This window comes from Meriones unguiculatus, chromosome 2, assembly GCF_030254825.1.
Source record: "Meriones unguiculatus strain TT.TT164.6M chromosome 2, Bangor_MerUng_6.1, whole genome shotgun sequence".
Lineage (NCBI taxonomy): Eukaryota > Metazoa > Chordata > Mammalia > Rodentia > Muridae > Meriones > Meriones unguiculatus.
In genome coordinates this window covers 188,941,897-189,063,792 of record NC_083350.1, presented here as the reverse complement: position 1 = coordinate 189,063,792, position 121,896 = coordinate 188,941,897, and the positions used below count along the sequence as shown (strand labels likewise).

At 47.6% G+C, this 121,896-nt stretch overlaps 2 protein-coding genes across 2 annotated transcripts; one reads left to right on the top strand and one right to left on the bottom strand.

The window, feature by feature from the left end:
- The first annotated feature begins 1,314 nt into the window (after window positions 1–1,314).
- On the top strand, window positions 1,315–9,483 carry LOC132652493 (uncharacterized). The gene is made up of 2 exons (XM_060378517.1): window positions 1,315–1,988; window positions 8,050–9,483. Exons 1-2 carry the CDS (start codon window positions 1,934–1,936, stop codon window positions 8,628–8,630), a joined length of 636 nt encoding a protein of 211 aa, XP_060234500.1. The 5' UTR covers window positions 1,315–1,933; the 3' UTR covers window positions 8,631–9,483.
- On the bottom strand, window positions 3,531–73,574 carry Gatb (glutamyl-tRNA amidotransferase subunit B). The gene is made up of 13 exons (XM_021652500.2): window positions 73,373–73,574; window positions 71,806–71,956; window positions 45,978–46,091; window positions 43,633–43,828; window positions 43,107–43,229; window positions 34,752–34,865; window positions 32,689–32,773; window positions 30,426–30,470; window positions 28,345–28,534; window positions 17,207–17,340; window positions 11,070–11,148; window positions 5,175–5,309; window positions 3,531–3,915 (listed from the first exon to the last, which is right to left on the bottom strand). Exons 1-13 carry the CDS (start codon window positions 73,546–73,548, stop codon window positions 3,787–3,789), a joined length of 1,671 nt encoding a protein of 556 aa, XP_021508175.1. The 5' UTR covers window positions 73,549–73,574; the 3' UTR covers window positions 3,531–3,786.
- Window positions 73,575–121,896: the final 48,322 nt, after the last annotated feature.

The following is a 121,896-nucleotide window of genomic DNA, read 5'->3' as shown; positions in this document are numbered from 1 at the left end:
TAATTAGCCGCTGCGCTTGCAGAGAGGGCTGCCCTCTCTACGAATGCTTTACTGCAGACAGCGAAGCTACTGTTGCACGTCCACTTCAAGTTGCGGGCCCAGGACGGCCTCATGCAGTTTGTGGCTATTCAAGCCGTCTCTGCAGTTCACCTCTCCTGAGGCGGCAGTGCCTTTGGCGGCCACAACAGCGTTCAACCATTAGGGAGGTTTCCTTAGCCCTTTCCACTTCAGCTGCCGTCTGTGCAGCACAGGACGCTAATTCCCCATCACATGCGGCTTAGAGCACCCTGTCAAGAGCGTGCATTCCACCCTCAAGTCTGTCAGCGGAAGAGACATCTTAAGAGAATGGAGTTGGCTTTTTCTTCTTCTGGAATGACCGTCATAAGCCTAGTGCATCACGTAAAGCTCTTGGAGGACTCAGAACGGCTTCTGGGATCATTTTGCCTCAGCAAATGCCCTCTCCATCCAGGCACTGACTAGTCCATCACTTGGAGGACAGATTATGTCTATAGCTCGTTAGCTAGATAAACAGGGCTTTGGCAAGAGACTTTCTGGGAGGCTCTTTAGAGAACAGGCCCGTGGGAGGGAGGGGAGGGTATGGTGGCTAGGTGTCTGTGAACTCTCACCCTCAGAACTCTCACGCTGATGGTTTTAGCTAGGACTGGTCACAGCAAGCTGTGCTCTTGTCTGAACAACTCAGGTCGCTGTCCCCATACAAGCCCGACGACAGGACTTTGTCCCCGTGTGCTCAGTGTTGACTTCAGGGCGCCTTTGTGGGGTTCACATGAGCGGTGCCACTTTCCGGACCAGAAAAGGTGATGGAGGCGCTGAGGCGGGGTTGTAAGCTTCACGAGCCGAGGCTGCCCGAGTCTGTTGTGTGCCGCTTTCCTGCAACAGGTGTATGCAAGGGCCACCAGCAGCCAGGCCTCTTTCGTCCTTGAGACATGGTTTGGAAGGGATGCGGTGCTGATGGCCGGGCTTACGTGAGTGCCCAGCCGTGCCCTGGGAGCAAGTGGGAGAGGACTGGGTGTTCTGCCTCACCGCCCGCAGGTCAGCTCTGGTGAGAACTTCCCGGGACACCTGCCGAGAGCCTGCCAGAGCAGCACTGCGGCCGCATCCACATGCTCCCGCAATGGGCAAATTACACGCCTTCTCCGTGGAGTGCTTTACTCATTGCTCTAGAGTCTTTCAAATGGTAACAACTACATTCAAACAATTGAAAGCTACAACATAAATTGTGGGCTGTGCCTTAGGCTCTGCCACTGAAAGGACCTGCTTGAAGGGGCACAAACCTTTCATGGTATACTTCCAGATTACCAGTAATTATGCTGAGGTGGGAGGCAGGGACAGAACCGTGGTAGAATTCTGATAGTTTTCTTTTTCTTATCAGTTACATTTTACTAACTCTGTATCCCAGCTGTATCCCGCTCCCTCATTGCCTCTCTCCCTCCCTCATCTCCTCCCTCCCTCAACTCCTCCCTCCCTCATCTCCTCCCTCCCTCATCTCCTCTCTCCCTCATCTCCTCCCTCCCTCATCTCCTCTCTCCCTCATCTCCTCCCTCCCTCATCTCCTCCCTCCCTCATCTCCTCTCTCCCTCATCTCCTCCCTCCCTCATCTCCTCCCTGCCCCTTTCCAACTCCACCGATTGAGGGGGACCTCCTCCCCTTCCATCTGACCCTGTTTTATCAGGTATCTTCAGGACTGGCTGCAAAGTCGTCCTCTGTGGCCTAGCAGGGCTGCTCCTCTGATAGTTTTTCTATGTGTCCCTGGAGAGAGAGAGAGAGAGAGAAGGTCCACTCGGGTATGAACCTAGCAGGTGCAAACAGCTGGCTTTTCGGACAGAGATGACCCAGAATTTAACATCTTAGTTAGCAGCCCTTCCTACAAAGGCGGGATGCAGAAGGCCGCCCGTGTGTTTGTTCCGCAGGCTAAATGAACTTCACTCCCAGCACCATCAACCACCGCGGAGCCGCAGCGCAGGGTCTGGGTGAGTAGACAGCGCCTGGGGCTGTGGGCTCAGTAGTCTCTCGCACTTTCCGGCCAGCCACGCTGCAGGTGTGTGGGTTCTGCAGGCGAAGGCGGCGGCTTTAGCTGTGGGGTCGTGTGTTTTAGTGAGATGTCCCCTGAGTGTACACACGGAACTGGACGGTGCTCACGCGCACAAGAATGGAGAGTCTTCTTGCCTGCGGCCTGTGCACGGCAGAGCCGAACTTTGTGCAGTTTTAAAAGGCATTCTAGAAGCGCATCTTTCAAATGCGTCCACTCAGCCTGGTCAGAGCTGGCTCAGATTTCCCCTTGTGGCTGTGGCAGACTCTCAAGGCCTGCCTAGGGCTTAAGACCACGGACAGACCGCGGCAGCCGTCAGAGCTGGCTGGAAGAGCCTGGGAGGACGGCCCCCGACGGCTTCTCCGATCAAACAGTCCATGTGCATCTGGCAGACAAACAGGTCTAGACAGTGCTTCTCCCGACAGCAGCGCCCACGGAGCAGGCCAGGCTGGCAGCCAGCGTCAGAGCGCTCTCGGCAAGGCTCAGTGACCAAGCCAGAACTTCCGGTGAAAACGGAGGTTAGAAACTGCTCTTTATGAAAAGGTCCTGCCGGATTAGTGTGAGCAGCAGACCCCTGGGGTTCAGGCATGTAAGCAGCAGGTCTCCTTTGTGGAAATCACTGAACAGGCCATTTTCACGACACAGCGTGGGGCCTGGGACTTCCTGGATGAGGTGACACTACATGTCGCCTCTTCCTGCTTGTCTGGAACAGAGCACAGACCTGCTGTCCATGCTACCTCAGCTCTTGCTTGCCTTCACTGCTTAGCAGAGCCAGGGGCCGCTGTCTGGGGATGGAGGTGGGCTGTCCACGTCCTGCCATTCCTCAGCTGCCCCGCAAGGATGGCCCCGGCCATGCTCCAAGCAGCCTGCGGCCTCCCAGGGGTTTCCCTTTGCTGTCAGTTTCACAAATACTGCTAAGAACCATCTGCAGAAGGAATGCGCTGTCTGGGGCATAGAAGAAACAAGAGGGTCCCAGGACTCTGGGGAGGAGGAGACAGGGGCAACCGGCCTTCACCAGCATTGTCAGCTGTACCTCACGACAGCTAAAGCCAAGACTGGTTTATTAGTTCATAATCTTAGTCTTTCCAGGTAAAACAACTTAATGTTTCCGCTTTCTTTCCTTCCACCTTTTCCTTCCTTCCGTCCTTTTTTATCTTTACTTTTTGCCCAAGCACTGTGTGGGAGGGGTGTGAACTAGGCGGGAGTTAGTTTTTATGTGCTTTTTCAGTATATGTTTTATCCATTAAATCTACCCGAGAACTGCTGTGTCACTTGAACTCCCGGGAGCTGAGTAGGCAGTGGTGCCTACACTGAGCAGGTGGGTGCCAACACCCCTTCCCGCCCTCGCCCGCCCTCCGTGTTTCTGTGGCGTGGTTTATTGTTTTCGCCTCCAGGAGCGGGTACTCGAATTCCACCTCTCCTGGTCCGCTGGCCTGGAGGATGGGGGCGCGTGGCTGTGAGGAAGCATTCCTGGCACCTGAGGTGGGGTCATGCGCTTTATTCAGCTTAGAATCACCGTTTCTCTAGTCACTGCTGCACCATCAAGCAGCCGCTTCCTCACAGGCGGAGGTGCTGCTGCCCGTCTTCTGCGATGGCGTCTCAGGTCGCGGGCTCTCACACACACTGGGAGGCTTAGCTTGTGACCGAGACACAACTTGTGCAGCACATGAGGGCAGCCCCCAGGGGTCCCTCTTCTCAGGGCCACACTGTCCTCCCTCAGGCGGAGGGGCCCCAACACCTCACAATGACAGCTTCTTCTCCAGTATCTCCTTTATCAGGGTTGGGTCTGCTCGGCTGAGGCTCGCTTTGCGGACCAGCCCGATCAGCTTATTTATAGCTTTGGGGTTTCTTTCCTTCACGTCCATCACCTGTAAAGCAGAGTCAGGAGGTGAAGATAGAGACTCACACAAGAACCCTCAAGGTTCCCATTGACTGCAAACTACTGCAAACTAAATTGAGGCTCTTTCTTCAATTCATGTAAGATGTAAAATGCAGAGGGAAGAGAGGAAGGGATTAACGTTTAGAGGTCTCTAGGCTCCTGTCAAAGGGGATTCGGCTCCTCTGTCCTTATTGACGTGGACAAGGGAGTGGTTTGGATCTGCTGGCATGTGGGAACCAGGGCCCTCTCCTCTGGGGACACAGTGATGCAGCCCCAGAGAGCCATTTCTGTGATGAGCATCAGGTCTAATCAGGCCCAGCCTCTCAGATGCTCCAGTGCCGATCGAAAGGCTCCTCTGCTCTGTGCCAACGAGAGCTGCTCCTTAGAAAACAAAACTTTCAGATGGCAGCTCACTCAGCCAGAGTGTGGCAGGTAGATAAAGGCAGGAGGGGCCGAGCACCATCAAGCAACTGCTGTGTGTAGCCTCCCTCTGCAAGGGCCCTGATTGGCAACTCGTGTGCCCGAGTGCCGCAGGTCGACCTGAACCTTATCAGGCGCTGCAGATGGGCAAGAAGGCAGACTGCTGGGACGATGTGGCTCATTTTCATCAAGGGCTCTTTACTGAGCTGTCCGTGTCCCTGCACACTAAGGGGTGGCGGATGTTCTTCTGAAAGAGATACTAGTAATTTTTCCCCGAGAAATGTCTCTCTAGACAGTCTGATTAGACCCTGGGTGGGCTGGGAGGAAGGCAGGCCTGCCACTTGGCATGGCTCTTCTCTCCTGTGCTATGCTAAGAACACAGAAGGACTTGGTTTTCAGCCATGTTTCTGTCAAAGGATTTTCTCTGTAATTTACAGATCATTTTCCTCTCGAAGGCCATAAAACAGAAGCACTTCCAGGTCTCTTCCCTCCCTGCAGCAGGTCTTTCTGAGGCAGAGGAAGCCACAAAGAATGTAAGCGACACCTCTGGGAGAGAGTGATGGCTAACACTGGGGCTTGGAGACTTGCTCATGCCCCTTTAACCTAACTCCACAGAGAGCTTTCCTCACAGAACACGGGGCTGTGCTTGTCATCTGAGTGGTCTGTCTGGACAGTTAAACGCTGACACAGAGGTAGGACGGACAGGGCTGAGCCAGCCCTCCTGGGGAAGGGTCTGTGGCTGCTGCAGGAGCTCTGGACAGGGGTCCAGCTGGCCCTCATTGCTGTGCTGCTGCCCAGGAAGGCTGTTTGCCTACTGGAGATAGTTACCACTTGGGGGTGTTCGTCCATGGTGGCCTGGCAGAGCTCCTCCAGGGCCTCTCGATCCTGCATCAGCTCCAGCTGCTGCGCTGCCACGATCTGTGCTGCGCTCTTCCCCTCCCCCCTCCACAGCTCCTCAAACACCTGCAGGAAAGCAGGGAGAGAGGTGTGAGGACTGGGCACTCCTGCCCCCTCTGTGCCTCTGTGGTGACATAGCGCATAGGGAAGGGAGCAGCAGATCCAATTAGCACCAGCTGCATGGCCTGGCCCAGGAAGAAGCCACCATCTCCCCCACAGCCTTCCCAGAGGGCTGGGCACCTCCCTTCAGCAAGCCAAACCTCCTCCTCTCAGGCCAGCTGGCTGTGTCCCCCATTCGCTGGCTCAAGCCAGGCAGCCTGTTCTCACAGAGGGCGGGTGAATTGCTCTCTTCACTGAACTAAAGCAGGTGACATTCCCTGAAGGACAGGCTACACACACAGCAGAGGCAGCCACTGCTGCACAGTCCAGAGTACCCTGCTAGGAGGCAGGGCCTAGGGAGGCAGGAAAGTGACTCCATAGAAAAGATACAAGATGGGAAACAAGGAGAAACAAACCACAGCTCATGGCTCTGGCCTCCCTTCCTTGTGTCCTGTTGGGAGAGCTGAGCCATTCTGACCAGGGTCATTGTCTGTTTACTTTCCCACCCAAATAGTAAGTCTCCAAAGGAACCAAGCTGGGGAAAAGGCTTGGCTGCTGTGGTTGGTTTCCGCCCTGTCCTGCAGCCCCGTGACACAGGGATGCTCCTGTCTCTGGGGTGCCACCGTGCAGCCCCTTCCCCCAGTAGCCAAAGCAAGGAGGAGGAGATGGTGAAGTTAACCCCATCTTCCAGGTCCTAACTCTGACCTCCACACCCAGAAGTAAAGACAGTCCTCCAGCTCAGAAGGCCCTGGGGGTGGTTACCTGCAGGGCGTTGCCCAGGGCCTTGCAGGGCAGCTGTTTCCAGGAAGGAGGCAGAGCTGTTGGGCAGACATGGAGGGGCACCCTCTGGCTCCTCACAACCCATCCTGGGGTCACTGGGCCCAGGGGACCTGAACAGGCTGACAAAGACTGCTCAAGGGAAATGTCAGGGAAGGAGCCATGTCTCTACAGAGAAAGGAAGACCCTCTTGGTCAAAAGACCTGTTATGACAGACCATTTCTGTCGGAAGCCCCCAGAGGCAGGGCAGGGAGAGATGTGCAGAGCATGGAGCTCACAGAGGGATGCCATCATGTGACCCAGGCAGTGCAGGGCACAGTGTGACATTTCTACACTCTAGAAGCCTCTGGTGTTTTCTCTAGGCTCCCTCCAGAGCACACAGAGGCTGGGTGTTAAACGTGGCTTTTGTCCTTATGGACCATCTGGCTGGTCCCACTGGAGGCCGGAACAGAGATCAGGAGACAGGAACTTCCATGTCGCTGTCCACGCAGCAGGCATCACTTCCCCTGAGCTGTGCCTGGCCGGCAGCAGGCTCGGAGCCAGGACCAAATGCAGGCTAGCTGAGAAGCTGGCGGGGCTGGAGTCTGATGTGGCCCAGCTGGCCCTGTCCTTAGTGAGGAGAGCTGATGGCGCTGCCCCTGCCCCTTTAGTACGCAGACCTGGCTCCTGAGAGAGGGCCCAGGGCACCTGCACACACTCTGCAGGCTTCTACTTCTGAAAAGTAGGGCACGACACCTCTTCCTGCTGGCCCCAGTGCTGAAGGAGCGAGGCTGTGTGCCGCAGAAGCCCCACTGGACACCTGAGTGGAGGGTGCCGTGATGCGGGAAAGGACAGAGCTAACCGGTTATGATGTCGGCAAGAGGCAGCGGCCAGAGGGGGATTAATACTACACGCTGGCACAGAGGAGGGGTGACTCCGGGATGGGGGCACCCTCGGGGCAGGGTGGACCTGTGAGCACAACTTCCAGCAGCCAGCCATGCCGTCAACTCTCCTCCTCATCTCCTGGACGGCTAACCGTATCCGTAGTCTCTTCCAGTGTGTCAGAGGCCATGCCAAGAACCAACACATCAAAGGCTTCTTGTTCTGCCACACATGGTCTAAAGGCTAAGCTATGCTTTGCTGGAGTCCTCTGTTAATGCATTAAAGGCAATTACAACACACTTTTTCTTTTTATGTGCTGAAAATTATAAAAATAAGATGCAAAAAGACACTCAAGATAACTAATCGTTAGAGAACTCCATCTCTATCTGAGTGTGACCTAGCAGCTCACACTCAGCAGCGTGGTTGTGATCAGAACCGTGTGTGGTGGCCATGCACCAGGACGCAGGCAGGAGGGGCTCCGTAAGTTTGAGGACAGTTTGGTCTACATAGTGAGTTACTGACCACAGGCTCTACGGAGAGAGATCAAAGTAAAACATACTCAACCACTTAACCAAACCAGTGATTCCTAACTGCACTCTGTATTCCTGTATTTCTACAGATAAGTGGAAAGTGTGCACATACATAGCAGTAATAAAGAAAAGGAGGCCTTGAGTTTGAGAGAGAGTGAGGCATGGGCCTCATGGGAGGTCCTGAGGGGAGCAGAGAAAGTGGCAGAATGATATGTTTTATTTTATTTAAGTTTTAAAAATGAAAGTAAGCTGGGCAGTGGTGGTGCACGTCTGTAATCCCAGCACTCAGGAGGCAGAGGCAGGTGGATCTCTGTGAGTTCGAGGCCAGCCTGGTCTGCAAAGTGATTCCAGGACAGCTAAGGCTACACAGAGAAAAACTCTGTCTCAAAAAAACCAATGAATAAAATAAAAGTAAAAATATCACACTTTCGAGTCTAGGCAAGAACGTGGAGGAGCTGGAGCCTTCTCCAGGATATACAGAGTGCAAGTATGAAACGGTGTAGCCACTTGGGGTAACAGACAGTAACCTTACATTCCAGAGATGCCCTTCCTATCTATCTACCCAAGAACTTTGAAAGCATGCTCACTGAAGAGGCTACATGTGAATTTGAACGCTGCACCATCTGTAAAAAACAGGAATGACTGTCAGCTGGTGTGCATGATAAACAACTGCTGCGGTCCGAGAGATGGCTCGGTGTGCAAAGGGCCGGCTGTGCAAGCATCAGGACCTGAGTTCAGTCCCCCGCACCTACAGCACAGGCAGGGTAGCGTGCATCTGTGGACCTGCTGTGGGACCTCTGAGATTTCCCACAAGCCTGCCAGCAGCCTGCTCAGTAACCACAGAGAACAAGAGGGCCTGTGCCCCACAGGGCAGAAAGCCAGGACCAGGACCCGCTACTGCCCTCTGACGCCACACCCATCCAGGGAGTGCACATGCGTGCACATGTCAGCGTCCTTGGCCATCAGAAGACGACACAGACGAGGCAGAGGAGTCCTGCCAGTAGAGCGTCCATCAGGCTTCCTTGCTGGTGTGGCAAAAGCGGCTGGAACTGAGTGGCGTGGCTGCCTCGCTCTGTGCGCGGCGATTTCCAGCAGCACACGGACTCACACCAAGAGCTAACGGAAACGGGGTCTGAGCAAACCCGCCACCTCCTAAGGACAACAGCTTCCAAATGGAGCTGTAACCAGGGAGTGAGCTCCCCCAACACGGCGCTGTGGTCCCCACTGTACCTGCTTGAACTGCCACTGAATGATTTAAAAAAAAAAAAAAACAACTCAGAATACAGATGAAGAGCTAAACGAAAGTAGGAAGCTCCTGGACGACAGGAATGAGAAATTCATCAGAGATGAAGACCTGGGGCGGGGAAAAACAACCAGGCCACAGAAATGAAGAGTTCATTAAGTCAAATGAAAAATTTAGCCAGCAGTCTGCAACAGAGGAGAGTGAGGGAAAGAAAGAGTAACTGAGCTGGAAGACCAGTCCTTTGAAATATCAGTCCAACAGGAAAGGGAAGAGGGAAAAGCAGCAGCAGTCGAAATTGCAGGAGGCCACTAACAGCCTGAGGGAAGGCAGCAAGGGCTGAGAGCAAGCTGTGACGGAGCGAAGGCAGAGAAACCCTCTCATAAAAAACAAAACAACACAACAACAAAACAGATTAGTTGAATGAACTGAAAGAATCCAAGACCCAATAACATATCATTAAGGGATCATCAAAAAGAATCAACAATTATAAATCACTATGCACCCAATGCTGTGACCCAATTACAGAAAACAAAAATCAATCCTTGGGGGCGGGGCACAAGGAGCTGAAAATCCCAGGACCCCAAGGCTGCCATAGCAGGATGACAAATCAGACAATCTCAAAAAACAAAAACAGAAAACCAAACACGAGAAAGGAGACATTACCACCTATATCATGGAAATACAAATGATTAGAGATTATTTTGAAAGGTGGTACATTAACATATTGAAAAATACATGGTAGAAGTAAAAAAAAAAATCAACAAACTACATGTAATAAAAATTAATTAAATTATAGCTTTCACTTTTTTGAAGTCTTCATCTCTCTGAGTCTACGTGTGGCTGCCTCTGGCTCCACCTCCCTCCTTTTCTCATTCCCTGAACATAAACATGAGGAGAGTCCCAGAATGGTGCTCACCCAATAGCAATGAAAATAGGCAATGATCACTGTTTCTGTCTGTCTGCCGGCTTTGAGCAGCCTCTTAGCCAGCATGGCCACGAACTCACCGTGTAGTTCAGGCTGACTTGGAACTCTGGATCTCCCTGCCATAGTTTCCTGACTGCTGGCATTACAGGCCTGTATCACCATGAATGGCTACTTAAAGCCTTTATAATCAATAAACACAATATTCATTATTTCTGCTCAGAAAAAAAAATCAATGGTTTTCTTAGAAACAGAAAGCTAAGCACAGAGGATACAAGATAAAATCCTTGAGGTCCTGATCCGCAAGGGAGTTCCCCAGGGGCACACACTAACACCGCCGTCAGCATCTTCCGGCCCTTCCCCTTCTCCCCTCTAGAGCTCTCCTGATTGGTGTACAGTTATATTTTTGTGAGGCAGGGTGGGTAGGAAGGACAAGGGGAAGGAATTTCCGCCTTTCGTTTCAAATGCCACGATTCCTCTTACATGTACATACAGTTTTCCTGCCCTCAGCCATCTACTCTTCCCATAACTGCTGAGCACTGTCACGAATGTGTCTGATGCCGACACCTACGCAGGCCACAGCCCTGGCTATGTGCTGGGTCCCTGCAGCTGACAGCCTCACACAGGCCTCCCCAGTTCCTGTGTGCAGATGCACAGCAGAGAGCTTGCAGCATGCTCCGTGGTGTCTCATAACTACCCAAGAGCAGCCGCTTCCCCAAAGCCTCACTGCGTAACCTGCCACTTCTGTCGAATGTGTAAATATTAAATGCAAACGGCACCATTAAAACCACATTAGGTTCCCGGCTGAAGCGCTGACAGCTGTGCAGGCTCTGAAGCGGAGGCCATCAGCCGCCGGGTGTCCTTATCTCTCTGGGTGCTCATCTGGAGCGCTTTCTGAGTTCTAGGAACCGCCCGCCCACCTAGCCTGTTAGTTAGGGTGGCTAGGGAGGCGGCCACTTCACACAACACCCTTTTCCTGCGTCTCCACTCCTAGGTGCACATGCAGGGCTGACCCGGCCCGGCCTGAGGGTCAGCTCCCCAGGCAGGTCTGTGACAGGAACAGAGGCAGCCTTGGAGCTGGCTATGAGAGCAGAAGAGCAGGGGACGAGGGCCAGGACACTGGGGAGGCTACATGGTCAGCGAAGACACTCAAGGCAAAGCCAGACAATAGCTAGCTCTCCCAGTAAGCTGAAACCAGACGCAAGACCCTGTGCTGAGTCCTGTGCCGCCCATGCTGGCCTTTCCCCTCTGCCACATGAACTCTTCCAGCATCCAAACTCACGGGCACTTAACACTTCAGTCAAGAAGTTCACTTAGTGATGCCTCTGGGTTTCACAGAGAATCCTAGCTGGGCGTGTGCAGCAATGAGAGGCCTTCTGGGAGCATGCACATACCTGCTTAGCTGCTGCTGAAGAAACGGCTCTACTGTCCAGCAGGTCCAGGAGCTCGGCCAGCGCAGCGGGCGTGACAGGACTAGCAGACCCCGGAAAAAGAGGAAAGTCAATACCTTACATCATCAGGATGTCCACTGGCTACCAGAAACCAAGCGCTCACTCCTGCATGTTTAAATAATCAACCATACCCAAGGATGAAAATAACAGGCTAATGGATGCTGTTATTTTTGTTTTAGAATAGTAAGTTTTTATACTGGTGTGCTCTTTAAAATTCTTTATTTTACCACCCAACAAAAACAGCTGTTTGGCAGCAGTTAGAGCAATAAACAATTGTTCAGAGCAATTAGTTCAAAAAAGGAGGTGACTGCAAAATTCATGAACCACAAAGAGAAGGGAAAAATAAAATCCAGTAATTAAATATTTTTTACTGAAAGATCAGCCTAAAAATTACTTCAAACAAAACAGCTAACAAAAGCACTTTCCTGAGTGTTTTATGCAAACATAAACACCTTCTCATTGCAGGGAGTTTCCGTGAGGGCACAGTGTCTGCAGGCCATTCCCTGTCCTCACAGGCCTTCTGTGTGCAGTATCCTTGCAGATTCAGATGGATTTCTGGACACACATGGGCCTAGAAATTCACAGTCTCTCCACTTCTATTACGTGACTTTTTGGCCCAATACCATGATACAGAGAGTTCGGTGAAATAACACCACAGGTGTTGGGACTCAGATTCGGAGAAGGGAGGCTGTACTCAGGTTGCTGAGAAGACAGTCACAGGCCACATCTCCATAAACACAAGGTCTAGCTACCTCTAAACAGACACAGTAACTTGGATACGGAAGTGACTGCCTCAGGTCATCAGGGGCTAGTTAAAATAGGAACCATTTATAAATAGCACACATGCATGTCAGTGTAAAAAGCTCTGAAGCACTTGATTCAACTTGAAGCACCTTCCATGGTGTGCTTCCTGTCCGTCCCTGTTCAGGTCTGTAGAGACTTCTGAGTGACGAGCAGGGAGCTACAGCTCTTCCAGCGCCAGTATCCACCAATTCCAAACAAGAGCGTTCCAGCTCCAATTCAAGTGCCTTATGGGGTGCTCGTTCAGTCTAAGGAAGTCTGTCACCTGGAAACTATTTACCCCAAAGTATGGATACAAGGGAATTCCAGGTGGAAATTCGGTTTGGAGCTTGGCTAGAGTTACTGACTTTGTCCTTGGAAGCTCTAAGGACTATCCTGATGAAAGCCTGAAAGGGAGAGAGGCACCAGGCTGCAAAGCAAACAACAGCCTTTTCTAGCCTCCCATCTTTATTGGCAAGAAGTGAAAATCAGTTGCTTTCAAAATGTAGATTGCTTGGATGTTCTACAACTCGTGTTCCACAAATACAATCTTCATTTATCTCCCAGTGTGGACCATGCAGAAAGCCCACAGTAAGCATTGAGGTAGCACTAGGTTTCCAGGGCGTCCAGAGAGGCCGCCATTCAGAAGCCAACGACTGAACACCCCAGGCAGAGCGGCTCACAGACAGACAGACTTCCTCACAGCTTCACGTCTGGAAGCGGGAGGTCCCGGTGCCACGGAGCCTGTGTCTAGTGGGTCCCTGGCCCCTGCTTGATGTGTACTCATGAGCTGAAGGGTAAGCTGCTCTCCCAGGCCTCTTGTATGAAAGCACTAATCCTATTTCTTAAAGCTCCACATTCATAACTCAATCACTGACACCCAGGAGGATGTTTCCTAGGAACACAGTATGAGAATTTGGAGCACACACAAAAATTCATACCCAATACTATGAAAGAGGGTAGTAAGGGACAGAGAATGAACGTCAGGTCACCCAAGAACGCACTCTGCCTTACAGAAATCGTCATGTGACCTTAACTGGTTAATCTGGTTATAAATTTCTTTAGATTTCTCCAGGTGGGGTTTCTCAGTCACCTTTTCGCTCTCACAAAGCATGCTACACAATAGGCCAACATTTCCTGTGTCTCGGGGCTTCTCACAAACTTAGACACTGCCACGCCACACACACAGCTGCTCTTTGGTAGCGAGAGCGCGGTAGCTGGACGCACTATCCCATGGATACTGGCGCCTGCAGATTTGCCTGTTCATCGTACAAGGTGACAATCATCACCTGGACCTACACACACCCTTCCCTCTGCTTGCAATAATTTCTTAGTTACCTACCTAATATGATATGGGTGCTATGTAAACGGTTGTTACATTTGTTGTTTAGGAAATCCTGATAGAAGAATCTGTACGTGTCATTGCTGATCTAATGTTTCAGGTATTTTCAGTCTGCACTTGGTTGGACCCCCGTTATGGAGGCTGACTGCAAACTGCAGCCGTGCCAGGGCTCAACTTGTGAGTCCATGACAAAGATCAGTACCTGTCACACTGATCCTGAGAGACACCCCTCATCAGTTAAATAAACAAACCATCAGAATTCAGGCTCCGTGGTGGCAGCAGCACAGCCTACTAATTTGCTGCTGTCAGATAATCTTGGATTCTGGACAGCTAATGTGTCTCCGTGAAAGAAGAACCTGACATCTCAAGGTTAAGCTTCTTGTACCCGACTCTTCCCATCATCCTGAGGGCAGGGCATCCAGGAGAGGGTGGAATGGGGTCTTCCAGTTTCATTCCGTCCCTTACAGCTCCTTCAAGATCACAACTCCAGCTCAGCTTGAGTGCTGAGAGCAGACACTGAACGCTACGCTCCACCCATGAAATGGGGGTCCATCTCAAGCCTACACTTGCCCTAACCCCACATCCCTCTCTACTATAGAGGGCCTCGGAAGGCCTGGAAGAAGAAGCAGAGGCCTGGGCCTCCAGGTGGCCTTGCTGTCCACTGATCCTCTTGTTCTCTTGGTTTCTGGGCCCCATGTGGCCCTCACTCCTGATAAATATTCTCTGGGTCGCATTCTCAGGCACGCGCACCCTTAGCTGTCTCCTACGAACGCTACCTGAGGCGCAGGCTTTTCAGATGCTCCCCCTTTCCCGTCCATCTGATCTCTCCTGCACCTGGCCTGCACCCGTCGCCTGCTCCAGGTCTCCTGGGATGCTTAGCTCCGATGTGTTGCAGCTCGCACCTGCCCAGACTTCCCATACTGAGAAACATCCCGACTGGTGCTGCAGCCACTGGCCCCACCTGGGTTAGTACCTTCTGCAAGTAAATACGTGAACAAACAAATCAACAAATCTCCACTTGTTACTTACTGGCCCTCTGTGAAGGCTCCTCCCTTGGGTTACAGCCGAGCCCCTAGAGAGGGTCTTCTCTGAAAAGCCACACCCTTGCAGCTGCTGAGCACCCTGCTTTCCCTCTGGGTGCACCCACACTCCAAACACAGCCCTGAGAACAGCTTTTTCTGGGCCCTCTCCTCTTCTTGGCATTGCTCTTCTGCTTCTTGTCTGCTCATCCTGCCATTTCGGTGCTCTCTTCCTTTGCTCCCAGACTCCTCAGTCTGCCCTGGGGAAGTCCAGGGCTGACACTGCTTTTTCTGGCTCCTCTTCCTTCTATCTGCTTCACTCCTGTGCTTCCAGAGTGGTCAAAAGCCCTGTGATTCTGTTCCTCCCAGCTCGTTTCCATCCTCACACACATCACCAGGCCTCCCCCACCAAAATGCTTTCCCGTCTTCAAGGCTGAGGTACCGCTGGGTACCTCTGCGTGCTTCTGAATGGCTCCCACTCTCCCACAGTGTGAACTGTGGACATTCTGAAGGGCAAGGTCACACCTGGGAACACGCAAGGGACAGAACAAAGGATGTTGTGGGTGTTCAGGCCAGAGTGTCCACTGTCTGACAGAGCACGGGATATGCTGAGGGGACGCCTCCCACTGGCCTGGGCTTCCATGCGGACGTAAACAGGGTCCTGCCACCTTCCATAATGGATCTCTCACAGTCTCCGTATTTCAGCTGCTGCTCATTCCAGCTGTGTGCGTGTTTTTATGTTACAGTTTGAGTGGCAATGGCCTCCGCAGGTTCATATTTCAATGTCTGGTTCTCAGTTAGTGGAATTTTTAGGAATGGTTAGGAGATAGCCTTGTTGAAGGATGTGAGCCTCTGGGTGTGGGCTTTGAGGTTTCAAAAGTCCAAGCCAGGTCCTCTTACTCTGCCTTGTAGATCTGTAGATCAGACGTACACTCTCAGCTGCTGCTCAGCACCATGCCTGCCTGCTGCATGCTCCCCACTATGACCATGACCTCACCCTCTCAAGCTGTAGGCAAGCCTCAATTAAATGCCTTCTCTCATAAGTTGTGTTGGCCATGGAGTCTGCATAGCAATAAACAGTAACTAAGAACAGGTGCAGGTGTGCAGGTGTGGCCAGGGCTCCAACTCAGGTTTCTTCTTCCAAAGCTCTACACTTATTTTTAAGACAAGGTCTCACTGGGACACAGGGCTGCGGGGTCTGCTATTTCTCCCTCCTCATTGCTGGATGATAGGCGTGGCCACTGTACCCAGTTTCCTTTACATGGGAATCGAGGATCCAAACTCACATCCCAAGGTGTGTTCACGAGCTATCTCCCTGGTCCCTCACTCTCTCCTCTTCTGAGTTGAGTTCTGTGACACCTGGCTGTCCCGCTCCCTGGCATTCTGTCTGTCTCCTTCTCTGTCCTGCTTCTGAGAGGCACGGGGCTCACTCTCAGCCACCTCAGTCAGTCTCTGCAGGACGCTTCCCTGCACCACATGCTGCCATGTGCACAGTCTGCTCCGCAGCAACACGAGGCTCCTCAACGTTTCCATGGGAGTCCCAGGTCAGAACAGCAGTGGGTGCCTGACTAGCCTGTCTGTCCTCAGCTCGGGGCTCGGCTGGTCCAGTGCCTTCTTCCGCTCTCTGAGCCCCTTCACTGCTTCTTTCAGACAAGTGTGCCTGTGCTTGCCTGTGGGCTGTCCTGGACATTCCTGTCACCTGCGGGTCCACACGCCTTGATGGCTGCACACCCCGAGGCAGGAGTCTGCCCTACCAGCAGCACAAGTAAGAAGGCACTTCCCAGGCCGTCTGCCGCCGCTCTTCCTTCCGCGAGCGTCCACTAGGCCTCAAAGGACAGCCATCTGTGTCACCCTGGTGCTCAGGTGAGACGTTTAGAAGCTGAGCGCGCAGAGAAGGTTCCCTCTCATTTCAGCCACGCTGCTGTCACTGTTGCATAGGAGCCCATTGGGGCCCGCACCATCAGCAGTCCTGGGAGCAGCTCCCTGCTGGCCAACCCGACAGCTCGCCTCCTTTGCTGGGCACTGAATTGTGCCCACCTGACACACATACGGAGGCTGTCACCATCTGACATGATGGTGTTAGGAGGTAGGTTCTTCAGCGAGCATGTGGGCTGGATGAAGTGAGTCAATGACGGGATTGGGAACCTTGTGAAAAGAAACCAGAGAACTTTTTCTCTCTCTTTCCCAACACTCCACCACGCGATGATACAGCAAGCCGACGGCCATTGGAAGTCTAGAAGCTGCCACCCTGATGATGCTGTTTCTGTTTAAGGGACATATTAATCTATGGCATAATCCTGCGGCGGTATGAAATTGGAGTGTTCCTGTAAGCCATGGTGTGGCCTGAAAACTCTCCAGGTATCATCTCTCCAGCCTGTCACCACCTTTTCTGCCTCCTACCTCAACACCCCACAGGTGTGCTGGAGCCTTTGGATCCTCCAAGCTCCTAAGGCTGGCTGTTTGTCTGCTTAGGGAACTTCCAGATGTTTGTACCCCACACCCACTCACTTAGTAACCCCAAAGTTCTTCAGGTCTCGGCTCTTGACTCATTTCCCGAGGAAGGCCTAGGGTGATTTCCCTGGGCCCCTTTACAGTGCCATGTGTACCCCTCTAACAAAACCAGGCTGAGGAGACTGGCCGTTTCATGGGTTTGCACTGACCACAAGTGAGCCAATTCCTTGTCTTGCTCACCCTGAAGCCACTAAGCCCGAACACAGTGCCACAGACACAGCACACAGTCGGGGATCTGAGCACAGAGCGAAGTTTCAGATGGGCTGGAGAATATTTTTAGAATGTGGAGCTCAAAGGAGATGTTTGTTGTCTTGTTGAGGGGAGCCTGAGGGAGAATAGGCAGAGTTAAAAAGGACCCTGTCCTATTTCAAGTGCCTCAGAACAGAGTTCACGGCACAGAAAGAAAGGACTCGCCAGACCTCACTCACCTCTCGCTGACTGCCAGGTTCTGCTGCTTTAAATAGCACAGGAAGGTGTTCAGGACCCAGTTAGTCACCTTTTTTGGCTCTGCCCTAGTTTCCTTTATCACACTTTGGAAGAACTCCAGTAGGCCAACTTCACTCTGTTAAAAAAAAGGAATATATGTGTGTATATATAATATCTGTGTGTGTGCGTGCATATGTACATACATACATACAATCACACACACACATATGATACCTACATACATCTCCTCCTCAAACTGAAAGACCCACATGTGGAACGTGACCGGAAGCTGCTGCCTTCTGCCTCCACAAGACATCTACTCCTTCCTGACACGCTGAGCTGTCACCAGAGCAGCCTGTTCATCTGCAGCAAACATAAACATCCTTCCCCCGCCACTCTGGATCCACACAAAGGAACACCCCCCCCCCTCCTCAGCATGCCTAACTTCACAGACACGAGCACGGAGAAATTCACCATCCTGCACCCTTGCCCAGCACTCAGGCCCCTGCCAGCCAAGAGCCCTGGGTGGTGATGCGGACTTTGTGACTTGACTTTGATGCCCTTCCTCTCTTCTGTCCTGCCCCTCCTAGACGTCCTGGTGAGCACTGGCAAAGATGCTCCTGTGTTCATCTGGTGTCTGAGAGGTGGGCAGTGGTGTGGGAATGGTCTGAATCCAGCACAAAGATGAGTCTGTGACCTAGTGAGAAGAGCTCCATGGTGCACGGAGGCAGGCTCCAGCTTCCGGGCCTTCTGAGCCGCGCTGGTGTGGTGGCCTTGCCCCTGCTCACGCTCCATGAGCTATCCGGCTGGACTGGTCCTCAGCAGACTTGTTTCGTGGGCTTTCCTGTTAGCCCACCCTGGCCTGAAGCATGTGTTAGGACCATGCTCTTCCAGCTCACTCGCTGAGCACAGCCACATCGGGTCTAGCCACATCAGACTCTTGGTGGGAGCCAGCGGGTGGATCAGCTGGAGCCCGCTGTGAATCACCTGTGATTTACCGCCAAGCACTAGGGATTGCCTCGGTATGCGTGAGTAGCCAAGACACTCATCAGGCTGCATACTGTGGCTTCTCGGAGCGCCGGCGCCGGCCCCGGTGTACTGTAGTAGAGGTGTGACCCTCCAGATGCAGATGGCGTGTTTTAAAGGGTTAACATACCCTGCAGGTATGGACACGTGAGTAGGGCTATCCACGGAAGGCAGAGTGATGCAGTCCCTGGAGCTGGAGCTACAGGTGAGTGCTCCCGTGTGGGTTGTGGCGGTGCCTGCAGGTCTTCTGCGAGGGCAGGGTGCGCCCTGAACCCCGAGCCAGCTCTCTAGCCCCGAGCGGTATATTTTCCTTACCCACTAAACATTATCCCCAAAATAGTCTTATGTTCAAACTGCAGCTAAACCTTCAACTTTTTCCCTTTCTTAGAAGCCTTCATTAAGCAAAAGAACATTCTAGTAAAACAAGTTACTAAGAAGCGAGACATACTGACAAAGTACGGTTTAATACATATTTAATACATACGTGGGCACTCCACTGCTACAGTGGAAACTCTGTAACAAGAGGTGTCTCCACGGCCTTTGTAACAGCTAAATCCTCTGGTGACCAGCCTCCTGGATAGCCCCACCGCCAGGGCTTGCGTCTCCCTTTGAGCACCGCCTCCATTATTTTGCTCTTGCTAAAGGAGGGCAAAGGCCACTGCAACAGCATGAACTTGACTACAGATAAAGGCAATCTGGGGAATTTGATGAGCCAGTGTTGCTCAACTTCTGGAGTCCTCACCCTTCTCCACCGGCTCACAAGTCCCTGGGGAGGGGAGGGCTGTGCAGCGCACACCAGGCAGGCAGGCCCTTCCTGTTGGCACTCACACAGGCACTGGTGGATGAGCTGTCAGAAGCAGGCCTTACTGCTTTGCAGGGGAGGCGGTCCGGCGTCCACCCACAAACACTGCGCCCAGCTTGCAGGCTTGGCTGAGCAGCCGTGGTGAGCAGCTTATCCTCCACCCTTGGGTGGCTTCACTGTTGGATGGATAATGCTGTGAGTCACACGTCTGCTCGTCTTCTCAAGCCAGAACTGTGATGCAGCCTCTCTGAGCTGCAGCTGACTTCACTGGGTTTCAGCCCACAGTCCAAAGAGGGTGTGAACCTGCAATGGTAACAGTGAGCTACAGGGAGTGAGGCTGCAGGAGGCTCAGGCTGCTGCCACGGCCGCCCCTACCTAAGGACTCATCAATCAGACAGACGTGTACCGGGACTGCCTGCACTGCTCTTCAGCAGTCCACTTTCCAAGACACACAGACACACACACACACACACACACACACGGACTGCCTGCACTGCTCTGCAAAGCAGCAGTCTACTTTCCAAGAACATACACACACACACACACACACACACGGACTGCCTGCACTGCTCTGCAAAGCAGCAGTCTACTTTCCAAGAACATACACACACACACACACACACACACACACGGACTGCCTGCACTGCTCTGCAAAGCAGCAGTCTACTTTCCAAGAACATACACACACACCTGCCACTTTTCACAGTTTTCTTAGTTCCACGAGGTTGGCAAATGTTAATAAGCTTGGCACAGATCTCTGAAGTCTCTGATGAACATGGCAGCTCAGCCATCTGCTTTTGTCAGGAAAACAGTGGACCAGTAATTCTCCTACACAGAAATCCTATTGAGAGCAGTACAGCAAGGCCACTGCATCAGGCCTTTAAATGTCTTCCCCAGACAACAAGCTCTAATCTCTCCAAAACTCTGCCACACAGCACGCCGAGTCTCCTGGCTGCCGGCTGAAGCAGGACCACAGATCCTGTCCTGTGTACAGTGCCAGGCACTGTTCCACTGCAAAGCATCTTTGCTCCTTTAATCTCATTTCTCCAAGCATTCAGTTATACGAAGAGGCAGTGTCGGCGCAGCTGCTTCTGGCACTAGCAGGAACCATCATGGACTTGCCAGCCAGCAGATGCTGATTAGGTAAACCAAGGGTGACCTGCCCTCGCTGCTGGCTGTGTCTGCCCTTGCCCTGGACACGGCACCCACACTGTTTCCTGTAGTCTACCTGTAGAGACAGGACATGGTGGAAGGCCACACAGCTGAAACAGCATGAGGGCTGACTCAACTTCATGCCTTGTTCTAAGCCACATATCCTGAGGTCCTGGTTCTGGTCCGGAAAGGAAGCGGGCTGCACTTACAGGTAGAGTGAGACCTGATACAGACATGTGCCCAGTGGCACTTAGGAAAAACAGCCAGGAGACACTAGCTGAGCAACAAACAGAGGCTTACGTGACAGGGCGTGTCCTTGGTGTCTCTTGGGACCTTGGATTGGTAACTCTCAGCTGGCCTGGGCTCTCAAGAGTATTCGCTAAGTGTGTTGTCTGCGCTGCACGTGCTCATCATCAGATTCCAAGACCCCCCAGATCGTGCTAAGCCCTACAGTCTGTCCTCCATTCGCGTAGCCATGCTGCTCAGTTTATAAACTATACACGCTAAGTGACTAAGAGCAACAACACAGCCATAACGTGCTGTAATACAAGTTGTTTATGAATTGCTTTCCTTTGCGACGCCTGGACCACAGCTGACCGTAACTCGATCCTTGAGGCTAGGGTTAGGCGGCTCACAGCTACTGCGCCTGAGACAGGCGGCGGCAGTGGGCCCTGTGGGCAGCTGACATGGCCCCGCTGCTGACCCAGTGCAGGTGCCCTCAGGTCCCTGTTGCTTCTCTGTTAACTCGGTCCCAACAGACCTTCAAGTGTGCAATCGGGGCTTGTACAGAGGAGGGCACGAGGCACTAAGCTGAGGTCACCCAGCCGGGCGCAGCTGAGCTCCGTAGGCTGGCCCTCTATCTCGGGGACACTGCCTGTGAGGGAGGAGGCACATCGGCTGCCCTCTGGGGGACCGAGAGTGAACACCCACAGTGCAGGCACGATGTGAGCCTCAGCCGCGGAAAGACTTCCCAGCACTTCTGCCTGCCAGCTGCTCAAACGCTCCTGGCGTAGTAAAGGTGGCACACATGCCCCAGTCGATGTAGAAACCAGAAGTAAGTGGCAAGCCTGTCTGCCCTTGCCTAGGCATACCCAGGCCGCGTGGATGCACTTCCTTCCTGTCCCCAGGAAGGAAAACAGCTGCACACCCACGCTACCCTGGGCTCCAGAGCACAACCCCGTGTGCGTCTCGTCTGCAACACTGGAGAAGTGGCGGGCGCTCTTCCAGGAGGCCGCTCTTCCAGGAGGACACTGCGTGCTCCTCCATCAGTGTGTAGACTACACGTGCTCACTCACTGCACGCCAGTCCCCTGTGGCAGCTGAGTCAGGCAGTGGGCTCAGAGCTAATGGGGCAGCCCAGAGCTGCTGTGAAGAGCTGACTACACAGAAGGCCCTGCACCTCCCTACAGGAGCAGCCATGGCCTCTTTAGCTGGGTAAGGAGCACTTTGTGGACCCCTGGTGCCAGGGGTGTGAGAAGCACATCTGTGCAGATGTTCAAAGCGCCCATCACCTGTATAATCACAGAGACTCGGCTGTACCTTCATTATGCCAGTGGCTCTGATTATTCTTACAAAGCAAAAAACAAACAAACAAACAAAAAAAAAAACAGAACTCCGATGCAACAACTCTATAAATCATGACCATGAGAGTAAGACCAAACGCTAGTGTCCTCAGCAGAGATGAAGTAAAACTGGGCCACAATAGCAATGCTTTTAGGGACGAAAGTAGAAATTGCTTAGAAAAGTGGGGAACTGGAATGTCCAGCTGGTGTGGCTCAGGTCTCCAGTGTGAATGCGCTTGTCTCTGGGGTGAAAATCTCTGGGAAGGTGCCTGTGACTGGGGACGTTACTGTGGGGAGACAAGTGACCTCGTGGCGTGAGGCCGGCCCAGGAGAGAGGACTCTCAGCCAGGAAGACAGAAGCAATCCAGAGAACCATGAACCACCGCTCCAGCGGCAAGGATGTAAGGGGTCGCAGGCGCTCCGATGGGAGCTCCGCCATATCCCTGGGTGTGCTCTTCAGGCCTGTAAGGCACACACAACCGTAGTTCTGCCTTCTCTCCCAGTCCTCACGATCCCTGTCTGCTGATGCTCCCACAGGGTATGAGAGCTTCTAAAATCGGAGCAAAACTCTCAGCAATGTCACTTGTTCTGTGTGCCTAGAAAAACCCGCAAGTACACATATCCTAAGCTGAACCTAGGCAACAGCTCTGTGCAGAGTGCCTTTAAACTAACGTGAAAGTTACTTGGTTGTTGGAGATACGTTTGCTCTAGGGGAGAATTTGCAGGAAACCAGTGTTGGAACATACATTTCCCTTGAATAACCAAAATTTAAGTAACTAAGGTAATAAAAGCGGACAGCAGAGCAGCAGCAGAAGCTGTATATGCAAGAACAGGCCACAGCGTATGCTGTCAGGATGTCAGTTCTAGCCACAGCCGCACCGCATTCCACTAGGCCGACCTGAGAGCTGCCCGCTCAGCAGGGCCCCGTGCAGAAGCGTGGCGCCTGATGGCAGCACAGAGCAGAACACACATATCTCCACGTTTTGCTCGCTTGACTTCTGAAATAAAATCTTTTCTATGTCCCCAAAGCATATTATCCCACAAACAGGAAGTCAAGCACCAGAGTGGGATGGAGACCTGGGCCTCTGAGGGCCCTGCCTGGTCCCGCCTCACCCTGCACTTTCTCCTCAACAGACAAACGCCTGGGGTCAAGTGCCTGGAAGCTCCTTTGACACTTGCATCTGAGAGGAATGAAGCTGTGTTTCTGCAAAAAGGTTAGAAGATCTGTTTTTTTCTACTCTACTTTGCCAGAAGAAAATTTTGGTGATTTTTTTTCCAGAGCGTGGAGTAATTGTAAAGCATCCTTACGCTGGCAATCCCAAACACACTCTATAAAGTGACGACGACGCGTGGAGCTGAAATGTGGTGTAGTACAAGCATGACCAGATGAACGTTTCTTTAGCAGCCCTTCAAAGATGGTGACTTTGCACATGAGAGCCCAGACAGTCAAAGCCAGTCAGTGCAGCTTCAGTCATGATTTCAGACGTTGGCTCTAACGCAGCACTATGTGTGACACACAGAACTTGGCCGTGGGGGCTGCCATGGCAGCTCATCCAGGCTCTTTCTAACCTACAAGAGACACAGGCCTTCAAAACCTGTCCATTTAACAATCAGCTGATACTTTCTGTTCCTTTGTCCCTGGGAGACACCTTAACCTTTCCTATGATGTCAGAATCAAAGGATTCTTCTTTCGATGGAGAAGAACCAGCTGCAGAAAACAAGGCTTTCCAAATCAGGCGACAAGCCTTGAGGCTGAATACAAAGCCTGACTCACACAAATGGCAGCATAGGTTACTAGGTAGAGGGTAGGCAGGGGTAATGTCACGCTTTCTATAGCTTCATGAGGGCCAGGCTGGGTTTTTAATAAGCTTCTGCTTAGCATGGCTCCCACTGAGCCATGTTTGCCTGTTGCCTGATACTATGCTCCTTTCCCTGAACGGCTACTTGGAAGTCCACCGAACTCTTAAGATCCAAGGAAGCTTCTGCCACACACCCCATCTTTGGGGTGGGAATGATGCCCTCCTCTTCTAGCCGGGAAGTGGGGAGCTCTGATTGCCTGTGTCGGGTGTGAGAGCTTTAGCTGGGTGGGGCTGCTCAAAACGTGAAGAGAAAGAGGCCAGGTGAGGTGAGTGGACCGGGCCAGGACGTGGCAGGCCCAGCAGCTTTCACAGAGCCCTGACCGAGGGCTGCTGCACCTGCCACACCTCTGCTGCCACTCTGCAGAGATGCGCCATCTCTTGCCTAGTGGCCCATGCACAGCCAGCTCACAGCAGGGCCAGCCTGGATGAGGCAGTGGCCCTGCAAACCCTGCCCACTGCCCCACAGAGAGCACTTCCCAATGTCTCACCCCAAAGGCCCATGTGCCTCCAGCAGAAAGTTTATGAAACAAAATAAGCAAAGATGCAGAAGACAGCGCTTGTTACCTCTCTGACTTAATCTTTCCACTTGGACAATCAGCATGACTTGTGCTGTTCAGTTTTCATTGCAGTTGACTGATTTTCACAAAATTTAGTAAACATTTTATGTTTATTTATAGGACAGCCTAGCATCTTCAAAACCAACAAGAGTGGCTAAGATCTTTTGATGAACTTGTACTTTCTGAATGAGCTTAATAAAACAATCATGGGACTGTGTTAGTAAAAACGAAAACTCAGTTTTCCCCACTGAGAAAAAGGCAGTCAAAGCCAGGCATTCCCTGAAAGTGTCGTATTTCCACTGGGCACGGCAGCACCCTGGGCATGCAGGCAGCAGTGGTGCTCAGAACCGTAAAGCATGGTCCAGTGTGAGCATGAGAGTTCCTCAGGCAAAACTTGCATTTCCTCGCCTGTCCTGGAGTGGCCGCGCCTGCCGTGGGCTGCAGGAAGCAAGTATGCTGAATGCAGAACACGCTGTAGACAAGTGGCCTTTAGCTACGCGGCTCAGGCGAATGGCTATCATTTGTGCTCCCTGAGTGAGACACTAAGGTTAGGGAGCAATGTTCCTGTGAAAATCAGCCTGGGAAGATGAAAACAAGCAAGCAAACACCTAACTGTACCCACTCTAACAATTCTTCTAACATGCCCTGTCTGTTGCTCTGCTATCAGAATCTCTGCTTTTCCACAGCCCTAAGCCCACATCCCCACACACCTCAGCTTCTCCGTTTCCACGTTAATGTGCACAAAGAGATCAGAGAAGCCAGCACTGTGACTAAGGCAGGGGAACAAGGTCAGCTTAGTAACGTGAAGCCTTTGGTGGGGTGAGATCTGAATGGGTGTAAAGAAAGTCAGTATCCAAGTTTCCTTTGGGAAGGGAATCTCAGGGCAGTCTAGGAGCGAAACTCCAGACTCAGAAGAATGTGCTAATAAAACAAAGCTGCAAACAGAAGAGTCTGAGACCAAGTGACTGAGAGCTGGCACACTGACGCAGATCCTTGCGTCTTCTCCGCAAGGGCATGCAGAGCCCATGAAGTTGCTGGGCTGTTAAGGGTGGCCTATGTATCTTCTCTACCTGGTTTTCGGAAACTGACAGAAACACTACTTCTCTAAGGATTCTTAGGTGCAATGCTATGACCCCTTTCATGCAGTCATGAAGACCTACTATATGCTTGATAAGACAGTAGCTCTTAAGGGGTACTAGCAAGAGTTCTGGTTACCAAAGAAAATACCAACAAAGCACTGTTGACTGCACAGAAGCATGGCAAGATAAATGAGAAGTGAGTTAGGTCCTGGAGGATTTTTGTAGTGGGGATGGAGTGTATGTGTGGGGTCTGCACTCTCCTCAGGCACGGCGCTGCAGCAGGAGCCCCGGAGCACACCTCCACCCCTGCTTTTATTTAATCAACACCCCTGGGCACTCTTTCAACTGAAGGATGCTTCATTAGACCTGTGCGTCTGCCCTTCTCAGCAATCTGTTGTGCTTCTGAGGAAGGCAGAAAACATGAACATATCATTTTCAGGAATGTTATGAGTAACTCAGCTTCCAATGATTATGGTGTCATAAAGGGCTCAAGCTACCTAATTTCGGGAAACAATTTGTCTCAATCATTCTCTGTCTGTTCCAATCGTGTATTCTCATTCATCCTGGAAATCTCAAGGACAAGCCCTTTTCTTTTTCTTTTTCTTTTTTTTAAGTCACCTAATACATTATCGTTCATCTATAAATATATCTTAAAGGTACTGGGAAAAATAAATCTAAGAAAAAGTCAAAAGAAATCACTTTCTTCCTGAAGTGTTCAACATCTCTCTCTTCTGGATGCCCAGCCCACTCACTGCAGTCTCCCTGGGAGCCACCAGCCACATGTGGGGATAAACACAAACTCTGTGATGGGGTGACCAGTGCCCCTGGGTTTGCTACCTTAGAGAGCTATTCTTCCCTAGCAGGTCTCCTCGGTTGACACTGGCAGCACTTACTCCAGGCATGATGGTTTTGGCCCAGACAAGACTAGGACACAAACATACTTGCGAATGCTTCACAGAGCTTCACAGAGCTTCTGCTTCACAGAGCTTCTGTTCAGCAAAGTGAGGCAGACACACTCCAGGAGCCAAGGGTGGTGATCTCAAGAGTTACCTTTTGAGGAAGTGAAATAGCTGTGTTCTTAAGGTTGTAAGAGGCCCTTTCTCCTTTCCGATGGAGAAGGCTGACACACAATTCTCAATGTCATACTTAGTGGATTCATTTTGGAAGTCAGGCTGGAGCAGTGGTTCCCAACCTGTGAGTTGTGACCCTGGAGTGGTTGTATACCAGATATTTATATTAATGATTTATAACAGTGGCACAAATATAGTCATGAAGTAGCAATGAAATAATTTATGGTTAGGGTCACTACAACATGAGGAACTATAGTAAAGGCTTCAGCATTAGGAAAGTTGAGAACCAGTGGGCCAGAGAAAAACAAAAACAACCAACCAACCAAGAAAACATCAAGATGCTTGGGTGCAAACTACTACCTCAAAGGCTTGGCTTGAAGTCAGCTGTTCAAAGGCCAGACGGAAAGATGGCATTGATGTCTGTGATGGCACCGATGGCCCCTCCTTCCTTCCCTGTGCCACCCAGTCCTGAGTTCAAGTGGTAAAGGTGTTGGAAAGGCGGGCAAAGATTGGGACCTTCTGCTATGACAGAGAAGGAGCCTCAACTGAGAAAATGCTTTCCTAAGATCTGCTTGTAGACAAACCTGTAGGGCAACTTCTTAGTTAGTGACTGATGGGGGAGGGCCCAGCCATTTGTGGGTGGCACCATCCCTGGGCAGGTGGCTCTGGGTGCCATACGAAAGCTGCTGCTCAAGCCATGAAGAGCAAGCCAGTAAGCAGCACCCCACGTGGCCTCTGCATCAGCACCTACCTTCATGTTCCTGCCCTGCCTGAGTTCCTGTCCTGACTTCCTTCAAGATGAACAGTGATGTGGGAGTGTAAGCCTTTCCTGTACAAGTTGCTCTTGGTCATGGACTGCCATCAGAGACATATGATCTAACCAAGACTGGACTCTACAGAGCACACACGGGTTGTCGGGGCTCACATGTTGTGCACAGGTGCTGATCGGCTGAGTTCTGCACGTGTCGGCTGATGGCTCAGTGAGCGGACTGGCAGAAAGGCTACAGCTGCGCTGTCTTTTAGGACACTGCACAAGCTATGCCACTAACTTAACGCAATGACAGTTATCACAGGTGTATGCATAGACACAATGGCACCCTACCCGAGGCAGCGACAAGTCAGCCTAGAGGACGAGCAAAGCAGCAGACTGCTTATTCACCGCTGGCAGCAAGAGTTCTCAGACAGGGGCTGTTTGCTTCTGGCAGTAGCGGACTCACGGAGAACAGAAGAGCCACCCGGCCAGCAGCAGACTGCCGGTGCGCTACAAGCCACCATGCTGCAGCTACTGAGCAGTAAGTACACACATGCTCCAACACCCTATATATTCATTATTGATCACTTCAAAAGCAAGAATCCAGTTTCCACAGGTTTTGCTGCTCTGGAAGATGACAAGAATTTAAGGCCATCCTGGATCTCAAAAATACCCACAAGCACAACAAAACTTCTCACTTCCTCTTGATGACAAGGTGACAGCTGTGATAGAATGCTACCCTTGCTGGCACTGCATCACTTCAGTGTTGCCATGACAAAGAGCTCCACAAAGCCTCAAGAAGTTCTGAAAAGGATGGAAAATCCCTAAGCTACCTTGCAGGCATCAGATTCTCTAAGTGCCCAGAAGATGAATCCTCAGGCCTCCCAGGGTGAAGATGCTCAGGAAGTCTGCAACATTTTGTACAGGCTTTGGGAAACCTGACTTCCTGCCATGGCTCAGTCCTCTTAAGACATCTAGAAACCCTACACATCACTGTTGTTGTTTGGTTTTGTTTTTCCTGCAGACACGTGGAAACACATACACTCATAACATCTGAACTGGCTTCCGTGGCTCCGTGGCTCTCACGGGCAGCCAGGAAGTTCTGCTTCCTTGTCCGGTACGCTGAAGAGAAGGCGAGCATATGCTGTCAGGTGTAGCAAGGAAGGCGCAGGGCCTTACCCTCTCAGAGCTGTGTGCAGAAACGTGCCTGACAGGACACACAGGGCCCTGTGGACCAGCCAGTCTGCTGAGCTGGGTTCATTTTTGATTCTGTCAACACTTACCAGCAAGGCAAAGCTGTGCTCTGGCAGCATTCCGTACTGCCGGACCAGCCTTTCTCTGGTTGCACTGGGGAGTTCGGGGAGCCTGTCCCGAAGCTGGTCCACGTTGACCACCTGCTCAGGGTCTGCACCAGGAGGCAGAGATGCGCTGTCATGGAGCACCAAGGGAGGCAGGTTGGGCTCTGGCATAAACCTAGCAGAGAGAGCAGGTGAATGTGACCCTAGGCGTCTGGGCTGAGTACAGACACAGACGTACAATGACAGGATGCCGCTGGGCTACCTACAGAGCCCTGCCCCCGAGAAGGCTTCTGCATGACCCAGGAAAGACTACACAGCAAACCCACTCTTCAGCAGTGCAGAATGAAGAAGGAGAGAGAGTGACAAGGCACCAAGCCACACGGGTTTACACTAGTGAGGAGAGTGTCAAAGGGGCTGGACACAGAAGGACCAATGAGATGAACTTACTCACGAGGAAGAAGGGTGAGCTCAAATTCCCTGTTAGCAGGACTGTACAATAAATGAAAAGTCAAAGGGGAAGAGGAGCTCTGTCCTCCTGAGAGGCAAGAGGATGGCACGGACTTTGCCTCAACAAAACGTGGAAGCTAGAGGGGAGGGAAGAAGGAGGCACAGGGGAATCTGGACCACTGTCAGGATGTGAACCTGTGCTGTGTGACGGTTACCTCAGGCTAGACAAATGCTGAAACCCACAGAACGGACAGCGTGAGTGAGTGACTCCAGGGTAAAGTATGGACGTCAACGGCCAGTAAGCAGCAGCACTGGTGACTGTTGCCATAAGCACTGTAAGCGAGTGAGAGGAGACTGCGAGAGGGGACATAAAACCAACACATCCCGCTCAGAGCTGCTTTAAAGCAGCACCAGCTGTTGATGCTCAGGTGGGCTACAGTGCTGCGGCTATCTCAAGAGAGAAGACGGCCCTTCGTTCTGCTCCAGCACTGCTTGCCCTATGCCCATGAGAGCCAGGGGTGTCTGTAAAAGCAAGGTAGCCTCAGCAAAGGCAGAGAGGAACTAGATTAGAGGTGCAGGCATCGCCTCAGTGCAGTGCCAAGTGCCCACTACTGGCCAATCTGTCCTCAGAGAACAAGAGCAAACCCAGAGGGAGGCTTCTTAGACCCACTGCTATCTAAGTTGAGGGCTATGGCAGAAGCTGCCGGTTGAATTCAAAGGTGAACCTTGTGTGTAAGAGATTATGGGGAACGTAACACAGGAGAGTGAAGACAGTCACAGAAGAGTGTGAGCCCAGAAGTCTGCTGCAGCTAACAGCCTTTGGTAGGCGCGTGACAGGGGCATGCAGTGAAGGGTGCTGCCCCGTCACTGAGGCCCGTGAGAGAAGGAGCGGGTCCAATCTCTCTCATTAAGTGTTTTGAGAGGCCGTCTTCTGCCGTGCAGCAGCCCCCCCCCCGGTTGAGGAGCGGGCAAGAACCTCTGCAAGACACGCTGAGGAGCTGGCACCCCTAACCTGCTTATCTTGGGCTGAATTAGCATCACTGAGGCTTGAAGGGACCCGCCACTGAAAGACTGCTCCCTTTTCACATCCTCCCAAAGGACTGCAATGCATTACAATTTCCTACCAAATGTAAGCCCCGGTCCCCCTGCCCACCATCCTCTTGGTTGGGCGATAGCATCTCTGTTACAGAAGTCTATGAACAAGTTTCTGCCAGCAATTGAATCCCATCAAAACAGGGGCTCTGCAGCTACCAGGTCAAGAAAATACCACTTCTCCTAGTTCACATATAACATAAAGTAAGAAATCTTGATTTTATACAAAAATTTATTGCATATGCATTGGTGTTCTGCCTGCATGTGAGGGTGTCAGATCCCCTGGAACTGGAGTTACAGACAGTTGTGAGCTGCCATGTGGGTGCTGGGAACTAAACCCGGGTCCTCCAGGAGAATAGCCAGTGCTCTTAACTGTGGAGCCATCTCTGCAGCCCCCTGAAATCTTGATTTCTATTATGTACTAACAAGTAGTTTCCAAACTTCTCTGGCATAATTACGTTGACTTTTGGATGCGTTTGAAAGAGCCCCTCAAATATCTGTTGGTATTGTGCACGAAAGCCAGTTACCTGTAGTCCTGTTTTCCTTCTTTGTCTCTCATTGGCACGGTGCACCTGCAACAGTCAGAGGAGACAGCACTAAGCGACTGCACGCTACACTGGCTACACACATGCAGAGAGACACACACAGGGACACATGCAGAGAGACACACAGAGACATATGCAGAGAGACACACAAAGCAGAGAGACACACACAGAGACATATGCAGAGAGACACACACAAGCAGAGAGACACAAACACACAGACATATGCAAAGAGACACAAACACACAGACATATGCAGAGAGACACACACACAGACATATGCAGAGACACACACACAGAGACATATGCAGAGAGACACACACAAGCAGAGAGACACAAACACACAGACATATGCAAAGAGACACAAACACACAGACATATGCAGAGAGACACACACACAGACATATGCAGAGACACACACACAGAGACATATGCAGAGAGACACACACAAGCAGAGAGACATACACACAGAGACATATGCAGAGAGACACATACAGAGAGACATATGCAGAGAGATACACGCACTGTGCCATGGGCCAGAGCACAAACATTGCCCCAAAGGCTATGTGCTACTTAACCACTTGGTCTTACAAAGAAGTGGTAGAGATGGAAGTGTTAGAACGAGAGGGAACCCAGTGGAAAGCCCGTGGTCATTAGAACGCGCCCTCACGGGACTGTGGAGCCCTGCCCCCTCCCTCTGTCTTTTCTTTCCTAGCATGCTACTTTCTTCACTCTTACCAAACACCTGGTAGAAACAACCTAGGAGGGAGAGCACACATTTATTTTAGTTTGCAGCTTCAGAAGTGTTAGTCCACCATGGTGGGAAAGTTCAGCAGAGCAAACCATGAAACGGGAATAGGGGAACAGACAGAGTCAACCCCAAGGCCATGCCCCCGAGACCTGGCCTTCTTACCAGGCCCACGTCTTGACAATGCTACCAAACAACTCCACAAAGGGATAATCATCCCCTAACCTGGGGTCTAGCAGTCTAACGGTCTCTGGAAACACATCAGAAATGCCCAGAGATAGGCCTCACCAATCAAGTGAAGAATTAAGATTGATCAGCACATCAGAATGAGGTAAGCGGTCTAGCTCAACCAGGTGCTTGTGACATGCTGTGCCACTCAGGCACATCAATCACAGCCTGAAACCTCTGAAACCAGGAACCAGAATTAACTTGTTCTCTTTATAAGCTGAGTGGCTCCAACATTTGTTGTAGTAACAGCTGCCTGGCATACGGTTTTCTCAATCAGGGACAGGCAAATTCAAGCTCTTCAAAGTTCCATAGGAGATATTTATGTCAATATAAACATGGTAACAAAAGAAAGAGGGATGCTTTGAGAAAAGAAAGAGAGGAAGAAACAAACCTGCTTCGATATTTCATGTGTGTATAGCAAGGGACCAAATCAGGGTTTTAAAGCATTCCCAGCAAGCATTCTATGGCTGAGCCACACCCCAGATGGCTTTAGTCAGCACAAACTCTAGGCTTTTGAGCATCCTTTACTATTTTAAAGTACAAAATTATTAAAATTCAGAATGAGAACAATCACGGTTCAAGTTACCTAAACAATCACACATAGAAAAGTGTCTGTGTGGTGAGAATGAGAAACGTCCCCCAGAGGCTCTGGTATCTGAACACTCTGTCCCCTGCTGGCAGAGCTATCTGGGGCTGGCGGGGTGGGGTAAGTACAATCTGGCTGGAGGAAGTGTGTCACTGTTGGGCTTTGAGAGTTCCTAGTCCTAGCCACTTCCAACTTGCCCTCTGCTTTGTGTGTGTGGCTAAAGACTAGAGCCCGTAGTTTCGTGCTCCAGCTACCTGCTGTTTGCCTCCCTTTGCTGTTATGGATGCTGCCTCTGGAACCCCAGGATGAAATAAAGTCTTCTGTAAGGATGCGGCCTCAGGTACCCCAGGATGAAATAAAGTCTTCTCTAAGCTGCTTTTGATCACAGTGTTTACCACAGCAATAGGAAAATAACTTAGGCAGTGTCCTCATCACCAGCTGTCAGCCCTTCTCTACATCCAGCTTAGGCTGTGAGAGGTCTGACAGAGCATTCAAGAGAATAAGATGTCTCGCCACAAAGCAGGTGAGCTGGAAGCAAGGGGAACCTGGGGGCCTGAGACTAAGTGCTTGGGTACGAGCCTGCGCTGGCTGCCTCTCCTGAGATCCCAGCACTCCCTGTTTCACACGTGGTCCATGGTTGAGCCCCAACCTCCTAGCTGTGGCTAGGCTTATCGATACAAACTCACCCCAGCTTGTAATCGAATGAGCGGGTTTCATTCAGAATTTCACCTCCATTCTCAAGTTCAGTGATTTGCCTCTGAATTTCACAGTCTACAAAAACATAGCAAGTTAGTATACTTTGAATGCCTTTCATCCATGCAGGCAATTATTGACAAACCACCCTCAATCCTTAAATTAAAAAAAAAAAAAAAAATCACGGAGATTGCTTACAATGGTCATTCCCTCACAGGCTGTCTTTTCTTCTCCCCCCTGGGAAGGGCCTTAAGAAACTTGCCTCTCCCCTCCTCTCTCTGTCTCTTTTTCAGACAGCAGTACAGAGAGAGTAACAACCCGTACAGATTACATGCATCCTGGCAGAAGGCTGGGACTAGGTCTAGTCTAGTAACTGCAGATCTAGATGGTGGCTACTAGAATTCCTTACCCTGGGACCAGCAGAGAGGCCACAAGGAGCCCTGGTAGCCCTCCAAAATTACATACAAAATATGGGTAAAATGTATGTACACTTTTGAAAAGAGAATAGAGTCTTTCTTGTATTTTCCAATCAACACAGCCAAACATAGAGCCCAGCACCACTGCTAAGCTCCTTTGAGAACGTGCGCTTTCCCCAACTTCCCTTCCTCACTTAGATCCCGGCCCTTTAATCAGGGCTGCCAAAGGCAGCCACACCAGACGGGGCGCATTCCACCTCTCTCACCTGAATATCCTCCTTGATTGACATGAAATGAGGGCTAAAAAGTCCCACAGGATTCGAAAAAACCTTGCAGGAAAATTGCAGGCTTGGGGAATTAAGCCCATGGCGGTCAAGCTTTGGCTCTGCTGGGCTCTGGGTGAACATAGGCAGAGTTCCGAGTGTTGCTCCAGAGGGCACTTACAGAACAGAAGGAATCAGGGACAACAGAGACACCAAGGGCTCCTCCGGGCACCATCGCAGACAAGGCCTGAGCTCTGGCTGCCCGCTTTTGTTTGCACCCCACTACCGACTCTCAGATCAGTGCAGGACCGGTGCAGACCAGCGTGTCCAAGCCAAGCACCAGCCTCCCCTCTTAGCCCTGATGGCTTCAGAAAGTTGACCGTGTCTGCTTTCAGAGACAGGGCCACTCCTGACCCTTATCCTGCTGCCCTTTGGGTTACCCCTAGAATCATCTTAACACCTTTTCTCTAAGAATATGCTCCTTCACGTGCCTTCATAAAGGCTGGCTAATCATTTCGGGTTTGGGACACAAGATTTTACACAAGACGCAAGCAACCTCTTGAGACTGTTTTAACCCTTCCCCCAGAGAGCCAGCACCCCTAAACACCTTGGCTGCGGCTGCACAAAAGCAGCACTTTCAGCAGGCTTGCGCTCTGCCCACGCCAGACAGGGCTCGCTTTTATGGGCGTCTCCGGCTTTAGAAAGTACTTGAGTCTTCTGAGATGTCCTCCCCTCAGACTTGGTCTCCAGCTTCCGTGGGACTGCCCATCAAGCTAGCCTGCTCTACAGTAGCTATCATCAAATATCTGTCATCAGAAACCCCCACTGTGTGCTCCAGGAAAGCCAACCTTGACAACACGGGCACATGCGATCCATTCGCTGGAAATGGTGGAAAGTAGAAAGCATATTCACCAAGAAGACTATATGCAGTCTAGTGACTGAACTAGACCTCACAAAGCACACCACCACAGGCTGTAAGCCCCAAGCAGGTGGGGTTCTTCCCACGGATCTAGCTCGGAGTTAAGCATCAGCAGGGACACTGTGTGAGTTGAGTTCCAGAACGGAGGACTCAGTGAACTTTGAGGCCCTGCCTCTACCCTCCTGGGATCCTCCACTGGCAAAGAGAACAGCCTGGGCCAGACAAGAGAAGGACAAGAGACCACGTGGGTAGAGAGGCCTCCCGTCACGGGGGCCAAGGTGACTGAGGCCACCTCAGGCCTTCGCTGCTGAGTTTCCAGAGCTGCCAGCATGGGCAGAGGCAGGTCCGGCAGGCTGGCTACCTGCTCCACAGAACTGTGAAAGCCAGAGGCTGCTGCAGACACTGCCAGGCACTGATGCTCACCCAGGGTCCACAGCAGCGGCCACGTCAATACTCACCGATGGCTCTGGCCAAGAACCGGAGGCTGTTGAGGTTCTTCACCTCAGTGCGGACCCCCAGCGCTTCCCCGGGGTGATGCACGGATATGTTGGCATCTACTCTCAGCTGGCCCTCTGCAAGGAAAAATATAAACTTATATAAAGTTCTCTGAGGCAAGATGGCTGGTAGGGTGGTAACATCAAGGTATCTCGTTAGGGCAACCTAGCTCAGAGTGCGTAGCTGGCTCTGAAACACGTGGCTGCCCCTGGCCACTCACGGCCAGCACAGTGCTGAGGTTCTTGTGCACACAGACATCCGGACACAGCAGCTGGAGGGTCTATCTAGTGTCTGAGCTAAATGAGAAGAGGGTTATTGAAACAGAGGTCTGCTCTGCAGTTTTTTCCAAGCGTCTGAGCTGGTTTTGGGGGAAGCCTCAACAGTGATTATGTGAAACCCCTACAGTGCTCTCTAGAGAAATAGGGAGCTAGCTCTCTGTGTTTTCAGGAGATTTATAAGACAGTCCTTGAGAATTTACAGCTCAAGGGCAGGAGTCGAAACCTGAGCTGTTTTCCTCCCCTTTGCAGGCAGGTAATGATTTTCCTTCTATAAACAGGAATCTGAAGCCGTCCTGGTTGCCAGGAGGATTTGCTGAAACAGAAAGGCTGTGCAGTTTGATGGGTGCAGGGGTGAGAACACAACTCACCCCGTCCTTGCAGGACCTTCTGTGCCCTGGAAAGCTCCTTGGCTTAGGAAACATAACCCTAAAGCAGATGATTTGTGGAGAGGACTAACGGCTTTTGAGGAAGGAGGGAGGCAAAAATCCCATGACAGGTATGAAGACAAAAAATAATCACATTTTGTACCTTACAAAGTAAAGCTCAAATTCTAGTCTGCAATTTCATGTGCAATACTGACAATAAGAAGTGAAGACAAAATGTTGATCTTATTAATTTTTTTTTTTTTGAGACAGACTCTCACTGTGGAGCCCTGGCTAGCTTTGAACTCACCATCCTACACTGACCTCCCAAGCAGCTGGAACAAGTGTGTGTCACGGCTCCTGGTTCTGAGGTTTCTAAAGATGTTAATCTGTCAGCCCTGACGGTAGGCTAAATAAATTCACTTCCCAAATGGTGCACAACAAAAGCATATTAAAACGATTTAAAGCACAAACAAGGTCCATGCCAGGAGAGGAGGAGTCTTTGTCACTCCCTGGCTGCTGAGCTGTGGCCCTGAGCCGACACCGCCGGAGACGACCGTTGAGCCGCCGCGACCCCTCCCCAAGCCTCACCCACACTCTGGCCCTGAAAGTCTGGCAGGATTTCTCTAAGCTCAGGGGTGGCTCTAACCATGTTCCCAGCTCTGACTTACAACAACTACACACAAACCCTATAGCTGCTATGTTTAAACCAGGTTCTGAACAAGTCACGCTCGTCTGAATTTTGAGAAGTGCCAGCTGCTTAGGAATCTTGCTGGCACCTTCTATTCTCCTTTCTTTTCCTTACCTCTAAAGTCCCTTAGAACCTCTCAGGTCCCTCCAGACACCCCCGAACTCGTCACGCCTCTCCACTCTGTTACTGCAACCTTTGTCTGAGGCCACGCCCTGTTTCAGCACAGCAGGCCTCTGCTCCAGTGCCCACTGCAGCTAAGGAAGCCCTTCACACTGGCGCAGCGTGCTTCTGTCACTTCCACGGCTTACCGCAGCACGGCGGCGCCACCCTGTCCCTCCTCTGCTTCCCAGCTGAGGGCTGGAGCCCTGTCTGCTGAGACAGCATTCACACCATTCACTCCACAGGGAGACTCCTTCTAGTCACGCACCTGTTCATGCCCTGCAGCTTGTTATTCTTACCTTTGGAGGGGTGAGAGTGCCGGGACAGGCTCCCCTGTGATTCGGGCCCCACACTCCCTGTGCAGCTGAGGCTGGCTCTTCTGTGATGCAGGCCTCCAGCTCGCTCTGCAGCTGAGACTGGCCTAGACCTCTGGACTGCAGATGTGCACCTCCGTACCTCGTGTCCATGGAACTACCTCAGCACTCAGCACTCCTATCTCTCTCAGCCTCCCCTGTGGCTCAGCCTTCGAGACTGCATGTGAATGTTCCTTCTCTCTACTAGACATTTTCATCAGAACCTCCCTGTGGATTACAAGGAAGCCAAGCCACATAAAAGAGCAGATGACCAATACCTCCTATGAACTAAGCTCTTTGCCAAGACCAGGATGAAAAAGCCTTTGAGGATGGGCCCAATTTTCAACCCTTTCTTGCCTTTCAAGGACATGGACCACACTAATCCCATCTCTTCCATACAAACGATGAACTGTCCTCAGCATTCTCTCTGGTGTGTACACATGTAACAGTATTTATTTCTCATTAAGAAAACAAACAGAAGCCTCAAAACCTATTCCCTTGAGTCCAATTATTCACACCATCAGTCATCAGCCATTGCTCTGCTCTCTCTCCAGGCAAATCCTCTCCAATAACTGTGTATTACATCTCACTCTCACCTAGTAAACTCCCACCAACCACAGCCTGCTCTGTCTCCAGATCTCTGCCGATGTCATTCGTCAGGGGTGCCACTACCACCTTAGTGCCAAATCCAGTGGACAATGACACTTCCTGTTCTCATCTTACTGTGATATATCAATTAATCCTTCCCTTTTTTCCTGTCTTTTAAGACAGGGCCTTATTATATAGCTAAGGATGGACTCAAATTTGCTATACAGCACAAACTGGGCTCGAACTCACAATTCTCCTGTAAACTGGGATTTCTTGGTTTCCTTCCTTCTTGAAACAGCATCCTCTATCAGTGTTGGTGGCTTAATGCTATCATGATTTTCCTGAACACTCAACTTGCATTTAATTTGCTGTGTCCCTTTTCCTATGCAAACACAGGCCTCTTCTCTTTACTCATGTGCTCTCCAGAGTGGCATGCAGTTTTAAATATCATCTTTGTGCTCATAATGCCCAAGTCTCCTTAGCAAATTTTTCTGCGCCCTACTCCAGGCCTTACAAGTATTCTAATTTCCAAATCCAAATCCTGACTTACCATTTTTCAAGGACATTACTGTCCTTTATCTTCCCAGCTCAGCTAGCCCTACGACCATCTCTTCAATTTTCCTCGAAGCCACCTCTGCTTCTTCCTGTCTCTGATCTTCCACACCAGCCTGCCATGAACTGCCTTGCTAAGAGCCATTGTGAGTCCACACACCCTGTATCGTCACTGCCACCAGCACTGTCAAGCAGCATCACCCTGCACCTGATCCCTCATTCCCAAGTGGGTTCTCTCTTCTCGACCTGAAACCCCCTTTCCATAGCAGCCACAGTGGCTTCTAAAATGTAAATCAGACTAAGCTGTTCCCTCCCTTGAATGTCTCCATGGTTCCCACATCACCTGTAAGATCTATACCTCTGACTACTGCCACACTGTTCTCTGCTTACCCCCTACGTCACCCTGGTAAGCTTGCCATATTTTCTGAACTCTTTTTCAGGCTCGGCTCTTTGCCTTAGCTATTTCCTGGAAGCTCACTGCCTAGTTCTAGGCTGGCTAAGGCCCTGAATCATTCTTTGGTTCTTAGCTAAATACTAACTCTGCTGAGTGGCCTTTAAAAGCAGTATTGCCACTCTCACTTCATTTATTTCCTTGAAACAACAATAATTATTTTTGTTTTGCTTGTGGATGTATTTCCCCGCAAGGGTAAGGTCCTCACGGCACCAACAAGGCCTTTTTCAGAATCTAGAACCAGGTCTGACCCTCTGTTTTCCAAGCAATTAAACCCCACTGAACGATGAATTTCACCATACTGGTGATTTCCTGAATGATAAGCAGGCAGGCTGTTTCTGTCCCGTCGTAGTTCCTGGTCAGTTCTACAACTGTGCCCAACTAGAGTTAGTCTACAACTGGAGTCATGTGAAGGGCCCACTGAGCTCAAAGGAAAACTGCCCAAGTACGCTGAGCTCTGACTGACCAAACCTCAGTGCTTGGGAGACAGTTTTTTAAAAAACTCGGGGGATCCTGAGTTACTCCTCACTTTTAAAGATGTCAGTCCCTTTCATGATTTAGAATTCTAATTTGGAAAAGAGGAATAAAGGCATGAACACCACACCACATAAATGTCTGAGGAGAGTCACTTAGTGTCCTGCCGTGTTGAAAGAGAGCTTGCTAGCCTGGATTCAGATTTCGTATCTGACATTAACAAAAGCTATTCTACCTTGTGAAGACAAAATGCCTTTTAAACAAATTAAGTTAAATTGCCTCAAGTGCATGAAAGCCTTAGCAGTCAGGTTTGCCTCTGTGTGCTCTGTCCCACTGAGGGGCTTCATGCCTACGTAAGACTCAAGCTCGGCTTCTCTCTTCTCCCAGCAGATTTTTGATGGCTAAACGAAAACCCACACCACTGAGCAGTGCTGGAGCATTCTTCCTCTGAAACACATCATAACAAGAATAGACCATTAGCCTTGCACTCAGAGAGATCCACCTGCCTCTGCTTCCTGGCTGGAAACCCCTTTCTGCAATCAGTGGGGTCTGAGACGTGGACAGGCCGGTCTGTGGGGACAGTCATTCTGGTCCCTGAATAGCCTCCCGACTTTGAAGACCAGGATGCGGAGGCAGGAGCGACTAAAACCTGTGGAAGAGCTGGGATGGAGCCTCGCCTCACACACGCTGGACAGGTGTTCAACTGCTGAGCTACGTTCCCAGCCAGGAGCCATCAAATGTCGCTGCACAGAACTGTAAAGCACATTCTCCAAAGCGGAGACGGAGAGCGGCCCTACTTACTGCTGCTGCGGAAGGGGTGTGTCCACCAGCAGCTCTTCTGTCAGGCGCGCGGCTTTACCGCCATTCCACCATTCTGTCGCGCAGTGCTGACCACAAAGGCGCCTGGGCACGCCTGTGGCATTTCAAACCATCTCCCTACCAGAACACACCCAGTCCTACAAAGCCGCTCCTCGAATCACCCTAGGACTCCCGGCTTCCTCCTCTCCTCCGTTTCTCTTTCCACATGCGGCTATTAGAGAACGACTTCCGAAAGTGCGAGAGGCCACATGCGTGGACTCACGCTCTTCACCGTCTACCTCTCTGAGCAGACACCATGGCAGCACGACTCGGCTGCCACTGAAAGGCCGGCACCACTTGAATAGAAAGGAGGAGGCACGCTTGGCCTCCGCGGCAGTGTGGATACTTCTTTTTTATTTTATTTTATTTTTTATCAGTTACATTTTACTAACTCTGTGTCCCAGCTGTATCCCGCTCCCTCATTCCCTCCCAATCCCACCCTCCCTCCCTCAACTCCTCCCTCCCTCATCCCCTCCCTCCCTCATCCCCTCCCTCCCTCATCCCCTCCCTCCCTCATCCCCTCCCTCCCTCATCCCCTCCCTCCCTCATCCCCTCCCTCCCTCATCCCCTCCCTCCCTCATCTCCTCCCTCCCTCATCTCCTCCCTCCCTCATCCCCTCCCTCCCTCAACTCCTCCCTCCCTCCCTCATCTCCTCCCTCCCTCATCTCCTCTCTCCCTCATCTCCTCCCTCCCTCATCTCCTCCCTCCCTCATCCCCTCTCTCCCTCATCTCCTCTCTCCCTCATCTCCTCTCTCCCTCATCTCCTCCCTCCCTCAACTCCTCTCTCCCTCAACTCCTCCCTCCCTCATCTCCTCCCTCCCTCATCTCCACCGTGCCCCTTTCCAAGTCCACTGATGGGGGGGACCTCCTCCCCATTCATCTGATCCTGTTTTATCAGGTATCTTCAGGACTGGCTGCAAAGTCCTCCTCTGTGGCCTAACAGGACTGCTACTCCCTTGGGGGGTGGGGAGACCAAAGAGCCAGTCATCGAGTTCCTGTTAGAAATAGTCCTTGTTCCCCTTATTATGGGAAACCAATTGGTTACTGAACTACCATAGGCTACATCTGAGCAGAGGTTCTAGGTTATATCCATACATGGTCCTTGGCTAAATGTCAGTCTCAGAAAAGACCCTGTGCCCAGATATATTTGGTCCTTGTGGAGCTCCTATCCTTTCCCCATCATACTAACTCCCCTTCTTTCATATGATTCCCTGTACTCTGCGTGTGGATACTTCTAATGAGTCTTCAACAAACAGCCTGGGTTTCCTTCCTTGTTAACAGAGACAGCCGCACCCCCCCAGGAATGATGTGTGGTGTGAGTTACAGGATAAACTGTTTGAATAAACAGTAAACATTCCAACCAGTGGACATCACTACTGTTGAAGCCAGGGGCTGAGCTCTCTGTTCACACTCAGATCAACACAGTGCTGTGGGGCCATCTTACATGGCAGCACGAGGAGGAAATGACTCCGACACTGGGCTATGGAGGTCCATGCTCATTAGCAAAACTACCAGGGGCCCACAAGAGCTCACACTTGACTCCATCAGCACCAAGTCTCCTGGTGTACAGTGGGACCTCATGACAGCCGTCAGTGCCTCGTGCAGCCTCCAGCGCTGACACAACTTCCCAGTGGCAGGGTGACAAAAAAGAGCAAAGGCATTTAGGCTAAGAAACCACTAATGGCCCAAGAAGTCCAACCGTTGAGGCCTGCAGGCCACCCGCAGTGCTCTAGATGCTTCCCAACAGCTGGAGCCTCTCGGCTGCCGTGCTGGACACTGAGCTGCTGCACCTGTGTTGAAAAGGAACACGGAGTGCAGAAAGTGTCCCGACAGATGAGACGCCATGAGCCGCTCAGCTCCCGCCACTGCAAGGACCCAAAGGGGCCTCTCCTCAGCGCGTGTGTTCTTGCCGTTCCGGCTTCCCTCTTCGCTAGGGCGCAGAGGGACTCTCCTCAGCTAACAGGTGGCCTTATCACTCCATAGGTTTGCCGAGGCAGTGATTTTGAGGATATCTAAAAACTTTAAGAAGATGATACAGAACTACGCTTGGCGCATTAATGGCTAACTACCCAAGCCACCCATATTTATGTTCTACAGACAAAAAAGCAGCCTGTGTGATAAATGGAAAATAGAGATGTTCCTTATGCCCACATGGTCTAACCTTTATGCCGCTTAGACTCAGGGCGCTGTTTCCCAGTCTTCAGTACAGATCAAGTCGGTAAGCTTGGGCTGCAGGCCCCACTTTACCAGGACTAAAGTTACAACTTATCATTTGTAACATGTCCTCTGTGACATGTAAACTTCAGAAGGCCTCTGTCACATGCAAACATCATGTGATGTGCTAAGGGTGTTCCAGCACTAAGCACGGGCAGGGAGATGTGCTCCATCATTAATGATGCTCACTAAACGCCTGCTGTGGCCACTTTACATGCTGTGGAAACCTGACTGTAAATGCAAGCTTGTATTGTGTCAGGAAGGACCCCAAGGATGGTGGGAGTTCTTACCTGGCCTCTGGAGAGGGGAAATGGGGGACAATCGAGGGGGGGATTCACTCTCAGGGATTTAAGGAAATGCAAGGGAACGCCGGGCAAGGGCCGAGACAGTACTGCCATGAAACCCAGAAGTCAACAGAGCTGTGGTTTACTTTAAATAATGTTTCATTATGACAGTCTCACTCATGTAGATAATGCCATTTCATTACATTCCAGACCCAGGAGAACACGGGTCTCTCTACTTGAACAGCATCAAGGCGTCTGATATAATCTTTTTCCTTCTGTAGTGCTAGGACTTGAACAAGCCTCACACATGCCAGGTGAGCTCCACTGGGCTGTATCTCTGGCCTGTGTAATAGTAACATTTGTTTACAGCCAACACACTGGCTTTCCCTGCACACACATACAAGTTTTAACATTATTGGGTTATTGTTGTTTCTTGAAATAGGATCTTACTATTTGGCCTTAACTAGCTTCAGACTCTCTGTGGGCCAGGCTGGCCTTGCACTCAGAGAGATCCACCTGCCTCTGCTTCCTGGTGCTAGGATTAAAGGTGTGGGGTTTAAGGTGTGGTAATTGTATGAATGAATGGGAGACAGTTTGATATTTCGCTATTGGCAGCCACACACCTATGAATGTATACATATATAGTGTATAATAATCAAATTAGGGTAGTTCACAATCCAAGATGGAGGAACATTTTGCCAAAGAAGAGAAAGAGATCTTCCAAAAATAGCAACTGGCTATGAATACAGAACTCAGAAAATAAGAATTATTATTCACGAGCAGTGGCCTCTTCTGGAAGGCTGAACTGAACACAGCTCATGAATCCTCACAGTTCCCAGGTAGCAAGCTGGGAGATGGTAAATCTTGTCTCCTGACGCCTACGCTCAATGCAGATGCAACGCAGTGTTCTGTTTAGTTTTGGTTTGGGGCTCAGATAAAGAATGCAAGAAATTCTAAGGGGGAAAAGAAGTGGAGTCCAGAAGGCTAAACAGAGAACATGCCAGAGGCGGGAGGGAGAAGACGCAGAGCGGGGACCTGCCCACACAGCCTCTACCTGCCATGTTGGCCTGGCTGGTTCCCAGGGCTTGAAGGATCAGCTGCAGCTCCCTGACAGCGAGGGCTGCCTCTTCCCCACAGCACAGGTCAGGCTCCAGGACCACCTCGAGGAGGCCAACCCCTACCAAAGAGAGGACAGTCAGCTTGGCTCAGGCTTGGATCTTAGGAAAGCCGGCATTAAGGCAGGACCCTCAGAGCTGCCCTCCCCCACCCTCCACTTCTGCCACTTGTCGATTTTGAACCCTGGCTCATCTCTTTCACTGTCTGCTTAAGGATGTCCAGCTGTGGGCCGTGACAAGGCAGACAGATCTGTCTGATTTTAGGGGTGAGTAATTGGCAAGCCTAGCAGTGAGCATGGTTCAAGCCGTGCTCTCTCACTGCCTCTGCCAATACCAACATGGATATTTTGATCTCTGTCAGTCAGGCCCTGTGCTTTTCCAATTGGTCTGAGAAAACTCTGGAGACAGAAGCGCCTAAGACCCCAGAGTAGAGAGGGCTGGAGGAAGCAGGGCAGACCAGCCTACCGGCTCTATTCAAGTCAATGAGCGTCTGGGCTCTCAGGTCATCGTGGAGGCTTTTGCCACTGTCCTGCTCCAGCTGGATCTGCTTGACCCTCACTGTCTTGGCCACTTGGCTCTGCTTCTTCCCTCGGCAGACACTGTATGTCAGGTGTCCGCTGGCGGCAATCGGGAGCCTCTGCTGGGTGATCTGGTAGCCGGCCTGCTCGCAAACACACAGGAGTCAGTCACTAGTCCAGGACGGGAAACTGGGATGCACTTCACTTCCAGTTGCAGGTCTTAAAGGTTTACTTGGAACAGACCCAGTGAACAGGATAAACAAGCAGACAGAAAATAGTTTGGATATTGCAGTCATGATTCAGCCCGTCTCGTTGGCTTGTCCTAACCCCCGTCACCCACCCAAAGTCTCTCGCCCGCAGCAATGATGCAATTAACAACACAGATCCCACCTTGCTTGCAGGAGTGCCATTTTGGGAATGACAATAATCTCGTTGTCAGAGGCCCCTAAGAAAAGAATTTACTGTTTTCATTTAGCTCATTAGCCTAAACTCTGCATCTCATCACCAGGCTCCTACTGAGCCCGTATTAGGCAATGCTGGCTAAGCAGTAGCCATCCACTCGCAACATGGCTTACAGCAACTGCCACTGCAGCTCAGCTTGTCCGGGCTGTCCTTTCAGGTAGGCATCACGCCAACGGTCATGCCCTTGTTTCCCTGGCCAGAAAGCACTGTGATATGCTCACAATTGGCTAGTGGCTAGTATACAGCACAAAAACAAAAACAAACAGAAAACCCTGATGGCTGCTGCAAGGATGCTTGTCCCTTCTTCTAAATCATTGGTTCTCAACTTGAGGGTCATGACCACTTAAGAGGTTGAATGACCCTTTCACAGGGGTCACCTAAGACTACTGGAAAACACAGATATTTAATCATAATTTGTAGTAGTAACAAAATTACAGTTGTGAAGTAGTAACGAACATAATTTTATGGCTGGGCTCATGACAACATGAGGAACTGTACTAAGGGGTCGCAGTGTCAGGAAGGTTGAGGACCAGTGCTTTAAATGGAAAAGCGCATGCTGAGGGCGCAGGGCAACATGCAGACTGGAGAGAAACAGAAAATAGGAGCTAACGCATCTGCAGTACTGGCCGGACACTGCGGCCCTCCTCACGCCCACCTGCCTAAGCGGTACAGGCAAGAGGGGGCAAGGGTCTCCCCAAAGCCAAACACAGACGGAAAGTCTCTTATCAACCTGAATTCTGGTACAAGTTGCTGAATAAACATCTGGGCACTTTGCTAAATCTGTCTCAGACAAACGCCGAGTGTCCAGTAGCACACGCATGTCCTGTGCAGCATCAGAACCACTGTTCTGGAGTTGCTGAACTGCCCGGGCCAGGATGCACAGACTACAGGGAAAACATCTCCAGCGGGTGTGGGAGACAGCGGTCTAGAGCTTGTCGAGCATATGAAGGCCTGAGCTTCCACCCTCGGTACTGGAAAGGTAAACGTTTCTTTTGGGCTATGCAGCAGAACTTGTGACATGGGGGCTGTGGGAAGCTACAGGCTCCTACTTACTTCACTCCTGCTTATGCCCTCACTACTAAAGCCTGACGCTTCCAAGTCGTCAGTTCCAGGAGAAGGAAGCACAGCAATGTTACTGCTATTGTTTTTCAAAATCATACTTAGCTCTGAGAACATCTGAATAAATGGCACAATATTTTCAGAAATCCATTCAGCATTTCGCTTTATTCTAATGCAATGCTATGGGAAACTGGTTCTCACTCACACTGACACCACTTTAAGAAAGAAACTTTTCAAGTTTAGGGGAAAATCAGGTAAATATTGAGTTTGCTGCTCAACTAATTACTGTTGTTGTGCTCGTTCTGGCTCACAATTCTGCCTCCTGCTGTCCAGTTACTTGTTCCTTGGGAGATGACAGGCTGTCTCCAAAGGAGCCAGCCTTCTACCAGGAAGGTCTTCATGAAAGAGACATTCTTCCACTGTCTGCAATGACAGTGGGCACTAACAGTAGCGTCAGCCACAGGGCTAGCCTTTGTCCTAACAGGCAATTAGTACCAAACACCATGTCTGGGAGACCCTGACAGCACTGGCCTCTCCTGGTCCCTGTTCAATTATGAGTGAGCCGACAGAAGCGGGGGAGTAAGCAAGGAGTCAGCAATCAGGACAATCACATCCAATCCAGTAAACATCAGGGGGCCTCTGCTTCATTAGCTGGGCAGGCCGTCCTGCTGCGAGGGACAGAGGGCTGATTGAAAGCATGAGCGGGTGTCCCCTGGCCTTTGCTTCCAGCCCCAAGGCAGGCCCCGGTGCTGAGATGGCACACACACTTACGGGAAGGTCAGCGTAGAAGTAGTGCTTCCTGTCGAACAGGGACTTCTTGTTTATTCGGCAGTTCAGGGCCAAGCCAGTCATCACTGCAGCTTCCACACACCTCCTGTTGAGAACCTTAACCAACACCACACAGGCGTCCTTTAGAACCACAGCCAAACAGATGCTTCGCTCCTATCTGACGTCCCTGAATTCAACTGGGCCCTCAACATGCTACCTCTGCTTCTCGGCGTGGTCAGCTGTGCGTCACAAGCTGACTGAATCAGAAAAGTATTAAACAAACATGCATGCGATGATGGGTCCCACTGGGCACTTAATAACCTGCCACCCCAGGAACCCTTCCCCGGTACATAGCATCAGAGGACTTTCAAGTGCTCAGGAGAGCAGTTACTGCATGGACCAAATCCCTTCCTCCTCCCTCTGCAGACAGAATCAGGAGACACTCAAGATCCATGTGAGGCCATGGTTTGTGAGAGGGAGAGGGTCCTGCTGTGGTGAAGTGTGGCATGGAGAGGCACAGAGGGGGTCCAAGAGCCTGATGGTGTGGCCGCATGGGCAGAAAAATGAACAAGTTTTTAAGAACAGAATGGCCACAGCCATTTTGCCAGGGGCTGGGGCAGCGGCACTGTCTCCCTCTGAGGGTCCTGCCATCAGTGCCTTCAGTGTCTTGTGAGCTGGGCTTGGCTCCTGGAGCTCCCGGGTCCAAGGGACGCAAGAGACAAGTAGCCAACACTCCAAGCCCCGGGTCGGGAACTCGGTCTTGCGGTCTTGAAGGTCATCAACTAGATGACAGCTAGTGACTCAGTGAAGGAGACGGCTAAGTTCTGGAATCGGGTCCATGCTCCACTTCTGCTCTGGACAGCTGGCAACAACTGTCTTAGCTTCCCAAAGTGGGCATGATGCAGAACAGACAAAGTAACACTGGGAACATCCACCCACCCCACTGTAGGGCTCGGTGGCTATTAAGAACCCACTGTATTTTGGGAAAGTGTTGAACTGGAGGAGGAGGTAAAGCCTGTATTCTAACGGAAGGGGTGTGCTGTTCTCTGGGGTAGCTGGCCTTCTCTGTGACTTTATATGCAGCGTGTGACACAGTACATCCTCTAGGTTAGTGTGGATAATGCTCTCCAGTGAGTTTCACATTAACGACTTTACTTCAGCCTTTACAGCAGAAAGGACAGTAGTACGTCCCAGCATTTCATGCAGAACAGCCCCTGCAAGGAGACCTGAGCCTCGTCGAGGGAAGCCAATGAGAAACAAAGGCTGTGTCATCTAAAGCAGCACGGCCTCGCCGAGGTGGCAGCTGAACGGCTCGGAGACTGGCCTTCTCAGCAGAGATGCTGAGAACCGACTGGACAAACAGACTGCAAAAGAACTGTAGAACACAACACAGACAGAGCGCTCCTGGCCATAATTCATGAGCCCCAGGAGAAACCTAGATAAGCTCCCTCTAGAGACACCACACCTCCCTTTCTCAAAATCTAAGCGAGTCACCAATGGAGACACCTCCCAGCATTCTGGGCCTCTGAATGCCGTCAGCTCTGTAATAACAATGGCTCTCAAGGAAAGACGTGCATGGGGCACATGATCTAATTACTGGTGCTTTCACTTGCCTGTGTTTTGACATCTCATGGAACTACCGTTATCGAAGCACTAACTGGGCTGCTGGAGTGCTCTGCCTGACCTGAGCCTGGTGACAGGGGTCAGGGCACACAGGGGTCAGGGCACACAGGTGATCATGCTGGAGCCCCGGCCTGAGCTGTGCTCTCTCTGAGGCGGGGACACAGCCAGCCTGCTAGTAGTCTCCACCGCTGGTCTGCACCTGATTTGCTGGCTGCCTCCCACTGGTTTTCCAGTTTCTGCTTTCCTTCACATCTGGCCCAGCATGCTTCCTTCCTAGGCATCGAGAGGGCACAGGTCATTCTGTTCTGAGCATGCACAGTATGTTCCTGTTCCTGGCCCCAGGAGAGTCTGGATTGTGGGTATCCACACAGTCTCACTGTTCTTATCAAGTACACAGGCACCTGGGAAGCTGTCAACTGCCAAAGAATAAGAATGTAGTAAAACACACAAACAGTAGGGTGATACTGAATATACTTTAATCTTTTTCTGATGATTTAGGAGTCTTGAAGAGCCTCAGGGTCAGAATTATAAACATCAATCGTCACCACACTGCAGTTGCACAGAGGGACTAGTAAGCAGAGCGCCAGCTAAAAGCATGCCAGGAAAGGAGAATTTATTATGATCCCATTCAAGCCCTAGTGACAGATGGGAGGCCAGGCCAGCATGCTCTACGGACAGAGTGAGAGATGAAAAATTCAGCTGGAGCTATCTTCATTCCAAAAGATTTCCTGAATGTCTATAATGTACCAAACATGAGGGACACAGAGACCAACAGGACTGTGTCCCTGTCCTTGCCCTTGGTCTACCTGTGGGGATGAGACAACCCTGCCCTTTTCAAGTCTATATTCCATCGCCAGGGGAATCCTGTTAGAAATGTCTTGTCACACTTTGTTCCCTACGGCCTCTCAACGGTCCAAATATCCGCGCAATGAAACGCCAAGCTCTGGCGTGGTCCTGCTCCTTCCTACATCTTCAATCTCATGTCTAGCTAGGCCCCGCTCTCACTTACAGGTCAGTTCTCCAAGACAAACCCGCAGATCCCCATGCTCACTCTGCCCTGCAAGTCTCCCTCAGGCGTCACCACTCTGTAAAGCGGTTACTATCCTTCCTGGTCTTGCCTCCTATGCGCTCCATCTGTGCTTCCATCACGATGGATCGGTCTGTTCCATGTACTTCTAAATAAGCACAGATCTCATGAGAATGGGCTCATCCCTCTATCCCTGGACTTTCCGCCGGAGTCTGAAGAGTGATGCTCAGTTCAAGTACAGGGCGCTCAAGGGAGGATGAGAGACAGGACAGCTTCACAGAGGCAGTGATGTCAACGTGTTCCCTGCCACCTTCTGGCCTTTGAACTTGTTTCTAGAAGTTCTCTAAGTGACAAAGTGATCAAAGGAGTAACCTGAGAATTCAAACAACTGACTTGTCCTGAAAGCATGTTCCAGACAATGACAACAATTCATTTCAGTGTCTACACAGATGACAGGGTTGGTCCTAGCAACTCTCCTGCCGAAGTATGTGGAAAATCCTGGTAGGCATGTGTACATACACACCTTTCTAAGCGGAGCCTACCGGCATGACCCGCAGCAAGCACGTACTGTGCACGGGCGTTGTTAGGAGGCGTGAACGCTGTGTGTATCACGTGCATTTGTCATGTTGTCCTCCTGGTCACCTGAAGGTACACACTGTCAGGATCTCAGTATGGTTAGCAAGGGAAACATCAAGATAAGGGAGTTTGGTGCACACAGCAGAAGCAGAATGAGAAGTCGGGCTCCAGAACCCAGATTCCTGACCACTACACTCGAGTCTGAACCTTCAAAGAAGACAGCAAGTTAGTTTCAGCTCCTAAAACTACCAGCGTGTGCCACAGCATCAGAGCAGCGTCCCAGACAGTCCATGACGGGCCACACTAGGCAGCGCTGCCTCAGAGGCTTCACTGCCTACCAGCTTCCAGCTCTACAGATCTGTTTCTAAGTGCTCTGCTCCACGGGTACCACAGTCAAGTTTCTGAAACACTCAGCATACAGCCTTTGGCACGTGGGAAGTTGGTGACAGGTGGGCCTGTGGATTTTATAAATTAGCAGAGAATGCCCCACTGGTGGAATTCTGACACAAGAACTCATGCCTTCTCAGCAAGGATGTTAATTCTTTCATCGGAAGATAAGGAGGCTGTGACAGGTGGACGCAGCACGAAACACACAGTGGAAAGGACAGTCAACACATCTCACAACTAAAAGAGAGATGGGTGATCTGACTCTGGAGAGGGAAATCGGGAGTGCGGGGCAGTGGACCTGGGTGTAAAACGTGAGCAGCGCAGCAACCGTGATTTTTTAATATATAATCTAAAATCTACTCAATCATAAGGTAGAATAAACAACCCAGAAACATGGCTGGGCCCTCCAAGGAGAGGCTGTGACCCCAATATGACAAACAGTCTTCTAGTCTGGAAATTCATCTAGCTTAACTAAACAAGTATGTCCTGCTCTGAGCCCAACAAACGTCAGCCTATGCAAAGCTAGCACATGCCAAACAATCACCGAGTTCCTCAGTATATCCTCATCTCCCACCTGGATCTTCTGGCAATCCAGGACTCCAGCCAGACGCCACCCTCTTCCACCAAGGCTTCCACCCCTTCACCTAGCCAAGGCTGCCCCCAAGTGCCCTGTACTCCCTCCCAGGAGCAGCCTTCGGGAGAGTCAAGTGTGTCCAGATGCACCTCTGTCTCACTGCTGCCATCACAGGGTGACTCAAGCCCTGAGTGATCCAGCGGAACCTCCCTCTGGCCCACCCAACACCCTTCGCTCGGCTCACCACTGTGCTCTGGACCAACTGCTGCTTCCAACAAGATCGCTGTGCGCGATCACCCACTGCTACTCCAATGCAAGCGTCCCTTCTTGTCTCCCTCAGCCCTTGGGGAAGCACCACCCCCTGCACAGGCTGAATTCTCAGGGGACAATCAAATCATTCTGCTTGGTTCTTCTTTTGGCCCATCACCTAAATATAATACCAAACTGATTAAACATTAGCTAAGATAATGAATAATTTAACATTCCCTTTATCAACATCCCAACGGCGATAGCTATGAGATAAAAGCAAAGCTGTTCTAGAAACGTATCAGTCAGGAGAAGGAAAATGCTCTTAGCATGTAAAACAGAACAAATTAAGAGCAAAGACTTCATTACCTAGATGACAGAAGGGTGGAGATGTCACAGAGGGCACCATGAGGCAACCAGGGGGAATTCTCTACAGCAAAAAGCCAGTCTAATCCTAGGACTGCAGGAATTGGGAAATGCGGGGCTACTGAAGAACTGGGAACAAGATGGAGCTGCTTCCCAGAAGCTGGGGAGCTGGAGTTGGAAATAAAACAAAACAAAAACAGAACCCCCCCCACACACACACGCAGGGGCTGAAGAAGGCAGAGAAAAAAGAAGAAGCACCCCATTGCTTCCTTCCTCCTAGCTGCCATTTTTCAGCAAAGGATCCTGCTGGCCAAACCCAGCCAAGAGCTGGCTGACATGGGCCCTCACTGGGAACCAGGAAGAGCAGGGGAATGAGACACATAAACCTGGTGCAGATTTCGACTGTAACAGCAAGAACACATACTGCTCCATCCATTTTATGACTTTTTCTTTTGATAAATAAATAATAAAATGCTGCATTCTCAGTCTGTCTGGTCAACATAAAACTATAATTCTGTGGGCTCTTTTTTCACACACTGGAAGACAGAAATGATGACATGCTACTAATTGCATAAGCAAGGTATGCGCCACTGGCTTGAACGGATGGGCTCCAGTGTGTATCTGCGACTAGGAAAGGAGTTGTCAAGTGAATTGACAGAATAAGGGTTCACGACCTACTCAAGGGAAGTCTCTAGGACTGGAGCATTTTTATGGAAAAGTATACAAATTATAAAAATAGTTCATTAAAACTGACTCTAGACCTGTCCCTGGGAAATATCTGGGGTGCATTTCAAAGGAAAAATGTATGTCTTTCAAAGTCGTCTGCACCTCACGCCATTCCTGTGAGGCCTGCTCTGCGTCTGCCTGGCGAGCCATGGTGCTACGGCACGGTTTGCCCACGAATACCATCGTTCATCCTTCAAAAGATGAGGCAACGCAGCACAACTGTCGCCCGCCACCGAGATCCAGCTCCTGGAGCATTAAAATGGAGACGATGAGGTGTCGTCCCCCCAAAGCCCAAATAGCAATTCTTCTTTGAAATTTATGCTATAGATGACAAATCCGATAATTAGGATATAGCAGGGTAAATGGTTTAATTTACGGAGAGAAAGTAATTAAAATTTATTAAGTAAAAATAAAGCAGTAAAACGGGCCTCCATCTTAGTGCTAACCATAAATTTGTCTCAAAGCACGAACTGATTCGTAGTCAGAGCAAGCCACCACATGATATGTTTTCATTACCATAGAGAAAACAGCTCCCACTTCCTCACCCTATGCCTTTCCATTGAGCCCTTTCATCAACGCCCTACACAGATTTACAAGCTCTCTGCTACTGTAGGTAAACCTGTTAAACTGGTGACTCAGTGAAGGGCATGCATTTGAACTCTGACCACTGAGAGGACTGGCTGGTACAGTCACTGGGCATGTGTGTGGGTACTCACATAGCTTCTATCACAAAACTTACACACGTTCTTCTCACTGAGCACTGGACAAGATGCTGCTCTGTTCTTTCTAAGTCCCTCCTCAAGCGGGGGCGGGGCACACGTACCCCTCTGGAAAGAAGGCCGTGTGACCGGGAGCTCCATCCCACCCCCCCTCCATTTCTGCCATCTTGTGCCAGCTCTTCTCCTCACGGGTAGTCAAGATGAGGGGAAGAACATTGCCTTGGTTTAAAGCACCGGAAGCCTCATTTTTCTCCTGTCTCTGCCTGCCAGCAATCCCAGCTGCGGGCACTGCTCCTTCCTGGATTACAGGACACTAATGTCTGAGATTAACCCCTGGGGATTTAAGTGATGAAAAGCAATCCTATGGCCTATGTCAGCATTGGGCCTGCCCCCAATCTGGGTTAAAAAAAAAAAAAAAAAAAGAAGAAATAAGATTTCTCCCACAACACTTACTGGTTATTTTGATTTCATGTTGGCATTGGAAGTCATTGGCCTGGGCTCCTCTTGGTTGGTCAGCAATTAGATGGGAAAGGAAGGGGGTGGTAGGGGGTTGGCAACCGGTAAAACCCAAAACTGGGTATACAGGTTAACTGGTCTCTTCTAGTCCCGCAGGTCTTCCACAGTTACTTATCTGGTACTACCCAGTGGCAGAACCCGATCTCAAAACAGGCTCTTGAGACTGAGTCAGACAAACTTGGGTCTGAACCTTAGTATCATTGTGCTGATGCTCTATGGCCTTTCTGAGAGACCTGGCACTTCAGGTGTGCTTCCTCATCTGTGGAGGGAAGAATCTTTGCTTTGTCCGATTGCCCCAGCATCACCATGAAGGACGTCTGCCCCGGAGGTGACTGGAGACCCTGGATTCCGAAGGGGGTGTTAGTGAGGCCAGGCGTGCACTGCGGGATCCTCCACCAGCCTTCCAAGGGAACCTGGGAGTCTAACAGGAAAAGGCTCAGGCAGCCCTAGAGATCCGTCGGCCTGGATTCACAACCCACAGCAAGGGGGAACAGGTGTCACGGTTACATACTCCGTCAACACCCCCCTTCCCCTGACACGATAGCCAGCGCCTTCTGTGGTCACCTCTGTGCTATCTCCAGCAGAACGGAGACCATATTCTCAGTGTGTTGGTAGGTGTCATTGCTTCATTTTCTGTCTTTAGAGCAAAGCAACATTTTCTTGCTCAACATTGTACACTCACCTGTGGCTGGGCAAAGCTCTCATTCTCAGGTAAAGGAAATGGATTTCTAATAAGCTGGATTCGTGCTCCCGCCTTCCCTACACTGCCCTCACTATGACCAGAGCTGTGATCTCCTATCTTCTCAATTAAAAATGCTGTGACGTCGTGGAGAAAAGACAGAGCCATTAAGAATCAAGGGGAAAAGACAAAAGCAGCCAACCAGCCAAATTAAAAATAAAAATAAAATGTTCTTTTTGACAAATTTTGAGATGGGGCCAAGATTTTTAACGCAGAAATATTTCTCCCTATTCATGATTCTAACTTAAAACTTTCCAAGAGTATTTCCATGGGGAAAGGCTTGGCTGTGCAAACCTCTTCACTTCGTATGTGCTCCCACACAGAATGGGAGCCTTTCTGACTTGTCCTCAGTTTACAGCTGAGACTCCACACTTGGAGAGACTTCGTGGAGTCACAAATGGGTCACATCACTGAAACCTGAGCACAGCCAGGGGCTGATAAGAAACACCTGATTCCATCTGACGAGTCATATGCCCCAAACAGTCAAGGCAAGGTTAGCTTTCCTCCATACACAGAAGGTTAGATCAGGACCAAGTTGAAAGATTTGATTATGGCTGAGAAGCAACTGACTTGAACTAGCTAGACTCTTAAGTAAAAACAGCAGCTGTGTCCTCACTGTCAAAGGAGAGAGGAACTGAGAGGACAAAAGCCTGTGAGTATCAGATGCCTTCCTCTGAACACCTGTCCCTGAGCTGTTAGCAGCCTGGAGCGTCCCCAGGGATGTGCTGAGACATGAGGAGGCGCTGCAAGACTCTAGCAGCTTTTCAGAGGCTTCCTGGGAAGACAGAAACACTCATGGAAATTTGAAGAGAAAGAGAATGTGCATGTGTGTGCACATACCAAGCTACTGGTGGGCAATAATCCCCATAATTATGAATGTTTCAACAGCATAGGATAAGATAAGATAGCTGGCCTGGACATGTTTTATAAAATGTCAATTTGTGAAGGAAAAATGAAAGAAGGCAAAGGAAGGAGTGATGAGGGGAGAGAGGAAGAAATTTAAAAACCAAGACCACAGAAATATGACAACTAAACGTACAGTTTTTGGCTAGATTCTAGAATGGAGAAACAAAAGAGACACATGTGAACTGTGCCAACTGATGTGTGTCAAGGTAAGTTTTTCTGAGCGCGACTTAACAGGAATCCACACATGAGAATGTATTTTTGTTCCCAGGTGACAGATGGGAGATCTTTAGAAATAAAGTGCTGTATATACTGCCTGTGACCGAGTCTCAGGTGGCTCACCTAACAGGGGAAACTGGGACAAGGAGAACATTCACCATGCTGTTCTTCCAGTTCTCCTGGAAATGTGAGTGATTTCAAAACTAAAACGCAGGGGGAGGAAGGACAATGAGGTGTGCTAAAACCCCCACAAAACAGAGGAAGTGGGAGCTGGGGAGGCGGGGCTACTTGCCTGGGTGCTAACCTGTGAATCACAGGCACCTGAAGCTGCCATTGACTGTTGCTAAAAATAAGTTTTAGAACTGAAAGCATCCTTCTTAGTCTTGCTAGACTTGAGCTGCTGGGGTGGGGGGTACCTTAGGTACCCCTTCTCTGAGAAGGGGAGAGGGGAACATGGAAAGGGAGGAGTGTGGGTGGACCTGGGAGGAGAGAGGGAGGGGGCTGGGATCAGGCTGTAAAGTGATTAAAGATCTTCTGGAGGTATCTCCATCCCTGATCTCAAGCTGTACTATAGAGCAACAGTAATAAAAACTACGCATAGAAACAGGCTGGAGGATCAATGGAATTGAATAGAAGACCCAGAAATAAACCCACACACTTATGGACACCTGATCTTTGACAAAGATGCCAAAACCACACAATGGAAAAAAGATAGCATCTTCAACAAATGGTGCTGGTCTAACTGAATGTCTACATGTAGAAAAATGCAAATAGATCCATACTTGTCACCCTGCACAAAACTAAAGTCCAAGTGGATCAAAGACCTCAACATAAAACCAGACACATTAAATCGGTTAGAAGAAAAAGTGGGGAAGACCCTGGAACTCATTGGTACAGGAGACAACTTCCTGAACACAACACCAAGAGCACAGGCTCTAAGAGCAACAATCAACAAATGGGACCTCATGAAACTGAAAAGCTTCTGTAAAGCAAAGGACACCATCATCAAAACAAAACGAATGCCTATAGATTGGGAAAAAATCTTCACCAACCCTTTATCTGACAGAGGGCTAATATCCAGTATATATAAAGAACTAAAGAAGTTGAAAAGCAGCAAATCAAGTAATCCAATTAAAATGTGGAACAGAGCTAAACAGAGAATTCTCGCTAGAGGAACATCGAATGGCAGAGAAACACTTAAAGAAATGCTCAAAGTCATTGGCCATCAGGGAAATGCAAATCAAAACGACCCTGAGAATGGCCAAGATCAAAAACTCAAGTGACAACACATGCTGGAGAAGTTGTGGAGAAAGGGGAACCCTCCTCCACTGCTGCTGGGAATGTAAACTTGTACAATCACTCTGGAAATCCATCTGGCGCTTTCTCAGACAACTAGGAATAGCGCTCCCTCAGGATCCAGCTATACCACTCCTAGGCATATATCCAAAAGAGGCTCAAATACACAATAAGGACATTTGCTCACCATGTTTTTAGTAGCTTTATTTGTAATAGCCAGAAGCTGGAAACAACCCAGATGTCCCTCAACTAAAGAATGGATACAGAAATTGTGGTACATCTACACAATGGAATATTACTCAGCAATAAAAAAACAAGGAAATCATGAAATCTGCAGGTAAATGGTGGGAACTGGAAAGGATCATCCTGAGTGAGCTATCCCATAAGCAGAAAGACACACATGGCATATACTCACTCATATAGACATATAATATAGGATAAACCTACTACAATATGTATACCTAAAAAAACTAATCTAGAGGGGGTCTCTGGCTAAAATGCTCAATCCCCATCCAGAAAGGCAAAGAGAATGGACATCAGAAGAGGGGGAAAACAGGAACCAAGTTAGGAGCCTCCCACAGAGGGTCTCTGAAAGGCTCTGCCCTGCAGACTATCAAAGCAGATGTTGAGACTGATGGCCAAACTTTGGGCATAATGCAGGGAATCTTATGAAAGAAGTGGGAAATAGTAAGATCTGGAGAAGACAGGAGGTCCACAAGGAGAGCAATGGAACCAGAAAATTTGAACACAGGGGTCTTTCCTGAGTCTGATACTCCAACCAAGTACCATGCATGGAGATAACCTAGAACCCCTGCACAGATGTAGCCCATGGCAGTTCAGTGTCCAAGTGAGATCCATAGTAATGGGAACAGGGACTGCTTCTGACATCAACTGGTTGGCCTGCTCTTTGATCATCTCCCCTGAGGGGGGAGCAGCCTTACCAGGCCACAGAGGAAGATAGCGCAGCCACTCCTGATGAGACTTAACAGACTAGGATCAGAAGGAAGAAAAAGAAACCCTCCCCTACCAGTGGACTTGGGAAAGGGCATGTGTGGAAAAGGGAGGAAGGGAGGGGTTGGGAGGGGAGGAGGGAGGGAACTAGAGGGGGGATACAAAGTAAATAAAGCGTAATTAAAAATAAAATTAAATTTAAGAAAGGGAAAAAAAGAAGCAAGTAAATGAAAAGGAAAAAATAAAAAAAAAAAAAAAAGAAATGAAAGCACCCTATGTCCTAACTGTATCGGCAGAGCCTTCCTCTGTCGTAGATTAAGCTATACGCGATAGCCCTATACAGGCGATGGCGTATGGTGCAACTCTCAGTAAAATGGAACAAAAAATACCGTGAACAGACCACCCCACAAAACTTAGAACTTAAAAATATTACACACACATAGCCATGTTCAGTTTTTAGAATACAAAAGATTCATTCTTTTAAAAGGATAAAATATTTTATCTAACATTAATTCTTGCATATGTATTTGGATTCAATCCACCCCATTCCTTCTCCCATTCTATTTCACCAGTTGTATCTTTTCCCATTGAAAACATATTCGTCAGAGTTGGAAGCTGGCTCAGCCATGCAGAGTGCATTGCTCCTGCAGGGGCCTGAGCTCTGTCCCAGCATCGACGTCAGGCACTCACAGCTCCAGGTGATCTGAACGATGCCTCTGGCCTCCAAGAGCACTGTATGCTTGTGTACATAAAAAAGCACATACATGTAACTGATAACAATACAAAATCTTAAAAGAAAGAAGGAAAGAGTTAAATACATTTAACTCCCCCAAAAATTACAGCTGAGCTTCTTTTCCACTGACATTTTCCTCCTGCTGCTTACTATGTACATGTGTGTGCACGCTTCCTAACCTATGCTTTTCTAAAAGAAGGGTTTCTGTTACTGAATGTCAGGATCAACTACCACTCAGATTGCTGTGCTGTTAAGCGAGTTTAGGAGAGCGGTGGGTGTTGAGCTCTGCCACCCTACTGGCCATGACAAAATGAAAGTGTTTACACTTTAACGATGGAAAGTCAAGAACTGCATACTGCAGTAAACCAAATGAAATCTGTGTGCCAGCTGAGAGTCAAGGCGGTGCTTTCGTGGACACAGGCCTGTCTACAGAGACACACAAATGGAATAAGAACTGAGGTAAAGAGGGCGGCCAGCTGACTAGGACGCTTAAACAAAGGTGGTGACCGGCTGCAGGCATTCTCAAGGCTTACAAAAGCTGGGAAGAAAAACTCACCATTATATTTTGTTGAAAATGAACAATTAGCAAATAGCGCAGAAGGCAACACAGCCTGGTGCTCTTCACTAAGACTGGAAGCAAGGCAATCCGCCCCATACTTTCAGGTTGGTTGCTGGCTTCCCTGTCACTGGGAAAATCAAGCCCTCAGCTGCCTCACCTACGGAGTGGGGTTGGTGTCCCTGACTTTGCTCACTGGGGTCGTGTGTGAGTTTGACAATCAGGGATGCCCACCTGTCTGGGTCTCCTAAGGAGGCTGCAGAGCATGCAGAAAATGACCCTTGATTATGATTCTTGCTTCTATACCCGAGAAAAAGACTGAAAATTTAGAATGGACTATCTTAAGGCTACTAGGCTCTCCAGTAGCCTAGTGTATTTTCATGTCCACCTACTGCTCCTGCCAGCTCTAGCCTTTTCTCCAAGGACGTGGCTGATGGACAAGGCCGAGAGGCCAAAGGCTCACTGGCGAGAACTCCCCGCCATGAGGAACAGAAAGCACTCTGTTCCTCATCACAGCACAGCCCGATCACCCAACTGCCAGAATCACCCTGCCCACGTCTGCCATCCCTAGATGCCAAGGCAAAATGACTTCCTAGCTTTGCCAAGATTCTAAAAAGAGCTGAGGGAAAACATTCCCCAAGATGTCACATTGTAGAAGGCAGCAGATCTTCCCCAGCCCCCATGCTAAATGTGGAAGTAAGAGCACCCAACAGTGCCCACCTCAGAAAGGTCTGTCCAGAGGCCTCAGGCAAACCACAACTACAGACTTGTAGGGTGAACACAGAATTGCTCAGAGCCCACCCGAATGTCTCACTTCTCCTTCCGGAAGTGCCGCAGATGCTAAATCAGCCTCGTGCTCACACTCCTCAAGAGCCCCCTTGCCCCTGAACACCAGGCCTTTCTATGCTATGCCCTCTGTCCCTGCAAAGAGTCACCGTTTTGACAAGCGACCTGAGAGCCTGAACTGGCCACACGTGGACCGGCCCTGGAGGCTCTTGTCTAAATCCTCAGGACAAAGCCGGAAGGAGCTCCTCTGGGTGAGGGGCGCGCACAGCTACTCTGGCCACGTGACAGTCTCTTGTCAGATGCAGGTCCTTCCTTACACTGGGAAGGCCTGCAGGTTAAGGAAGCCAAGGTCAAGCTGGCAGGAAGTTTTAGAAGCCATTTGGCCACATACCAAGTGTAGGTATCAATCAAGCAATCATCAGGACCCAGGCTGACAGATAACGAGCTCCTCTCCACCTGCCCGACTGCAGGTCTCACTGCACAGAGGGAGCAGGAGTTTCACCAAGTCCTTACGATTGTGCTGCATCCTCCAGGAAGGTCGTGCTTCTTCTGATAAAATCTGTCTAGAACCAGCCCATCCCCAGCATCACAAGGACAACCTGAAGTACAGGAAGTCCAATGGCAGCCACCAAGGCTAGGCATACGCTGGGACAGAAGTGCTTTCCCAGGTCTGCTGCAAGTTTTTAGTTCCAGAACTGTCCATGGGAAAATGAATGGTGCCCAGCAGCATGACTTCAGGCTGCATTTCATTACAGGCATGAGTATAAATCACTAGAACAAAGCCTGTGAGCTACCAGAATGTCAAACAGAAATAGCATCCGTCACAGAACACTGTTAGGTATTTTTTTAACTACTACATATTTATGTCACCAAAAGACTCCTAGGCGTTGGCCTCCTGGCACCTTTGGTAATGTGTTCATGTTTTATTTTATTTTCTATACACTCTTACCCTCTTTTCTACTTCTACAGACTTTTTTGTGCTGTGCAGACAAAGTTCGTCTGAAACAAGTCAGAGGTCTAAGGGCGGAGCCGGCCCTCTCACAAGAGCTCTTGAAGCCTATCATGTTGGAGGACACATTCTAAAAGGAAAAGAAACCAATCAGAGAGAACATGCACACGGGACAAAAGCCCTTCCTAGACGTAACACCTACACTGTCTCGTCAAGACTGAGACTGGAGAGCCGAGCCTGCTGCCCAGAAACAGGACATGGCACAAAGGAGCAGACTCTTGAAACCCTGCTCTGGAGACCCAGGAGTCACCTGAGCAAGGCTGACAAGGTCCCTCCAGGCTCTCAGAGTGACGATAGAGGAGGAAATGAACTCCAGTCTTTACTGCTCCAGTCCGTGCTACCCTACTGCCTTCTGTTCTCCTTCAGAAGGATGAGGTGACCTCATTCCCACACAGCGCTTAAGGGACTGATTCATTAAGGGAGAGATGAGAGAGACCACTGCAATAGTTTAGGCTAAAATGTTCCCAGAGGCCTGTGTGCGGTGTCCACCTTAGTGAAGTCTCAGCTGGAATTTTATGTTGGCAGGAGCCAGCCCTAAGGACTAACGGGCTGCTCTCAAACAAGCTCAGGCCACATTTCCTAACTCCGTGCTCCAGGAATCCTCAAACTAAAAGATAAATGAAGTGTACCTTACAATGAGAGCACTGGACTCCAGCCAATAAAGGAGGTCTCTGAAAAGACTCTCTCTCAAGCGAACCACTAACAGACCTCTATTGTCAGCCCTTCATCAACCAAACTTACAAGACACACACACAGGCAATCACCAACCTTCAGGCTGTATGATTATTAAACACAGCCAATAAATAAAATGAGTAGATGTAAAGTTCTTGAAGAAACCAAAATCCTAACATATTAAGAAGGAAGGCATTCTTTCAGAAAACAAGACATTTGAAACATAACAAAATCTCCATGAATGAGACATCCATAGTAAAATTTTTAAAAAGGAAAAACCAGACATATTAAAGAGAAAACCAATGAGTTAGAAGACAGTACAGAGAAAATGATCTAAACTGGAATAAAATACAAGAGTCTAAAGTGAATCTGTTATTGTCAAAGCTTGAATGCTGAACAGTGGCAGCCTGAAGTGGCTGTCCTCCGCACACAGCCATGGACTCTGGGTATTTGGGTTAAAACTTGCACACTGCTTTTCTCTCTCTCTGGGTCTGAATCTCATAACCAGAGGCCATCAGACATGGACATACAAGCAATAGCAATGTCAATGCTGGGCAGTCGAGGCCCTACACGTATATAGTAAGCGGCTCGGAGGACATGTATAAATATCTGTGGATACTCCTCATGTCTGAGATACATGTGTACATATTCGCACATTTATCTATCTATTGGATAATAGCCACCCGCCTAAGTCAAAGCTCCTGGACTCCAACTACAGAAGAACATGGGTTGGAAACTGGGGTGGTAGCTTTTGGTTGTCAACACAACGGGAACCGTAATCATCCAGCTGACCTGTGGTGGGGTGTGAGGGCATTTCCTGAAGCAATGTGTGGTGGGAGGTCCCCAGAGTGAGCAGCGCTCTGCACAGCAGCCCACCACAGCCCACACATGAGGAGGCCCAAGGGACAGTGCTGCTGCTCCTACTCGCCCACGCTCACTCCTTGCTGGTGAGCACATCTGCCCTGTTGCTGTCCTGCTGCCATTCTTTACTGGCGTCAGAACACAGCTTCTTCCTGCTTCCACGTGGACTGAAGACCAGGGGCTCTGCAGGGCCCAGCAAGCCTTCAGTGCCAGCATGCTGGCGCACTCAGCCTGTGGACTGGGCGGCCACCATGTTCTCAGCCCCTCCCCTGTCAGTCACAACCGGAGTACCCAGAGATGTTCACTCTCCTCAAGGTCGTCTTCTCCAGTGAACCCTGCCTAACACAGAACCTGAGCATTAAACTGAGAGGAACACTGCTTCTGAGCAGGAAAGTGATTGTGCGAGCAGGATGGGCCAGTCACTTCCTCCTGTCCATTAGAAGGACCAGACCAAAGGATTTACCAATTTCTTCCTACTCTGCTCTCATGACATCTGCAGCCTCAAGAATGGTTCCTGCACTGTCTGCATATTTTCCTGGTAGGACAAGGCTCTATGTAGAGCTTTGCTTGCATTTACTCTACCAGTCATAACGGAGCTCTCTGGGGCTGGTTCCACACCCTCCCCCCCCTCCCTGTTAGCTGCTCTGCTCGGCAGGAATCCCACAGCTCTGGCAGCTCTAACATCTTGAAGGCTCCAAGGAAACTTCAACTCCATGCTGCACGGAAAGGCGATGGCTTCCCCAGGCCTCCACGCAGCACTCCTGCCACGCCTCGGTGGAGGGAGACTCCATAACCCTTCTCTGTTCTTGACTAAAGCCAGAGCCCCGTGGCCAAGCTCCCAAGTTCTGCTGCTTGCTGGGGCTGGAGAATGGCCCCTTATTCTATTATGTCTTCACCAGCTTTCTGTTTTCCATGGCTTCCTTCACTGCCTAAGCTTGGCTGTCCTGGAAGTTGCTTTGTAGACTGATCTTGAACTCAGAGATCTGCATACCTCTGACCCCTGAATGCTAGGATTAAAGGTGTGTACCACCAAACCTAGACCTTGGCTTTTCTTTAATTCCTTTTCATTACGACCATGACCACTATGCCTCAAGGTCTGGATCAAAGACCTGGGTCAATCTGAATCAGAAGCCTGCGTCTTCCAGACTCAAGATCAGGATCATAGGTGTGCCCTCCACTTGTGGACCGTAGTTCATTCCAGAGACAGTCGAGGTGGCAAACGGGAATAGCCATCGCATCCATGTTCTAAGCAAAGTCTATCGAGTTGCCCCGAAAGATCCCTGAACTGCTTTTTCAGAACCTTAAACAGACATCCCTCTGAACAACACACAAAGGGATGAGCCATCAGCTGTACGAAGCAACACACTGACAGAAGGTCAAATCATTGGCATACCCACAGCGCACACGCAGTGAATGCTGCACAAAGGGGGAAAGGCTAGATCACGGGAACAGTTTAAGAGATGAAGAGAACCCTCCACTCATGTAAGCCTGTGCTCACACACCCCTGCTTTAAGGAGAAGAGATACATGCAAAACTGCCCATCCCGGAACACCACATTCTACAAAGCAGGAGCACGACTGTAACAGGGACTCAGAGTGACTGACAGGAGTAAAGTCTGAGGACATCACTGAATTATAACATCCTCAGATTTCATTAAAGTAAATCACAGAAATGAAAACAAAAACCATGTTAACAGAACACTTTCACAGGTTCTCTTCTAACTTGCCCGGATAAACATCACCTAAGTGTGAGTGGACGAAGAACTATACACAGATGGCACCACAGCGCATTTCCCCAGGGTTTCCGGACCTGTTTTCTCGAGTCTCAGAATTCAGAACTCGGGGTCAGGAAGGCCTATCAGCTGACCCTCTCCAGGTCAGTCAGGTACTTCTAAACTGAGTAGGCCCTTCCAAACACGCTACTAGTGAGACTGGCTTTTAGAGAACAGGAATATTGCTGACTTACCTAACTTTAAATACATGTCAGGAGGATTTTAAAAATTAATCAAGCCCAGAGCACTCTATAAAAGCCCTGGATCGTCATTTTCAGAGAGGCCAGGCCTCTGCTGGTGCAATCTGCAGGCGTGGGTTCAAGAATGAACACCGGCACGTGTGCTGTGCGCGCTGTTATCACGCCCAGGTGGTGCGCATCAAGTATTTATTCTCCTCTACTGTGCTTTGCTGTTAATAGTGTAGACTCTTGTGAATAAAAATTCTGTAAAAGGTAGCAAACAATGGTCCAGTTTCAGTCCACAGCTGCCAGGGCCAATTCTAAACACCTCTGTATGGAAAGCCACAAATGCTCTTTTAGACAGATGGACAGTGACAGAAGAGAAGAGCGCCTTTGCAAAAGAGAAATGGCTTTTATTGTCTTTACCTACGTTTGCTCTTACACATAGATAGGAGCTTCCAGAGACGGAAAACCAGAACAGGTCACTGGGCTGCATTAATTTAATCAATGGCACATCCTGATTATCAGAGGAGTTTATCTACTGGGCCACACTGAGCATCGCTACCTGAAGGGGCAGAAAGGGTAAGTGTCCTTAGTTGTCTCCTGCTCAGAAATGGACTGAACAAGGAAGGCTCAGGCAGTCGACATCACAGTGAGCGTGAAGGATGTGTGCGTATGTGAGAGCAGGCAGGTTTGCACTGGCACATACTTCAAACAAACCCAACGCCTTGATAAAATCTCACCATGCCTGGAAACATTTTTTGCCCAATTGTGGAATGAATAGACGACTAAATCCTATGACAATTTAGCAAATAAACACATTTTGTTCCTAATTTTCTTCTCATTTCACATCTAGAGTATTTCAATAAGAGAAACTAAACTAATGTTGATAAAAAAGAAATAACCAATTCTCAGCTAATAATCTAGGATCCTGCTTATAGTTCCATTGGCTAATAATTAGTTAATAATTTAAGGATCACAGTAGAAAGTTTTTCTAGGTCAAAATAATAAATGAGGGTACACCCTGGCTAATAAACACAGAGAATGCTGTCCTCGCTTTGGCTGTAACCCTGACAATAAGCAGCAAAATGGGCTGGCTGACCTTTTCAGTCTGAAGATTCATGATGGAATTCCATAAAGTCCTAAAACTAGGCAAATTAAGAAGATAAAATGCCTGTGCTCCTGAAAACCATCCAGAGGGGTCACTAATTCAGAAGCAGGAATGACGCCAGAGCTCAGGAGGGCAGTGTGGCAGAGCAGTCACGGTGCAGACTCTCGGTGAACACGGGTAGGGAAGGGAGGCATTATGTTTCCACGTGGGCATGTGCATTTGTTTATAACTGCACACACTTGCACGAGCACACATCTAACAGACAACAGCCAAGCTCACTGCAAGAAAGGGCATTGCCTGGGGCCAAAGCTGCGGTGTGAGGTTAAGGCCATGCAGTGTCCATGGGCAGACACAAGGGTCAGGGCAGCGCTGGGCCAAGGCCGCACCTTCTGGGTTTTAATCCTGGCTTCTCTGCTTACCTTCCAATTGAGGTAACCATTGTAACCTCAAGGGTTGTCAGGAGGTTAGGGCAGCTGATCTGCCACAGAACCACCTCGGTTAGCAGAACACTGTGAACGCAGCTGAAACTCCAGCTGAGGTCAACTGCGAACACCCTGAAGCAGAAGTCAAGACGCTGAGCCAGGTAGGAAAGATCTTGAGTGGCTCCTGGTCTGGTCAGGAAGTCTGCCTCCATCTGGGAGCAACATGGAGGAGGTCCCCGCCTCAGGCCACGGGGAAGACCACGATGAGGAGGCAGAGTCCCTGATGTGGCTCCGGAGCACGGCAGCACTCTGGGACCCACCTAAGCTGCAGCAGGCTGAGAAACTAAGGCAGAAAGACCAAGGGGCCCTGGCAGAAGCTGTCATGACTTCATCCTGGAGACATCGCTAAAGCACAGGGCACAGTGGAAAAGCACACTGAGCACCACGGAGCACAGGCGGTAACAAACGCACAGCAGAAGCCGTCCTGGCGAACGCTTCCAGAGAGAATGAATTACCTAGAGACACAGACTCCTCGTCAGCGAAAACAGATGCCCGAGGCTGGTGGAGCCGCATCTTCAAAGTGCTGAGGGGAAATAAACTCAAAATGGAGTTCTCCACTATCATTCCAGACTGAGGGAGGAAGCAGGAACAGCTGGAGCACACAAGAACTGAGAGCTCATCTCTCCCAGGCCAGGCGCAGAAGACGTCAACCCCAAGAGGGGCGGAGAGGACAGGAGGCCGGGGCTTCCCCAGTCCGCACGCCACACCTACCAGATGTACTTGTGCTTCCGTAAGGAGCTTCCGTAAGGAGCATCCCATCTTCCCGTGGGCTACGGCGGGAGCGCGCGCCTTGGGCTCTGAAAGGCGCTTATCTGAGCTCCTTCCACTTGCCTTCATTCACGTACCCTTAGTTTCTAATCCTTGAGCTGAAATGAACAGCAGTGGGGGCCCAGCCAACCCAGGTCTGTTCCTGGCGGCAGCCACCTTCAGATCTCTGGGCCGCCTCGTCTGGTATTTCTCTTCCCATGTTTAAATAATCATCTGTGCCAGGGGACCTGTGGAAGAACCCATCGCCCGCTGGTGACGGCGACGGCTGCCTGGCCATTCGCCATGTGACCGGTCTCCCTAAAGCCTGGCAGAAGGACAGCTGGGGAAGCTGTTACAACGACACAGTGCACATGTTTTAGAACTTGGAGCCACAAGATGTGGTCCACTTCCCTTCCAGAATTACCTGCTGGGAGTTTCAAGGTGAGAGAATAACAACAGGAAACATCCCAGCATTTTATGTCACTATACCACAACGACTTGCTCATTACTTTCTATCTGTTAAATTCGAGTGTGCCCACCCCTGAGAGCTCGCCCCTCAACATGAGGTGGGTAACACGGAACTCCGTGAAGCCAGACTGCTAAGATGGCAGTCCCCTATGCCAAGGCCAAGGGATGGGGCTCCAGCACACGCAGGAGCCCGAGTTCCTGTGAGGGCTGTAAGAGGGAGGCAAGAAAGGGTCTTCACTGTTTGGACTTTGGGAACAAAAAAGAAGATGGAAAACAGTATAGGAAAGTAACTTAATTTTATCTTGTGTATAAAAGAAAACGTTGGTGAAAAAAATCCCCATGACTAAAAGTCTGTTAGGTGCTCTAGATCACTTACTTATTGCCCAGTTAAAAATGTAAATAACAATAATGTAAACAAAACAATAACAACCCAATCCTGCCCCTCTTCTAAAAGAAACAAAACAAAGCCAAGCTACTAACTAGAGGAAACTAGAGGACAGAAGCCTCTTAATAAGGACCAAAGCTGTTCCTGAAGAATCAATCAATCAAGCTCTCTCTCACTGTAGTTTAGAATGTGACTCTCAATTATGGTTCTGCTCTTCTCCCTAATATCTGAGTTGTGCTGCAGATTTTGTTAAATTCCGGGGGTTGGAGGGAGTGTCGGTGCTTCTATTATTCTTAAATATGCTCTCTACTGAGGGATCTAGTAACGTTATTTCCTTTCTAGAACAGCATCTTCTTGTAGTTGATTTTGCTTGCTTCCTTGTGCCTGCTCAGTGAGAGCACAGCGTACAGGCACCTGCTGTTCACACCTCCCATCATCCCCAGTCCTCTACTGGGCCTTCCTCCTCTCCCTGCGGGTTGCAGGGCTGCTGCCGAGCTGGACTCTTCATTACTCCAGGAACTGGATAATTGAAGGCAAATCTAAACAAACTGCCTGTGTAAAACTGACATTGCCCTCCGAGCACACGTCCCAGTGGTGGGGCAGAATTTTAGATAGGGATGGTTCATTTTCTGCTAAGAATGTCTAGGAGAAGCGAGGTAAACTAAATAGTGCAGTCTTTAGTGGAAGCCTGGTTCTGCTCTCCTCCAGGTGGAAGCCTGCTTTCTCTCTGCTCCCTGTCCTTTGCTCGTGCGCAGCCCTTTCGTTTCCTCTTGCAGCTGCTTCAGCATCTTCTCTTCAGCCCCATGTTCAAGAACTCAATGGCATGCCTGGATTTGAGCTGGCTTTATGCTCTGTGCTGGGTGGCTGGCAAGCCCCTCCCACCCAGAGATCCATGTGCTTGGATTCCAGGAATCGAATGTGTGTGTGTTGTCTGTGTGATAGCGTCCTCACACCCATCTTCCATCCATCAGATACTGAACTCCCCAGGCTGAGTCTCTAAGTTTCTTCTCTTGTTCCACTTACCTCCCATCTGTTCTGTCTTTGGGAAAGATTCGGTTGACTTTTTCTAACTCTTTTGGAGGTTTTTTTGGGGGGAGGGAGGATGATAGGAAAAGGCACTATCATTTTAATTCCTAAGAGCTTGTTTTAATTATGATGCCTTAGAGGATAGTTACTAACGTCTTTGAGCATTTCTTAAGCTTGTCTATCTTTTACCATTATCCACTGCCTCCTAGCTTATTTGACTTTGTTTTTATTAAGGACTCTGTCATCATGTACTGTCTGGTGGCTTGTGGCTGTCAAGCTACATTTTACAGGGAGTTAGTCAAGTGTGCATTAGCCATTCTGTGTGAGCTGCAGGCCTGCTGACTAGCAGCCTCCACGCGAGGCAGTCAGGAGGCTTTGCAGCTTCTTTGCCGAGAGACCCCCACTCCTGTCAACATCAGCAACCTCAGAGGCCTCCCTCCCGCACCTCAGAGGTGGAGCAACCTCAGAGGCCTCCCTCCCGCACAGGGTCTCCACAGCCGACCTTGCAGATTTTTGTCTGGGAAGGGAGGGAAGAGGAAAGACGGGAAAACCAGGTCACTTGGCCTCCTGGAAAAACAAGCAGGCATGAGGTATATGCGTGGGAGCTTAGGAGGCAGACCCGTGCCTACACTACTGGTGGCTACGGAGCATGCTCTGACCCCTACAGCTGGTCACATTCTGGTTTCCTCTGGCCTCTTGTCTTAGTTAAGGTTGTATCACTGTGATAAAACACCATGACCAAACGCAAGCGAAGGAAAAAGATTATTTGACTAATATATCCTGAATCCACTGAGGGAAGTGAAGGCAGGTACGCAGACCAGGTGGGAACCTGAAGGCAGGAGCTGATGTCTTGGAGGAATGAGGCTTGCTCCTCATGGTTTCCCAACCTGCTTGCCTGCTTTCTTTCTTTCTAGATTTATTTATTATGTATACAGCTTCTGCCTGCATGTGTGCCTGCTCACCAGAAGAGGGCACCAGATCTCACTATAGATGGTTGTGAGCCACCATGTGGTTGCTGGGAATAGAACTCAGGACCTTTGGAAGAATAGCCAATGTTCTTAACCTCTGAGCCATTTCTCCAGCCTATCAGCCTGCTTTCTTATAGAACCCAAGACCACCAGCACAATACCATCCAAACCTGGCTGTGCCCTCCACTATCAATCACTGATGAAGGAAATGTTCTCCAGGCTTGCCTATGGTCCAGCCTGAAGGAGGCGTTTTCTCAATTGAGGTTTCCTCCTCTCAGAAGACTCTAGCTGGTGTTCAGCTGATGTAAAACTAGCCAGCACTCCTGTGTACATTCCCTTTATTTGCTTGGTCAATTTTATGAGCTCCTTGTACTATGGCTGCCCATCCTATGTTTTCTTTAAGCACACTCTGCTTCTACCAGTAACACAAGTATTAGCAGGTACTATCAATGTGCTTAGTTGCTCCATGAGGCCAAGAAGACCAGGCCCACAGCTATGAGCTGATACAGGGCTAGTGCCTGGTAGAGAGAACAAATGTCAGCTGAGTAAAGGAATGAAGGCGACCACAGAGGGAAGAGCACACAATGATTCAAAAGTACAAGTCCTGTTTGTGTTAAATTAGCAGATAAAAGCATACATGCACTCAGAAAGCTCACTGACTGGACTCAAGGTATTTGAAAGCACTCCTGCTCTTACAGGCACTCAGAGCTCCTGTAGCCAGCATTTCTTTAACAGGTCAGCAGGCAGAATAAAGCCCACAGAGACCAATACACTCTACAAAAACAGACTTCGCTCTCCCAGAAACAGCACGTCACTACTTTTTGAACAAAGCAAATCTCTTCATTAAACAACAACAACAAAACAAACAACAACAACAACAACAAAAAACCTTAGTAGCCTTCTATGTTGCAAATGAAGTATTTTTACTGAGAAACTTGTCTGTCCAATACACTGTTGTGGCTCACATAATTTTCACTGTATCTATGGTGATGGGGCACTGGGTTATTTTGTGGTCTAGAACACTGAACTGATAAAATGCAAATAAGGATAACTGCTGTGAGTAGCAGTTACTTTTGCTGTCACTGGCAAAAAAATGTGCTTAATAATTCAAGGGAATCTTTATCAAGATGAAAGTCACCAGTCACTATGTGTTAATAGTAATAGATTAGATTTATGAAGCATATATTACTTGCAGTGACTAGGCATTTTAAAAGGGTTTACTCATTTAATTCTCATAAAAATCCAATGAGCCTAATACATTACCCTCACTTTGCAAGTTAGAAACTGAGGCAAAAGAAGATTAAGTGATCTATCTACTTGTACATTCTATTCGTCTCAATGAAAAGTTATCGTTAGCATTTTCCTACCCACTAAAACATCTTCATAAACACTACTAGTGGCTTCACAATACTCCAGTGTATACAATTATCACAACTTCCTTAACCAGTCCCCGACCACTGAGAAAGTCTGCTTGCTTCCAATCTGACATTGTTACAGATAGTCCTGCTGTAGATATCTCTGTAGGTTAAGTCTTTACCCATTTTTTTCATTGCTTTTCTATGACAGACTCTTAAAATAATCAGTGGGTCAACAAATACTTGTTGGATGACAAAAATACACAAAACAACATAATTTTGCCTTATAAAAGTCTCTTCTTACACTTATAAAACATCTCCCATCCCAAGTAAAAGTGAGTATTCTCCTGTATTTTTGTGGTTTAATTTTATATTTAACTTGCAAATAAATCAACTATATATGTATATGATACACATCATTAAAATACACAAATTTTGTTTCATGCACGAGCTATATATTTTTTTCTCTATACACTCTCATGTACACATTCCTTCCTTTAACATCCATTTCTGAGCAGATACTTTCCCTGGTCATTGACTTATTTGGGGGGGGGGGTGAGTAAGAGGATCAATAAAGTAAGTGCTATATTTTAATACGTTGATGAATCATTTGTGTAGAAACAGATAAAACTTTAGAAATATGGGCTGATATATAGACGGGAGATAGGAGGCCATTTGAAGGCAAAATATTCCTCAGGAAAGTAGTAAAACAGAAGTGAGATCTGAGGAGCAGAGCCCCTGAAAGCAAGACACTAGGGCTGGAGAGCAGCTGTGTGAGGGACAGCTGTGAGTCCGAGGCAGGAGATGAGTTGGGAGGAAGCTGGAGAAGCCGCGAGCATCAGCATGTCTTCCCCACATTTGACAGCCAGTTACACAACCACATACTGTTTTACCCCATCTTCAAAGACCACTCTCAAGTTCTTCATCTGTTACAGCTATCAGGTGCAGAATAAAGAAATGAGAACATGGCTTCTTCCATGGCTTCAGGGAAGTGTTCTAGATCACGCTAGGGTGAATGACAAGCAAAGAAGAAGAGTGAAATACTTTAAGTGATGTCTTAGTCTGAGGATTTTCATGTTCCTCAGCTGACAGACTGACACAGGTCCTTTAAAAAGAACACTTGTGAAGAGGAGGCTGGTCAGTGCTGCTGGCTCTGATGAAGAAAAACAAGCCCTTGCTCATAAAAACTGTAATTGTGGCTATTGGTGCTACAATGGAGGTGAAGTTAGAACACACCATGTTTGAAAGGGATGTCTAAATGAGTGGCAGAAAAGGTGACAAGTCAGAGAAAGAGTTGACAGAATAGGATATGCCCAACTTTCATGAGAAGATAGAGGAAAAGAAAGCTACTTAAGGGGCAATGAGAGAGGAAAAGCCACTTGGCTTCTCAAATGCTATGGACACCACGTTTCTCCAGCCATCCCTCCTTAATTGGACACACCGCTACAATTTCTCACAACAGTACTTCCTCTTGTGCAAGTACATGTTCCTCCGTTAGGTTCCCAAACCACCCTTTGCGAATTGGCTTTGCAAGAACCATCACATTGTACCCTACTTGTCTGTAACACATATCAGCCCCGTCCATCTTCAAACTCCTAAATCAAGGATCTTTGCTCATCTGTATTAGACAGTTCTTATCAGTATCTGGTGTGTAAGAGACATTTAAAATGTTTCTGAAATGAGTGAACAGATTCTATGAATACATTCAGATTTAGAAACACAATTACAGAGATAAGTCTTTATAAATAATTCATGCATCCTTTATCCAAAATTTCCTAAGCGATTATTTCCTTATTCATATTCACTATGACATAAACATTTTCTAATGAAAACAGACAATATAGAACATCTTACCGGCAAAGTTCCAGGCAGAGATGCATCAAAAAAAGAAACCAAAGAATTCGGAGGTGCTGCAAAGCACACTTGAGCTCCAGAGAAGAGTTTGGAGTTAGAGGCAATCTGTGCATGAATTTCCAGTCCTACTACAGCTGCCCATTTGTGTTCACTACAAGGGAAGAAAATGGTTAAAAGTTACACCGGTCACCATATGTTAGTTTTTATAAAGCTACATTTCAAATAATATCTTATTTGCATTTACACTAAAATGTATATGCTTATGTTTTAAAATGTGTCATTTTGTTGATGAATAAATTAACTGTACCCTATTAGCTAACAAACACTCATTAAATGACTCAATAAATGATAAATTATCAACCACATTTTGAGTTCATTGTTAACAGCCTCCAGCTAGAAGGAGGAGGGTCACACAAATACCATAGACAACCATGGCATGGCATTCCTGAAAATTTGTGGAAACAAAACAGTAAACTATCAGAGGAAACACTTTTTTTTTTCCATCCTCCAAAGGCACATCCAACTCTTGAGATCTAATTTTAAATTCTTTCAATTGTTCATACTTGACTGCTAGCAAATCTTAGTAAATGCTATAAAATGCTATACTAATGTCTCGTCTGAACATTCCTATTCTGGTGATCCAGTACTCGGTTCTCTTTGGGGAATTAAAATTCACTATTCCATATAAAAATCTATGTATGTTCCTGTTCTTCTCCTGAGCAACTTCTAGATGACACAGATTTTCACTCATGTGCACTCAGTTCTGTTTTAAGCACTTCAATAAATAACGTTCTACATCGAATAAGAAAAGTGATTCCTTCTTTTTAATTTGAAAACAAAGCCTGCAAGTGAACGGAATAAACTAGGCAAGTCAGAGCTTCGGCGTGCTCTAATTACCAAAGTATTTCCTGTTTCAGTGCATGGAAAGAAAATGGTCTAATGTACGAAAAGAATAGAAATGAGATCCTTTTAGACATTTTCTCTCTTCTTCACTGAAATGCTAAAAAGAATGGCAATCTCAACAACACAAAATTAAAATCTGCGTTGTCTCTGCATTTTAAAAGGAGCTTTAAGTCAAAATACACTGACGGCTGGTCAGGGTAAGCAAATCTTTACATAATCGGGGGAAGATTTCATCGGTCAACTACATCCTCCTAGATCAAGACGAACACGCTCATGATAAAACCAGACACCTAGTGTTTCACAGTAACACTTGCAATGACATTAGGCTCTACTATCCGGGGCTGTGTACACAGGCTTTCTCCCCGTCTTTTGGATTATAGCTAGTAATGCTAAATGGCTGCTACTACGAGCCGGAATCTAGACCCGCTACTAGTTAGTAGTACGACCGAATCCAGTCTTCCGTGGGCGAAGACGGCTGGAGGAAACGCTATTTTACACTCGCACGTTCTGCAAATAATGCCTACTTCAGGGCAGAAGCTAAGTGTGAGGGTGGAGGCGGCAGGCCTGGCTTTGCGTTTTCATTGAGGTTCAGCTGCTCATGATATACAGGCGACCACTCTCCGGCTCATTAAAACTCTCAGTTAAAGGTATGAAGAAAATATACCCTTTCCTCGGCTTCAGAGCCATGTGGAGGGAAGGCTGAGCCACTGAGCTCTGTCGCCTAGCCCAGGTGGATGTGGGCCCAGTCTGAGCTCCACTTCGGTGGCGAGAACCGCCGTCTATCCATCCTAAAGCCCAGCGTCTTCCAGGGAAGCCCAAGCGCAGCAAGGGAGCCGCCATCGCGTCGCCGGAGTCCGGGTCAGGTGACCCAGCCACCCTCTGCCGCGAGGCTGCCTGGGAAGCGTAGTTCTAGCAGTGCTCCACCAAGCTGGAGGCCCGGACCGGAAGACTACTATTCCCGGCAACCCAACCAAAGGCCGCCGGAAATCTAGTTGGGAGGGGCGGGACAGAGAACCAGGGAAGTGGGAGGGTCTGGCTTCCGTGCGACTCCTCCTAGTGGGGAGTTGGAGGGTTTGTGGCTTTCCAGCGCGTGCGCGCTGTGTGCTTGACAGCTTGCTGGAGGAGGAAAAGCCGGGAAGCCTCACCAAAGATCTTAGAGCCTGCTTAGTGGAAACAAATGACTCTAACATCACCACGAAGACTTCCTGGACCCCTCAACGCATTCCTGTCTGCTCGTACACTTCATACACTAATTTGTGCATTATTTCAACCCATACTTATTTGCATGCCTTGCATATAGACCTAGACCAATTCTTTTTATTTCTTTATTTTTTTTTTTTTTAGGTTTTTCAAGACAAGATTTTTTTTGTGTGTGTGTTGCCCTGGCTATTCTGGAACTTGCTCTGTAGACCAGGCTGGCCTCGAACTCAGAGATCCACCTGCCTCTGCCTCTGCCTCTGCTGGAATTAAAGGCATGGGCCGCCACCGCTGGCTCCTGGTCGGATTCTTAGGCTCAGTGACATAGTATAAAGCAAGACTTTGTGGCTATTGTTTTATAGAATTTTCATTTTAAGGAGAAGAACATACAGAAAATAAGTTTTTAAAAAAGAATTTCATGTATGCAAAAAGCACTATATTTGAACAGAGGTACTTGGAGACAGACCTACATTAAACTTGTATATGCTTTTTCTGTTTTCCTTAACCAGTATCTGAAGCATTTTTTTTTTTTATGTTAGAAAGCCTTGATAGAAAAAAAGAATCACCCCAATAGATTTCTTTTTGTTGTTTGACTCCAGAACTACCTCATCCTGACCTTGGGCTATCACTCAGTGGTACAACATTTGCCTACCATGTAGAAAGCAAATGGGTTCCACCCTCAGCAAGGCAAAACCAGAGTCCTTCATCCCTTGTTGAAATTCTGGGTGATTTTTTTTTTTTTAAAACAGTTTACAACAGTCCTTGCTTTTATCATCCAATTGTAACTGTTCGTATAGTACCTAATAAACGTACAGTATTTATCTTCTCTTTGCACAGCTCCTTGTCCTCATTCACCCCGGTCTTTCCGAAGAATGGTATAGGGACCTCGAGAATATTTGAAGCGGTGTGTTGTGGAGAATGCACGTGATAAAGACAGTGGGCCCTGTTGAGAGAGCGTGCTCTTAGACTAGAGATAATGAATTGTAATGATGAAGGGCAAACTAAAACATCTGCTTCTGGCAGCTGTGAAAGAGGGGATTGAGGAACCTGATGAAGAGTACAGGTGGGATAAGCTCTAGGTTTCTGACATGTATCTGAGTGTCTAATATAAGGTAAGGGAGGCAGAGAAGGAACTCATTTTCTGTGCAAACTTAGGTGCTCGGCTGCCTTGGAGAGTTCCCAGAGGAGCAGTCCAGCTGAAGTCAAGAGAAAGAAAAGATTTGTACTCTCCATATTTCACACTGACGGGTTTCAATTATTGATCACTAACTATAGATTAGAGAGCCACAATTTATGATGTTTCCATTAATATTTATAAGAAGTTATGGTATTGTGTAATATAGCCCCTCCATTGGGAAAAATAAAGTTTAAGCTGTGCTGGAGAGCTAATTCAGCAGTTACGGAGACTTTCTGTTCTTCCAGAGGACTCAAGTGTGGCTCTTAGTGCTCCCGTCCAGTGACTCACATGCCTGTAGCTCCACCCCCAGATGCTCTGACGACATGTCATGCTTTCTGCAGACAGTACACCCAGCACTCCCCAACCGTGTCTCCCTCACACATACATACATACATATATACTTGCATATATGCATACATATATACAAAAATAAACTTTAAAAACCATTGTCAGTTACTTTTTCTGTATTTTCTTTTTATCTATTTCCAGTGAAGATCTGAATTACTATAGCAGGAACACTTTCATGTAACTAAAAATGAACATGGAAGAAATGAAAGTGACTGGAACACTTTCTTTCACTGAAGGTGGAAAGTTCCTTCAAAATTTACCTCCAATTAGTTTCTTTTATCTTGTGCTCATGTTGGTCTTTAGGTCCATGATATATTGTTATCTCTCTTCTGTGTTTCTGTGTTTTCTACCTTTGCTGTGTTTGGGTTTGCATTCTTCTTATCATGCAGCTTCTCAGGTGGATTTTCTGGGCAATGGGATTTCACGTTGCTTGTGAATGCAATGTAGTCTCACCTTTCCCTCCAGAGGAGGAAGAGAAGACTGAGAGCTTTCCTCCCTCACCCCTAGACAACATAGTTAGGAGACAGTTCCCTAACTCCCAGGGAGTGTTAGGGGAGTCTTTGAAATCACCGTAGAGAATGTGGGGACACCAAAAGAACAGCCTACTTTTTTGAACAAATTGCACTGCAATGGAAACTCATCCTGATTTATACGGTGGTATTACACAATGACTCGCTCTTGCTTAGAAGGCCTCCACCCCACCACTAGAGGGAGAGAAAATCCTACGCATGTAAAAGTATTTGCTTTCCTGAGCAAATGGGAACCTTTCAGGTTGCTACATTGTATGTTATATGGCCTTTCAAAGGCCTGTAATAGCTAATGGTGGAAGTAGGGACTTATCACCCATTTTTCTGCCCTTTTTCTCTATCAAAATTATCTATCATTTCCAGAAATGCCTGTTGGTCTCTTGGTGGTGGCTAGAAGGGACAGTTTTCCAGACATTTCTTGTCCTGGAGGGCAGGTCTACCAAACCTGCTTTCACGAGATCATTTCTTGTCTTCTTTCTGAATGCAAAATATGTATCCATCAGAACTCTTATTGACAGACCATTCTCTGCCTGGGAGAGCTATTTTGGATCCACAAGGTGGCTGTCATCTGGAAGACATGGAGATTTTTATTTTGAAGGCATTCAGGAGGTAGCAGGACAGGCTTCTAACCACATTTTTTCCAAGGAGCATGTCTCAGCTCTCCACCCTTCCATTATTCAATCAATTTAAAAAGATGTTTGAGCCAGAGATGATTTTCAGTTTTGACTTATAAATGAGACTAATTAAGAAGAATGTCTTAAAAAAGATGCTTGGTTTGGGTTAGACTTTTTCTGAGCCTTGAATTGTCAGAGTTGGAATGGCTGGTTCACGTCTGTATTTGACTCAACATCTTTAGGTATCTGTATAAGCTCATTAATTTCTGAAAACAAACAAACAAAAAATTTTCCAAACCTAGGTTGTGTTTAATTGTGACCCTTCCCATTCTCTGTGACTTTACTGGTATGCAGGGGAGGAAGTGATATGGGGAAGGCATGTGTGTGCTAAGATCTGTGACTTTTTCAGGACCCTGTGTTATAAGAGAATAATACAAGTGGCACAAAATGTCTGCTTTTTAAGATGAAGCAATTTTAACTGAAATATTATAATTTCAAGTAAAATAAGATAACTTCTGCTTTTTTGGCAATGTATCTCAATATCTATTTGAATATATGTGCAAATCTTAAAACTATGTAAACTAATCTTTTCCCTAATTAACTACTTTTGTCCTATAGAAACAAAGGCAATGCTTTAAAAATACTTAGCAGATGAATATATAAAATATCCTTTCTAGTCTAACAGAGCTGGCTGTGGGTTGTTGTCATAGTGTTTCTTAATATGGTAATGAGTTTGGTCTGTTGGCTCTTCTTTTCTTTTCTTTTCTTTTTTTTTTTTTTTTTTGGCTCTGGAAAGAAGCTTCAGTGTTAAAATTTCAGCCATGTGGATAAAAAGAGTTGGTAATAAGGTCAATACAAATTCCCTATAAAAAGAAGAAAAAAACCAAAATTCATTTAAGATGATGAGCATGTGAAAAAAATGACAAGATTATCTGCATGTAGGAAAAACTTTGGAAAAAAGGTAGGTCATGTCTTTGAAAACACATTCTCTAAACACTAAGTTTCTTCTTAGAAAACCCCATATTTTAAGATCCAGAGAAGTGCCACTGGGGGAAAAACAAAGACTGGGAATACATGCCTGCTGAGCAGTTGGGAGAACAGGATTCATTTCCTTTTATTTTCCCATTAAAGTCTTGCTTCTGATAAAATACTGATGTGGAGGGAACAATTGCTTTCTCTAGAAGATTGCTTTGGGGCAAAGAAATCCATAACCCTTTCTTCATTTCCAATGCAAGGAAATAGAACAGCCTGCTCAGGGCCTTGGTGGACAGGAAATGCCAGCTGGGGAAGATGAGGCCAGCACAGTATTATCCGGCCTGGCCTAGGAACTATAATCTTTTTGTGGTCTTCTATCTGATTTCAAGGAATAGCTTGCTGTTCTGAAAATATGACTAAGCCCTGGAAAGAAACAGGAATTATGTATCAGCAAGAGTTCTACCTGCATGTAGCCCCTTGACTCCTCACTTGCTTGAAGGAATATAATCCTGAGCTGCAAGTACCAGAGCTAGAAAATATTGAACTCCATGTTTCTGCAAGCTGTGGTTTGCATGTGACCAGAGCTCTGCAAGGCACTCAAAAAAGCTCTCTATTTTTATGCTTTGTAATTGAGTAGTCTAGCCATTAAAGCTAGAGAGTTTGTGTGCATATGTGGGGGTGTTTATAACGCACGTGCACACACACGCGCACGCTCAGGAACACACACACACACACACACACACACACACACACCTAAGCTGTAAATGCTGATTTTATTTCCTCAGATGAGGGGATGAGATGAGAGCTATTCCCAAGCCTTCTGGATCCTTCCAAATTCTCATTTGCTGGATCAACTCAGCTGTTCTGGCCCAAACTTCTCTCCAAACTGACCGATTCAAACTGGCTTTCTTCAGCTTCTGACTGAATTGCTCTGCCTGGCCTCAGGCTAATTCTATCAATATGTTTTCTTCTGGCTCCTTCTCATTCTCTGGCTCATCCTATCTTCATCCGTGTCTAGCTCATTGTCTCTGCAACCTGCCTCTATAAAATTGTCCAGGTAGAGACCTCCCCCTCTCTCCCTGTGTTGCTCTGATGTAGCTGCTCTCTTGGTAAAGTGCTGCCTGCCCAGGCATGAGGGCAGGGTTTGGAACCCAATCCCCACATCCCCACATAAAAACCTGTGCACCTGTAACCCCAGAACTGGAGAGTGACTGAAAGAGACTGTAACATATAAGCAATGTGTTCACATGTGCAGTTGCAAACACATGTAACATCACTGGGACACATGAACCTTGATAAGACCTTTCCCCTAGTGAAAGCTCTTCTTCATTTATGGGGGGGGGGGAATACACCACATTCCTCTGGGTGGTGATACAGAATAGAACATTTATCTTACACATCTTGCCAGATAATTGGTGTCATTTCCTGTGTATATCTGAAGTGCTATCTCTGTCTAGGCTGCTCTTAAACCCAGAGAAATAGGGCTGAAATCTTGGTGGCTGAGTCTTCAGTTTCACCACAGTTTAACATATGGCTATGGAGAGGCAACATTGAGCTCCATGAAGAGGTGCTGCATTGGATTAAAATCAAGTAGCAATCAGATGACACAACTACTGAGATAAATGCAGAGAGCGGGAGGTGGAAAGTTCCCAGTGATCCACGAATACTAGTTAGAAAGGGAAAGAGCAGCACAGATATTATTTGTGTCTTCTTGGAGCCTGACTCTAGAGTCTGATTAAACAATAAGATTGGATGATGGCCCAACAGTGATTTCAAATTGATGTTCAAACATTTAGATCAGCTTTGTTACTAAAAGGCATTTTTACTCCTCTCCACATATAGTAAAAATGAAAAAAAAAAGTGTTAAGAATGGGAATAAATACTGTGTATTTCAAAAGGCAAACAGAAGTAAGAATATATAAAATGTCACACCAACAACTAGTGGTTGCATCTTGGTCTAATATTTATTTGTATTCATTCTGTAAAGTTGTTTTCTTTATTATGGTTGCTATACTATATGGGTATGGTACCTCTGGATAATATCTTACACTGATGCACAGTCCATGATTTTTTAAAGTTTATACGGATTTACTGAATAACTTTATTGTCCTTTGCTGACCACAGTGGACTCACACGACCTCAAACAATAGTCTCGTGATTTGTGAGGGCCAGCTGGACATTTTGCAATCTGTCGGAGTTGAGTGACCATCACAGACCTCAAAATGAAGAGTGTGGAGTTAAAAAAAAATTTTGCCTTGATTAGTTTTCTAGGCAAAGTATTATTTTAGATACTGTGGCTTTTCTCCTGAGATCTACAACAGGAGGTCACTGCCGTGTAACAACCTCCCCATGACACTGCTCGGGCCTAGAACAGTGGTTCCTCCTGACACTTGTCGGGCCTAGAACAGTGGTTCCTCATGGCACTCGTACTGCCTACAGGTGTGGCTCTCTTCTTTAAGGAAGACCATAAGTATTTTTGTGCTGCCATACATTGTTTTTCCTTAAATCTCCTTCTAAAAGCTTCTGCTAGACTTGCTTAATACAGATCTTTGAATGTGTGAAGTAGCGCTTATTTCAGAGATGGCACCGTTTGCATTGGCTTGGCCATGCAGGGGATCAAAATGCATTGTGCTGTGTGTGTTAACAGAAATTCTTCTTGAAGTTGAAAAAGAAGTCAGAGTCTCTGTTTTGGCTGGATTTGTATAGTACCATAGAATCAAATATTATGTTTCCTTTTTCTTCTTTGAAAAAAAAAATAGTTACTCATTTTCAATTGTTAAGATCAGCAAGCTTGGAAGTGGTAATTTCCACTCTGTCTGAAATATAATTTGGCAAGACAGGACAAATTACAGAAAATCAATTAGTTTCTGTTACATGCGTTGAGTATCAGGGCTGTTCTGCCTCTGCTTACTGCAGCCGATGTCTGTTTTGCTGCAGAGGATTTCTCTGAAGAAAACTACTCAGAAATTTTTTCCCCTAGGGGGAAAAAACCTAATTGTATCTGGGCATTTAATCCTTGTCAATTAAGACAGAGGCAGAAATAAATTCCTTCCATGAATTACTTTCTCTCCTCCTGCAGTTTTAAGCCACATGCTGTTAAAAGAACAGTTAACATTTACTTGCTGAAGCCTGGAATTTTAAAATATTAAAACTCTGAGTCATACGACCTGTGGCTCCTTATGCACAGCGATGACTGCAATGAGGCCAAGCATGGGCTCTCATTTCAGCCCATCTACACCAACACTTCTCTTTTGATTAAAAAAAATCAGCCAACAAATTGATCAAATATATCTAGGCCCAGTTTTCAATATTTCTAATGTCACTTTTTATATATTTATATTTGAACATGTCTTTCTGGAAAGATAAATATTGCTCCTCTACCCCAAATTTATTTTGCCCTTTTATTTGAGGATTTTTGTCACAAATATTTTATCTTATTACTAAATAATTTTTGTATTACATCCAAGGAATCCTAAGAGACTTAAGAGTAGAACACACACCACACACACAGACACCTTTAAGATAAGTGATACTGACCACTGACTTAAGATTACTCCATTTTCCCTACTTTAGGGCAGCTATAGTCAGAAAAGTCCTTAATTAACCTTGACTGACACTTAAAATAAGGTGTGGAAATAAAAGAATTATTTTACAGAGTTGTAAAGCAGTACAAAACTTGTAGCAAGCCAAGTTATAACTCCTGTGTTATGTGGGGCCCATAATTAGCTTTTTAAAAAAATCAAAACACTTCTAAAAATAGTCTCATATGTTGAATTCCAAGAGTGACACTGCTTTTTGTAGCGGAATTTCTGTAAAATGCTAGTTTATTTATAGATTACAAGTGATTCAAAGATGTTCCAATAAAAAAGAAAATGACACTCTAGAGTTTTTGTTCAGGCTGTTTGGGGCTGTCTTGGAATGTACAGTTTACTCCAAGGGATTGCTTTTAATCTTCTGCAGGAAAAGGAATTTCATAAATTGAAATTGTTGGCCAGATGGAATTTCCTGATTAATTTTTTAGTGTTTGGTATTAAACATAATAATGAAAAAGGGAGTTCTAAGAGTAAACCCGATTAACATTTCATAAAATTTATTGCTCTAAATATGGCTTACCTTCATTTTACAGTTGTTACGGGCTGGGCTGCCTGCTTGGACAACCTCATTGTACTTTGAAAAATTAAACATGGTCGATTTGCCTCCTTCCTTTCTCCTGGTTCCTCCTTTTCCCATTTTACACATGGAATCCTCACAGAGCTGTCAGCACCATTTTGGGTCCCCTTCTTTACAGACCCAACAGTTTAGGGCAGCAATAATGGAGTCTCTTTGTTGTGCAAATTCTTAATCCTACCTATAGTCACGAACTAGCACGTATGTCTATAAAATTGCTCTTTGTGATTTTTTTTTTCTTTTCCTATTTACCATTTTCCTATGACAGTAGGAGATTTCCGTGAAAATGGAAATATTGAAGAGAAAATCTGCGCTCCTAGACTGTGAGATGGTTTGAGGACGGAACTGTGTGGCTTCCGTTTCTGTGGCCTTTCTGTCCAGGTCGTTACAGGCTGTCATCTACCCACTGCTCTCGGGAACTGCTCTCCTGTCCCCGGTGCCCCTCCTATGTGAGGAACTGCTGAGCTGAACTCCCCACTCAATTCCAAGGGAGGCTACGTAATTCGTGTGGTCCAGTGCAAAATTAAAATGTAGACAGTTAAGCAAATAGCAGCAGCACAGCATGGAGCCAAAAGTAGGTGTGCAAAACCCAACAAGGCCCACTCCTCCAGCTGTGGTGTGTTGAGAACGGCGGTAGGGGAGCGTCATTCCAGGCACGGTCGTCATCCTTCGCTCATCCATCTTTTATTTATTTGTACCAAAACTAAGCAGAAACAAACAAACCAAACCAAACTTGCCCAAGTATGTAAAACGAGGGATGATGTGAGGAAAGGCACTGAGGTACGGAATACACGCCCTTCTGAAGACAGAGGAAAGAGACTGGCCGGGCAGTTCGCGGGCAGAGCCCTCGAAGACGGACAGCTCAGCACCTAGCGTCTTGTCCTTGGCAGCCAGTTCTGTCTCGGCAGAACCTGGGATTGTCTTTGCTTCAGAGGCCAGAAAGACCAAAGTGAGCTCTAGTTTCTGCCCTGGTTGCTTGTTTTTATCCTTCTTCTGCGGTAGCACACTAACGTCAGCAGTCATAGAGACGCCGAGCATGCTCAGGCACTTTGTTGGCTCTAGACGGCATGCCTCAAACCCCAGTGTAGACCGGGAAGAGGAGTTGTGTTAGCGCCTGGTGGGGGTGGGTGGGGCAGCCGGCCTCCTCCACGCACCCTGCCCCATCCTTCAGCTCAGGAAAGTAACACCCTTTTCTTGGGGCCCACTCTTGCTACACAAGAACTCTGCTCACTGCCTTATTCCTGTACAGAAGACCCAGAAGCCCCCAACCTGCTGAGGCTTGTTGGCCTGATTGTTGGCCTCCTAGCTCCCTGAGTTACTGATCTCCTGAGGTGAGAAGGCCTCATGTCAACTAACGTGTTACAGGTTAGTCTCTGTAAATTGTGGAAGATTGTTTACTGCTCCTTTTCGTCAAATCAATACAGCAGTCATTTGCTGGGGCCTTACTAGTATAATGACCGCTGGCATAAGAAAACAAAGTCTGTCCATTTAAAGCTGACCACCGGCTGAGGCAATTTTTAAAAAGCACTGTAGCTGCAAAATGATTTTGAGTTCTTACCTAGGGGAAACGTATTGAGGCCAAAGCTAAGGCTTTGGGCCCCTGGGAGCCCCTGTCTCCACAGAGCCGCTTTTCCTTTCCAAACAGTATGAATCTCAAGAATGTTTTGAAAGAGGAGTCAGGAAATACTGGTAAGTAAATAAAGATTGGCTCCCAGGAGACAACTTGACAGGCGTTCTTCTGGGAGCTCATTGTAAAAGGCAATTTTAGGGGCAGAGCACAATTTCCAGTGACTAGGATCCTGACATGAGTTTTTAATGACCATATTAAGGCCTATCTCACACACACACACACACACACACACACACACACACACACACTCAAAGGTAAAACAAACAACAGGTATCCAGGAAATAAAGGTTTTAAAGAAGTTTGAAATATATAACAGGCAATTACTTTCTAACTCAATATCCAGAAGCTTAGGGGAAATTCAGTTTGTTTGTTTGTTTGTTTGTTTGTTTGTTTGTTTTGTGTGTGTGCCATCACTAGTATTTTATCTTGCTAATTAATTGATTGATCTGATTTTTTTAAAGATGTATTTTTAATTATGTATATGCATGTGTGTCTGTATGGGGGCTATGTTTCTGTGAGTGTGTGAATGAAGCTGAGAGGGGGCAGTAGGTCCTTCAGGACTGCAGTCACTAGTAGTTGAAAGCTCCTTGACATGGACTCTCTGTTGTAGCGGCAAGGTCTCTTAGCTCTGAACCATGGCCTCAGCCTCCATTGAGCTGTGGTTTTGAGATGGTGTTACTCTGCAGCCCAGGCTTGAACTCTTCCACCTCCTGAGTGCTGGGATTACAGGCATGCACCACTACACCTAATTTTTACGCTTACGTTTATCTTTTTTAATTGCCATGCTTCCCAGCTTGATCTCAAACTGTGAACTCATGCAATTCTTCTGCCTCAAGTATTTTAAAGTAAAATATCCATAGTTTCTTAGATATTGTTCTATTGCTGTGAAGAAACACTATGAACAGGGCAGCTTACAGAAAAAGGCATTTAATTGGGGCCTTAGTTACAGCTTCAGAGGCAACCCTGAAAACCATGGCAAGAGCATGGAGGCAGGCAGGCAGGCTCAGTGCTTCAACTGGAGCGAAGAGCTTGTATCTTCTTTGAAGATGTAGGCAGAGAGACTGGGCACTTGAAACCTCAAAACCCATCTCTGGTGACACACCTCCTCCAACAAGGCCAGGCCTCCTAGTCCTTCCTTAATTCCACCAAATAGAAACCAAACGTTCAAATAAGCAAGCTTTTGGGGGCCATTCTCATTTAAACCACCACATGTAGCCTGAAAGCTCTTCTCTTGAAAAAGGAATAATCCCTCCAATATACTTGAAATTTAGGATCATAGATACAGAGCAGTTTGCAGTGGTATATTTAAGCATTTATCATTCTTAGGAAGATGTTCTGTAAAGCAATCGGTTTTCTGTCAATTTGTGGTTGAGGCTGCTGAGCTCCTGCATGGTGAGAACACCTCTTTCCACGCTTGTATCCAGAACTCTCCAGTCCTCTGTTTTAGTCTGGGCTGGGCTTCCTTTCTGGGTCCTGTCTTTATGCACGGCCTCAGAGGTGAGAAATGGTATGCGTCGTAATGTTGGCTTGCTCTCACATGGAAACTCTCCACCTTTCAACCCGACACACTTAGGCCTTTTATCGCCTAAGTGGAAACAGGATGGAGAAAGGTGAGAAGTGCTGGTCCGGGCGTGACAGCAGCCGTGCGCCCTGCAAAGGCAGTCCCTGAGGAGCCGCTCCTCTGCACAGGTCCAGAAGCTGTGTCCATATGCCATTCTGGAACTTTCCCAGACAGGGGATCAAGATTCTCCACGGCCATTATGCAGTGTCACATCTTACAGAGCCAAGGGAATAAATTCCTCACACTCAGAACACAGATCTCTCCTGCCTCTCGAGCAGGCCGTCAACGCTGCAGCATGAACGAGCAAATCGGAAAGGGCAGCCAGAACCTTACGACTTCGTCTGCTTCACTGTTCCTTACTGTCCAGCCTCCGAGGATAGTGGCATGCGAAAGCCACGGCCAGGCTTTGTCCTCTACACAGCCTCCCATGCAGGTGCTCTGGGACTAGAAAAGGAAATAGAGGAGAGGAAGAATGTCGAGGGAAGAGATGTAGTTGGACAAACAGGGAGGAAGAAGGCATCATCAGGAGCTACCCAGGAAAGGCTCCAGTGCAAAAATCTCATGCAGCTGCCTGGCCCTTCGCTGGCCAAAGGCATGCTTTCCATGCGCCTCCCCCTTCTCAACCTTCCTCTTTCTCTTGTTCCCTCATGGTTTGTCCTCCACAGCTGAATGCTTGAGAGTTCTCTCCCTCTCAGAAGCACCATGATTCCTGTCAAACCACAGTATAAACTTTTCAAAAGGGCTCTGAAGCTGTCATCTCTGTAACTGAAATCAACAATCTGTCATGTACTGTGGCTTCTCCAGCCGTCTGCCGGAGCCCTCCAGCTGGGTATCCTGCAAGCGCTTTGAAATTAATATGCCCACAACTCCAGCATCTTCCTTCTGGAATGCATTGCACCTTCCCTGGACTGTTGCTATAGGTTTTTGTGTTGGCAGTAAGCCATTTTCAGTCATTGCAGTTATAAAGACTGAAGTTGTATCTGACTCTTGCTTCTCCATACTCAGGTAACTAAATGGAGGTTACCATACAGCAAGCGTGTGGGCTCAGATTCTAAGCTTTGGATGGATTGAGGTGTTGATTGATAGTTGATTGGATAGTTGAGAGCCAGTGGAAAACACCAGTCTAGAAAGCTAGAGACCTGTAGTTCTAGCAATTGGGAGGTGGAGACAAGAGGATTCAAGGTCACATAACTACATAGTGAGTTAGAGGCTAAACAGAGCTACACAAGAGCCTATGCCCCCCAACCCCAAATGAACAACAGGCAAGAATTATGCAAAACACACAAAGTATGCTAATTACTCATAAGAAAGCTTGACATTGGCTATTCATTATCTAACGGCGAATGTATTATTCTTATACAAATTGTCTTATATATTCTGCTCTTTGCCTTTCCATATAAATTTTGGAATCAGCCTGTCAACTCCATAAAAGAAAGTTGCTGGAATTTTGATTGAAATTAAGCTGAATCTATAGATTAATTTAGGAAGAAAAGCTTTCTTAGCAATGTTGAGTCTAATTTACTTAGTTCTTCAGTTTCTTTCTGAAATAGATTGTAGTTTTCAGTGCATATGTCTTGTATAATTTTCTCACATTTATCTGTTAGCATTTTATATTTCTGGTGATACTATAAGTGACAATGCTTTAAATTTGTCTTTGTCTTTTACTAGTATATGGAAGTACAATTGATTTTTCTTAGTGACTTAATTTTCAACATTGATTAAAATTACTTATTACTTTTATTAGCCTTCTGGCAAATTCCATCAGATTTTCTACATTCACAATCATATTATCTGAAAACAAGGTTAATTTTGCTCATTCCTTTTGACTCTGGTACATGTCTTTCTTGTGTTGTACTGAGGAGAATCTCTAGCTTCAGGCTGAAAAGCTGATGGTCATGTACATTCCCACTTTCTCTGTTTGTCGTTCGGCCTCTAGCAGAGGCCGATCAGCCGATCCCCAGCTTCTACTCGTGGACTGGCAGGAATTGTACTGTGTCTGTGTGACAGATGCCCTGACAGCAGCGGTGGGAAGCCAAACCCAGGGCCTTTGGTATCCTAGGCTGTCCCTCTCTCTGCTGAGCTAAACACTCGGTTTTTACTTTCTTCTTAAGGGGAAAATTTAATCTTAAGGGGAAAAGATATTTCTGTACATTTGCTCTATGCAATTGCCAGGCCCAGTTGTGTGTGTGCACACTTTCATTCCATACCATTTTCTCTCAGCCTAAAGGACTTCCTTTAATGTTTCAAACAGTGAACGCTGCTGTGGCATGGGAACCATTTGCAAACAGAATTAGCATGTCAAAAAGTCTTTACTTTGCTTTCATATTGAATGACAGTGAGAGAGGGCCTGGTATGGAATTCTAGGCTAACAGTTGTATGTTTTCCTGTCTTTAATTTAAAGACATCACTCCAATGTCTTCTGACTTCCATTGATTCTGACAAAAACTTGTATTTTTTATTGTTCTACACATGGTATGCTGTTTCTCCTTGGGTTATTTTAATTTTTTTTCTCCTTATCTGATTTTAAGAAATCTTATTTAGTGTTCCTTGTTCTTGAGATCGTTTCAGCTTTTTATATCTATGAATGTATTTGTTTTAACAAATATGAGCATTTTTTTCCAGGTAACATTTAATGAACACTTCTTCTTTCTCCCTCTTTTGGGACTCTAACTTTTAAAACAGCTTAACTGTGCTTTAAAACTTTTGAATCAGGCTTTCAATATGTAGCCCAGGCTGCCCCTAAATATCTGATCCTCAGCTTACTAAGTACTGGAATTAGATATATGTGATAGCATTAATTTTAGTTTAGCAGAAACCCCAAACAATATCTTAAATATGTAAGGCCTACTCTCTCATAATGAAACCTCTTTAGGGCACTCCTCCCGTGTTTCCTTGTCAGTTCCTGGTGTTGTTTAAAACATGGATTTCCGGTTTTCACAGGAACTGAAGCCATGTTTGCGTTACACGTGGAGGGAAGAGCCTGGTCCACCAGAGGCTTCTCGGTGCAGCGGCTGAGCCTGCGCCTCCTCGTCCACCTCAGCTGGAAGAACGACTGAGAACCGAGCCTTTTATCCTAGCGTGCTGCGTCCTGATGAAAACTGTGACTGTAGCCAAGGACAAGGGAAAGCATCACAGGCAAGAAGTTCTTGTCATAGTGTGTAAACCTGTGTCTCCTGAACCGTTTTCCTCCATCACCCTCCAAACCCGGGGTTCTCAGCCTTCCTAAGGCTTCCACCCTTTCCTCATGTTGGGGTCCTCCAACCATAAAATCATTTTCGTTGCTACTTCGTAACTGTAGTTTTGCCATTATGAATTGTGATGTAAATATCTGCTATGTAGGACATCTGCTATGCAAGCCAAAGGTCGCAGCCGCAGCCTGAGAGCTGCTGCTGAGGCGTGAGGCTCCATCTCAACCGCGGCCTGAGAGCTGCTGCTGAGGCGTGAGGCTCCATCTCTTTGATGCTTCCCTACAGCAGATATGCACGCAAATGCCACGCCATGTCTTTGTAAATAATGTTGGGATAGATCTAAAAATACTCCACACATACGGCAGAGCTGGTATGAAAGATATTTGTTGGATGATGGAGAGAGAGAGAGGGAAGGGGAAAAGGAGAGAAAGAGTCATGGGGGGGGGGAAGAGGAGGAACCCTCACCAGAGAGAGGGCAAGAGCAAGAGAGCAAGACAGAGGGAGAGAAGAGGGAGTGGAAGAACAGTCCCTAAGCACTTGGCCCAGATGATGTCCTACTGTGCAGGTAATGACACAGGACCCTAAAGGCAGCCCAGTTGAATTGCCTGCACAACATAACAAATAATATGTATTTTACTACAGAAAATGGAGGGTTTTTTCCCACTACTTTTACTTGTGTATGTGTTTCCTCTTCTACTCTTTTCTTCCAACATAATTATGCCATAATCTTACTCAGTCAATATTTAGTGCTTATATTATTGTGAACATGTTAGTATTATCCAAAGTCCATTCATGTGCCATACTGTGATTATATGTCCTTTACACTTTTCTTTTCTCTTTTTTTTACTTTTAAATCTTCCACCTATTTTCCTCCTTTGGCCTTCGGCTTCCAATCTCCCTGCCTCCAATTCTCAAAGGCTAGGATATCAGGCACATTCCGCCATATTCAGCTTGTACTTATGATAAAATTCCTTTGGATTATTTTGTGTTTGCTTGGAGGTCTTATTTGTAAGCTTTTAAATGGTATTTAATATTATTTTGTATGTGCGTGATTGGGGATGGGGGTACCATAGCTCGTTGGCAGGTCAGAGGGCAGGTTGCTGGAGTCAGTTCTCCACTTCCACCTCACCACGGCTCCAGGGATTCCTCTCAGCTTATGGACTGGTTGCACAGCTGTTTTTGTCTTCTTGCGCAGTTTCAAGATCTGTTATTTGGGGACTTCCCTCCATTTCTTGAATATTTGCATGTTCTGAGGCTCCAGTTTGTTTGCTCCATGTCTGCTTTCTTAGTTTTTGTTTGTTTGTTTTTTCTTGTTGTGATAAGGCACCCTCCAGTAGCTCAAGAGAGGTCAATAGGCTCTCTCTGACAGTCAATAGGCTGAGGGTTTTTAAGTGTGTATACATAGTATCATATAGATGTATATATTGTTTTTGTGTTACCCTCATGATTGATTGGTGGTTGGGATGGTATTAGAATGTTATGTTGCAAGTGATTTCTCCTAGATGGCCCCATTTTCCTTCTTAGAGTTCTGATCTGGAACCATGTTCTGCCCTAGTTTCTGCTGTTGCAGAAGTGACATCCCATTCTGCCTCCCTGTCCTCTTGAACCATCTGTTGTACATGCTTTTATGGCCTTTATTGCTAGTGTTTTGGAATTTCATCATGCAGTCTCTGTGGTGGGTATTTTTACATATACTGAGTTGGATATTTCATTGACCAGTTCAATATGAGAATGTATTGCTTAGTTCTTAATTTTAAAAGAGTTTGTCCTGGTCACTTCCTGTGTTCGTCCTCTCTGGAGTTCCTGGGTGTTCCCTTGAGCCCCTCGCACAGAACTTGACTCTGCGTATGGTTGTCGCTGTTTCCTTGAACTGGATCCGTTTCAGGCAGTAACTGCGTGAATATGAGCATTCCGTCCTCTGTGTAGCTCTGCTCCTCTGTTCTCGCTTCAGCTGTCTCTGTTACAGGCTCTCCCGCCCAGCACACTTCTGGATGTTTATAGAAAGTACGCGTGAAGACAAGTGGATGAGAGTGGAGCAGGTGCAGGCCCTGTGGGCACACGATGCACCCTCTGTTGGATGTAAGTGTGTTCCTTTCAGAAGACGGAGCGGCAATACCCACCTCTACCATTCAAGGTTGCTGCAATAAACAGATGATGGCATGCAAATGAACTTTACTGGAAAGACACATGCTGACACATGTGTGAAAAATTAAAATTCCCCAAAAGGGACATAGACCTTACTCATGCATGCTTAATTTGATCAAAGGAAACAAAATAAAGCAAAACTCAGGTGAGATTAAGATAATCAGTGGAAAGGGAGGTCATGTAGCAGCTCTAGGCAGTGGGGTGGAGCAGAGGACGTTCAGGCAGAGTGATGGCTAACAGGCAGGACTTGCACCCTGATTCTGGGACTTACTGGGATGTCTATATATGTCCTGTCTGCACTGAGCAAAGTGATATGTATTTTCAGTGCTTAAATACCTCAGTAGGTAAAAATGCTTGCTATGCGCATAGAAGAACCTGAGTCCAAATTGACAGCATCCAGGAAAGAGGCCGATGTGGTAGTGCACGCCTGTCATTCCATGCTGGGGAGGTGGAGACACGAGTGTCCCTGGGATTGCCGAGAGCCAGTCTAGCCTCGTCAGTAAGCTCCAGGCTCAGTGAGAAAAATAAGGTGAACAACTGAAGAAGACACTGCATTGACTCTCACCTCCACCTGCACACAGATGAACACACACACACACACACACACACACACACACACCCCACAAATTTAAATTTAAAGAAGCAGGCTTACAGGGATAAAAATAAGGTTTTTTTGCACACAGCTGACATTCATCAGATGGCAGCAATGATACATTGTTAGGTCTGAGTCTCAGGAGCTGTGTGTCTGGGTTCTACCTCAATCCCATCACTTAGGAGTCATGTGATTCAAAGGCAAATCAGTCAAACTCTCTGGGTGTGTCTCCTCTTCTGTAAGATGATGATACAGTAACAGTAGTCACCTCAGAGGGCAGTTATGAACACTGCATGGGCCACTCAACAGAAAATGTGTAGAATGGAGTCTGGTGCCCAATCACTGCCCAACAAACAACTTACTGAACAATTTATCATCAACAATTTATCACTAACCAACAAGGCAACTATTCCAACCATCCACCTAGTTTTCATCTGGGGTGCAAGTAAAGCTGCAATTTAATTTCTGTACTCTGTGTCTGTTAAAGCTTCTATAACAGGATCCTAGACTAGGTAGTTAATTAAGAAATAAGAGCATTTTCATAGTTCTAGGAGCTGGGAAGCCCAGACTGTCGTACCAGTAGGTGCCATGTCCGGTGAGGGCCAGTTTGTCACCAGTACTGTAGTCTGTGACTTCTCAAAATACACAAAGGCAGGTGAGCTCCCCAAGCCTCTGTAACACAGGGACTGACCACGGTCAAGTAGCCGGAATTCTCATGACCACGTCTCCTCTTAGATATTATGCTTCATGTAATTTAGGTAAGAGAACACAGACACTAAGCCCACAGCATGTGTTCAATACATTTGTGCATACTAATAACACAGACTAGCTTTCCTGATACTAGGAAAATGAGTCCATTGTCTAAAAGACCTTCAGTCCCAGGGCCATCGGTCTGTAAGCCAAGAGTAAAATAAAAGTGTCTGAAGACTCTGCACTGTGGTAGCTAGTTTCATGTCAACCTATCGCAAGCAAGAATCCTCAGAGAGGAAGTAACCTCAGCTCAGAAAATGCACCTATAAGGCTGGGCTTTAGGCAAGCTTGTAGGCCATTGTCTTAGTTACTGGTGATGGGGGAGGGTCCAGACCATTGATGGTGGTCCTGGGTTCTACAAGGAAGCAGGCAGAGCAAGCATGAGGAGCAAGCCAGTGAGCAGCAGCCACCATGGCCTCTGCTTCAGCTCCTGCCTCCATATTCTTGGCCTCTTTGAGTTCCTGTCCTGACTTCCTTCAATGATAACAATTACATGATATTGAAGTGTTACCCAAATGAACCCCTTTTCCCCCAAATTGCTTTAGGTTATGGTGTTTTTCACAGCACTGGTCACCCTGACTAAGAAAAGCACTCTAAGTCCTGATTCTGGTCCTGAAGGGTGAAAGCCCTACATTGGAAAATACTAGGAAAGAAGGATGGATCACTCCCAGGCAACTCTCCAGAACACAGGGTGTTTCCACACAGCTTCCGGCCTGGTTAGTGTTCTGCTGCTGTGAAGAAAAACCACGACCCAGGCAACTAATCAAAGAAAACATTTAGCTGGGTTAGTCCATGACCACCATGGTGGGAAGCATGGTGATGAGTAGGCAGGCATGATGCTGGAGAAGCAGCTGAGAGCTCATATCCTGTCCTCAGTGGGGGGCAGGGAGAAAGGAGAGGGTGAGAGAGAGATTGGAGAGAGAGAGAGATAGATAGAGAGAGAGAGAGAGAGAGTATTAAGCAACTCAGGACCAAGGATATAAACATTTAAGCCTGTGGGGGACATTCTCATTCAAACCACTGCAGATCCAGAAACTATTACCTTACCATTTGCTACAAAAATGAGTGTGTGCAACAATTACTGAACTTTGACATCACCCTGACTTCAGATAGCTGCAAACCAGCTGCCAATGACCTCTCCATGCCTAGGTTACTTAGAGACCCCTGCCAAGCTTGTCAGCAGCCCAGACCCTACCCCATCTAGTCATCCGCAGTAGGCTGCCTGCTCTTCAGGACCGATGGCCTTACACCCCAGCACGCCTCCCAGCGACTCCAGGTCAGCGGTGCTCACATGCTCTGTGACTCAGGGCGGGCAGCAGACTAGTGCGTGTGCCTGTGTCCATGTGCTCCCATACATCACGTAGTATAAATGGGCTATCTAGTTCAGTGCTTCTTCCCCTCCCCCACTCACGCTCTAATGGCTCAGTTCTCTTATAACTGAGAACTTCTCAAAGGCGTGGACTAGTTGTTGCCATTAGTCATATCTGAAGAGTGGAAGAACGGACACACTCATCCGTTCAAGAGCTAGTCGCTGAGTTGTAAGCAAAGCCAGGACAGAGATACAGTAGAGCTTGAGACTGATGTGGTCTGTGCTCCCACAGAGCTCATTTTTTAGGAATGAGCAGCTGAGGAAGGTGATCCTGGACAGCGAGTATGCGAGAGCTCACGCATCTACTGATGCCAATGCCCTTGGCACGTCCCTGGAAGGAGGGAGCAGTGAGTCCCTCGGCCTGAGTTTTGTCAGGGTGCAGCGGGTCCCTACAGAGGGAAGAAGGATGCATCTGGACTACTAACCCGAAATGATCCAGTCCTCCAACATGAGGAGCAGCAGCATACCTTAACTGCTTCATGCAGGCCTGCAGTGGGCTGCTCAGTGGCCAGAGGTGACACGCCCTGACACGCCGCAGGCTTCTTGACTGGTACGTTCACAGGTTCACAGCAAATCTGTTGCTCTACCTGGAGCTCTAAAGGTATGACTCTCAGATTGCTTGAATTTTAAAAATGTCTATACTCCTTCTACTCCTTTCTCTTTTCCCTTTCTCTTAAGTCCCTGTGGTGGTTTGAATAGGTTTGGCTGCACAGATTCCTGTGTGTGGATGCTGGCCATAGGGGGTACCACTAACAATAGGTGTGGCCTTGTGAGAGGAAGTGTGTCACTGTGGAGGCGGGGCTTTGGGGTCTGAAATGATCAAGCTGTGCCCAGTGGGAAACACATCTGGTGTCATCTCCTTCTGCTGCCTGCGGACTAAGATGGGGAACCCTCAGCCTCCTCTCCAGCACCGTGTCTGCCTGCACGCTGCCATGCTTCCCGCCATGATGTAATGGACTAAACCTCTGAAACTGTGAGCAGGCCCCAGTTAAATGGTTATTAAATTTTTTTTTATAAAAATCATTGCCATGGTCATGGTGTCTCTTCACAGTAATGGAAACCCTAACTAAGACAGTCCATCACTCTCCGTGAGGAGAAAACTGAAAACCTGAGTCCAATAGTGGACGCCTGTTGTAAAATATGTGTACCTGCAGGAAAAAAAATTGAATAATATAATAAATGTATTTTGACTGCTTTACATGCCTAAATAATAATAATAATAAACGTAATTGGCCTAAACCAAATTTGCTCTTTGATACATGTAGATAACTCCCATGGAGATAATGATACAAAAATGAAGATGGTATTTGGATCTTAGCATGTGTGTCGTGTTGTCTAAAGTTGAAATTGATCTGTAGCACATTGCATGTGGTCTGCATCCATATATTGGGTTTTGTGCATGCCTGAGATTTCTGTATTTCTGCTTATAGCCTGGGAGAGAGAGGAAGGTTGGAAGCTGAGCTGACAAGGGGATCCTGTGTTTCTGTGACAGCCTAGGACAGAGGGGGTGTTGAGAACCGAGCTGACTGACTGGCAGAAGCTAAGTGGCTGCAGGAGAAAGCTAAGAGCATTAGTGTCCCCTTTCCTCCTTGGTAAAGGTCCTTGTAAGTATTTTTGGAAAAAGTTACATTTTAAGAATTTCCATTAACTTCTTGTTCTCTGGGATTAGTATCATGTTGGTCAGAAAAGGGACAAATGACAAACGCCATTTGCTTCTCTGCTTCTCTGCACTGGCATCGTTTGGCTTTGTTTCTGAGCCTTGTTCTGTAGACATCTGGGCTACCGTGGGAACAGAACTAACACAGGCATGATGGTGGCTTTCTCATTGGTGTGATCAAATGCCTGACATAAAGGAGGGAGGCTTTCCTTGGTGTGAAGTGTCACAGCCCTCCCTGGTAAGAAGGGTATAGCAGAGGGTGTCTACTTCATGACAGCTGAGAAGGAGGCGGGGCCTCAGAACCTGCTTTTCCAGGTCAGGCTTTCCTCCTAAAGTTTACTCCATTTCTCCAAAATACAGCATCGTTACATCACAATCATCAACTGTACGCCAAGAATCCAACACACAAGCTTCTGGGAGGCACAATCACACCATGACAGTAGCCATCCTCCTCACCTTTAAAACAAAGCTTCGGAATCCTGGAATCCTAGAGCGGGAGGCCTGAGCACTGGGGGAAGGGGAAGGGTGTCCCTTCAAAGTGGTGGTAAGCCAAGATGTATAAAGTGAAATGATCAAAACAAATTATGTAATTTTTTCTAGGCACCCATGAAAATGGTGAGGGTAAGTTATTCCAAAGCCATTAGTCTTCAGAAAAGAGTTATTATTCAATTTCTACTCTTGCTCCTAACGTTTCACTTATATTTATATTCATAATGTTATCAGGACACATTAATCCAGGCAAGACACCAGCCAGAAATCTCAGCTATTATTTATTCTCCTTGCACCTTCCAACATGCACTTACAGTGCTAATTAAAGCACATGCACGCACACTGACAGACAGACAGACAGGGTCACACACATGCACCTCCCTTGCCCACAGTAGAGTCACTTGTGACAGGCTAATTCCTAGTAGGTCCTCAGTCCCTGGGCTTCACAGCTTAGCTATTCATTGTCAGACGGGGAGTCTGTGCACCCCCCCCCCATGCACTTCCAGGCCACAGGCTGGTGCCAGACTGGCACCCTGTCGTGTGACTCGGTAACAGATTCACTAATAGTGGTACCAACATCCAGTCCTGCTCCGCTGGGGGCATCTGGCAGTCAGTGCCCGCCTGGAGAACTGCAAGGGCTGTGGAGCCAGTGCCAGGTCAGACACAGAGGCTGACTGTGATCTGCGCCTCCGTCTGCACAAGGGACTCAGAGGAGGGAGCTTTGGAGTGGAAAGAAATGAGTGAGGATACTGGGCCCAGACCTTGCTTTTTGCCATCCCCACTTTGTGAGCTCTGGGGTGAGACAGAACCCCGTTGTTTCTCGAGGCTGAAGCCTCCTTCGCTGCTCTTTTCATTCCCCAGCACATTGCGGGGGCTCGCGGGGGCTCGGTGATTTTCATTATCATTATTAATGATGCTAATAATTGACAATGTGGTAAATAACTTGAAAAGATCCAACTTCCTGAAGGAAAAAAAAGGCAAGTCACTCTAAGAATGACTCTTTTACAAGGGAATAAATAGCACATTTGTGTCTTGGTACTTTAAATTATGTCTTTGCTTGCTGAGGCTGGAGGGCGTAGGGCTCAGCCTTAAACCCCAATAAATGAGCGAATGGATTAGCATTAGGCAAAGGGCGCATGTTGATCAAAACCAGCCATCCATAATTCCACATAGCCTTCTCGCTTTCCTCTTTCTGCCTGCCATCACTCATTCCTGCATCTGCAGAGCTGGCCGGAAGGGGAGAGCATCGCTTGCTGGGGCTGGGATTTTAGGTCATAGCAGCTAAAATAGCTCTTTCTGCACAAAATCCCCTTCATGAAAGAAAGCTGAAAATGTAAATATGAGGAAGCAAAAAGAGGGGATCTGGGCTCCCTTGATCCAGCCAGCTCCTCGCTCTGGCGTTTTCCAACAGTGTGAAAGACAGGCCTGATCATCACTTCCTGAACACCTGAGCTAATCACCTTCCCCAGCACTTGCTCCGTCGTCTCATTGTGTCCCTTCGGCCTGTATAGGAATGTTTCTTCACGTAGGAAATGACTTTACCTTGGTGAATAATTTTGGTTAACTGGAACTAGGTTAAAAAATTATATTGTTCAACAATGAGAGACAATGGCTCAAGCCTTTTCACTGCCTCTCTTTCCGTGACTTACACTGATGTCTAATGCCGGAATAAAAAGTCAGACATGATCTACGGAGCTTGACATGCAATGCTTTTTGAAGTAGTTTGACATGGATGCATTTGTGCAACTGAGCTCATTTGTTTTAAGAGATGGTAGACCTAGATTTTACCTAGAGAAAGCCTTCAGAATTCTAAATATGCACCTCTTGGGTCTGCGTTTGTTTTTTGGAACTCAGTAGGAAAAGATATGAAGCCATTTCAACTAAGAAAGCCCTCTTGAAAAATCAGCTCCGTAGACAGCGTCAGCTTGGTGACAGCAACAAAAATAAAGACGACACTGTCTCCTTAGAAAGCAGGCTGGGCTTTCCAGGCCGCTGTGGGGGCGGGGCACCAGTGCCTGCCCCATGTCTCATTCCATGAATCTACACAGCTCCCCCAAGCCTCATTCCCTGAGGCTTCTCTTCTTCATGCCCTAAAAGCAACTTGCCCACAATTCATGCTTAGGGGACATCACGACCTGCTTTCAAGCCCTGCCTGATTCATCCTCCTAGACAGCTATGCACCTGGAAAACTTCCTCTTCTGCATTGATCTTTGTCTATCATGAGTTTAGTTCTTTCTAGGGCCTTCTAAGCGTAGTCTTCGACTACAGTGTAGATGATTTTTCTAGGGCTCATTTTGTTTTGGCAAATCTTGCCACTTCTGGGCAGCCATTGTCTCCAACCACTTCTGTACCACTCCACAGGGAAAGACACGCCACTGTCCAGGCGAGGAGCTGTCCCTGTGCTGTGGGAGTGCCCTGCTGAAGTCCTGCTCACATAGTATTTATAGATCCTGAGAGCTGCCATTTAAAAAAAAGTGACTGTCTTAGTTACTTTTCAATTGCCATGACAAAATTCCATGACCAAGGCAATTTACAGAGAGTTTACTGGGGGTTTGCTTACAGCTCTAGAGGGTTAGAGTCTGTGACCGTCATGCTGAGGAGCCTGGCAAGCGGCAGGAAGGCCTGGCCCTGCAACAGTAACCAAGAGCTTTGAATGCTGTTGTTTTTGAAACCTCAAAGCCTACACCCAGTGACACACCAACTCCAACTAGGCCACGCCTCAAAATCTTTCCCAAACAGTTCCACCAACTGCAGACCAGGCATTAAAATATGTGAACCCATGGGGCAGGGGTAATTCAAACCATCACAATGACATAAAGGGTGGCAAAAAATAAAAAAGTCTTCCTATAAAGATTCTGATGTTTCGGGTCTCTCTCCTGGCTTCTGGTGGTGGCCAGTAAGCTTTGGCATTCTTTTTTGGGGGCAACATGGGTTAGCATGCATTAGTGACGAGTGCTGTTACTACGACAAGATATCTGAGATAATCATCTTACAAAGAGAAAGGCTTATATTGGCACATAGTGTTGGGGTTTCAGTCCACAGCCACCCTCGTTGCTTTGTCATGAGGCAGCATGCCATGGAGGGAACAAATGGTGGCGTGAGCTTACTCATCAGTAGAGAAGCAAAAGGAAAGGAAAGATGGAGCGGGCTTGGGTCCTAATGCCTCTTTTGAGGACAAATCCTCAGTGACCTATTTTTTTCCTGCTACCGCCCAATAATGCCATGTGCTGGGACCAAACCTGAACACAGCCTTCGGGGTCAGTCAGGAGCTAAACTGTAGAGCTGTATAACTCCAGTCTCTGTCACTTCTTTACACAGGATGCATGGTCCCCTGTGTCTCTGTCTCGTGCCTCTTTCTTGATCAGGACAGCAGTCACTGTGGATTAGACCCCTCTCACACCAGTGTGGCATAGTTTCATTTAATTCCATCTGCGAAGACCCCACTTCCAACTGCAGCACAACTACGGGACATCAGTGCCTCAGTGAATTTATGGGGTGGTTGGTGGGGGACACCATTCAACTCACAATACTGGAAGCTTTGTTTCCAGCCTCACTTTTTTCTGCTTGACTGTGCGCTCTGAGAACAGCTGTGTGTCTGCTCTCTGTGTCCCAGCACCAGGGACAGCACAGTGCTCCACACATGACTGATTATGGCGTAAGTCAGCCCCCAATGTTCACAGTGGCCAGCTCATGGTTCGCCGGCACTGTGCAGAAAGGCACCCAGTGCAGCTATCCTCTGGAGTTACCAAGTGGGATGGGTAGAAGCAACGTGCCTCCGCGATGTAAAGCTAGTTTGGGTATTTCGGTAAGCCTGGTGGACACGGTATGTGTGTCCAGGGAGAGGCCTCACAGGACTGAAAACAGAAAAAGAGTGCTGTCGACTTCCTTTGCACTCACCTCAGAATTTATATTTAACAGTACCCAAGAGAGACTCAGCAAAGTCTTCCTGGAGCCTCTGTGTGGCAATGTGGGGTCAGCCTGAGGCAGCCAGGTCCTCAGCTGGGCAGTGTCTTCTGGAGTCCTGAGAAGATGGGGGCACTGCCCTCATCAGTCAACCCCAGCAGCCCTTGCTGCCCCTCTGTGTCCCGTCTCTTGTCCTCCTTGCTCTTCTCAGGCTTTGTTAACAGTGTTCCCTGTACCACGTGCTAAGGGGTCTCCAGCCCCCCGGCTTTCCTGTCTTGGGGGCAAAGGAGTAGCTTCTCACAGCAAATGAACACCATTATTGACTCTTAATAAAGTGGATGTTAGAGTAATTTGGAAAAGCCTTTCAGTGAAAACGCCTGGTTTGTAAAACTATTGTTCTATTGCATAATCCTATTTGGCAGATCAGACCCTTGTGCCAGCTCCTCCTTTTCCAGCAACTTCAACTTTAATCTCCCTATAAGCAGATGGACACCTTGGGCCTAGTCATAAAAAAATAAACAGGAAAGCTGATTAAGTGTTGGGGTGGTACTTCCAATTTGCTGAGTAATTACAAGTTTCTCAGTGACAAGTGCCCAAGAGGGAACTGTCTGGGGGAGGAGATAGCAAGAGAGATTATGTGGCTGATTTCTAGAGCACTCCTAGCCCAACAACAGACCCAGAGGATGGGGAGAGACTTGAGCAAGTGCTCCAGAGGGCCATAGTGCTGTGGTCATCACGGCATGGACACGTTCTGTTAGAGCTTGAGGGTTAATCGTTTAACTTTACTCTGAAAGTGTTTCCACTTTTTTCAGATGGACGAGTGTTCTCAGGTGATTTACATTGGGGTGGGTCTTTCTAAGTACGGTCAGAAAGCTTTATCTAGTGACTTTGCTCTCTGTGTTTGAAGACCCATCGTTTCTACTGTAGAACATACAGAATAGAAGAGGAAGAACTATGTGCGAGGCTGTAGGTAAGGCTCGAGAAGTGATCCTCCACAATTCACCTTTATTTGTGGAGTGTGTGTGACATATGTGTATTGGTAACCACAGAGGTCAGAGGAGAGTGTCAGAGCCCCTGGAGCTGGAGTTCTGAGTGCGCATGTTTGTGAGCTGCCTAATGTGGGTGCTAGGAATTGAACTCACATCCTCTGGAGGAGCTGCAACCGCTCTTCAGCACTGAGCCCTCTCCCCTGCCTTGTAATCCCCAGTACAGCGCCCTGGTATGCAGAGGGTTTTTGCATTGCAGAGCAGCAGAAGCTAGGAGGGCCTCAGATACACCTTATTTCTTGGATCTCTGCCTTCTGCCTCTGTTTCTAGTCTTTTTCCCTCACTCAGTGGGTCATTAGAATTCCTCTCCCCAAAGCAAGTCATAAAACCTGGAAAGGTTACTCTCTGACATCTGTCACTCCTGAGGCCCCTGGGGTCCTGCTTCCTACGTACCCAGGGTGAAGGAAAGACCCAGAGAGGATGTGAATGCTGAGCCTTGAGGGGGGTCTCCCAGTCCCCAGTTCATTACCAATAGCATATTTATTCCCAATCATGTTTCTCCACAACTACCCAAGCATGTCCTCAGGCTGAGCGTAAAAGAGCAGCCTTCTCTGGGTCTTTCAGTCTCAGTTTTGGGGACTCACGGGTCACGTGAAACTTCAGGAACATTTGCTCAGCATTCCTGTTGTTAACCTGTCTTGCTGGACAGGTGCCAGCTTTGACCTTTGCGGCAGGCGGGAAGAGGCATTGCTTTTCTCCTCAGCGCTGGGACTGCGGTTCTCATCCTTGCTGCACAGTTAACCCGTCTGGGGAGGTTTACAAAGACGCACCGTGCAAGAGCCTGAGAGTTCACTATTATTTAAACGTGGGCTTCTGGACTGGCACTTGGGCTGAATTCCAGGACTGACTTTGGTCTTTGTAGTCATGTGGACTCTTGCTGCCCACAGCCTCAGTTTTGGTGCCAGCTTGCCTTTGATACAGCCTTTGCCCTCCGCACCTCTCCTCTCGGCCTTGGTGTCTGTTTATTGATCGGCTTGCCCAGTGTCAGCCAGATGAGCACATCTGTGTCACTGCAGGCCCTGCAGGGCGATCCTGCCCAGTGTCGAGATGCCTGTTCATGTTTCTATGGCTTTTGCCTACTTTCTGTTCTTTCTCCATTTCCTCCAGATTTTGTTTCAGGATTAAGCATGAGACCTACTCAGCAACGACATGACAGCAACCTCCCTTTTAGTAAAGAACTTGTATAAGAAAGGCTACACTACACAGGTTTTACATTCAGACAAGGGTACACCAGACCTCAACACAGACAAACCTCAAGCCTTCCTAACACTAAATAAAATGTTAACCAACTTCCAAGAAAAGAAAGAAACACTATATTCATAGGTATTAAGGACACTTCTCTTTCTGTGTGTGTATGGCGTATGTGTGATTGCAAGCGTGTGTGTTGAATCAACATTAGTATCTTTCTTCATGCTTCTCCAGCTTATCTTTTGAGGCAGGTCTCTCACTGACCTGGAACTCACCTGTTGTCTGGGCTGCTGGCCAGTGAGCCTCAGTGGTCTCACCTCTTGCTGGAGTTGCAGGTGTGAACTGCACTGCCCCGAGTTTATGTAGGGGATCAGCTCCTCATGCTTGGCTGGCAGGCACTTCCCCATTGGTGCTCGCCCCCCCCCCCTTGCTAATTAACTATGAGGCATGGCTTACCCTGTGGCCCCAGTCTCACCGCTGGACAGTGGACTCCCAGTAAGTGTTTATTTTCTTTAGGAAGAAAACTCAAGAAAAATTCGGGCAGATTAGTGATAGAGTGTTTGCCAAGGATGTACAAGGCCTGGGTTTAATTCTGAAATTGAAAAAAAAAATGGAAACAAAAAAAAATAATTGAAATGTAAATCAAGTCTTAGGGTCTTTGTGGATTGTTTCTCATTTTTGCCTTTTTTTCTATCAGCACTGGCAATTGCAAATTGACTGCATTTAATTTTAAATTTACTAATTAATAGGCAATTTATTTTTCATGAAAAAAGTCATTGTTTGACTACTTATCAAATTGATTTCTTCAATTAATTTTAAACTTTTGACTTATTTTAATCTTATAAGTTTGGTCTAGACTTCATAATTACTCAAATAAATTACCCACATAAAACTACTGGAAAGTTAAATACTAAAGCTTAATAAAACAACAGCAGCAACAAAATCTGAACTTGGGAAACCCAATTTTCCAGAGACAGGGACTTTGTGAGGGCGATGTCCCACTGTCCTAGCTCCGGTTACTGTTTATTTGGCTTACACTCCCACATCACTGCTCATCATTAAAGAAAGTAAGGAGCTCAGTCAGGGCAGAACCTGGAGGCAGGCGCTGATGCAGAGGCCATGGAGGGGTGCTGCTGACTGGCTTGCTCCCCATGGCTTGCTCAGCCTGTTTTCTTACAGAACCCAGGGCCAGCAGCCCATGAATGGCACCACCCACAATGAGCTGGGCCTTCCCCCATCAAACACCAATTAAGAAAATGCCCCCCAGGCCTGTCTACAGCCTGGTCTCCTGGAGGCATTTTCCTCATGGAGGTTCCCTCCTCTCAGATGGCTCTAGTTGTGTCAAGTTGGCAAGGAATCAGTTGTTCTGGCTTACTTTATGTCATCTTGACATAGAAACACATCGTTTTTCAAGTAGAACCTTTCCTTTCCCATTTATCCCCAAGAAAAAACATAAAAATACAAGACATAAATGACTTTAAATATCCTAAAGTCTTTACAAATCCAAACACGTTCAAAGTTCAGTCTCTTTAAAAATCCAAAATTTCTTTTAAAATTTCAAAGTCTCTCAATTGTGAGCTCCTAAAAGATCAAAATTAAGTCAAACACTTTCTTATTTAGGGAAGAATGAGGACACAATCAGATTAAGGCAAATCCAAACTCCACCTGTGTAAATAACTCAATGACTGGGATGCACTCAGACTCTTCCAGCTCAGCGGACCTGGGCTACTTCTCTGCCCTCAGAAGCACATGGTACTCGAATCTCCAAAATGCTGCAGCTGTGGTGCACTTTCATCAGCAGCCTCTCCTGGCTTTCCACAGTGACAAGCCTCAGCTACTGTCCATGACCTCTTTATTCCTTCCAAACAAGTACCATAAGGGTGACCCTTACATTGCAGAAGTGCAACCTTGGCCATCTCTGAATGTAGCTTGCACATGCTGACCCTGAGGAAACCCTTCCCAGAAGGTCTTACCTCAGCGATGCTGGTGTCTTCTTAACTACCGCTCATGTCTCAGCTCCAGCTGACCAGCATCAATTGTCCCAGGAAAGCAAAAGTTTCACTTCTGTGGTTCTGGTACATTGTTAATTAAGGATGATTCTTCAGTCTCAGCTACCTAGAACCAAAGATTCTTATCTCAAAATAGCAAATTGTCCTGATAGAGCCATTAAGGGACTGCCAAGCTCCCTCCGAAACTTTACAAGCAAGGTCCCCATTGTTTGTATCACTCTCAACATTCTTATCTTTCAAGTGCCCAGAGAATAGCTTACCAAGCTTTGAGTGCTCAGTGACTTTTCTTACCCCAATTTCCAAAGTTCTTCCACAGTCCTACAAAAAGCAACATAGTCAGGTTGGTCTCAGAAATACCCAACTCCTGGTACCAATTTCTGTCCTTAGACAGGGTTTCTATCACTATGATGAAGCACCATGGCCAAAACAACTTGTGGAGGAAGGAGCTCATTCAGCTTACATTTTCACATCACTGTTCATCAGAACAAGAACTCAAACAGCAGGGACCTGGAGGCAGGAGCTGATACAGAGGCCATGGAGGGTGCTGCTCACTGGCTTGTTCCATGGCTCGCTCCTGCTTTCTTATTGAATGCAGGAACCCTGGCCCAGGGTGGTACCGCCCACAGTGGGCTGGGCCCTCCCTTATCAACCACTAATTAATATGATGCTAAACAGGCTTACCTATGTCCTGAGCTTATGGAGGCATTTTCTTAATTGAAGTTCCCTCCTCTCAGATGACTTTAGCTTGTCTTACGTTGACACAAAACTGGCCAGCACACCCATCTATAGTTCAACACCTGTTTCTGCTCAAGATGGCTCTCTTCCATGAGCTGTCCTTTCAAGGCTGAAGGCCACGTTCTCAGCTGTGGTTTCTGTTCCCTACATCTGCCATGGTTTCCTGGCTTTTACACCATCAGATGGGTGTCAGCCACTGAAGATGTGCTGTTTTGTTTTTGTTCTCTCAAACATCTTCTCCTTTCTCATGTCCAAACACTGCCTGACTTTCTATTTGAAGATAAATCTGTTTTTAGATTTTCCTTTCTTTCTTTGCTAGGTATTTGTTGATTTTTTTTTCTTTTTTGGTCAAAATTTATTACCCAGTGAAAATGTCAGCACCTGCAGGCTTCTTCCTAGCCTTTGCCACACTTCCTGAGAACAGCTGGCTGATTTCCATGCTTATAGAACATCACTCTCAGTGGAGGCACCCTGCCCTTCACCTGTTCCACGAAAAGGAAATCTTGTTTCATAGTCTCTCTGTTTTCTCCTGGCTTTTGAATCCAGAATGTACATATCTGAATGTTATGTTTTCGAGTTTTTCCTTTCCTAACTCCTATTGATCATTTTTACACATAGACCACTATTTTTTAGCATGAAAGTGTGATTACTTGGCTAATAGATGCTAAGTTACAGACTTTCAACCGTATAAGCAACAAGTTGCATACAGATTCCATGTCTATGGGGTATGTTTGTATTGACTCTTATTGCTCAAAAGTCTTGTATGGAGGAGGAAGTTATTTATTAAGAGCTAAGAAGGATTCGAGGGAGAAAGGGAACCAGTCGGATGTAGTGGGAGGAGGAGGAGGCTTTCAGTTGCCTTTAAATAAAAACAATGAAGACGACAAAAACAACAACACTATGACAGAGGCCATAGGTTTTAAAGGTCTTAAAGCTTATTACAGACTCTTCTGTAATGCAGTTAGTAATAACTGAGCCTTGTGTTAGCCAGATTTTTCTGGTTTGAGCGCCTCTCTCCCCTTCCGCTCCACAACTCCAAGGACACAGAGAAGAACTCAACAATTGAGTATATCTGGTTTTCTTGCTCTCTCACTGAGGCAGAAGCCATCATGTCTTCATTCTCACACCTCAAATATTTTAAACAAAATGCACTTGAATATGTGTATCTGTGCTGACTGTGAAAAGCAGAAAATAAGGAAGGGCCCATCTGTCAGGGAGAACATTGGCCCCCGGCAACTTCATCCACCACAACAGCCCCTGGCTAGTCCTGTCCACTCCACTGCCCACGTGGAATGTTGGCCATGGGCCGTAGCTGGCCTCATTTGCTGCAGAGTCAGCTCAGAGGTGAGAGACAAGCGAGAGCACGCCACACTAAACTCTTGCTGCAAAAGTGAAATTTCCTTCAAGGAGGGAGATCATTCTGCCTTCAGCTACCATGCATTCATGACATTCTTGATCGGAGTCTGTCCTCATTCAAAGACAGTGTCACACCGGTGAACACCAAACACTAGCGCTGACCCGGGAGCTGCCATCCAGGCTTAGATCCCAGGGGTGAGCACTTGTTCTTAAACTAACTGGCTTCTGCCCTAACCTCCCCAGGGCCCCAAGCTGAGTGGATTTTCAACACCAGAGCTGAGTGTGTTCGAGCAAACCTGCCTTTTTATAGGGCGATAGTCCCTTTAGATTAAGTTATAAGAAACACCGGCTGCAGAAAGCTGGAAGCAGCCTCAGGAAAGATGCAATAATAAGTAGGACAGCTTGGGTGGGGAGGGGTGTCCCTTTGCAGGCCAGGATGGACCTGAATGCAAGGTTACCCTTGAGGTTCGAGAAGACTCGAAATTGGGCAAACAAGGACACAGAACTTTCTGGAGTTACAGCTAGAGAGGGCCAGGGAGTTTGGATTTTTAGCTAAGATTCTGCACTTGTGACACTGTTGCTCACAGGGAGAGCCGTTTCACAGCGTTCCTTTTAATGAACTTTCTGGAGTGATTTATGGTAATTTGGAAACAGGCGTCTGGAATGGCGTTCTTTGCAGAGTAAAGATGATGGCAAAAAGTAGTGTGTCCACATCTGTTGACAATTAAAGGTTTCTGGAAAAGGTTTGCCATAAATTATTGATGAGGAATTCACAAAACTGTGCTTTCAACCTCCTTTATCCTTTTCTCTTAGGAGCAGAAACAGAACAACATGGCAGTGGAGGTAGCTGGGTGCAGAGCACTGTTGTGTATGCTTGGGGCCCTGGGACTCCACCCCAGCAAAGCCCACCAATACCCTCCTGTATGCGGACAAAAGGCAGAAGAAAAAAAAGCCTTTTGCCATTCAGTGCCAACCTGGAACTGGGAGCCCCTTATTTCTTGTAGCAACATGAGCTGAGAGTTTTTTTTTTCTTCTGCAAAAGCATACAATAGAATTATGAAAAATTAAACATCCAGAGTTGCCTTTTAACATTGCATCTGGTTTTGAGGTCATCAAGCAAAACAGGACAAAACCTTGCCAGAAATCCAGGAAATTAAATGAAAATCGGAAGCCTGGGTCAGGTGGGAGTCTCCAGCAGGCCAGGCTTTCCAAGTGCCCAGAGCAAAGAATGGCCATGACAGCTAGCTGCGGCTCAGATAACAAACCAAAGAGAGAGAGAGAGAGGCTTTTATTTGAATTGTCAGCCTTAGCCTTGAGATACAGTGCAAATGGTTTTAACAACCAAATCTCATCTTTGTGAACAATGTCGCAAAGATAGAAAAGAAGCATTATATTTTTTTATCTCACAGATGTCCTGAATAAAGTACACTTGGTTCCAATTGCATCTTGATAGCACATCACAGATCAGGGTGACAGCCTTTCCAGGAGAAGCACTGAGATCCTGGCTAAGCTTGGTTTTTTTCCACTCTGAGTGGAGAAGCTTTTCACTAGCACACACTCAGTCCTGACCTATAGTGCTCATTTTTAAACTCTATTTTATTGGGGTTCCTTAAAGCCTCTCACTTATAATCCCCCAACCCTATGTAGGAGAGGAGGTTGGTGGAGAGAGGGCCGCAGACCCCGTTACTTCTCCCGGCTCTTGAGGGTCAGCGGCTCTTCTAGGGCTGCACTTATCTCTGTCAGCACCAGACACAGCCAGCGTCTCCCCAGGCCGCTGCGCCCTCAAGTATTTTTCTCTGTCTGTCTGCCCCAACCTGCCACACCTTCCATTCCTGGTCTCTCCAAACCGCCATTCACCATTTGCTAACACCGTAAGCCGCAAGCCACGTTTTGGGGCTGTCATAGTTACATCCTCAAAGGCCTAGACCACGCCCCTCTCCCTGCTGCACGAGGCAGCCCGTCACCACCTGGCAAAGACCACGCCCCGCACACGACAATTATCAGCTGTGGACAAACAAAAGCCCAAGTAAAATCCCACACTTGGGATTAAAACAAAAACATATTTACATTACATAACTGAGTTCACAAAGAAACCGAAACTCCATTATAGCGACACATCACTGTTACTCGGAATTCTGAGAGTCTTCTAGGCCTTGATGGATTTCTCCACGTCAGAATGTCCTGCCCTCTAAAGAATGCAGCTGGAACAGGAGTGTCTGCAAGGCTCCCGTCTCACAAACACGCCATGATACCACCTGCCATCTGCCACAGCATATGCTTGAAAGACACAATCTTCAATACGCCAGGACCCAGGTTTCCTGGCCCACATGTTCCCAGAGTGAAAATTTCTCTGGCTTTTCAAAGGTACAGGAAGCAAAACAATAACGACCTTGTATAGAGAGGACCTCAGGCCCTGAAAAGTCTTTTTAGCTATGACCTTGCACCTCAGATAAAGATCCATGCAAGCTTGGGCTTTTCCTGTTTGGCTTGGGGCCAACAGGAAAAAGAGAAGGAAGTCATAGGTTAGGGACAATGTCTGGAAATAGGCATCGGTCCCCAGACATGCACAGGACAAACCCCACAAACTCAAGCACAGTGTCTATGGAGTAGTAACTTGGGAGAGTAGTAACTTCTTGGGAGTGTGAGCCGGCAGCCTGCGGACCCTGAGGAGACCAAGCATAGTCAGAAGAATAAGAGGAGGAAGAGAAGGAAGAGGGGGACAACAGTGATGAGGAGGAGGAGAAGGAGGAGATGAAGGAAGAGAAAATCAGAGAAGAAACAGTAGGAGCAAGGAGAAGAGAGCGTCGTACTTCCCAGGTAGAGTAGAGTGTCTCAGAAGGGAAATGGCACCCTGCGCTTACATTGCTTAGTGCTCCTAGAGTAGCAGTGGCTTGTGAAAAATATAACCAGAGGAGGGACAGGGTGCCCCCCCAAGCCCTGACATAGACCATTAGACACATTGCTCCTTCCACTGGCTTCGGAACCTTTTGGCTCTACCGTGGGTCCCTGGTCTTTCCACAGTTCTGAGCTATCCTTCAATGTGGTCGCTGATGCCTGTGAGGACTTTTGGAGGTGAGTGGCAGAGGCTACGCTGCCGGGCCTCGCTGGAGAGCACCACACCTAATTAAGCAGCCATCTGATTCTTTACAAGTGCCCCAAGCCTTCTGTTCTCGTCCTATTTTCCTCTTAAACTGTATTTATAATCCATTCGTGTCATAACAGCCAAATGACTGGTCCATGAATGAATGGACCTCTTAGCAATGCCTTCCAAATGGTCTCCCTGCCCTTATCTGCAGCCCCACCCCATCTCTCTCTAGTCATTCTGAATTTGGAAACACTTGTCATCTCCTGTGACCATTTTGATCCATGGTTCTCACCAGGACAGGAACTGTAGTACGTAGTCCTCCCTCTAGGTCCTGCAGCCCGACTTTATCTATTGCTCCATCACCCCAGGGTCTTTGCACCCACAGTTTTCATGTTCGGAATGTTACTCTAGGTGTTGGCACCCATCCTCTGCCTGAGTCTCTTTCCCTGCCTGAGATTGAGCCTAACTCTCTCTAAACTTGCACTCTCATCCTGCCATCCCTGGCCCTTCCCATTTGATATTTCTCTACTGCACATCACAGTTATTATCCACAGAATACATATAGTCTTGTTCTTTTTTTTTTTTTTTTGGCATTGTCCATGGCCCTGTCCACACACAGAATCAGAGCTTCATGGAGGCAATGGTGCTTAGTCTATTTTGTTTACAAAATGCAATTATGCCTTAGGGAACCATGTTCTATATAATATAACGTGTTCAAAAACTATTTGTGGGCTGAACTGCTAAATTTTATAGCAGTCTTGTGGACAGTTTTCTTGTATGCAGTTTTATATATTTGAAAGGTCATGTCTGATTGGAACAAGAAAAAACTCCATAAAACTGTATCCACACCCTCTGGAGCCTGTACAGGAGCCTAAGCAAGGAATAGACTGTGACAGCTGAGTGACTTGTGCATAGAAGTCCACAGGAAAAGACTCTTCAAGAGCCTTAATGTTTCTCCTCAACCGAAGCTGAGCAAAATTATGTTTCTTGCTGGTTGAGAAAAGTGTGTGTCCTGTTATCCAGGGTGTGCCACTTGCAAGGACAAAGGCCATTTCCTCATCAATATTTTCAACAAATCACTTTTTAATATTTTTTTATTCCCTTTTTGGAGACAGGGGCCTCAGTATGTTGCTGAGGCTGGACTTAAACTCCAGCTTTGGTGGTTTGAGTACGAATGGCCTTCATTGGCTCATATATTTGAATGCTTGGTCATCACGAAGTGGCACTATTTCAAAGGATTAGAAGGATTAGGAGGTGTGGCCTTGTTGGAGAAGGTGTGGCCTTGTTGGAGAAGGTGTGTCACTGGGGGAAGGCTTTGAGGTTTTAAAAGCCCGTGCCAGGCCCAGTCTCTCCCTTGGCCTTTAGATCAGGCTGTACCTCTCAGCTACTGCTCCAGCACATGCATGCCGCCATGCTCTCTGCGAAGCTGAGAGTGCACTAACCCTCCCAAACTGTGAGCCAGCACTCAGTCAAATGCTTTCTTTTATAAGAGTTGCCATGGACATGACGCCTCTTCACAGAAGTAGAACAGTGACTAAGACATGGGCTCAAATGATTCCTGTACCCGTGTCCACAGCAGCTGGAACTACACGTGAGTGGCAGATGCCCAGTCCCATTTTATTTTATTTCACGTATTGTATGGTGTGTGTATGTATGTTCACATGTGTGTGGGTGCATGTTTGTGTGTGTGGAGCCTAAGGATGACATCAGGTGTCTTCGTCAGTTGGTGCCCAATTTAGTCATCAGTTGAATCAAGAGCTCACCAATGTGGGCTCGATGGGCTAGGCAGCTTGTTCTGGGACCTCATCTCTGTGCACTAGAATGACAGGAGGCTGCCACACCCATCCAGCACTTGAATGGGTTCGTGGGCTCCAAACTCCAGTCCTCACATTTACACAGTAAGCCTTTGTAACTGTGGAGCCCGCTCCCCAGCCTGTCTCTATTTGCAATATTAAGCAATCAAGGTAGGCACAGTTCTGTGTGCCTGTGGTCCACGTTACCCAGGAGACTGAGGTAGGAGGATGACTTGAGTTTAGAACTTCAGGACCAACCTGGGGAACATGATGAAAAGCAGGTCTGGCTGACTGCCATTGCCCTAAATCTAGCTGTATGACTTTTTTTTTTCCTCATGTGTTTTGTTTTATTAGAAACATGGGCACGAATAATGAAAGCCCATGATTGCTGTTGGTTGTGTGGTTGATACGGCTGCAGTAGGATGGTAACTTCAGAGGCCTTTCACAGAAGGGCTAGCCGAGGTTTCCACATACCAGTGCCATTGGCTAAAAAAACCCATTAGTCCCTCGACTTTTCACTTGAGCTGATATTACTATTGAAAATCATATTGCAAAGATGGAACAAGGTAACAACATTTCTTTCACAAAGCATCGTGCTGTGTTTGCCTTGATGCTAACACTGCATTTCTTCTTTATCTGAGAAGGATTATTGTCTGGCAGGAGATTGTGTCATGTGTAATGATTATAATTTAGAAATGAAGACCAGTATGTGCTCCCCTCCCCTGTTTGGTGGTGGCTGGCTCTGTGGCTTCTTCCCTGTGTCTGTAAACACATAGAGGATGAGTAAGAGTACATGAATTACGCAGGTGTGCTTCCACTGAAGGGCCTGGAAACAGCTTTTAGCCTGCAGATGTAAGCTCCGGCATTCTGTATCAGGTCACAAGTGCAGCACAGAATCACAGCTCTGTTAGTCAAGGTTTGCCTGTTGTTGATTTTACAGGGAACATAAAAGCTAATGTACAGCGTCTGTCACATCCTTGACCCCCTTTAAGAATCCTGTATCCATGGCAGCCAGTAGCAAGTAGGAGGAGGAGGAGGAGACCCTAGGTCTCCACAGAGTATCTCAGTGAAAAAGAAGCGCTTATTTCTCAAGTGTCCCTTCCTGCTGTGTTGATGAGATGATAAGATTGGGCTAAGTTTCAGCCTATCAAATCAGTGCTCAGTAATTGGGCTTACATCCTCTTCCAGGAGCTAGAGTTATAGCCATGAACCAAACACACGGGACTCCTCCTTCTGCCCCTTCCCCAGGAGCTTGCTTATACTGCCACTAAACAGTTTATCAATATATACATATAATTATATTATATATGTATATATATACTATATGTGAGTATATATGCTATATAATGTTACAAATATAAATACCACATTATGTGTGCATGATATACACATTATGTATGTATATGTGTTACATAGTATATATGCATATGTGATATATAATGTTACATATATCATTTATCATGATACATACATTATATATGTATACATGTTACATGTAAACACCTACTTCACACAAAACTGGCGAGAGTGTAAGGACCTAATTTTTCAAGGCTGGAGCTGGGCTACTCTAGTGAGTAGGCTGGGTACCAAAGACCTCCAATGGTGCTTGAGTGGAGACCAGTGGTAGCCCCAATGCAGAGTTCTAGGTGCAGTCTCCCAAGCCCAGAGAGACAACCTGTGCAAGGCCTTGAGACTCAGCGCAGCAGAGGGAGGTTGCGATACTCATGTGCCCAAAGTCAAGTTGGTGAAACGGAAGTGATACAGACCGAGTGGTGAGGACTGAGAAGGCCATGCACTGTAGGGCTTTCAGGGTCTAAGGCAGGCCCTGATGTCCTCTGGGAGGAATAGAAAATCACCAGAGTTTCACACAGACAAATGGTTCCATTTCAAAAGGATCATAACCAGGTTCATAAGAAACAGGAAGTGGCCTTCAACAGGAGACAGGTTAGGAAGCTGTGGTGAAAGCTGACGAGAGATCACGGTGGCTTGGAGGACGTGCTGACGTGGAGTCTGTGGGTTGTATGCTGAAAGCGGAGCCAGTGGAATTTGCTGACAGGCTGACCATGGGGTCCCATTACAGTCCCCATCTCTGAAATGTTACTCAGGTGCATGAGGAGCTCTGAGACACCTTCTCTCGGGGGGGCACTCACGTTACATCACTGGCCATGTCTGGAATTCTTGCTTCACTATGTTTGTCCTGAGCTCATCTGAAGCCTTTGCAAGGCCACAGGAATATCACTTCTGTGCCTTTCTGGTTTTGAACTGCAAATTCTTTCTGCCATTGCAAAGCACCCCTACAAGAGCTCTGCAATCCTCCTGGGTCCAAGAACAACAAACATATCCATCCTCCTGCACACCGCTGCCTCTATGCATCAATTATGCCTCCACCACAACTCCAGCGTCTCTTCCCTTCGGATGCCGCTCCAAGCTGTAACTGATTCATGTTAGGCCTGATGCAATAATCTTCACGCTGACTCTTCTGTTTTCTTGCTCCCAGAAAACTAGCAGCCAGCAGCCAAAATTATCCTTGTCCAGCTTCATTTTCATCAGTCACTGTCCCTCTGAGAGTTCTGTCTCTGCTTCCTTGAGACACTCTCTCTCCCTCCATGCACCCCTATCTCCCACCGAATTTAAATAGTTTAGCACAGTCTTATACACACTCTCACGCAGTCCATCCTTTTCATCTTTGGCACATGTCTATGTAATTTTGGATTCTTTCTGGCCACCTTGAGAGCTCAGCACATCAGGCAAACACAGGGTACAAATCAGAAACACCCCTATCCAATTTTCTGGTCATTCCTGCTTGGAAGACGAGAATGGAACACAAATAGTGGTAGGACCAGGAAGGGCAATTCTTTACTCTGCAAACCTTCATTTTTCTTCTTAGTGTAAAATAAGCAGTTGACCTGATAATACGCAGTCATTACACAGCTTGATCAATGTTTCTGGCCCTGTGACTTCAGGTACACGGAAGAGAATTGCATTTTCTGGCCCCTTTTGGTTAGATGAAGGTGGGTGACTCACCCTGGCTGGTAACGTGAGGGTGTTGGCACCGGCTATGCTGACTCCCGTCATCCCCTGGGGATGGTGACTAGTGATAGTGGTGTTCTGCATTGCTGAGTGGCCCTGAGATATAGCCCTTTTGGCAACCTGGCAGCTATGTAACATGAAACCCTTGTTTCGACCACTGAGGTTTTAGGATTATTACTCCAGAATAACCCATGTCTGTTTTTGTTTTTGTTTTTCCTGGTGATGAGAATCAGACACAGGGACTCATGTCCCTGGCTAGGCTAAGCCCTGCCACAACCTAGCCTATGCTGGCTTGATTTATTTAGGTTGTCCATTTCTGCCACAGGTACTTAAGAACGGGATCATAGAACAAATGAGGGCTTGAACAAATGATAAGGACCAGCCTATGTTAGACACCAGACTAATCTATTCTAGCCCTGGGTTCTCTAAGAACTATCTGGAAAAAAGGCTCAGCATCAGCTTTAGAGAAGGAGAGAAAACCCTGATGGCAAGATGAAGACATATGTAGGTCTGTCTAGGGTTGGAGCTCTATTTTCCTCATGATGTCAGAAGAGACCCTTGGAGATTTCTACCAATTTTCTTCCACTAAGCAAGCCCACAGCTGGGGTCCTGTCTGGTCAGGAAGGAATTTCCATGATGCGTGATGACAAGAGCCAAGGCAGGAAGGGTCGCTTGCCTCTGCTTCATGACCTCCAAGGAGGGGCGTGCACACGGCACGTGGCCTGTTTGCCCAAGCCTGTGGTGGTGCCACAAACAAGTGACTGTGGACAATGTCAGTGCACAGCTCAAGCGGGTCGGAGAAGCAAACATACCTGATGCTGGTCAAGTACCAGAGAGGGTCAAAGGAATGCTTTCTAGCTGCCTCTACAGACCATTAGCTGAAGTGCACTGTCTCCTCCCTGCATTTGTTTCCTGCTTTGCCCTTGAGGGAGGGAGGGAGAAGTAGGCATGTCTGCCTCCCTCCCCTTTTCTGTGGAACCTGCTGCTTATAGAGATGCTGTGTTTTAATTGGCAGGGGGAGGCCAGTGAGAGCCACTGGCTTTCTGCCCGGGTTATGATTTTTGTGACAGCGTGAAGTCAATCTTTGGGCTCTCCAGAGCTATCAGTAAAGCAGAGACTTCAACTCTGGTTAAAACTCATGACTAGAGAAAAGTTACCCTACCTCGGGGACAGGCAAGGAGAGAAAGCCACGGTGACACTGATAGCTGTGCCAGCGAAGAGGGCACTACAGCCAGCCTCACTTCAGCACTCAGGCTGCTCCTAAGCGCCACCACTGAGAACCACCATCTTGTTCATAAAAGCCAGCCAGTGTGTGCCTGGCCTGCCTCAGACACTTACCGTGGGGAGGAAGAGGAGCCAGGTATGTTCTCCATCAGTGATTTCTCTTCTGGAAGTCGTGTTGTTAAAACAAGCTTCTAACCCTTGTGGTTAAGGGACCAGCAGAGAAAGGAATTCAAAGTTTCAGTCCAGTAAGCCCAGCTAATTATCTGGACCCTCTGACCACCTCCGTTAAAGCCTCTCACCTCAGGCTCCTCAGAAACACACTGTGTAGTCTCCTGTCACCAAGCTGCCCTTTTGTCCTCAGGCCACAACAGGCTGCTTGCTGTTACTCTAGCCCGACTGGGCCCCTGCATGCCCTCACACACTTCTTTCTAGCTGGCACTAGGTCCTGGTTAGGATCTTTTGAGCTCAGCCATTAACTCTTCCAATGGTTTAAGGCCTGGCCATTCTGGACCTCTCAGCTTGAATCCCAAAGTATTACTGCTCAAAATTTAGGGGACACAAAGAAAGGCTGGTGTTGGGCAGCTGAGTCTGTCTGATCTCACTAGGTAAGGGTTGCCTAAATGGAGCAGGGAACAGCCCAGTCTCCTGTTTGTATTGCGGGGCTGCTCATCTCTCTACTTCTTTTCAGTCAGATGGAAGGCCACTTCCTCCACACAACTTTCCTTTGCCGAAGTGGGCTGCACTGTTGGATAGCCTTCTCTCAGACACGCGTGTAGTGTGTTTACACATGCGCGTGTGTGTGTGTGTGTGTGTGTGAGAGAGAGAGAGAGATTCACACACACACACACACACACAGAGAGAGAGAGAGAGAGAGAGAGAGAGAGAGAGAGAGAGCTAAGGGATGTAGGTAATCAGCTGTCAGTAGTTCTGACTGTCTGAGAAAGCAACATTCTTAGGTCACTCCATTCTTAGGTGGGCAAGCTCTGTGGCAGATTTTCTTTGTTGAAGAAAATCTGATTTCAGTTTGAAATTTCCAATTACCAGCTTGTATATATGGACTAAAGTCTACACTCTGCTTATATTTTAGCATGGGGAGGACTCTATTTTAATCATATATGCATATGAATACTTTCACACACATACACACAGAACACTCTGTAATGGTAAGTTCTTTTATATCAAGACCAAAAGATTGTAGGATAAGTGGAAATAAGTGTTTGGAGGGCAATTTAACAAATGAGTGTGAAAAATACTAAGAATGTGAATATCTTTGATTTATCAATTCTGCATCAAGGAATTTATCTTGGAGATAACCAGAGATGTTTAGGAAGAATTATGTAAGGTCAGATGAGGAAAATTAAAGCATTTTAAGTAACAAAATAATTCACATTTAACAACTGAGGGTTAGAAAGAGGTGCATTCATGTAACATTGTTGGGTTAAATACATGTAACTTCTTAACATTTGTTTATGTGTATGAGTGTTTTGTCTGTATGTACAACATGAGTGCGCCGTTTCTGCAGTGGGCGGAAGAGGGCATCAGATCTCCTGGAACTGGAGTTGTGAGGTTGTGAATGACCATGGGAGCACTGAGGAACTGAACCTAGAGCCTCTGCAGGGTCAGCAAGTGCTCTACCACCCTGACATGCATACACACACACACACACACACGCACACGCACACACACATACATGCATACATATATTATTTTAAATGACTAGGAAGATATCAGCTAGCTAGGTCTTAATGTTTATGAGTAATTTCTAAATTTATTCTTTTCATTGAAAACTGTTAAGGAGAATGACTACTTTTATAGTAAAAATAAAAAGATGATTACAAGTATGAAATTTGGTTTGGAGAATGGCTCAGGGCTAAGGACACTTGTCACCAACCTGACAACCTGGAGTCAATGCCTGAGATCCACACGCAGTGAAGAGAGATGCCCTGTACTTGCCCTCTTCACATGGCTCTGCTGTGCATATGTACCCAGCACATGTGCAAACAAATAAATGTAATTGATTTTTTAGTATTTAAATCCCACTTGTTCAAATTTTAACTCAGCAAACATACTTTACAAATAGTAAAGGTTGAAAACACGGGAACTTCCAAAATTTGTTGGGACAGTTTAGGAAAAGCATCCTGATTGGAGAGTTACAGTTGGACTCTCCTGTTTCCAGCTTATTATCTATTCCACCTTGCTTTTCTGCATAAAGGAATACACAAATTATTTCCAAGAGCTATCATGAAAATTAATCGGATCATTCAAACACAGTGCTGATTTTCAGGGGAGCCATGAATAACTCTTAGAATTTGGGGTGCAGTGAAGGATGACGTGTCTGGGGACACATGTGACAAAGTCCTCAGACACCTCTACCTTGCCCATCACCTGCTGTGGTGACACTGGTGTGTGACTTGCCCCCTCATTCATACTCACTGGTCACGGCTTTAAAATGCATATGTAATTATTGCTCGGGTATGGCACACCATTGAAAATGTGCCTTATACTCCCAGATCCTAAAAGGAAGGAGATCCAGGCTGCCTGGAGCGAGGGCCACAGACAAGGACAAGGTGGTCACGGCAGGAAGGGAGCAGGATGCATAGGAGTGGAAAGCCTCCTTCCTCCTGCTGGTGTGAATGGCGGCAGCAGTCTCCAAGGCAGAGGACTGCCCTTGGTTGCAAGTAACCTGCAGCAGGTAGATGGGTCCCAGAGTGTGGGAGGGCAGCAAAGAAGGAGGCTGGGGCATGGCTTGTACGCTGGGTGATTTACAAAGGACAGACACACTGCAGCCTGCAGGGAGCGCACAATACCTCCAGGTGCTGCTCATCAAAACCACAAACCAAACATCGGTACAGATACAGGTGGGGCCAGATTAGCACTACCGTATTCATCACAGTCAGGCTTAGTTTGGAACCTTTGCCAACCTCCCAGCCTCTGTTTTCAAGAACAGTAATTATAGAGGTTGTTCGTTTGTTTGTTTTGTCTTTCTAGTCCCATGTAAAGGCCATCCTAAAACTCGGAGGCCTAAGATGAAAGCTGCTCTGTTTGCCTGTGATTCCGCCATTGGAGCTGGGCTCACCTGGGTGGCTCTTGGCCAGCCTTGCCAATGATCTCTCAGATATGGACAGTCAGCTCACTGGACAGCTGGGGGCCAGGCTCCGCTGGGGGTTGGCACGACTGTGTCTCTTCTCTGGTGATGGCTTCATCCCTGCCTTCTCCACGGTACTCCCATGGGAGACAGACGCCCTCCATAGCTCCCCAGGACTATGACGAGCACAGAAACAGAGGTTGTCCTGCCATCACACTCGCAGTTCCGGAGGAACTGTGCCAATAGAGGGTGTCTAGGGGACATCAGTGCTGTGAACCGACTGTCACTGTAGGTGAGGCAGAGCAGCCGTCTAGACCCTCAGAGATAGGGAGAAGCTTAGAGTTCATCTAGCCCAACCCAGCAGGTGACAGGCCTGAAGGTCCCCGCCACTGGGCTGTGTGCACACCACAGGCTTTCTCTTGAAGAGATGGTGCGTCAAGAACCAGATTTGTAAACTGGGCACGGTGGTGCACGCCTGCAATCCCAGCGCTCAGGAAGGCAGAGGCAGGCAGGTCTCTGTGAGTTCAAGGCCAGCCTGGTCTATAAAGACAGTCCAGGATAACCAAGGCTACACAGAGAAACCCTGTCTCAAAACACAAAAACAAACAACCACAGAACCATATTTGTTAAGATTTTGAAGAGGTAGGGGCTAATTTTCAATCGCCATGCCTTAGGGACTGGGCTGTTGCTGTATTTTAGACAAAGTGTGCTCGTTTGTCCCTGACCAAAGGGTCACTGCGTTGAGCTGACCCAGAACCAGGGGACCACTCATTTGAATTTTCACCAAGCTGAGGAAGAATGTTGCTTTTGCCTTATAGTCTGATGGTAGAAACAGCGCTTATACAACTGAACAGTGGGATTACTACGTCTGGAAAACGACCAACTTTCTTTTCTCAATTTTTAATATATATAAAGACTCCTAGATTGCCCTGGTCACGATGCTCTGTGTTCCCAGGCTGGAGCTTCAATGAACCGGCTAGTTTGCTCACATTGCCTTACTAGGCATGCGCAGACTGAAGCTACTGTCTGTCCCAGCACAGCGCCCCTAGTGGCAGAAAAGGAGAACGCACATGCTGGACCCCCCCCCCCCGCGAACCTGAAAAATGCTTTTATCTTGAATTCTTTTAACCTTTAGATTTTACGGTAACATCTCTGTTTCACGATATATTCTTCATTGTTAAAAAAGCAAACATGTTCACTTATAATTCTCTTTATTTATCCCAGGGATACCCAAGGCTATTGTCCTCCCCACCTCTCCTGGGGACATCTTTGAAATATTCAACAATATCAATCATTTCTGTATCTTAGGAATATTTGTTATTTGGAGAGTTGGAAGTCCTTTCCCTCCGACCACGACGAGAAGGGCATACTTTCCTACTTACACATTTTTTTAGTGAGTTCTGAGTTTCCTTTCCAAGTCTGTCCCTTCCTGCCACTTGCCTTCAGTTGTGGGGTAGAGGCGCGCCCTTACCATTGCTTCATAATTCACATGAAACCCCTGCTATTCGGAATGTGTGGAGAGGTCTTTCAAACATTCTCATATGCTTTTCTTCTGCCTGCTTTCCTTAGCCTCTTAGATAACCTCTCCCCTGCCTCATGCCCTTATACAGCTGTATACCCCAAGCTCCCTTCACATTCTTCCTAGCTCAGGTCCTTCACCCACGAATTCTGTCTCAACCTCACTCTATTACTCTTGAACCTTCTTCTATAAAGAGCATAACTACTTCATTGAAGGCCAGAAACCTATTTTCATCAGCTCCCTGTATACATTTGAACAAATGCTCTGTGGTACCTCAAATTTAAATGCATCAAAGTCATTACATCCTCCACAAAATCTGTTTCTCCTCCTGTGTTCCCAGTCTTAACGCCATCATCTCCTCAGTCACCTGAGTTAAGGACTCTGAAGTCATACATGACACCTCCTCCTCAGTTCCCAAGTCTGGCTGCCCAGATCTGGGTAAATGTAGCTCTAACATACACAGAGAAAATCTGTTTCCTCTAGCCCAGGCCCACAGCGCCTCTTGCTTGGCTTTTGGTGAGAAAGCCTGACTTACAGACAGCTGCTTTCTTCCTTGCCCCCAAGGAAGGAGACAGGAAGCTCTTCTGTCCTTTCCTCTTATCCTCACGGCTCATTCCACCATGGAGTCTCCAGACTCTTGACTCCATCTAAACCCAATTATCTCCCGAGTAGCCTCTTTTCTAACGTCAGCACCCTGTGGGGTTTAGGCTGTAACGTGTGGATCTGGGGCAGACACAAACAGCTAGTCCCCAGAAGACTTTTACATGCATGTCCTCCTAGGTCCTTCAGTCTTTTCTCCCCTCTCCACCACATCCTTCAGATCTGGCTTTCTGAAACACATAACTGATACATTACTGAATGGGCAAAACCTTTAGGTGACAGCTCTCTGTGTTACCTAACCAGGCCACCAGCAGCCGGGCTGCTTCCAGCCTCAGCCTGTCTTAGCTGCTGCTCCAGAGATGCTGTCCTTCCTGCACTCTCTTCCTGTTCCCCTTGCTCAGGCACGTTCCACATTCAGCTAGCTTCTTTGTTTCTGGCCCTCCTTAGATGTCACAGCTTTTGTAAAGCCTCCTCTCTGAGAACATCAATCACTTGTCTGTGGTTTATATGTCAGTGGCTTGAGAATTTGATTGTATATTAGAAACAGTGTATTGGTTAGAGTTTTCCAGAGAAATTATGCCTACAAAACACACACACACACAGAGAGAGAGAGAGAGAGAACTGTAAATAGGATATATAGGATTCTAGAGTATGTATATAGATACAGAGATTTATTATAAAAACTTATTATAGGAAACATGAAATGAACAGGCTGACATGTCCAGTGCCAGATGGAGGCCCCTGAGAGCCACTTGCCCTGGTTCCAGTCCAAAAGCCAGCCAGCTTACCACTCAGGAAGAGCCACTGTTTCAGTTCCGATCTGAAGTCGGGAGAACACTCACATCCCAGCTAAAAGGTAGATAGGAAGGATGGATTTCTTCTCCTTAGGGAAGGTGGCCTTTGTTCTGTTCAGGCCTGTACATGGTTGCATGTGGCCCCCCCACCGGGGAAGACAACTTGCTGGATTTATTTTATCAATTTAAATATCAAACTTGTCCAAAATTCCCCCACAGAAATACCTGGAATAAGGTTTGATCTGTGATCTGGCCATCCCATGGGGGAGTCAAAATTAACCAGTAAAGCTGAAGAACCATTAAAGTTGGCTAATTCCACTGGGTCCAATGGTAGGAGTTTCACACTATGAGGTAAAACTTGGCTATCAGTACATTTACTCTTTTCCCCTCAGCCAAGGGAATGAGCCAAGCAAGTTTAGTGCAGGCTTTAGTACCTGCGGGCACCACTGGACCCAATCCCCTCAGCTGAGGTTCTCATGTCCTTTGCCTCAGATTTCAGTCCTGCTTGGAATCAGGGCTGCTGAGGTGCCATTGAAAGCAGATCTAACTGCACAGGGTAGACTCCGACCCACTGTGACAGTGAGTGTCCTCATGAGAGAAGAAGCTGGGTGTCATGGTGCACACCTTTAGCCGGCACTCCAGGGACAGAGGCAGGTGGAACTCCACCAGCTCCACGCCAGTCAGGGCCGCAGAGAAACAGAGACTGCCATGTGGCAAAGAAGCCAGAGGGTGGAGTTTGCAGCCACAGACCAAGGCCTGTCCAGGATCGAAAGGCAGGCCTCAGAACAGTGGCTCTCAGCCTTCCTGATGCCCTGATCATACTGTCACTCCATCACTACTACATAACTGTAATTTTGCTACTGTCGTGAATCATAATGTAAACATCTGGGTCACAGGATATATGAAATGCGTCCACCAAAGTGGTGGAGACTCACAGGGCTGGGAGGGCTGCAGTAGAAGAGGCAGGAAGGGTTCCACACGGGTTCACAGGAAGTAGGGCCCTCGAGTTGTTACTGCCTGCAACAGTAAATTTCTGGCAAGCCAAGCAATGTTTGTTATCTTATTGTGATGTTCCCAGGAAGCCAGCGAAATAAGCAGATAAAGAGAGGCATGAAGAGAAAGGTGCTTCTCGGACTCTTATGGGAACGGAGACTGGGATACACATATCTGGTCATTCATTCTGTATGGGCTGAACGAGGGATGTGCTCAGATTTCCTCCCTCCTTCCCCCATCCTTCAGTTTGGGATCTTTCCTATCTGCTATCCTGTGATGTATATCTGAGCCTGTCTAGTTTAAGAGCCTTTCAGAAAAGCTCCCCTAAACTGACAGCCAGTGTCATTTCCCAAGCCGATCACAGGTTGATCAGAAATTTAAAAAAAGCATGTTTTGGAATATCAATTTATCCTTTCTTTCCCAAAGAGCCTTACCTCGGGGA

What these genes read in the sequence shown, in the direction of transcription:
- LOC132652493 (XM_060378517.1), top strand. Translation starts at nt 1,934, where the DNA reads ATGAACTTCACTCCCAGCACCATCAACCACCGCGGAGCCGCAGCGCAG. An exon ending in AGCCGCAGCGCAGGGTCTGG is followed by an intron (nt 1,989 to 8,049) that starts GTGAGTAGACAG and finishes CTTACATTCCAG; the next exon opens with AGATGCCCTTCCTATCTATC.
- Gatb (XM_021652500.2), bottom strand. Translation starts at nt 73,548, where the DNA reads ATGGCGGCTCCCTTGCTGCGCTTGGGCTTCCCTGGAAGACGCTGGGCT. An exon ending in CATTGACTTGAATAGAGCCG is followed by an intron (nt 43,230 to 43,632) that starts GTAGGCTGGTCT and finishes TCTCTTTGGTAG; the next exon opens with GGGTTGGCCTCCTCGAGGTG. An exon ending in TCATTCGATTACAAGCTGGG is followed by an intron (nt 30,471 to 32,688) that starts GTGAGTTTGTAT and finishes TGACTGTTGCAG; the next exon opens with GTGCACCGTGCCAATGAGAG.